The sequence below is a fragment of the Semicossyphus pulcher genome, unplaced genomic scaffold, assembly GCF_022749685.1.
Source record: "Semicossyphus pulcher isolate SPU_LCO1_2020_fin unplaced genomic scaffold, fSemPul1.0.p SCAF_17, whole genome shotgun sequence".
Taxonomy (NCBI): Eukaryota; Metazoa; Chordata; class Actinopteri; order Labriformes; family Labridae; genus Semicossyphus; species Semicossyphus pulcher.
The window spans coordinates 26,999,663-27,116,287 of record NW_027211681.1 but is presented as its reverse complement, the minus strand read 5'-3'; the positions used below and the strand labels follow the sequence as shown (position 1 = coordinate 27,116,287).

The following is a 116,625-nucleotide window of genomic DNA, read 5'->3' as shown; positions in this document are numbered from 1 at the left end:
AAAGGGGATGTAAAGGCTGTATGGCTAACAATGACCACACGGGGGCACACTTTCATCCCAAACAATTCAGTTTAAACGCAACAAGAACAAGTGTTTCCTGTTCAGTAGTCCTAATTTGTGGTTACATTTTAAAAGACACTTGACCTCTGAGCCGTTTCTTTCACAAGAAGATTATTTGCTTATTTAAACGTATAGTTTTCAACTTTGAGACTCATTTTAAAAGCACATCTCGAATCGAACACCTCACAGGGTGATGGGAGGATTATTTCACTGATTGACACAAAACACAAAGAAAGCAGATATAAGAGATTAAAGTAACAGGAAACCTATTTTATTAATCTCACGTTTTATTAACTAAATATCAGAATATTTTATCTGATATACATTTAATAAAATGCATTCTGAAAACATAATGAAAGGTTAATTATCGTTAAAGAATCAACGAAGAAACCCACAAAGCTTTAATTTCTGCTTCCTGTGGACGAATGTCATAGGACTGTATTTAGACAAGAAGGATGCCGTCCAGGACAAAAAGTCTCTACGTTGACCTTAAAACTTTGTTTCCCTTCCGGAAAACTTGACATGTATTTTTGAAAGTGCATTTTCTCTCTACAATCTCAATAACAACAATAAGCATTGCAAATAACCACTCGTTCACTCTTTTCTTTGTTGTTTTTCAGTGTATCATTTAATGTACTCTCACAAGTTGGTGAACAGGTACAACTTTGTCGCTCACGGTACTAAATCACACATCCATTGATAGTATAAATAGCCAACCTAATAATAATAGTACACATTTTCAAATACATAAAATCATCAAGTATCCAAGTCTTAAGTTACGGACATCAAATAAAAAGGCATACAAAATATCGCAGACGTTGGAAGTCCAGTTTGAAGCAAAAAATAATGAAAATTAAAAAACGGAAAAAACAAAATAATCACATTTTGGACATGGCAGTTAATTAGTAAACAGAAGGTCTGATAGAGAAAAGAAACAAGTTCCTAGACTTTCAATTGACAAATAAATATTGCAACAGTTAAGCGTTTTATATTAAAAAATAGTTACTGAAAGGGCATAAGTGAGTGTAAGACTTCCTGCACAAGACAAAGGCAACGATTTGTTTGTTTTTTTTGTTCCGAGTAGAAAAATGAAACCTTTCCCAAATGCCAGCGGGAGGAGACTCCCGCCTCGATTGCCTTTGTTCCACTTCGATTGTAAGGCATTTATGGATGAACCGTCTGATCTGAAGGAAGGCATACCTCTTTCTAGTCAGTCTGGAAACGGAACCCTAAGATTGAACGGGGTACTTAATAATTTCTAACATGAAAGTAAAGTCTGTTATTTCCGGTTTTAGCACATTCTCAGGCGATGTAAACTGGCCAATCATAATCTTTGGGATGCAGAAAACAACTAATCCAACATCTTACGACGATACACGACTCAGCGCTGCCCTTCCTATGTCTTTTTTTTTCCGGGCACATGACGAGAAAACACGGCGACTCCGATTCACACAACTCATTTCTTTTCTTTTTGACACTTGATTTTGAACCGGGAGCAGGAAAGGGGACAATTTACCGAGCATGGTTTTTCAAAATAAAATACTTCAACACAATGACTAAGAAAACAAGCCTGCCAGGTTATAAGCTAGCGAGGTTGAATTGGGGGGGTTGGCGTGGCTCAGGGTTTGGCTCTACTGGATGCAGCAGTTATTGCGATGGCCGTTGGAATCTTTGAAGCGCAGGCGCATCTTTGGACGATATTTCTCCAGGTAGAACAGCTGCTTGCTGTTGAACGCTCCTCGACGCTTCCTGGAGGAAACAACGGGACATGAATTCAGATCAGTTCAACAGATGTGAAGCTTGATGTATTCTTTAGACTAAGAACAGGTTCATTTAATATCCACGCACCCCTTATATCTTACAACACATACTGACAATGTTACATGAGGAGCAAAAAGTGAAGCTTTCCACCGTATAAGTCATTTTCTACATCATGAAAACAGGTGGTGATATGAAGATTAAAGGTGAGACAACATTCATCTTCCTTCCATCAGAGGTATATGCCAAACCATTTTTTCGACGACTGTAATCATCCACCAAGAAGACGCCGATATTTTCAGTTGAATGTCTGAACTTTTAAGCCATTAGTGTTCAGAGCGATGCAGAAGCACGGCAGGCTGGTAATTCTACTAAACAAGTCTCAAAAGGACCCTTCAGTGTTCATAATTCACAAGCGGTTTTTATTTTTCAGATGATCAATTATTGGGCTGTGACGGGACAGAATTTATCTAACCGCAGTGAAACACTAAGGCTCCCTTGATGTGTGCGGCCAACTGCCAGAGTATGTTTCGTTTATTTAACTACAGCGCGTCCCGCAGACGGTAACACATCATCGACATGAGCTGAGGAAACGTGAGTTTATTATCCACGACTAAGTTTGTCTCCCTAATTGTTTAAGTGAAATCCCTGCAGCGGGCTTGTCTGCGCTGATTAGATGCGCAGAGCGTTGAAACAGCGGTGCTCGGAGTGATTTTTAAAACGACTATGTTGTTCATAATGTTTCGTTCCGTATGGAAAAGATGAGGTGCGTCCCTGGGACGCGTGGAGAGTGCGTTTACGGCGTCCCTTTAGATCTTACTGGTCAGCAGATTAAATGATAGTACACATATTTGCCCCACATGAGGCTGTATATCAAAGTTGGGGCCATGTTGTTCTCACCTAATCACAACATCCAAATTAAATGCTCCAATATTTGCTGTGATCATTTCAAAGCAAACACGTGGGACCTGAAAACATTACAAGCGATGACACATCACACACTTAAAATCACTCACCCCACTCCTCCCACCGAATCACTCTGATCTCACTATCTGATACTTTAGCTATTTACAGCTATGACTCATCCCGCCTGCTTCATGGACCACACAAACATTCAGCTCCTTTGAGAAGATCTCTAATCCAATACAGCGCTGTGGCCCATATTATCAGACAGTTTGGTCTCATAACAGATAAACTGGTGTGTGTGTGTGTGTGTGTGTGTGTGTGTGTGTGTGTGTGTGTGTGTGTGTGTGTAAGGCAGGTGGTAAGTACAAACAACCTGCTGAACATAAATAAGTGTAGGGCCGGTCTTAAATTGTTTTTCCACCGGAGAGGACTGACGGTAATTGTTTGTAAGAGTAATAATGTACAGCTCTGTACGTAAACTGGTGTCAGAAACCAAACGTAAAGGATCTTTGAAAAATGTTTGTGTGTTCATGTAAAAGTATCAAAATAAAAAGGCGCATGTTGACAGTCCAAAGGTAAACGAGCATGCCTTGACAACGATCAAAGAAAGAATATTTGCATATAAACTATCAGTTATGTTAAAGTATTTGTCTTATTTTACAGGCCGCTGAATCAGCTTCTCATTTTTCCGAGCACTGCTGAAAGGTTTTTCTTTGTCATGCGAACTTACTGTCGAATGAACTGGACAGCATCTTCGTATTTCATCCCACATTCGATCAAGGCGAGCGCGACCAGAACAGGAGCTCTGCAGGGGAACAAAAGAAACCAGGCATGTCAGATAAACAGATTTTTGATTCTCATTTAACCTGCGACAGAATTTTCATCATTCCTTAGATCAGGCCTTAAAGTGAAGAGATATTCAGTAAAGCATCCGCTGAGACCCAAATGGACTCAGAGTTCTTTTATAAGAGGTCCAATTATTCAAAGTGTTTTTTGTCAGGTTCAGAAACACCTTTTCCCTGGAGACACAATTTGAGATCCAAAACTTAACTCTGCGTGTGAAACAGAAGTTAACAGGGAATTCCTTTAGTTTGAAATGGACTGATAGGTACAAAAAGTTTTCCAATTGTTCCAGCAGCTGGTTTCATCTTGCAGCTGCAAAACAGGCTCTAATGGCTGTAAAGTAATCCCTCATTGCAATGCACCTGAGGAAAGTGCGTCCACTAAGTGTGCTTGTTTTTGCACCGACGGGCTCAGACTGTTATTCTGAGTGTCTGACAACATCACAGAAAGGATCACCAGAGACACGAGCTGTGTCCCAATCCACGGGCTCGAGCTTCCAAGGAGGCGGTGCACAGAGGATGCTCCATTCACAGCCTGCGTGGACGTTAAAGCCGAACTGAAATGAGACGGTCTGGTCTACACTTGCGTCACCAAACGCTGCTCCTGTCGCCTAGCAACAGGTAACCAGCGGGCTTACTAGCTAGCATAAGTAATGTCGTGTAGGTTAACCTATATTATTTTAAAGATAATTTTGTTTTCTTAAATATGTGTAACACTCGCGATTCGATTGAGTTGCAACCAAAAACTTGTACATTTTAAAGTGTATTCCTCGGCCGTTTAAAAGTCTGCCATTTCTTTTGAATTGGCGCGCAATGCATCTCGGGATACGGTGGGCCGCGAAGGATGCACCCAATGGATCCTTCGCGGCCCAGGGAATGGAGGACGCATTTGTCGGCCGCATCTGAAGGAGCCTTTGAATTGGGACAGGCTTCGACGCGCTTCTGTGACGCAATCGGCCTTCAAATACGGCCCACGAAGGCTGCAGCCGCTGGACTGGGACACAGCTGTAGACCCAATGTTGAAGAGTAAGAAGCCTTTTTTTAACCGTACAGTAAGTGTTGCTCTCCCACCAGACTCCACTGACTAAAATTGTAATTAAACATGAACGTAGGAGTTGCTGGTGTACCGCTGCCTCAATGGGGACATGATTTAAAAACACTGCAATAACCCTTTAACATGTAACAGGCCAACAGTAAATGAAGAGCTCAGAGAGTGGACGTTCTGAATCAGGATCAGTTTTAAGCACACAAGCTGAAAACAGAACCAGTTTGACATGTTGTCAAAACAGAGCAAACACACGAGTGAGTGAATTTATGAGTCATGTTCAGCAACATGAGAGAAGATCCACGTGAGTGCAGCCTCTCGTTTTCTCCACAACAGATGGAACACCGTCAAGTTTGACAATCCATCAATACCAACGAATTATTGAATTTTCACATTTTACGTATAAATATTAAAATAAGACTTTGTTGAGATTTGCATAAAAGTAACAGCTTCTAATTTCTGCTGTAAGAGATATTTTTTATACTTTTCACATCACAGGACGTTTCTGGTGCTGCAGCAGGTTTTTGCATTTATAGATTATTATTTAGTTGACTTAAAACACAAAATAGTAACATTCACTTCACAATAGTACAAAAACAAAGACTCGTTCTCCCACTGGGGAATCCAGAATCAGACATTTTTGATTGATAAACTTAAATAATTGATTAAAATGGCTGTTTCAGCTCGATCTATGTTCAGCATCAGAGACTGTACGAACAGGAGGAAGTGTCACAGTTCCATTTGCCAAATCCCAATCCAGCAGCGCTCACGTGTAAAATATGATCCTGTGTGATAAGAACATAAGACTTTAATCCTCCTCCCACAGCGAGCGCTCACCTCCCCAGCCCTGCCACACAGTGGACAGCGATGCAGCAGCCGGGCTCCTCCCTGAACTTCAGCTTCAGCAGGTTCAGCCAATCGTCCACGATCTGGTTGGAGGGAGGAGCTCCATCGTCAAACGGCCAATCCTGGACGAGAAGAAGGGAGGAAAGAGGGAAATGATGTCATCTGCCCGGTTTCTCGGAAATCAAAACAAAAGGAGTGTGAGGGCTGAAGCCAGCTGCAGGGGAACACAAATGTTGTTGTAGGGGGAGGCACGGCGGGAGGTGTTTTCTGTTTCATTATTATAGGAGGTTAACGGGTGCTTCACCCACTTATATAATGAATATAAGATATAATGAAAAAACGTTGATTCTTGTGTCATTAAATTAATCTTTAATCTGCCGTCTGACAGTTTCATTAACTGATTAATGGCGATGGAACGCAACCGAAATGTGTCTGACAACTGTTTTAATACTCGTCATTAAAATTGTTTACAAAGCAAAAATCAATAATAATTTGGTGGTTTTAGTTTCTCAGGTTTGAGAGGAAGCTGCTTTTCTCTGTTGTATATCTTTGTCAATCAAAATGTTTTGGTTGTGAAATGTTCAAGATACCAGAAGGTAATAATCATAATAATAATAATCAGAAATAATCATGACCTAGTTATTGCAGCCCTAAATGTAACTACAATCCAACAGAGGAAGATTTAATAAAGATTCAAAAAGCACTGATCATCTTTTTTTGGTTAAACAGGAAATTTAAATCCACCGTTTTCATTTAGTTTGAATATTAACAGAGTCCTCCTTCGGCTGCTCGTTGTCTTTATAAGCAATGTTTTTAGCTTAGCACGTCTGTTCGGGATGCGCGATGTTATCGGCACGTTATCGGAAAGTGACATATCGGCATCGGCAGATACGACATTTTTCTGCCGATATAACAAAGCTTTAAATCTGCCTAACAGGTTACAGATTCCCTAAAAAAGCTTGACGTAAAGCTACGACATTAACTCTGCTCGAGTGTGTGCACGCATTGCCTGCACGCCTCTTCCGTCACGCGTGTAGAAGGGTGCAAGACGTCTGCGGTGTGGCAGTTTTTCAAAGTTTCTGAAACGGACAGCGAGGTTGTGCTCAGTCGTGAGGAGGAGCCAAATCTCATTCATTCAACACCACAGATTTAATCACGCATCTCAAGAATCTGCCAGCGGGCCACTACAATAAGAGTAGGCATGATATCAGTTCCACTACAGGGGAGACTTGATGTTCTCTGCAACTAGGTGGAATAAAATTGCCAATTGTCAAATGTGCCATTGCAACAGAGGAAGGGGAAAACAGAGCACAGTCTTCTGATTCAAAGCACAGACCTGGTGCTTTTGGTAAAGTCCGAGCCCAAGGGGTAAAAAACGACAAAAACTACATTGAGTTTGGTTTGATGCATCCGGCTTCAACTCACCAGAACTTGGATTCCCTCTTTCACCACCAGGGTAGCATCATAGGTGGCCTCGCAAACTCTCACAACGGTGGTGACGCCATACTTCTTCAGCTCCTGGAAAAACACGTCACAAGATTTATAAGAGAAAATCAAGAAGACAGGAACTAAAGAACAAACACATCTTTAAGCACATCTTTGTCCCAAAGTAATATACAGATGTAAGAGTTAATAAGTAACTTGTAAATCTTCGTCATCAGTCTGAACAAATATTTACTTTGGAGACATGACACTTGGGCTCACCTCGATGAACTTGTTCAGGGTGGCGTTGGTGGGATTGTGGGTAATGAGGAACCTCATGTTCTTGTAGGTGATCTCCACAGGGGCGGGTCTGTTCATACGAGCCATTTTGACAACGTAAAAAGTAACAAAAGTCTTCCACAGAGTAAAAACACTAATGTAAACACGTAGTTAAAACTCGGAGGGAATGTCAAACAAAAACGTGCTTCTAGAAACCCAGAAACAGAAAGCCTCCGCTCTTTCTTCCTTCCTACGAGGTTGGCAAGGCTAAACAAAAATACGAAGGCTGCGACGGGCAAAGATGGGGAAATCTGGGGAGTTGGCGGCCGATAAAAAGGGCGGACAATCAGAGAAACAACTCAAAACCCTCTCCTTTGGAATAAAACAAAAGAAAAGGAAGGAAAAAAAAAACAAGGCTGGTTCCACCTTGATTCTGGCCAGGCGGAAGCCGACGAGGGCAGTGTGCAGCGGGTGAAGTTACCCCATCCAGGCCGAGTTGTCGCTGGTTCTGGGAGGCGTCCCGGTCCTGCCAACTTTCCGGGGTCCCTCCTGTGGCTCAAGTGCGTCGGATCGATGGCGAGTTTGGCTGTTCACTCGTCTGCATAGGCAGCGTGCTGAGCCTGGCAGTAGTCCCCACTGCCCTTCAGAAACTCCATAAATGTGTGACCCAGAACACCACAGAACTGCTGCAGGACACACAGGGGGACAAGGAGGAGGAGACGCGTTTAAAATGAGACAGCACAGAGGGACGCTGCTGAGTTCTGGTCATGTTATTTATCTTTGTGAGTCCATTTTGTGTTTTAGTCTAGAGTGTTTCTCTTGTTCCTGTGGATAACAGGAACTGTAGAACCATTTCTTGGTTTATATTTGTCAGCAAATTGTGGAAAATGCCTTCCAAAGCCCATGAAGTGACCCCCTTTTTTAATTGATTAAAACATGTGTAAATGCTCATCACAATATCCCAGAGGGACGTCTGTGAAGTGCTTCTTTTATCCAACAAACAAAGAAACTCTTCATTTACTGAGAAGAGCAGCAAATCATCACTCTGACGAGGCATGAAACAGCAAATGTTTGACATTTTGTGTTTGTGTTCCCGTTTCACATTTACATCACATTCTCAGGTTACGCTTTAAAAATAAAACATACTTAAATGGTAAACTGATGCAGCTTTATAATCGTTAGGATGAGCAGTCTCTTCTTAATTAGTATCATAATAAACTTGTGACTTGATCTTTATATTTTGCAGAACAAAGATTAACTGAAAAACAACACATTAAGCAACAACGTTTACTTGCAGCCCTACTTACGATACACATTTGTTGACATGTCTGTATTGTCACACCGTTGCATCATACACATGAGTAACATCAGTGTAACCCAACAGTAGCCCTGACACCCAAACTGTGTCTTCAGTCATGAGATTAAAAAACAACCGTTTCCTTCCAGACAACTGTCTTTACATCAGTGTTAACATCTCATCAGAAAGGCAGAAGTTAATGTTCTCCTTATATGGAGTTTCCTGCTTTCATGCACAGCCACAACACCTGGCCAGTACGTTTGAAGTATTAGGGATGGTCTTTACATTATTTAGTTTTACTTATACCTGGTGCTAATACTTAAAATTCAAGTTGTTGTTTTTTTATTAATTACATGTTGACCTAATAACCAACATTAAGACACAATTCTCATGAATAAAAATGTTATTTGTGGTGCTAATAACTAAAACTCAACTTTATTCTTAACATTTTAACTCCATTTACTAAAAAACACGTGTAATAAAAATCTTCCTCCACTCGTTCTTCCCCCTTATGTCTGGCCCTCATACTATTCTGCATTCCAGAGATAAAATATCAGGAATGAAATATTAACAAATGCTCTTTTTTTAAACACTATCTATTTAGAGGAACTTTTTTAACAACTAATGATGTGAAATTATATAAAAAGAAAGGCACTATCCCACCCCAGGGTTTAGGGGTTTGATTCCCATCCTGAGCAGGTGGGAGCCTCCGGTGTACAATGTGACTTATAATGCTCCACAGAAATAAAGGGCAAAAATTAACATGTAACTGTCGGTGTGTTATATAAATCCACACTGCAGCACCGGGTAACATCCTACCTAATGGCCGCTGGTGTACAATAGGAGGGATGTGTCATTTCTGACATCTAGGTCATATCTGCGAGAGCTGAGCTCACCATGAGGCCTTCAGCAGGGGCTTTAAACACACACTCTGTGATTATCAGCCCCATAAATCTGACTCACAAATGCTTTCACTCACATTTAGCTCCTAATGTTTTTGCCCTTTAAACCCTGAAGAAGAAGACGATGGGTGTTAATACCTGAAGGCCTCATTTACTGGCAATGTTTCCCTCCAGCTTCTGATCAGAAGCTGCTCAGGCATGTTTTGTTAATCCGGTGTTCTCCTGAATGCAAAGCAGCATTTTGGTCGAAAATGTTTCATAAGGAGCAAAAGTGAGTGATTAAATGGTTAAAAGGGAGGTGGTGGAAGCCTTTTACTGCTCAGTGACGAAATCTTCTATTAAATTTCACACAAAAACATTTTTTGAAGGCGTGTAAGTAAGCAAATCTTTATAATCCTGGGCTGTATTTTGTGTGTCACATAACGGTGTCTTCTTGTCTTGTAATCCAGTGAAAATAATGATAACCTAAGTAGTTATAACAGCAATAAGCCCGGATTAAAGAAATACGGAGGTCAAATGCGGCAACGCGAGATCCTCTAATGAACCCTTTACCCCCTCACAAAAACCACAACCACGGCTCCAATGTCTTTACAGTATATGCAATTTCAGACCATATTTTCACCTTTATTCTTGACATATCCCACTTTTTAATCCACAATATGTTCAGATATTTTAAAGTATTAAAGATGATTTTGTTTCCTGCATCACAGCAGCTCCGCTTGCAACATAAATTTAAAGAAAGGATATAAAGATACATTCATTTGACATAACATCACAATCACATAACAGTATTTAAGGCCCTTCGTCCTACTTTGATCTGAGATTAAGCTCAACATTTGATTTTAGGATTGACTGCTGTTGTAATAATTCATATTTACTGACAAGAAAATAATGGGAGTAAGAAATAGTGTTGTTTTCCAGCCTTTTGTGTCCTTATTGACTGATTAGTAGAGTTTATCAAGCGGTTAGTAAGAACAAAGGACATGTTTTATATTTAGGTGTAGGTCAGGCTGTTAAAGCAGAGGGAATTTAGGAGAGACATAATTTAAAAAAAGACGTTAAAGACAAAACTCAGTTTATTTAAAACAGCAACCTACTAATATTTTAGGATTAAAAGGGTGAATCGTTAACACATATTAGATATGACATCGTTAATGTCGGGCTCCATAAAACTTTATTTTTTTAAATCTGGCCCTTCTTTTAAAGTAATTGAACAGGCCTGCTGTAAAGTGTCCTTTGTGTGAGGATAGACTGGGCGCCATCATCTAACGTTAGAGGCCCTGTCAAGAGCTGGGAGGTGGACAAATACACGTTGCTATAAGGTGACAAATACGACGCCTCGTTAAAGCAGCAGGAAGGCAGTCTGTGTCGGAAATACCAAAGAAAATGCAATGTACATTTATGACTTATTTCACACTAAAATACGTCGATTTTAACCGACAAAAACTTCGAGTGACTAGCAGGAGCTGCGCATCCAACAGCCGTTTCCTTCCCATGACGAACATCACACAGACCGTTAGTTAACCTTGAATAACCGGTAGAAACACAGGTTAAGTCTATATTTATGAACGTTAAAGAAGAGATTTAACGTAAACGTCAGAGTCACGGAGACATTATGCCAGGTTTGTGTCGAGGAGGCCTTGATTTCACCGAAGAAACGTGAAGGCCAGCTGTTTAACGATAACGTACAGATTTAACACAACAGAAGAAACAAGAATAAAAAACAGAAAACAAAATGGCAGCCACAGAAAACATGTTACTTACTGGGATATGCTTACTCATTGAAGATTGTAGCTTAATCATACAGCCGGTCCCCAGAAAAAGGTAAAAAGGTAAAACGGTTCACCACCATACAGTCCGGTGCTGTTTCTCCGAACGGAGCCGAAGTCTCCTGAGTTGCTGAGACGACGCAGCGAAAGAAAGACGAAGCCACTTCCTGTTTGGACTTTCAAAATAAAACGGATATAGCGCTCTGCCGCCCCAATTCCAGGCCTGGAATTGTTTAACATCTACAACTCTTTGATGTATGCTTTATATAGATATTTTATGTTGTTTACACGGTAATGGGATTTTTGAGACTAATATCAATTTTAAAGAGTGAAAAAAATCAAATTATTACCTATATGTCAGTTGATATAGCGAATCTTTGATCGGTAATGAAAATAGACACAGATAATATGTACTCAGAATGTTTCCTAGGATATAATGTGATGCTCTACTACATGTGCTGCAAACAGTACTGAGAGGATTGTAAACTATGGAGTCAGAGCGCCCTCTGCTGGACACACAACGTGATAATACCACTAATAAATCACCTCAAGCATTGTTTTCTGCACCAATGCCGATATCTTTGATCATTTCAAATCAGGCCAACATTGGCCAATGATAATAAACAACTGATATATCGTTCTACAACTCATATATTTACACCAATTTTACACCTTTGTTTGTTCAGATTTGTTTGTTGCTCTAAACTTTGTGTCTATTTCCATCGTCCTGTGAACTGTTGAACTGTGCGTTACACTTTGGAGACCTTAAAACTGGAGTAAGATTACTTTTGCATGTGTACACACACTTGGTAAATACAGCTGATTCTGACTCAAAACTTATTGGCTTGTTCAGTATTCTTGGCTCGGGTAAGTTGACATAAATACCTAAATAATATTAAACAAATAAGTTATAACAGCCATTAGCCAGGTTTCTAGGAATACTGAGGTCAAATGCAACTCCAGGCTGCACAAATGCTCCCTTTACCCCCTCAGAGAACACAGACCAAAGCATAGCTTGAATTTCACACAATCATGTCTAACGAGTTTCTTCTGCCTGCAGGTGAATTCTCTGAACCCACAGTGGTGCATGTGATCCTTCGAGCAAAGTTCAAACACATGAATTCTTGAAACCTCCCCAGCATGTGCAAAAACTTGAGTCACAGGGTTTTCTCATAAAAAAACAAGTCGAGTGTTAAGTATTTTAGTCTTGACTCGTGCTTCCAAGCAATAAAATGTATCATCTTATACAGGGTTAAAGTTGTCTGATATTACTGCTAAAAAACTGCACTATGATATAAAATATGATGTACTTTAAAATAAAGTTTTGTCTCAATTAAAGTGTATCTTTTATTCTTTCAAAGTAGTTTGGCTTGGCTTTACTTTGAAGAAAACCCCAGGAAACTTCCGGTTCTGTCTATGTTGAACTGTCTCGAGCTCGACGCAGTTCTTTAAAACCCCACCCTGAAAAATGTGAGGTGTTCTGCCCAGACATCTCTCCCTCCATGCTGCACAGGTCAGGTGGTGTCGGCCTGCACAGGCCGGACTGCCCCTTCACCTCCTGGGAGCACGTGTGGGCAGAGAACACCGGAAGTCATCCAGAATCACAAACAAATACCTGGAAAAACACGCATAAATAGTTTTATTGTTGAAACTAAAGAGGGATTTTCCACGATTGACAGAATTTCCCGGGAAAATTTACAGTTTAAAGGGTGAGTTCACGCAAACATGCAAAATGTAATGAAATAAAAACTCCCGCGTTGGTATCTGGTCCCGCGTGCATCCTGAGCAACAAAGACATTGCTGATAAGTTTTTAAAAATGCATGATCACTGCTTTAAGCATAAACTTTTTGAGATGATTGATAAAATTATTGAATATTTAATATTTGTTTTACATTTTTTTCATTTGTTAAATCTGATTCTGAAAAAAACTAATTTAATTTTCAGCTGTATTTGTACATAGCCTTGTCTTGACTACTGTAGTAATTAATTACAATAAACCATCATATTTTCTAAAATGTAAAAATCATATCCAGTTAATCTGAAGCAGAGTACAAATTAAATACTTCCTCCACCACAGACGGTGCGTCTCAGGTCTTCATCATCGACCTGCACACTGGAGTTGATGCTGAGAAGATGTGAAGCTTATTTCTGAGGTGATTCAGTCCTGATTAACTTCACCTTATCAGGTCATTTGATGTTTTAATTCCCGAGTCATCAGTTCTTTGATTCTGAGTGATTCGTGTTAAAGTCAGAGTCGAGTCATGACTGAAGTTCCAGTTTAGTGAGTGGCAGATTCGGGCCTGCAGCTGTGAGACTCTAAACATCCACCTTTCTGTGTGCAAGTGATACGTAAGTCAAAGAAATAATTGAAAACAGAGCAATGAAAATGTAGTTATAGCAAAATGGGAGGTTTGTCAGTATTAGAAGCAAATAGCAGCATTTGTCTACATCAAATAAATCTTTTTAATGGCGCACATATGATTCATATTGGCTTCATGAATCTTTTGTTCATAGATCAGCAACAAACCATGAATAAAGACGAGCATGGGATGTGAAGAGTCCTTTGTTAACACGCTTTCACTCTGTTTCAAAGATGGTTCCTGGAAAAAATAATATAATTTGGTACCAAGTTTAGGGAAAATAAAGACAGTGATCCATTTGTCGACCTTAAATAGATCAATTCCATAAACATGTAGAAAGACCTGAAGAATCACAGCGCAGCAGTTTGCTCAGGTATTATAATATTTAAGGTTTTAAAGTTACAACTTCTTGTCCACGTCGGCTTCAAGCTTGAGATGGAAAACCTGCTGAAATACATCAAATGATGATAATGATAGAAAGCTCCAGAGCACAAACGTAATGGACCTTTTATTACTAATAATTCAATTTAAAAAAAGTGGAACGCTTAGTTTGAGCTGGATTTCATCCTCTCCCTTATCGGTTGAATCATTGATTGTAGTGATTTGACTCAGACAGCAGCTCTTTACTGCACAGACCATCACTAACCGCACACAGCCATTGTCTGCTGCTCACAGTTGTGTGTTTTTCATCTCTCTGGAATAAATACTTTTGCTCCACATCTCTTTCTGGAAGCTCAAACAGCTGCTGAGCTCGGCACTTTCACTCTGCAACCGCACAAAAGCGGCTCTGATTGTCCTCGTCGGGCAGCCAATGAGCTCGCGGCAGCAGCAGCCGCTCAGGGTCTAGCAGCTCCTGGTCGCTGCCAGTTTCCAACCGGACTCCCTCTGCAGTTGAAGAATTTTCTAATCCGTCACCATTGTATCAATTGTCTATAAAAATTAATGAGCGAGGGAAACTCTGCCTTCACATGAGGGCTATCAAACTCCAAATCAAAGTTAATGAAAGAGTGCAAAGAAAGACATGAATGACTCTGAAGATCTCAAGGTAACAACTCCACATTTTGTTCAGCTTTGGCTTCAAATTCATCCTTTTATTTTAATTTATTTGACATGTTTCCATCTTGATTTCTTGCACTCTTTTCATATAAACTTGACCATCTCTTACCATACCTGTGATAGACCCGTTGTGTGTTTTCCAGGAGGGGGGTCTGAGCAGAAGCAAAGACCAAATCGATGGCACCCGGATGAGCCTGAGCAACAAGAAGGGAGTGAGGGTGTCTGGGAAATATGTGCCCCCGGTGGACTGGGGCAGCAGAGCAGGAGGTCCGTGCATCATCCACTCCCCAACTAGCACCCCTTTACCTCCAGAAGCCCCCACTGTGATCTCCATCGGCCCCCTGCCTCACAGGCCTCCAGAGCGAGTTGATGATCTCAGGATGGATGAACCAGCCGGCGGGGAGGATTGGAGCACGGAGACGTCTTCTAAAAGAAGGGTGTCTTATGGGGAGACGGGCCGAGTCCCCCGGCAGACCATGGAGGAGCTGAAGACCATCCTGAGGGAGAGTCCTCTGCTCACCATCCGCGGAAGAGACGACGGGAAGCCTGGAAGTCCGTACACGTACCTCCACGGAAGCAGCAGCAGTGGAGGTGGAAGGCCAGACGGACGTCAGGATGACGGAAACCCCAACAGGGGATTCAGCACCTTCAAACCCCACTCTGACGCTTCCAGAAAGGGGGGGCCCAGGTCCAGTGATAGCACATCTATTCAGCAGCCTTCCAACATGGATGCATCCAGCTCATTCAGGTCTGAGGCCAACACAAATAGGCAGCCTGGAGTTAGAGGGCACACATACTCACTCAGCGGCTCCTGGGGAGAGACTGGAGCTTCTCATACAGGTGAGTGAAGCTTTGGTTTGAAGACACATTTGTCCCTGATATAAAGATATAAGTCACACTGAGCACATTGATATGCTGGGTTACAGAGCTCCAATACTGTGGTCTACAATTAGATTTAAAAATCCTGTTTTTTGGACTTAATTTGGACTCAATGATCGATGGATGTTGGCTTCTTTAATCTGAAAATGAGCCGTTTTTGTGGCCTCTTCTGATTGGATTTGTTTGTAGGTCGGATTAACGTGGTATTGATCTCTAGCAGAAGGATCTAGATCCATTGTGGGCCATTAGTTTCATGTTCAGAACAATAGTTTGAACCTATTCTGAGGTTGTTTTTCAATCAGCATTGTTCCCTGACTGAAACTGAATATTTGTGGCAGATATATTGTTACTTGGGAGTTTAAACAAATACTAGGTTATGTGGCCTGATCGTAAGTTTACAACAATATTCAGATGTGTATCTTGTGATCAGGATTCATCTTGAGTGAAACATTGGTCTCGTCAGTGCTCTCTGGTGGGTAAAGGAAGTACTGTTAGGTCTGTCTCTAAATGACCTCACACCTATCCCAATATCAGTTGAGTTGATTTATTGGCATAGCCCTTCTCAGTATTGCTGGGTTTGTGATTTGACTTTGACTGGACTGAAATGGTCATGGCGTCACTTGTGAGTTCTAGAAATAATCATGGATTTCTTTTTCCATCCATCCGTTATCTATACCGCTTATCCTGTTCAGGGTCGCGGGGGGGCCGGAGCCGATCCCAGCTGTCAATCAGCGAGGGCGGGGTTACACCTGGACTCATCGCCAGTCAATCACAAGGATGATACATAGAGACACACAACCTTTCACGCGCACACCTATAGGCAATTTAGAGTCACCAATGATCCTAACGAGCATGTCTTTGGACTGTGGGAGGAAGCCGGAGTACCCGGAGGGAACCCACGCATGCACAGGGAGAACAAACTCCACACAGAAAGGCCCACTACGTCTGAACCAGGAACCAGGATCCCATTTCCCCCAGTCCTCCATGTAGAGCATTCTTTAGAGCGTTTTGCAAACAGAGGCCGTGTGACATGGAACATGTGGGGGAAGAAGTCCATATCTTGCCAGGTGATAAGGCAAAACATTTCAAATTTGTTGGAATATTCTGGCTCGATGTGGATGCAGAACAATATGTAGAAAACATTTAAGAAAATAGCTGTTTAGGACATAAAAACGTTATTTTTTACAATCTGGATTGATAGAACAATTTTTCAACCCCTCCCCCGTTTGTGTTCTGTTCTGAAGGGCCACTACTTAGTCAAAGGCGTTCCAAAACTAGTGGTCGGATCAAGGGTGTGGAATTGGGTTTGGGCCTTTATGTTTGAAATCAAAGCCTCCAATGGTTTCTCAGTGTTTTTGCATTCATTTCACACTCTCTTCCACAGACAACGAAAACGAGACGACCGAGACCTTTGGAAATCAGAGGTTCATTTCAGCCATGGAGCAGATCAAGCAGCAGATCGCAAGAGAAAACATCAACTTCGTCCGGTTCGAGGCCACCGACCTCCACGGGGTGTCCAGGTCCAAGACTGTGCCTGTCCGCTTCTTTCATGTAATAACCTCATCCATCCATCCATCTAGACAAGTGCAGCTGAACTTGAGCTAAATGCTAACCTCAGCCTTTTTAGTTAAGCATGCTAACATTTGCTAATTAGCACGAAACACAATGCACAGCTCAAGCTGGTGAGAATGTTATTAGCTTAGCAGATTTCAAAATTTGACAAATACTTTCCAAAATATTGGACCTATTAAAATTCTGATCAGATGGTGAAAACCACAAATATGAACCTGACACACTTTAATGTAAACATTGCATCCACAGGAGAAAGCAGTTTATGGGATACCAATGCCAAGAAGCTACCTGGAGCTGACCCTAAGCCCCAAGAGCAACGAAGTGGACAACGCCAACACCGCCAACTTCAGCAGTGATGTCCTTCTGATCCCTGACCTGTCAACCTTCAGGGTCTTACCCTGGGCTGACCAGACAGCGCGGGTCATCTGCGACCCCTGCACGGTGACAGGAAGTCCCCTTCGCACTTCACCTCGACTCATCGCCAAGCAACTCCTCGGCCAGCTCCAAAGCCTGGGATTCTCCCTGCACTCGTCCTTTACCTATGAATGCTGCGTCCTCGGGGCGCCGGACCGGATCGGACCAAAGACACTCCTGTTCCCAGCCACCACCCTGCTCAGCAACCATGACCTGCCCTTCTTTCAGCAGCTGGTGGACAGCATGTATTGCATGGGCGCAGATATAGACAGTATCGCCTCTGCTAGTGGTCCAGGTCAGATGGAGATCATCCTAAGGCCAGAGTTTGGGATCGCGGCAGCAGATAGCGCCTTCACCTTCCGCACCGGCATCAAAGAAATGGCTCGTAAACACAGCTACATTGCTAGCTTCTTCACCGACGATGGCCTGTACAATGCTGGCGTGCTCTCTCACAGCTTGTGGGATGCTAACGGTCGACGTAGCCTCTTCCACAGCGGTGAGAAGGCGGGCGAGCTGTCTGAGATTGGCAGGAAATGGCTTGCCGGGTTGCTCACCCACTCTGCTGCCCTGAGCTGCCTGATGTCGCCCGGCCTGGGTTGTCGGAGCCACATTGCAAAGACAATGAAAGACCCCAAACGAGTGCTATGCGCCACCTGCGGCTGCAATGACAACAGCAGCTCCTTCAACATCAAGTTTCACGGAGGGAGGGAGACTCATATCGACAACAAGCTCGGCTCAGCCATGGCCAACCCTTACATTGTGCTGGCTGCCACTGTAGCCGCTGGACTGGACGGCATCAGACGAAACCTGAACGTCGACAGCAGTCTGAACAAAGCCCCGAGTCAGCAGAAGGAGTTCGCCATTCCTGTGAAGCTCGACGACGCTCTGGAGGCTCTGGGGGACAATCACGTTATCCGCAGCGCCCTTGGAGAGCCGTTTGTTCAGTATTTCATCGCCATGAAAAAGTTTGAGATTGAGACCCAAGAACTGGACGATGAGAGGAACAAGTGCCTGGAGTATTTCATTTAGAAACCTTCCTCCTTTTGTACTGTGAGAAAAACACAAACAAATACATGAAAAGCAGCTTGAATAACAAAAATCTTTCTATTTTTTAAATTACGTTTATACCTTATTATTATCCAGAGATTGTAGATACTTTCAGAGTCTTTTCAAAATAAAGGTTTAAGAACCCCCTCAATTTGCAAAGCAATGTTGTGCAATGTTGTTGTTGAGTGTGTGCAATTCTTTATTTACTTCCAAGAACAAACAATTTCACAGTTTGAACATAGACATTTATTAGAACTACATTAACAAGTATAATGAAAAGGAAGTAAACCTTAAAATAAAGCCACCATTAGGAGGACTTAAAGTCAGCACCAAGCATGGTTGCTGACTTTAAGTCCTGCTGAAGAGAGATGTTTAAATATAATCTCCTAAAGCCGGAGAATCAAAGAGTTTTTCTTTTTATTAACCTTCCGTTTCTATACACAAAAATAGAGGTGTGATTTAAAAGCATGAGTGCTTTTGGGAAACAAGCTTGTTATCGACATTGTATGCTTATACAGTGTACTGTATACATCAAGTGGAAAAACCCATAGGTTTTTTGGCGTACATCCAAAGCCTACTCAGATGTGATTGGTCGGGCGCAGGTTTAGCTCAGTGGTTAAATCAGCAACATATACAGAGGCTACAGCGCTTGATGCAGCGGCCTGGGGTTCAACTCCCGCCCTTGGCCCTTTGCCGTGTGTCATCCCCACTCTCTCTTCCCTCATTTCCTCGACCATCTACTGTCCTCTCTCTGAAAAAAAAAATATATTGGTCTACTGAAACCAGAACACTTCCAAAACCAAAGATTTGTCTCCACCTACAGATTTTGCATTCATATGCAGATGCCTTGTTCTAGTCTTGAGGTGTGATTGCTTTCAAAACTGTTGGTTTTATGGACAACAAAAGACTGACTTCAAAAAAAGTATAGATTTTTTTTCATTTATTCTCGGTGGATAATTTTAGTTTTATGTGCCCAGATTTTGAGGCATCTGTCCCTGAATGTTTGTTGCCACACAAATCCAATGGAAGCAAAATAAATTTTACTAGCAGAAGAATTACCTGCATCCTCAGCATCTCTTTAGTAACTCTGGATAATATACAAACAACATTTTGATTAGTTTTGCAAGGAACATCCGTTATCTATATCGCTTATTCCAGCTGTGATTGGGCGAGAGGCAGGGTACACCCTGGACAGGTCACCAATCAATCACAGGCTGACACACGTGCTGTGTTCTAAATGCCGTACTATACTAGCAGTGCGTACTGATGTGGCCTAAATGTAGTATGTAGTATGCAAACAAAAGCGAAATGTGCAGTATGCCAAAAATACCCAAATGTCGCACTGATTTTGAGAAAATCTCCAGTACGCATCGGACCAGTCTACCTCGCCTACTGTATCCCACAATGCAAAGCACTGGAACATCACTGCGGCAGGTAAAAGGACAGCAGCATTCCAGCAGAAGGGGGCGCTATAGCTAAAGAAGCGGCAGTTATTGTTTACTTCCACCTGGCGTAGCATACTGCAAAATTAATTTAATAAGCTCCTCCATACTACAGACTACCGCCGAACGCCGAACGCAGTATGCAGTATATAGCATGTAGTACGGCATTTCGAACACAGCCATAGAGACACATAACCATTCACACCAACAGGCAATGTTAGAGTCACCAATGAGCATGTCTTTGGACTGTGGGAGGAAGCTGGAGTACCTGGAGAATACCCACGCATGCACGGGGAGAACATGCAGACTCCACACAAAAAGACTGTGACACTGCTATCCACCCGACGCTGTGCCATCCAGGAACCATTTCCTCATTAGAAAGTAAAGGACAAAATACAGTACGACGTCATTATTTGAACTGTATGTTTGTTTTCATAAACATCTTGATTTCTCCGTATTACAGCCATACACACCAGAAAACAAAACAAGACAATATGACCATCAAGCCATTTATTATTTTATTACAAAAAATGTATTAACAAATTAGACAAAGCATGAGTACATTAAAGGATAAGGCTGGCAGATTTATTTGTTGTCATCAAATTCCATGAAACACTAAACCGGTGATGTGTGCTTGTCCCTGAGTACTTTCTGACATCCTGGCCTGATTTGATGCTCTAACCTATAATCCCATTGGTTCGTAGTGAAGATAGAAAATGTTAAAAAGATGCTTAAAATGTACAATTTCCTTTTTAAAAAAGGCTAGGAAGGGAGTGCATTAGTCGGGGACTTTTTTAATGGACAGAGTGCTGCAGTGAGTATTTGGGGTAGCGGGGTAACTTTAATAGTTGGTTTGGTCTTTTCATTGGAATCGGTTTGAGTAGACAAAAAGTCTCCAGACGTATCCTTCAGCTAACTCAATCAATAACATTCATTATAGACACAGGTGTATTTTTACAACCTTCTGCACAATTCAACATACTTGGTAATATATTTTTTACATTGTTACATTGACCCTGATCACTTCATACGTAAACAACAAGGCCTAACGATATTTTTACATCAACCCTACTCCCCTGTGACTTCCAGTTCAAGTAATTGATACACACTTAGTAGATACCTGATACATGACATTTGTGAAATATCTTCCCTGAAAAGATACTAGCTGTGTTATATACACACTTACTTTGCCTTCATTCTTGTTCTCTACTTGTTCTTGTTTATTAGATTTCCTACCCGCTGCATGAATCGTCCCAGTTTGTTCTCTGTGCCACCTTGTGTCTGGTACCCTGGGTAGCCTGAGTCATGCCTGTTCAGGGAAGAGCCTCTGTCTTTCTCCGAAGGATGCATGCTCACTCCCCTCAGTGATTTATCCCGAGGAATACTTTCAGTGCTCAGCAAATATTCGAATCGACTGTAGACTTTCTCTCGCTGATAGACAGTCGCTCCCTCCTTGTCCGGAGTGCTCCTCGAGCCTGCGTCCTGCTCTGCTGCAGGGGTCGTCTTCTTTTTGCTTGAACGCTGAGGAGATAATCTCGGGAATGGAGATTTATGCTTCTCTGTCTCTGATGGACCACTGAGAGAGCTCGGCGACCTGGAGGTGCTCGGAGAATGGCCCTTCTTTGACGATTTCTCTGATGCACATGCCCGTGAATGTTCTGCTTTGACTGGTTGGTTGGACCCTGAAGAATTCTGAGATCTCATTGAGCCCTTTCTTTGGAGGGACTTCTCCTCTTTTTTAGAGGCTTTCTTTTCGTCTGATGTAAGCAGCGATTGTACTTTCATTCTCATGGAATTCTTCCTCTGAAGGGTTGGTTCCTCATGATGGGTTTGCCCTTTTTCCGACGCACTACTCTTACTGTCTACTGTAAGCTGAGATCCTGAAGAAGTGCTCGAGTTCTTTCGGACAGTTTGTACCTCATTGGAGAGTGATTTCTTCTTTTCTTTAGGAGTGACCGAGCCTGAGCTTTTTGACACCTTGCTTATAGAACTATGGCTGCCTTTGGCTGGATCCTGATGCTGCGATACTGAAGGTAAGCTCGCCTTCACAGAGTTCTCTTTTGGAACAGCTTTCTCCTCTTTGCGGTCCTCCTCATTTGCTTCTTTGAATGCAGAGTCTGAACTGTTGACACGTGAATTTGAACCCTCTTTCTCTTCAGGGATCTGAGTCAAAGACTCCAAAGCTCTCGGGTGCTGGAGACCACTGGGCTGCAAATGAGAGAGCTTGAGTGATGGATCATTTAGCTTCATGTCTATATCAGCAGCAGAGGTTGTCCTGGAAAGAGGCTCATGCCAATCATATGCCTGCATTGTCCTTCGATCTGGAACCATTTTGACATCATTGTGAGAGGCAGAGCGGTGGCCATCATTGAGAATTTGCTCTCTTTTGTCGCCTTCATTCATCGGCTCACTGGCTTTGTGGTTGGTCGGTTCAAGGCTCCAACCGTTTTGTGTGTTTGGCTCTAACTCTGCCATACTCTGCCTCATGTCCAGACCTCTTAATGAAGTCATCAGTTTAGGTCTGTCCAGAGTCGGATACATGGACCTCAAGGACTCCTGGCTCTGCCTGAAATTGCTGAATTCCTGCAAGCTGAGCCTCTTTTGCCTCATTTCTTCCATTCTAGACTTAATGTCCCTCGACCTGCTATGAATCTGCTGTGACTGACACTCGTTCAAGCCTGTGTGACTACTATATGGAGATGTCATTGGGGATATTGCATCACATGATGCATCGAAAGGCATATCGTTGTTAAGGTATGTGTCCATCTTCCACCTGTGAAGGGATGTTTCAGAGTTGAACGGTATCAGATTCTGGTCTGCTCCATAGCGAGTCCGGTGCTTAAGGTGCTGCTGAGACAACCTGTTTGATAGCAGCAAGTCACCGCCCATCCTCATATTAGATCCGGCCCTCTCTGGACCTAGAGGGGCTCCAAAATCTTTCATCCCCATTCTCAGCCGAGTCATGGAGTGTAACCTCTGGAGTTCTTCGCCATAACTATGTCCTCGTACTAGATTCCCCATGTCAGAACAGTGAGACTGATGCAGTCTTTCCTGCATGCTCAGGCCCCGGGTCAACATGGCAGGATTGTTAAACCTGTCATCCTGAGGACCTCTCATACCGTGCATTGCTCTGGATCTCATGTTGATCTGGTTGAGGGAAAGCTGACTGGAGTTTGGGCTCCTCAGGGCTACAATGTCTCTCAGGTACTGGATCGGTAACTTGGTCCTTGACTGAACTGCAGGAACTGTGGAACGAGCGTAGAGTCTTCGAAACTCCTCGTCATAAGAGCAAACCAGCTGACCCGTGATCACCATGACCATGCTGAGGTTGATCTTCTCATACGTCCATGTGTAGCTGAAAAGACAAAGATGATACAGTCATCAAAATGCAATGTGATGATGAATACAATTTACATGTTACAGTTAATAAACTGAAATAAATCTTTATTGTCTACATTTTTTGGATACATTATCTGGATTAGGAGATCTGATTATAACCCTTAATCTTTTTAAAGCTTTAAGGCCATCCCAACCTGTCCACGGATGCCCTCTGACTTTCCCCACCAATCCTCCTCACCTGTGTCTTGTTCCCTAATCACAACCTACTCATATACCTCCCCCTTTGCACCACTTAGTCGCCAGATTTCCAGCCACCAGAACCTCAACCGGAATCCATAATTACCTGCTTACCTACACCTTTTTCTGGCCTCATTTCTGTTCACCTGATTCTTGACTACTTCGTTTTGGATTTTCTACCCTTGCCCTCACTTATTGCGCACAATTTCCCCAAAAGCACTCCTGTGTGCCTGGTTGTCTGCATTTTGGTCCTTTTGCTTGCTGCCTTGATCACCGGCTTGGTATGTCCAAATTGTGGTCACATCTTAATAAGCTAATTTTTGGTGGACAAGCACAGCATTGTCATGAATGGGTGTAACTCCTTTTTGTATCACTTTTTACAAGGTAGGACCAAGAGCTACTATTACAACCATCCTTTTGTTATCTATACCACTTATCCTCCTTTTCAGGGTCACGGGTCATTGGGAGACAGACGGGGTACACCCTGAACTAGTTGCCAGTCAATCACAGACAACCTTTCATGATCACATTTTAACAGGCAATTAAGTCATCAGTGGACCTAACGAGCATGTCTTTGGACTGTGGGAGGAAGCCGGAGTACCTGGAGGGAACCCATGCATGCACTGAGAGATAATGCAGACTCCTCACAGTAAGGCCCCCTATGTCCGAACCAGGATTCGAACATTAAACCTTCTAGCTGCGAGGCAACGGCTCTAACCACTGCACAACTGTGCAGCCTCTACTACAACCAATTGTAGCTTTTTTTTGCCAGAATAGCTAGCTAGCAGGAAGACGCAGAGTAAGCTGACCTATCAACCTACCAAGCAGATTTCTTTTCTTAAGAATGTCTCCCAGGTTGTCTGTATTTGGGTTGTTTTCCTTGCTAGCTCGATCACCCACTTGAGATGCAAACATTAGGTGCTTTTCGACCAAAAGTTCCGGGAACTAAATAGTTCCTGTGGCCCATTGTTGTCTGCATTTCCACAGCGGCCTAAAGTCCCGGGAAGATCTTGCAAATCAGGCCAATGACATATGAAGATACAGTAAAAATAACTGCACTACACCGTCAGTCCAGTAGGTGGCGGTAATGTACCTTTAAGCTGGTTTGCCAACCGCCATTAAATCTCAAAGAGGAAGAATTTATCATCATTTGTGTGACACTACAGTTAGCCTGTTAGCATGGACGAGATTCAACTTGTGCAGTGTTTGATCGTGCTTTATTGCATTGAAAATGGATTGAGCATGAAAGCTTGCATCTCCTACTTCCTGTCGGCACACAACCTAATGCCGTGCGTGTGATGCGAACGTAACTGTAAACACTCCGCAGCACGTCAGCTCCGTGAACTACATAAACGGTTCACGGAGCGGACGTGCCGGGGAGTGTTTACGTCCACAGCACACGCACGGCGTGAGGTTGTGTGCCGACAGGAATCAGGAGACGTGAGTTTTCTTTTCATAAAGTTACTGTCCTGGTGCAGATCCCACTGATTGAACCTAGATTTCAACACCATTAGAAACGGTTGATGACATACCGTATAAATAATACAACAGCAGCCCACAGGTCTATTTGTATTTATTTTATAAAGAAACATGTCGCTCCAACTGAACTATCCTACTTTTTCATAAGGGTGTCTTAAGTAAAGGGAGGTTTTATTTTTTTATATTAAAGAAAAATAGACTTAAAAGTCCCAAATAATAAGATATATGATTATTGATTGTTTATATGGACATGAAAACACTGCATTAATCTGGTATAATTTCCTGTATTTTTTAATATCGCAATAAATATCGCAAAACAAACAAAAAGATATTGTTACTATGTATGTTTTTTTGAATGATCAGCACTGCAGGCCCTGCCCTGAAAGTTCCTGGATCTTTGGAAAGTCCTACCCCCTGAGCAGAGACTTTTCAGGGGCTAAGTCAACTACCCTGGAACTAAATTTAGACCCTGGTTCCTGCTGTCGAAAGTTCCTGAAAAGGTTCCTAGTTCCTGGGGAAAGTTCCTGCTGTCGAAAAGCACCTATTGTGGTCAATTCTCAAAAAGCAGTTAGTAGTTCCGATCACAATGCATTCTGCGTGCAAGCATTTTTCCTTAACCAAATAGGACATCAAGAATACACATTACTTGTTGATGCTAGGCGTAGGATCAAATGACAGTGTGCTTGATTTCTGGTTCATACCAGTTTACTCATTTTCATTTGAAACATTCCAGAACAAGACATAGGAGGCACCTGCTGAATTAAAGACTTTAACACAATTCACAGCCATTGTTTTGCTTTAACTGTTGGAGTACACAGGTGAGTGAGGTAGAGCTGACTCACCTGAATGTTCCATACATCACTGTTCTGCAGTCCACCAGCATAAATTTTTGCTCCAAGCCTCCACGGAACTTCACCCCAGACTGACACTGATACTGCTGCCCCTGAACCGTCCGGACACGGATGTTCTGATGGAGACACGAACAGGAAGAGTCACAAAGTTAGAGCTACTGCAGCCGGGGAAGGAGAACAAATATTCAAGTGTTTATGTACCTTTTCAAAACAGTACCTTAACCTGCAATAACTCATTTTGGCCACTTGGGGGCAGCGGGAAAAAGTTGTGAACAGCACATTGGCCTTTCAAGGAAATATAGTGAATGTGTTCAGAAGCACTTGCCTATTTATACATGAAGCAGAAACTGAGCAGCATAATGATTCATTTGGTGTTTCTGGCCACCAGTGGAATATATGTGTGGAACATATCTGGCTCTTAAAGGGGGAGTATTTGCATATTTTGGGTTCATATTTTTCCCTCTGTGATACCTGTGGAGAAGCTTAACATAATTTACAGTTAAACACCCTGGTGCTCTGTGCAGGCCCTCATACAGCCTCTGCCTGAAACGTCTCAGTCTGCTCTGTCCCTTTAAGAAACCCTGCCCCTGCAAGTCCACTTTCTTCTGATTGGTCAGCTCTTGGAAGCATGTGACGTCACAAAGTGCAGCGTGTAGAAAAAAACTGTATGAAACCTGGCGTTCACAGCAGCCTGCAGAAACCTGGGGATTACTCCAACATACTTTTACAGATCTTAAACTTCACCCACGTTTAGTCTGGACATCCAACATTGTAACATCATATATATATCATAAAATGTGACACAGCACCATCTAGTCTCTTACTCTCAGACAGCTGTTTAATACTTGGAGGGCAGCACATATTCAATGTAGCTGTAATTAACACTTTGAAAATGGTACAGGAAATTGATGCTGATGCAATTCTTCAATCAATCTGCACAAAGAAACTTCTTAACATGCAATAATGATGCGACTGTATGCAGTTGAATGGTCTCTGTGATCACTGCAAAACGTTTAAAAAGTCTGCTTATTGATTTTCATACATTCAGAGATGACACAATACAACAATTGTCTGGAGGTAGATTACACTGTTGTTCAATCCTCAGGTAAACGCTGCTGCCTCCTTTGGTACATTTACAATCACGTCATCAGCTTTTCCAAACAATTAAACAATACAAAGTTTTATATCGCACATACTGTAGCGCATAGGTCATGCCTCCAGTATTTAGAGTCTTTTTTCAGCAGTATATTCATTAGTTGTGGAGAGCATTAAGGCACTAAATTGTATGTAGAAATCATTCTATAGCTGGTTGTTGTTCCATCATTTCGTCTTTTGATCCCAAACTTTAGCCTGCAATAAAATACTCATGGATTGATTTCCTTAAAACTTGGTGCAGGTTAACGGTACCCAGACGATGAAACCCACTGACTTAAGGGGAAACCCTAAAACTTAAAACCAAATTTGAAGTACAACTTCAAGTCCAAGGATCTAAGCACAGCGAACGTCTCTCCCCATTTTTCATTTGAAAATTTAATTGTAGGAACATTTCAGTCCCACAGGGCTGCGAGTGTGTAGACCATCTCTCTTTTAACGCCGCCTGAGAGCGTCTCATATGTAATGGATCTGCTTGATTCAGTTACTCGTTAAAGCTTTATGAATGCGCCTGCATATTCCTAATTGTGTATTCATCTTTTATACATAAATAGCACAAAAATTTACCTCAAATCATCTGGAATAAAAACTGTATATAACACGTGATTGTAGCCACTGTGACGTCACCCTTTGCTTTGTGGACAACTGTCGCCGTCTTGGTCATCAGGGGCCAGTAGTGCATTCATGACAACATAAAACACAGACTATTTTTACAAGTAACATTTTAAATCATGCACTTAGGAGTTGATCCATTAGAAAAGGGAATTTAAGCTTTATCCACTTCCATCATTGGTAGCTTTAACCACACAAATGCACACACCAAAGCACACGAACCCTTTGTGATACTCAACATGATGAAACCTGCACGTCGTCTGGGGCTGTGTTTTTCATGTGGCTACTGGCTAAGCAATTTGCACAGACATCACACAGCCGTCTTTGTGTTTGCTCTGCCGCTGACGACTTGTTGTTTGAACTGTCGAAACGTCGTCCGATGCAGTTCAACAGGAAAATCCAGACACGCCAACAGCTCTGTCCTACGGCTGCAGCAGTGGCCTTGTATCACCACAGTGACAGGTAGGAACCCAGCAGGGGAATGCAGGTAAATGACAGCGAGTTCACGAGGGTGTGGAGCAAATGTCAGACTTAATCCACTAAATGCTTCTGCCAATAGAAGAAAGGTCATGCCACAGGCGAAGCTTCCTCTGGCAGAATACAAATCTACAAACATACGACTGTAGGAGGAAAGATTTGGGTTTCCACCCCCATAAAAGTCAGCAAACATCCACATCAGGTCGTATTAAACAAGCCTTTTCCCCGAGCCACAATTTATACGTCTTAAAATCCTCTTTCACTTGTCTTTCTGAGCACAAGATGAAATATGCAGGAGGAACTTTAATCCGAGTACACAAGAGGAAAGGCTGCTTTTATTTCCCAGCATGTTCTCACCTTGGTGAGTAATTTGATGAATGGGGTGTGTATTTAGGTTACATTGTGTTTAATACCTGAAATAGCACTGAGGCATTAAAGGTGCGCAGCAGAGTTTCTGTGTACATTCTGTGTTTCTCACAGAAACACGTCCTGTGCATCCTTCTTAAATAAATCATGCATTGTTTACACTCTTTCTTCTGAGGGTAACAGTCTACTTATTCTAACTGTCTTTGTTGGTGCGTTGCTGCATTTGTTGTGGTAATCACCTGAGGATTACCCACACACTGCATTGATCCAAGTGCCCTTAAAACAGACAAAACTTCACAGGTACATTTAAAAGAGAGGATTTGTTTATATGAGGGATTGTGGGCGACACTTACAGGAGACTGAAGCGCTTTACATTTGTGTATTTGTGTATTCTGCGGTGATACTAAGCTTGTTTTTGTTTTGTTGCTTTAGTGACGTAAGATTGTGGCTTTTCTTGCTTTTCAGGCTTATTCACAAAAACCAATTAGCGTGGAATCTTTCAGCTAATTGTCGATATTCTCAACGGGCGTTTTCAACCAGCGCAGAGCAATGACTGTGTAGAAAGATGGGCGATGCACCTCCACCTCCGCTCCGCCAAAATAACCCCAACGGGCGCTGCCATCTTGCTCATCTGTGTCCAGAGTGTGTGCAGTAGAGATCGGCTGGTGGAGCCGCAGTATTGACGTCCCGCCCCTTCCTCTACCCGACACACACCTTTACCTTGTGTCCTTGGCGTGTTGGAGCCCTCAGGTGTCCTTGGCGTGTTGGAGCCCTCAGGTGGGCTCAGTCTGCAGCAGAACAGCTTCTTGTGTCGGTCTGAAGCAGATATTCACGCTGATGGAAAGTTCAATGACTGTAGTGTTAGTGTTAGTTACGTCTCCTCTCGCCGTTCCTCCTCTACTCTGCTACTCTGGAACAGAACGCTGCAGGAGCCCCATTTGTCAACAGAGCTGTCAATCATGAGGCCACACCCCCTTTTTTTGCATTAAATAACTAATTAAAAATAAACTTGTCAGAAAAATGAGCACTTGAGGATTCAGAATGTTCAGCTGCAGTGGCAGCCATCTTTGTTGTTTACAAAAAGACCTCAAACCTGCCCCATATTAGATAAATGGTTGTGATTGGCCTGACCTGAATCAGGTCAGATGGAAATCTGTCTGAATGGGAGGAGGACAAGACACATCTGGCAGAGGACATAAACCAAGAGTTTGTCTTATTGTGGTTACAATCACAATGTTACAAATTAATTGAGCCCTGTTGTTGTGGTTCCGGCCTACTTACACTTCTTGGACCAAATACCTCCAATCAATAGAGTTTCAAGATGGTTCCAACATAAACAAGTTAAGTGCAATTTTGTTTGGCCTACCAACATTTTGCAAGGTAAAAATTGTCTTGAAATATATTTAGTAAAATAGTAAATGTAACTGAAGTAAGTAAACATTTACAGCTTGTGTTTAAGATCCAAACTGATGACAAGAACTGAAAAGTGCATTATATTCCATTAACATGAGTTTCACACACAAATAGGTTTGTTGTGAATCTGTCACATATAGAATGTGAAGAAGAAAGCCGGCATGTAGGGGGCGGGGTTTCTTAAAGGGACAGAGCTGTCGTTTCAGGCAGAAGCAGTGGCCTGCACAGAGCACCAGTGTGAGAATTATGAGGAGTTTTTAAATTATGCTAAGCTAATCCACAGGTATCACAGAGTGAAATATGACGCTTGATATTAGCATAATCCACCCTCTTTAATATAGACTAGGGCTTGAAGGGAGGTGTACGGGAGCTTCATGTCCCACATACAGATTTAATTTTGACAAGCTTTTCATAATTAAAGCTTTAAACCCTCTGCTTTATCCTTGTTTGTCATCAGACTCAAAGCACTCTCATCACGGTCTCAAAAACAGAAAGCATTCTTCCAGCGTTGTGTTCGTCTCACCTTGAAGTCTTGTATGTTGACGCCCACCCTGTGCGACATGGTGAGGAAGCTGTTGAAGTGAGATTCGTCCAGCAGGATGTAGACCGCCACTCCTCTCAGCGTGGCCGTGATGATCTCTTTGAAAATGTCCACGTCAGTGAAGACGTCCATGGCTATGGCTATAACCTGCAGACATGTGAGACATTTGGAACATTTGAGTCTTAGAAGGTAAAGTCTTTAAAAGCTGTTCTTCCTGGAGCAGGTTTACCATGGGAGTTTGAGTAAATGAATGGTTTCAGTGGTGGAAGTATTCAGACACTTAACTTAAAGTGGAAGTCAGGTATTTTAAATCATTTTAACATATTTTAGGGTCTGAATAGTGCAGAAAGTATTGGAATTGTTCCAGTAGTTCTCTTCAGCCGGCAGCCGCAAAATCAGACTGTTTTGGCTGCAACGTAATCCTTAAACACCCGATTAAAGTTCTTGTTTTTGTCACTGACAGGCTCAGATTGTTGGCTCAGAAGTGTCTGACAACATCACAGAAATGATCCCTACAGAGATTTACGTTTTTGTTACAGAGGAAAGTGATTTTAAAGGAGCTAAAAACAGCCGTTGTATCGCTCTCTTCAAAGCTACCAAACTCCATTGAAAAAAACACTAGTTTTACCTCACAGATGATGGAAGTTGCTGCTCTACCTCTGCCTTGATTGATTAGTCTGTTTGTGTTGTTGTGGGACTTTGTGTTTAAGATGGTTAGTTCAGATCCCACACTAACACTTAACAACAAATAGCAGTGGTAGACAAGCAACAGCCGTGTTCTGCAAGGTAAAATTACTGTTTTTGTGAATGGAGTCTGGTGACTTTGAGACAGCAACGTACAGGCTGATACTGGTTTCAAAATGAAGTTATCTGACCTGTTAAGTTGTCAGATGCAATCCGAGCCTGTCAGTGGAAAAACTTTAGGGGACGTGCTTCGATCTGATCGCAGTGATTACAGCTTGTTTCATGGCTGAAAGCTGAAGCAACATTACAGAAAGGATCCCTGCAGAGAGAGACCTTCTTGTTAAAAAGTAACTGCACACTTAAACATGTTTTCTGAGCTGTAATCTAAATTATGTTGCTGTGCTGTGATGAAACACATCAGTGCTGGAGTTAATATTGACAATTCTTAACAAATGTATAAAAATCGGTATTTCATGGGTTGGAAATGGCTCAAACACACCATTTTCTGATTTAAATCAGCCCTGGACCTTGCCAGCCGATGGTGACGTAGAGACGAAAGGAACGTTAACGCACGTCAACGCATGCGCGTTTCCTCGGCTACGAAAGCTGCGGCTTCAGGCATTAGCCGGGGCTGGAGCCAACGGCTCGAACTGATAGGGGTCGGGACCACCGCGGTCCTCCGCCACATTAAAGTGCTCTTTAGGGGGCTCTGGAGGGGAGAAGTCATCACTAAGAATGAATGAAGGAAATAAACTGGATTCATGCGGTTCTCTGCATGCACAAAACTTACCTAATCATATGTTTGAAGTTGAATCCTCAGCGGACATGTTAAGACTTATTATTCTAACTTTCCTGGCGTATAAATCTAAGAGTAAATTACAAATAGGACACACCAGATAAACGCTCTGTGAATTTAAAGGGGAGTGGCTCTCTGAGGCAACAAGAAAATAGGACTCTAATCATGTCTGAAGTGTTCAAGATTTATAGCTATTGTTATGATAGTGATCAGAGTGAGTTTTATGTTTCAGTTACAGCTATACATCTATTTACAGCACATGCGCACACTGAGGAGTGTGTATGCTGAATGAAAGTCCAGACAAACACACACACCCTGCTGTACTTATTAATTATTACTCTCTGAAGACGGAGAGTCGAGGAGCTGAACATGAAGAACATTCAGGCTGAGACACGTTGGCTGTGTAATGTGTGAGAGTGACACACGGCCGTCAGTCTCACCTTTTCCATCACGAACACATTTCAAAGTTAATCTTTGTTGCTGTGAGGCCGAGGGGAGTGTGTGTACAGAGAAACATGTTGTATACAGGTAACTGTCTGTGTACCTCATGCTGTTACAAGATCTTTCACCACCTACTCTAGAAGAAGGAGTAATGAGTAATCGTTTGCCTCAGGTGCTCAGTTTTCCCCCTTCAAGTTGCTCGTGTAAGTTCAGAAGCTGCTGGAGACACTGCTGCTTATTCTGCACAGATTTACTGTTGCAACATTTTAGATATCTGTTTTTTATTTGCCCTCCATCCTGCTTCCCTACCGCAGCGGCTGCGCAACAGTTTTCCAGTCTTATCTTAAAACATTGTTGATGATTAACAGATTGTTATTATATATTCTTTCTAAAACCTGCTGAAGCTTCATTAAAACGATTGGGTTGTTTGTTTGCAGTAATGTACAAGGACTCCTGTAAGCACGTAAACAGGAAGGCTAGCTCGCACTAAAGATGTTTAAAATCTGAACACGTGTTGAAAACGAGAGAGAGCCCACACATGACGACAGATAATGATGGAGAGCAACGATACGACCCAAACAGCACACCACACACTAACACAGTCATCCACCAACAACCAGAGTCCGACTCTCACAGCTGGAAATCTCACTAAATCTCTCGCAGTCGAACGAGACTTCAGAGTAAACAAACATGGCCGACGACGGGCAGGAAGAATTGGCAATGTACGTGTTACTTTATGCTTCACGTTTGCTTTTGTCGCCATGGCTGCGGTTGTTGTGCTTCCTTCTTCAGTCAGCTCGCTTCCTGCTTGGCTACCGTTTGATTCCACGTGACGAGTGCGTGCTCGGCTGTCCTCGGGGGTTCCCCCCACACAACCGGATATCAGATCGTAAATACTGCAAATAAAATACGTTCTTCCGAGCAGATCGGGGGAAGTAAAATCACTCTAACATCCCTCACACCACGGGCACATCTGGAGAGATCATCTTTAGAGCCATCAAACAATCGGGACTTTGCGTGGGATTGTCTGAAGGGGGGAATCGGGCCCAAAATCGGCCTGATTATCTTGTAGTGTGGACCCCGCTGAAGACAACATTCAAAGAAATGAGTTAGCATGCTATACGGCTAACGTTGTAGCTTCACTCCTGTCATGCTTTTTACATTGATTTATTTGTGTAGCTACGTATGTGAACCATGTCAGCTTTCTCAGTCCACCTTACTTTATGGTAGTCTAATCATGGTAATCATAAATATATCCGACATTTATCCGACACAGTTTCACGACAGCTTCCAGTAAAATCTTCAGAGGCCGACTCCTGTCTTTAACTTTTACAGGAAGTGTGTTTGACTCGCTGCACCGCTCTGCACAGACGCGCAGACAGCAAGCAGCAGACATGTACCCGTTAGAAGTGAATCACAACAAGCTGTTTTTAAATCTGCTCTCTGGTTTGTTTTTACAGGTCTGAAACAGAATCATCTCATTTAGTGAAGGATGATCATCGTATCCCGATGAGCGAGTGAACTCACGTGTCCGACAGGCTCCTACATGAGGTCTGAGTCAGATGAAATGTACCCGTCCAGATTATGTGGTTTGTCTCTGCATGTTTTATTTGAATGGATCAGCTTCAATTGTCACATCATGTAGTTCTTTTCCAAACTGTGAAATATGTGGAAAATACACTTTAAATAAAATGTGGACAGATTTACCTCCGAGCGCAGGCTGCTAAAGGCCCGAATATCCAGAAGGAACTACAGAGGAGACCAAATCTTTGTGTCCTTGGTGAGGCGTGGACGTGCATATCATTGTGAGGATTAAAAAGTGAGTCTTGTTTTGTGCGGGGAAATAAAAAACTGCTAACTATATGTAGTGGTATACAACAAATGCAACAAGTGCAGGGAGTCACTGGACGTCCTGTTGCTCCTGTCTGTGTGGAAACACCTGATAGTGAACCTTTAACCGAGCAGACAGTGAAGCCACGGCACATAAAAAATAAAATAAGGTGGATAACTCTGCATGCAACGACCTACACGAGGAAAGTGTTCCAAAATATTTTGGTGCTTTAAAATATTCAACTGGAAATCAACACGTCCCTCCTGTACAGAGGCGACAGTCTGACGCACTGATCGCAGGTTCGACTCCCGGGCTGCTGATCATTTTAAGCACGTCTCCCCCCCCTCCTCTCTACTCCACACATTTCCTGTCTCTCTTCAGCTGTCCTAAATAAAGGCACAAAGCCAAAAGAAAACCTGTTTAAATCACAGATATATGCGTTCAATAATCGTTTAAACTGTGGACCGTTGTGGTTAGGAGTTGTGCTCAAACATTTGCAGTAACCAGGATGAACAGCCCTTTTTACACTGCCAGGTCAAGGCGGGATTATTACGCCTCTGTTTCTGTGTTGCGTGTTCTGTGTAAAACACACAGAGGTGGAACGGCGGGGCGAAGTCGTTCTGCCTCTGAGCCCGCATCACAGGTAGTCAGTGGCGAGCTGGTAGAGCTCAACAGCGCCTCGTGTGTGTACGTGAAGCATGCGCTGTTTGATTACAACTCGTTTTGCATCAGCAACACTAGAACACTGTGTAAAAACAGTTAAAGCTACTGTGATGAGCTTTTGGTTTGTGTTGGATCTGGCGCCCCCTGTAGCCAAAGCGGTACGTATCACTCACTGTGAGTCTCGGCTGGGGAAAATGTAAACAAAGGCTGTTTGTGCAGCGTGCTGGTCATCTCCTCGTCACCAACACGGTGGCAGCGGCAACATGCGATAAAAACCTTTAGATAAAGTCGGTCTTCTACTTCCTGTTTGTTTCATAACCAGATAAAAACTCATCACGGGAGCTTTAACGTTAAATTAACTTTAAGATAAAAGGTGGTAAAGTTTGATTCTCCTCTCACAGACTTCTAGTTCCTCCTTCTTATTAATCCAGCATTAGTGACATAATGTAGGGAGAGTGCACGATCAGCAGCCGAGGGATCAACACCTTAAAGAATGAAAGAGTAAACTCCCATCATTACTGACGACATGAAACAGTATGTGCCGTGTATGCTGACAAATATGTGCAGTGGTGTGTGTTTACCAACGCCTCTCATTGTGTTCGAGCTGTTGTTGTCCTGCCGTGTTGAACATGTGCAAAGATCAATCTCTGCACAGTCATACACCTTCAGGGATGTTTCATTCATATGTGTCTGCTCCTCACCTGCCTCGCCTCCTGGATCTGTTTGCGCACCACCTCTTTGATGCTCGGCGTGCTTTCTCGGGGCGGGTGGAACAGCAGGCTGATGCTGGTGTCCGCGCCTTCCAGCGACACCTCCGGCCAGCCCAGCTCCAGGTCGGGCACCTCGTCGTCCGACTCAGTTGGGAAGTATGTGGAAGTTCTGGCCTCGCTCTCGCCTGCGATCCTCCTCTCCTCTGTGTCCTCCTCCTCGTCCACATCAGGAAGCTCTCCATTCTCCAGAATAAACAGGATCTCCTCGTCCGACAGGAAGTGGCTGATCTGCTCGGCCCTGAGGAACTCCTCGTAGGCCTCCTTGCCCCCGCAGAGCAGCGCGTAAATGGCCAGCCGGTACGACTCCTTGTAGTGAGGCTGCACGTAAACCAGACTGTCCTCCTCTTTAAGGGAAGACAGGCAGGACAGATTGGACTCCATGGATGTCAGATCTCTGCTTCACCTTCAGAGGGAACAGTTTCAGACTGTTAACTTAAATAAACACACTGCAAAGAGGCGCCTGCTTACATATGTTAAGTGACTAAAACCTGTCCATCAGGTGTGATCCAGCAGGAGCGAGCTACAGTTGGAAGCAGCCTGTTGGTTGTTACACTTTATAATCATTTAATTTCTAGTTATTAAGCTCCAAATCTGAACAAAAGTTGTCTCAGGAAACTTTCAAAATATAAAAAGAGCTTCATTACATTATTTAGAGAGGCCGAACATTAATCTACGGAAGCCCTAAGCGGACATGCATCTATACATTTTATTTACTTTTCCTGTGAGTGTTTTCTCGACATCTCGAGCTATTTATCTTGAGATAACCGTGTTGGTTTTCTCGTGATAACGGGATAATCTTCAGAGCAGGACACGCCATGCTGCCATCGCCCACACTGCTGAGGTCAGTTCAGCCTGTTTCTGACATCACGTCGGTGCAGCTTTGTCGTCTCCAGATAATGAGATAAATAAGTCGAGATCTCGAGGAAACAATCACAGGAAAACTGAGTAAATTAAATGTATGGATGCATGTCCGCTTCGGGCTTCCGTAGTAATCCACAATGAGCAAGAAAAACTTCCTTTACGCGGCAGAAACCTCGAGGACAACCTCACTCATGGTGAACACTTTTTGACATGTGATTAAAGGAGTTAAAAGACGTTAATTACTGAAACTACAACTTCAGCCATAAAAGACAAAGAATACAGCGTTTTAACCGGATAATAAATAAAAAAATCAAATCCAGATTAGTTTACAACTAATTTAAAATGTTTCCTGCAGTGTTGGATTGTTTAGTTCTGGTTTAAGTCTCAGGTATTTTTCCAGGAAGCTGGACTGTCAGCTCACCTGGTGGTATTTTTTAATGATCTGAACTTGTTAAACATAAGATGCAATTTAGTCACATTAATTTACACTTTTTAATAACAGATGTTTAGAGAGGTTGTTGCATGTTTTTATAAGAAGTTCTTACTCGGTGCAGCACCTCCACATGGTTTCTGCATGTCGGTGACATTTTGTGCACGTTTAAATGAACAGACGTGTTTTATCTGTCATGTATGATTTTATGTGTTTGTGTGTGCAGAATGTTTTACAACTCATGCACGCTTTATGTGTTTTTCTCTTTGTTAAAGAGCACATTAAGTTTACTTCTCTATGAAATGAAGGATAATTCTTTATCATCACAACTTTCGACTTAATTACACTGTTTTTTATAACTTTATATCTATAACTAAAATCTGTATAGACAGTGGCATCTCCAAGATGAGGACAGAATCACGATCAGGTTGGTAAACAAACCCGCTCGACCTCTTTATGTGGAGGTAAAATATGATGGTTACAGCCCTGCAGAAGTGGATTCTTCTGGTAATTAGTAATACGATATGTGGCAATTATTTAGGAAAACAGCTGAGATGCATAAAAATGTGAGTAAAACTTTGTTTATGCCATCAGAACAGAGCGATCTGAACAAAGTGAGCACTCCTGAAACTTTGCCTCCTTCCAAACAACCTGGACGTTTGTTTTCGCCTGCTCTTGTTCCTCTTCAGAGTATTGCCCCTGAAACTCAACGGGGATCCTCCTCTAACATCCAGAAATGTAAAGTTGAATTGAACGAGGGGACAGTTTATGCAACTGACCAGCATTTTCACATGTGCATTATTGATTTAAACTTTATGTACAGAGAGTCTGAGTAACTCTTTCCTCCTCTTGTTGCTGCTGGTCAAATGTTTAGTCTTTGGTGGTTCTACCAGCTGTGCCTTTAAACTACCTCCCCAACACCTCTGATCCTCCATCAAAAAAAAACTGTTGGATTCTTGAACCGATGTGTGAAAGCGATCTCAAACAGACTCACCTCATGACGCGTTTTCCTCTGCAGAAACCTGAAACACTCCAAAACAACACAGCAGTCAGCCTGTGATCCAGCTGCACTAAGGTGTGGGTTTGAACTGCCTGAGCAAACGAAAATCCTGCTGTACCTGCCCTGTTGGCGCCTCTTACTGCAGAAGGCCCCGCCCACCTCGGCTCACCTGGGTTGCAGGCGCAGGAGCAGGTTTGTTCACCTGGATACAGAAACTAGAGGAGGCGAATGTGCAGGCATTCTTTACTCGAGCAGAAGTACAAATACTAAAACAAAGACACAAGTTCATTTCGATTCTTCACTGAGGTCAAAGTCAAACAGACGCAGAACTTACAGCAGGACTTAAAGCATTCTGACGCTTCAACGCTCATTTATGTATGGTTATAAATCTTTATGCCACTTTAAAAAAAAAAAAAAAGATTTCGAGAAAAATAAAAAAAAATAATTAAGATTTCTATAATAATAATTAAAAAAATTAAGATTTCTATAATAATAATAATAAAAAAAAAAAAAAAGATTTCGAGAATAATAAAAAAAAAAAGTAAGTTTTCGAGAATAATAATACATTTTTTTTTAGGATTTTTAGGATTTCGAGAATAATAATAAAAAAAAAAATTCGATTTTTTATTTTTATTCTCGTCTAAATTTTTTTTTATTCTCGTCTAAAACACAGACTCTCCTGCTCGCCTCTCTGATGCCCCGGTCCGGCCTCACCCCTCATTGCTATATAACATTTTTATTAATTATCATAATACACAATACTATACTGTACATTATATCATATTATATTAAATCGTATATTATTATATATATATATTATATTGTTATATTACATGATTTGGTTGTTGCTTATGTTATTAGGTTAAACTATGTCATTATACTATATATAATGTTTATGATAATTATTAGACTACTCTATTAATACAATAACATTACACCTAGTTGTTCATTTTTTGTATTTTGTTTACTTTACATTCATCATCTGATGCAACAGAAGTTGTTTATTTCTCCTTGTTTCCTTTGCAAATATGACATTTTCACTCAGCTTAACTCTTTGTTCATTATGTTGTTGTATCTTTATTCTATTAGTCTCTTTGCATTTAACCCATAAATACTTTATATCTCACTTATATTTTGAGTTGGTTGCTCTGTTTTTTGTATTTTTTGGGGGAAATCATTTTACCTTCTATTAAATAAAAAAAACACATAAACTTTGTTACTATTAGGAGCGTCTCGCTGCTCTGACAGCGTCCGCCATGTTGTCTGCATCGCTTTCATTCACGTTTTCGTCGCTTGTTCAATTTGTTTACGTCTTTCACACTGATGTGCACGAAAAGAAACCGGCTCTGACGTTGTCCAACCCATGCAGGCTGAACTCTGTTTTGATATCGTGACGGCAGTGCACACAGAAAAATTAATCGATAAAAGAAGTTATTAAAATGTAGAAAGATATTCGTCTAATGACTTAGGGGAGGAAAGTAAAGTTGTGTAGATATATAAAGATACCTAAAGACTCGACAGCATCTCTGCAACCAACAGCACCTTTTATACGTCCATCTGGAGTCATGTGACCTCCAGGAGGGAGGCGTTTGGGGCAGATATCACTCACAAAGACAACAGTAAGAGGTTGATAAAGTTTATTGCCATCACAAAGCATTGGGGGACAGAGACAGACAGACACTTTGTGGCGTACAGATCAGGGCAGGAAGTGAATATTTTGATCTCCACATGATGAGCGCTTCCTGACACTAAAGGAGCCGCTCGTTGAAGGAGGAATCGTAACCACCCCGGAGCAAACACGAGCAAACAATCTGGTATCTGGTTGGTTTCTCACGCAGGTACTGACGAGTTAACCCCAGCTCTGTGCCGGATAACTCACAGGTCATCTGGCTCTGAGGATCATTCTCTATTATCCCAACTTTGGACTTCCTTCCACAGCTCTGGTTGTCGATTTTACTGTTTTTTTTAACTTGTTTACTGCTCTTGTTTCTCTTTAGAGTATTTCTCCTGATGCAACTGAAACTGCGTTAATTCCACCCAAGTTGTTCTAAGCAGGAATCATCCTCTAACATCCATACAGGCGTTCCACAGTAAAGTGGAAGGTGCAGCTTTAAAACACTGAACATAAACATCTAACCTGGTCTTTTACGCTTCTTTGTGTTTGCTTTTTTCCCCACAGAGACCAGCTGAATGATCGAACTGCAGAGGACATCTACTGCGTGTTAGCAGCCGCTGTAAGAGTCCCTCTAGTGAAGGTAACGTGGGACTTCTAACAGCGACTACATCTACATAAACTTTCACACTCATGCTAGAAATCAGCGATGCTAACAGCAAACCCCCTCAGACGTCACCGCCCTGTTTACTTCCTGGGCGGGGTCGGAGACTTCATGAATCTGGGCGGGGTGGGCGACTTCGCGCCGCGGGACGGAGTAGGAGACTTGGGGGTCGGGGTTGGAGATTTGGGGATGGGGGTGGAAGCAGGGGTGGAGGCTGGAGTCGGGCTCTTCATGGACATCGGGGTCTGGGACTTGGAGGGGGTGGGGGTCGGGGTCTTGGAGGAGGGAGCTGGGGACTTTGGCGGCACAGGCGTGGCTGAGGGCGTAGCAGCGGGCGTGGCGCCGGGCATTTTGGCGTGTCCCAGTTTGGCCTCTGGGATCTGCTCGCCGTGCCGGTACACGCTGACGGTGATCTCCACGAACTCTCCGCCGTACTTGTTCCGCACGTTGATGCTGTACTTGCCGGAGTCGTCGGGGGTGACTTTGTTGATGACAATGCTGGCGAACTTGCCGCCGTCGAACGTGACCTTGGTGTGCTCGGTCGAGGCGACTTCCTGCTCATTCTTGAACCAGGTGACCTCGGGTGTCGGCTCGCCCCACACGGTGCAGGTCAGGCTCAGGGACTGCAGAGGGTCACAGTCAGGTCAACATTTACTCAGAGAGCACTTTAGAGCTGTTCATAAAACCAGCACAGGGCAAGCTTGTACACTGTATAGATATAAAAGCTCTGATCACTACAGTGTGATCGGGTCCCTATTGAGGGGTTGTAATATAAATCTGACAGATAGCATGATGGGTTAACGGATAAGAAAGCTGTTTCTTGTCAATTCCTGGATAATTTGACATCTTTGAAAAGTATACAAGTAAAATAACTTCCTCCTCAATAACCTCTAATGATTTTGTTGCTTATTCTACACACAGTCCTCCTTATTGGTTCATGGTTTCCTCGTTTCCTTCGCATGTTTCATTACTTTAATGGCTGTGAGGTGTTTCTGCAAACAGTCCCTGCTATGCAGTCCTCTACAGAAACAATCTCTCCTCCGTGTTTGGGAGTGCAAAAGTTTTTCTTTTTCACAGGACATGTTCACTGAGAAGCTGGAGGCTGAAAACTCTGCCGCCCTTTAATGTCTCATAAACGTGACAGCAGGTGACGGCTCGTACATCTTATTCTTACATTTTCTTCCAGCGCTCTCTTCGCTGGAATGCTGCCAGGGCTGCACAGCTCCTTTAACCTGCTAACTTACGCTGCTTACGCTATAATGGCTGTTAAATATAATCTTGTACAACATTAATATAGTGTTGTTTTATATCTCTTCAGTTAATGTGAGACCTCCTCACCTTCTGCTCCATAATAGTGACCACGTCAGGCAGGCCACCGACCACTCTGCCGCGATCTGAGGACAGAAAACAGGATTCATGTTACTTCTTCAGTGAGGAGTATCAGCGTGTTCACACTGTGAAGTTATGTAAGACTCCTCCTGTCGCAATGTTAACAAGGTGGAGACGTGCAGAGGGAGACAGAGGAGGAATGTGGAGCTCTGAATCTTTGAACTCTCAGACTCTGACATGCATTTATATTTCGCCTTGAGAGCAAATAACTGAAGAGGGAGGTCGTACATGTGCAGAATGTGAACAACAATAACACAGCATTTTTAAACATTATACACAGGTAATAATGAAAAGCTCTCGCAGCTGATACTCAGGTAATCCTTCGCTAACTGTGCTGCTATCATAGATAATTAAATACTCACTTTTCTCAGCAAACGCAGCTGCCCTAAAAGATGACAAAGCATTGGTTGTGATTAATATAGTTTCAAAACAATGTAAAGATTCATGATCACAAGCTATCATCGTGTCAGATAACTTACTTAAGTCTCAGGTACTCTTCATAGGCATCGGTGTAAGCTGCAAGGAGACAAATAATCTGACTTTACGGGTCAAAGTCGCCAAAGTTCAAGATCATAAAAAAACACAAATACTTCCAGAAAACATCAAAACAAATCCAGAAAGAATCATTTTGTGGCTACAGATGGAGAAAGATATGATTAATTAAGCAAAGACCTTGTCCGGAGAGGTCAAAGGTCCTGGTGTGGCTCTTCACGCCGTCTGAGATCTCAATGGAGTAGTGGCCCTTCTCCTTGTCGGACGGATCACAGATCTGCATCCAGGCCATCTCCGCTGTGCCGCCGATCCTCATCTTCTCGGAGGAGGCGATCTTACTCTCCCTGCAGGTTTTACAGCACACGACACGGGAGTCAGATCACAATGAGGGCAAAGGTCAAAGGCCGGAGCTTCTGCAGAGCGAAGGCTGCACAAGGAGAGTGAAGGATGGCCCGCTGACAGAGTGTGAACTGTTAGTGTTTCACAAGGCTGAGGGGACTGTGTCTGGGCTCAGTTGCTTACTGTAACATCTGAATCTACGAGTATAAACCTCCTCCTAAAACTAAAGAAAAGGCTGCTCAGGGGAGAAGTTTTCTCAGCTAATAGACAAGGTGAGACCTAGACCTTCTTTAACCTAGGTGGGGCCCACAAAAGTCAGCAGAGTGGGAGAGATGAGCGTGTTCTCAAAGAGTTACGGTACATTACTAACATGTGCAATGACGAGGGATTAAGGGGAAGTTAAGTGACTGAATAAACACTACATATAAGACTGCACAATTAATGAAATATTATTGCAGATCATCATTTTGTCAGCATGATGAGTGTGTGAAGGCCAAGAGGGAGAACGAGCTGCTCCCCGTCCTCCAGCGTCAAGTCAGACGTCCAGAACAGAGACGCTGCACAGAGACACCCGATCCACCCAGCTCCCACAGAGGAGTGCAGCCCTACTAAACATCCTTTGTACTCAGTGAAAGGTTTACAGAGGACGTATTTATTTCACAGTAAGATGTTTTTACTGCAGCCTAATGAGGAGGCGTCACATGTCCTCAATCAAACTATTAAAGCATAAATCAGCTGAGGTTCTTGTGTTTGGCAGCTGACAGAACATCAGCTGACATCTGCTCTGATGTGACAGATGGGCGAGAGGCCAGACCGAGGACGCACATTTACATTGTTTGTTTTATGAAGCTCTGCGTTCATTAGCTGTTTGACAAACTGCAACTCTGTACCAAGAGTGAATAAGTTTCCAGATGTCTCTACTTCACATGAGTATTTATTTACTCTGCACTGAGAGGCATTACTGGCGATGCCCGTGATACACATCAGTGTGTCCTGTATGCTAAGGTGGGATGGTCTTCTCTCCAGGAGAGACGTGACTTTCATTTCCACCTTTTTGTTAATAAAGCTCTGACTGGATACTTACATCTTACCTCACAGAACTTCATTTATCGGCTGTTTCAGACACGCTCTTCAAACCGGTTATCGCTCCATGTTCCTGGAGTTGGCTCAGAGCTCGGAAAGACTGCTTTAAATGTAGCGCGCCTGATTCCTGGAACAACTCCTTCAAGTTAACGCACTTTTACCTTTTGGACATTTTAGAAATCAAATTTTACACTTCCAACTTCTATTTTCAACCGTTTTACATTAGTGTATTTTATCCCAACTCTTCCCAGGCCATGAAGGATCCATCGGATGCATCCTTCACGGCCCAACATATCCCGATGTTCATTGCGCGCCAATTCAAACGAGACGGCGGCCGAGGAATACACTTTAAAACGTAAAAGTTTCAACTCAATCGAATAGCTGCGATACAAACGTCAAAGTCACACGACGTAAGTGATGTCAGCTAGTTAGCCGGCTAGCTACCTGTTGCTAGGCGACAGGAGCGGCGCTTTGTGACGCAAGGTTAAGGGTGGGAACAGGAAATCCTCCGTAGAGCAGACCGTCTCGTTTCAGTTCGGCCTCAGCGTCTGCGCAGGCTGTGAACGACTCATCCTTAGTGGACCGCTTGTTGTCTTTAGTGCAGAAGCTGCAGGTTTTTCAGACACGACTGTACATGTTATTCCTGGTTTGTGACCTCAAAACTTCCTGAGCAGTAATATAATAATCTGAATATCTGAGAATAAGTTGTATTTAAAGGGATGTTCTGTGTTTCTGAAAACTAATTACGTACAAATCTCTGGCTGCAGATTACCCCGTACCCTTGGGCATGTTCAAACACTAACACTGCCAGGTGTGACAGGTGTAAAAGTCAATATTTGAGCACACATTTGTACTCTTGTTTTGTAGTAGATGGAGTAAAAACATGCACTGAAACCGTACTTGTGTTTCCAGACGGTCTTCATCTCCTCTGTGTAGTAGTTCATGTAGCACTGCAGCCTGATGCCCTCTGGAGTACACTGCAGCACCAGGTCGGAGGCAGACGCACCTGAAGGCAGCAAACACACATGAACACAGTCAGAGGAGATATGTTTTCACCTGTTCGTGTGGAGCTTTAGGGAGCTGCTGTCTCTCTCTTGCCACTACTTTTTGCCCGGTATCTCAACCCTGGAACAAGCTTCTGTACCTCGTCACACACTTGAGCTTTGACCTTTCACATATTATTCATCCGCACGGCGCCCGCGGCTGCGTTTTCCCCCCGTTCAGCTTTTCTTTAAAGGTTAAAGCACTTTTTTTTTTCCTGCACATTTTTCAGGAGACAGTCACAGCTTCAGGCTAAAACAAGTTACAACTGCATGTTGCAAAGAGTTGGTACAGGATTGAGAGCACATCCTGGGGACATTACTTAAAGGAAATGCTGTCAGGAACCACGCGTGCACGGTTTCCAGCAGTGAGCCATAAAAAAAGCTGGTTCAACACATTCATTACATCCAGTGAACGACACCGGGTTTATTAATCAGCTGATCAAACTCACCAGCGATCTGGGCGAGGGCGTTGATGATGTCGTCAAACACTGCAAACAAAAGAAAGAAAGAAATCACATTATAGTTTGTTTAAAAGAAGCAAACGCTGAATTAAAGAGAGAGAATTAAAATCACCTTGGCCTGAAATGTCGAACGCAGATGTGTCCTTTCCTCGGTCGTCGCTCAGCGTGGCCTTGAAAACGCCCTGATCTTTCCTGGAGAACTGGAAGAACAAACGTTATCGCGTCAACGAGCGGCTGCGACAAGGACGTTTCAGCACGTTTTCAGACACATGCAGGATAAATATAAAACATTAACTACATAAAGAACATGTTTCATCCGTGGACCCTATTTGAGTTACCAGAGGGATAGGGAGAGCGGCGGCTCCGGACATGACGTTAGGAGGAGTTTCTGGAACGATCTCATCATCCTCTTTGTACCAATGGAAAACAGTCTCCTTCTTCACATTCGCCACCTAAAACACAAACACAGAACTCACACGATCAGCTTCACTGAAGGATAAAGAAAGCAAAGTGATGAGACCAGAGAAAGAGGGAGCTGAACGTCACCTTGCAGGCGAGCATGACAGTGCAGTCCTCGGTGACGGTGAAATACAGATACTCAGAGAAATGTGGACCTGAAACCACAAAGAGGAATCACCCGTCAGAGAGAAGAATTAAAACAGATGTGTTTACTCATTTCTGATATACATGTTGGTCTCTGTCAGGATAAACACAAACTACAGGAGCAGCTTTGTCTTCATTTGACGGACACTCGAGTAGAAAATAGAGAAAATGTTCCTTAAAGAATCCTTCATCTGAACCAAAAATAAACGTCTTTTTGCTTGTTTGAATATCAGCCCAGATTAAACTAATTTTATGATCAGTGTTTTGAGACATCCTGCAAACAACAAACACAAACATGAGAATAAAAAGTCTTTAAACTCTTAAAGGAAATGACTCTTAACAAAAAGTAACAGCCGAGCCTTGGTTAGAAGTTTCCCTCATAGGGGGGAATTCACTAAGAATGGATTGCGGCCGCTGATTTCCCATGTGGACATTCTGACCAATCAGAGAGCATCTAAGCTTTTGGTCCGCTGGTAAAAGCTGCCGTGTGAACAGAAACCGAACACGAGGCAAAAAGCAACTTTGTAACAATCTGGTTTTTGATTCGGACCAAACAAACAGACTTCAGGTGTGAATGCGCCCTAAAGTCTGCATCTGGAAGAGGGGAGCCTAACGAGTTTCCTTAAGGCGGATTACCTCACCCTGGGTAGAAAAAAAGATTTACAAATCCGGATAAGAATGAACCTTTTGAACAACCGGGCCCTGATTATAATCATAACTACAACATGTTATTAACAGACTGTATTTATGGACAATCACAACTTTTGGTCACACTTTTGGTCGTGATCAGTGTAAACTCAGCACAGGTGTAGCGGGCGCAAAAGCTGCACAATCCTTTGGTGAGTGTTTACGGGTTGTAATATGTTGTGGTACCTTGCTTCCTGATGTGCTCTTTCCTCTGAAACTCGGCCTCCTTCAGAGCCACTTTGAACACTGCAACAGAGAAACAACAGATCAATGAATGAGGGGAATGATCAGAATGTTGTTTTATTCATAAATACACGCGAAAAAGTCGGACAACTCAACGTATTTTGCTGATGCAGCTACGAGTCGGTATTGAGTATCTTTCAGTTTTTTAGTATTTCTTCTGTTTCTGTCTTTTCCTTTCTCACACTGTAACACACCATCACGTTTATCTTGTCTAAAACTTGTTTAAAACTTGTTTAAAATGATCAATCAGTCAATCGTCAGCCTCACCGTCTCCCACCAGCACCAGGGAGCTCTGGGTCTTGGCCTTCCCGTCGGTGATCTGGACGGTGTAGGTGCCCTCGTTGGCTCTGGTGAAATGATCCACCGTCATCTGGATGACTCCAGTGGCCACGTCGTGACTGATCTTGGTTCCCTGTGAAGAATGTAAGCAGGAAATTTAGATTTACCAAGTAACCTCGGTCAAACACTGATGATCTGCATATTTGCACATGGCAGGAAGCGTTACCTCTCCACTCTTGACCTCCTTGTCGTTCACGATAAACCTGTAGGACACAGACGGGGACAGTTTGACGGCCTGCAGCCAGAAGCGCACGTGACCCTTCTCCAAGATCTCGTAGTTCAGGCCGTGTTTCAGAGGAACAACTGCACGGAAACAAAACACGCACACAGATTAGAGAAGCAGTCGTGAAGCAGCAGCTGATAGAAGAGAAGTGCTGTTCCTTTAACTCACTTGGATGTCTGATGGCGTAGCTGAGCTCCAGCATGGTGTTCAGGGCTGCAGACAGGATGGAAAATAAACAATGTCAGACTCAAACACACCAGAACAACTAAACTCAGACTGATAAAAACAGATAGAAGTTTTCACTGAGTTTGTAGATTGAATGACCTACCGTCCTCGGTCAGAGTGTGGCTGGCAGAGACTCCTTCTGTGTCGGTGACGACCACAGAGTATTTACCCAAATCGTCTTTATCAGGGCTGGTGAAAGTCAGTCTGGAGCTGAGAGACAAACAGCAGCAACAGAATATTAAATACATATATTGGTGGAGATTAAACTGTAACTTGTTTTCTCTGTCTTGTTGAGGAGTCTGCATGTTCTCCCCGTGCATGCGTGGGTCCCATAGGTGTTGGTGTGAGTGCGAAAGGTTGTCTGTCTCTACGTGTCAGCCAGGGTGTACCCCCGCCTTTCGCCCAATGACAGCTGGGATAGGCTCCAGCGGCCCTGAACAGGATAAGCGGTATAGATAACGGACGGATGGAAGTTTGCTGAAATAACAACATCATGAAGCTTTGTCAGGTCGGTCCTCAAGAGGAGAAGAAGACTCATGAGCAGCCTGGTGAACGGAGGGCGGAGCCATCTTTTCTGATGCATTCGAGGAAGTCGGGAAATCTAATCGCTGAACGGCTTTCGTGACACAGCGTCAACGAGCGTCAGCGTCAAGGGAATTTATCTGAAGATGAATTTCAGATCTAGAACAGGTAGCTGTTCGCATGCACCTGATTGGTCAATACTACTCGGACTACAAGCGTCGCAGGAAACCAGAACACTTGCCTTCCCTAAAATCCACGTCACTGCCTACAGATTCTACATTTCAATGTAGGATCTCTGAATAGAGATTATATACAAATGAATAATATTTTAAAATTAAGTATTAAATGAAGACTTTTTACTGTTGCTAATTCAGTTTTGTCCCACTTTCAGGTGCTTTAGTTTCGTTGTTTTCTTCTTTTATTGTCTGTTAATTTCTTTAGAATTTTCCTGAAAAGGGTAAATTGTTGAGACGGAGTTTAAGTGTTTAGTTAGTACGCTTCTAGTCAGTTAAAGTTAATTAAATGCTCTGAAATAACCTCAGATCTTTGAGTAAGTTTTTATATGCTCAGCAGGTCATCTGAACAATGGTTAGATTAAATGTACAGGCAAGCAACATATTGAGAAGATGCTGACAGAGAGCATATCAGACAGAGCCTCTGTGCCTCTGTGCAGTCAATTAATTTACTCTGTAAAGATAATCAAAGAAGCCGAATGAACGTCGAGCTCTGGACGACGACTACGACTACTTACGTTCTGCCCTTCGCTGAAGCGGCGACCCTGGGGCAGTCGCCGATGGGTTTGTAGTTCTTGGACCAGACGAACTTGGACGTGTCGCAGATCTCACAGGCCTCCAGAGACAGGAAGACGTCTCCGGTCTCCTCGTCCACGCCAGCAACGATCTCCTGCGTGCCTTTGAGCGGAGTGGATAACATGTAAACAACAGCATTGTGTTGTGTTATATGAGCGGGAATAAAAACCATGCTTGTATTAAAGGTGTGGCACAGGAGTAATATAAAGCGTGGAGTTACCTGGCAGAGCTTTGGCACAGACCGGCTCGGACACCTGGGAAGCTTTACCGACACCCGCTGAATTGACGGCACGAACCCTGAACACGTAGCTCTCACCTTCTGTCAGACCTGACACCTGCAGGAAACCAGGGAAACATCTTCACGTGTAAAGAGTGACACGACGATTACAGATAAAAAGCTTATGTTTCTAATTAAGTCGGTGTCCTACCTTCAGGTAACGGTGGCTCACAGCTTCCTGAGTCAGAGTGGCAAACTCTGAGGAGCCCTTCTTGGCCATGTCCACCAAATATCCAGTGACTGCACCCGCTCCGGTGTAGATGGGAGCCTTCCACAGGAGGACCAGGGATGAGCTTCTCACCTCACTGAAGCTCAGGTCGTAGGCGGGGCCTGGAGGTGAGATCAAATATAAACCATGAGCAGGACCAGAACAAGAACAAGCCTTGGGTTTGATTGAATCACTCTCTCTGTCCATCATTCGTCTCTTTCCTGTCTGTCTGTCAGCGTCACATAAAACGCTGCGGGATTAGACGAGCAGGTCAAGCTAATTAAACAACAGGCGACAATATACATCAAAACATACATCAACAATCATTGAGAAGGTAATAAAAAGGCCAACTTCTTACTCTACCCTGTAATAAAATGTCGAGTTGTAACTTGTGTCGTGAAGCGTGCAGCAAGTGTGTGCTCGGGTAGGTAAGAGAGACTGCAGAAAGACGGTGAATGTGAGCGGAGCAGAAAGAAAGGTTGGGAATGAAGGTGTCAATCAGGCAGTGGGTTTGTATTTAACATCGTCCCCGGGGCTTCACTCAGAACGTTTGAGGCTCAACAGAACGTGGCGACCGCCTATGTCGCCTTTGCCTTTAGTCAGCCCTGACCTCGTTTAAAGTAAAGCAGCAGATGTGACATAGACTTTACATCCTGTGAAAACCAACAATGTTCAGGGTGCCTGAAGGCTCAGCTTCGATTTACCACCCTCACCTGTGGTCATGAGCTTTGGGTAGTGACTGAGATACAAGCAGCTGAAAAGAGTTTCCTCTGCAGGGTGTCTGAGCTCAGCTTTAGAGAGAGGAGCTAAGACATCCGGAGGGAGCTCGGAGGAGAGCCGCGACTCCTTCACATCGAAAGCAGCCAGTTGAGGTGGCTCGGGCATCTGGTTAGGATGCCTCCTGGGCGCCTCCCTGTGGAGGTGTTTCGGGCACGTCCAACTAAGAGGAGACCCCGGGGCAGACCCAGAGCTTGTTGGAGGGATTATATATCCCGTCTGGGCTGGGGACGCCTCGGGATCCCCCAGGAGGAGCTGGAAACGTTGCTGGGCAGAGGGACTAACTTGCTTAGATGCTGCCACTGTGACCAGGCCCCGGATAAGTGGAAGATAATGGATGTTAACTCAACCTACTGCAAAGTGTTAGACCTTATCAGCAGCTGGGACACTGGATTGACTCGAGGACTAAAAATAGAAGTAAAATTCTTCGTCACACATCTTATCTGGCTTCCTGTTTGATGACATCTGCGCTCTAATTCACTCATTTAAAGAGTACAGAAGGACAGAGAGCTGATGGTTCTCTTACCGGGCTCCTCCATGGTCCAAGCTTCACATTTCATCGCGGCGCTGGGAGCTGAGGGCACGCCGACACCGGCCATGTTACCGGCCTGCACCTTGAACTCGTAGAAGGTTCCGTCTGTCAGATTGTCGACCTGAAGAGACACAGTGAAGGTTATTAGAGTCAGCGAATAAATCATGAGATCCTGAATCTAAAGGTCTGTGAAGAAAAGGTCTCACGGTGCAGATCCTCTCTGTGACGGCCGACTGGTTGACCTCCTTCCACACCAAGGTGTCGGCGTTCCTCTTGTCCACGTAGTAGGAGTTGACCTTGGAGCCGCCGCAGTGTTTGGGACTCTTCCAGGCGATGGTCATGGAGGAGCCGTCGCTGCTCAGCAGGGTGATGCCGTAGGGAGCGCTGGGAGTCGCTGAATCACATTTAATGTTTAATCTTTAATATGCATTTAAAGAATATTTTGCATGGTTGTTTTTTTGAATAAGAAAATATCTGTGTGTTTTATTATTTCAGGATACTGTGAGCTATTCATGCATCTTATCAGGAATGTTTTAGCACCTGTGAAGAACGACTGTACTGCAGTTTATATGGTGAAATAAGTGTTTCCAACAACAACACTTTGTGATCTCTGGCACCAAGCAGTGCACTTTAATACTGCTGTGTGAGGTGATGCTGACAAACACATAATGCAAAGTGGAAGTGGACGGGTCGGGAGCAGTGGGTGAGTCCGGTGGTAGAGAATGAACACACCTTTTCATACATACCGTACTCCACCCCTTTCCCTGGATAGATTAATACACCGTTAATGATGTTCAACACTGTCACCTTGTGTTTTCAGCCACATATGTGGCCAAGCTTTTCACTAACAGAACCCTTATTTAGCTCGAGGGATACGTAAACAGTAGCATGTAATAAAGGTGCTGTTGCTCTTACCGAGGGCCGGCTCCACAGCGATGGGAGACGACTCCTGAGACTCGTCACTGAGGCCGAAGACGTTGACGGCTTGGACGCGGAAAACGTAACTCTCTCCGGGGATCAGACCGTGGACCACAAACCTGACACACAAACATGTTTAACCTTTTTATTCTTGATGCATTTAAAAATAGTTTTTTTCAGACGACCTAAAAGAGTTTGGAATTATTTTCATCCACAATCACTTTGATCTTGGGTGCATGAAAATCCAGACAAAAGGCTCTTTGATACATTTTTTTGGCCTTTTGTGTCTTTACTCAGAGAAACAGGACAGTGGAAAGTGTCTGAAAGGGGAGGAGAGAGTCTGTCGAGCCTGTCGTCTCTGCTTATAGGACGCACGATTTACCTGCTGAGCTAAACCGGCGCCATAAAGGTGACAATTTGCTCCGCCTATCGTCCTCACGCATCTTTAGCTCTCACCTGGTGTGTTTGAAGGGCTTGTGGTTGCAGGGGAACCACTCCTTGGATCCGACGACGCGGCCGTCGATGTAATAACCCATCAGGTTTTTCAGAGCTTTGGGAGCTTCCCACTGAACAAACACGGACGACTTGGTGTTTCTGGTGGCAACAATCTGACCGGGGGCAGAGGGGACGCCTGTGCAGGGGAAAGATGTTATCATCAAACACTATAGTGATATTATATCTGCTAAAATTAACAGTTTAATTTAGGATCACCTTCAGTTCATGTGCTCAAAGAAAAACGTTTTATTTATCTTTATGTAGAAGAAACAAACAAATTCAGCACATTAGGATTCAGACAACCTCACATCAGCTGTCACTCACAGGAGTTAATTACCTGACCTTCTGTACCTGTAAACGTTACTCTCTGTAGGTCTGCTGCACATTTTTTACTGGCTTACACACTGACTGCTACTCATAACACATGCTTTACTTTGAGGTGTGTGCACGTGGTGTTTCCCATGAAACATGTGGGGTTAGTTTTTAACATGAAACGATGAAACAACAGCGTGAAGTTAGAGGGCGTTGGATTTGATTTGTTTGTCTTGGCTTACACACAGAATCTGAGCACATTTAGCTGCTGATGGAGCTGAAGTTGCTGCAGGGAAATATCTTGTGGCTTTAATGGCAAAATTTTGATATAATTAACTGCATTTGACATATAATAAATGAAAGATCTTTGACCTAAGGATACAGGTTGACAAAAAAGAAGAGTCGGACATATCAGGTCAGAATTTAAAGGTACAGCATCTTCCTCTGGATAAAGTCTTTCCCTCTGGTTCTACACTTACACAATGCAACAAGAACTGTTTACAAATATCAGGTATTTTTCTTCTTGCTCAGCCATTCACTCATGGTTAGGAAAAACACACACACAGTGGAAGAGTGAACAAAGTTGTGCCTTTAAAAACTGTACATACCAACCGGCAGCTCTGCACCTGCAACATACAGTGATTCACTTTGAACAAAAAGGTCTGTTTCAGCATATGTTTGTTTGGGGAAACATTTGTGTGTAAAAACTCTTTTGTTTTATACAAACATATAAATGTTGTTTTAGAGGCCGCTCTGATTTAAGAAAGTGATTCAGTTTTTGCATCGTTTAACCTTTATTGTTTTCTTTCTACTGTTTTGTCTCTTTTCTTTTTCCCCTCTGTAAACAGATCGACGCCAGATTTACCGGACTTCTGTCGGCGGATTGATATGACTACAGTTAGTCCTGTTGCGATTAGAGCTGCATCCCTAGCAACGGTCTGTTCTTCATAGCAACGGTCTGCTATCGAGAAATAACAGACCTCGGAATGCAGTAATGAATCAGAATCAAGTATTTAACACAGAAGTGAAATCTGTGTAAGAGCACATACTCTCTATGGGTAAGACTATGAAAATATACAAGTTAAGGACAAAGATATTGATAAATGTAAAAATATAGAATAGATAAAGTTAGCCAAAAGTTCAGCATGTTATCCTAGCTTAAGCTCACGTAAAATGTTCTTTTGTTTCAAACTGTTTCAGAATTTTTTTTAGCACAGAAACGATCCCGCAGTCCTCCTCTGCGGCGTCTCTCTGCCTGTAAGTGTGGTTTTTGTTTATTTTTAGACTTTTTGGTGTGAGTGAGGAACGCTTGGTGTGTTCCCTGCTGGATCGTTGTGCCTCAGGTCCAGCTCTAGTTTAGCCTTTCTGCCTGCCTGCCACCTTCTCCTTGTCTCCATTTTGCCCGCCTGCCCAGCCACTCCATCAGGTCGCTCCATCACTCCCCAGCCCAGGACCCCCACCAGCTACCCCTTCATGATCCCCTGCCAGCTTTACTTAATCAAACACCTTTTTGACACCTTACCTGTTGTCAGTCTGCATCTGGGTTCAGCCTTTACTGGTGACACACACAATATTTTAAATACATAAAAAGTTGTTTTTTTTGCATTAAACTGACAAAAAAAAAATCAAAAAGTTGCAAATTAAAGATATTTTTTTAATTTCCTATAAACTTGTCTTAATTTTTTTATTGTTTTTCTTACAAACGCACCAAAATGTTTAAAATCTCATCGTCAAATGAAGAAATGCTCTTTGGACATCTTTTGTCCATTTTGTATTCGGAGACTAAAAAGAACATGAAAAGCTTTCACTCAGACCCTTTAAGGTCTTCATGGTGTTTTTGACCCTCCAGAATATTGAAGTTAGATATAAAATATTTGGCACTATGTTTGCACTAACATTAGAACAAAATAAAGGATAATATAATGTGTGGATTGCATTGCATGTCTGTGCACTAATTGGAGCCCTTACCGTCCTGATCGACCTTTTGGACGGGCTCGGAGGGCTCGGAGGCCTCGCTGGAGCCGTACATGTTGACCGAATACACTCGGAACTGGTACATTTGCCCGTCTTGCAAATCAAATACCGGGTAACGGGGGGAGGAAAGTGTGACTGCTGTGTTGATCCGCTGCCATGCTCCAGTGCCTGCTAAGCACTGTGGGAGAGTCGGGGAGAGTCGGGAGGGGAGGGGGGAGGCATGAGAAGGTACAGCCACCTGAGATCACCTCATCAGTGTAGCACAAACACGAAGGGGAGCTTTCAGGGTACAGATGAGGTGTTGTTGCATTGCTGGGGCTCATTTTGATTTTAGTTTGGTCAGGCAAAAGTAGATCATGGATGTGAAAGTCTCAAACATCCAGAGGAGGAAAAGAAATGTCTCCGACTCGCTGCCTTTGATGCATGCTTTCATTTATTTACTTGTTTATCTTTGATTCTTCTGACTGGTCCAAACATTTGATCTGTTTTATTTCCTCTGATGTGACGTCGTCTTCTAATCATCTTTTATTCTTTTGTATTACTTTATTGCTTTAAGTGCCTTTCCTATGTTTACCTGTCTTATCGCTTTTATTGTTTTTATTCATGTTTATTCTTGTTGACCTTTTGCGTTGGCATGCGTCTAGACTACTCTCTGTTTGGCCTGATTAGTGACTCTGTCTGTTGTAAACATCTGTAATTAAAGGTGCTTTATAAACAAAGGTGTTATTGTGTCTAACCTCACTCTCTCCTCCACTCACTTCCTGTCACCTTCACTGTCCTGAGAAAGGCAAAAGGCCAAACATGAATATAAATAAAAACAAAAGCATGAAATGCCCTTTTACTGCTTTTCTCTTACATTGCTTCTCTTGCTTTTATTGTTTTATAGCCCTTACTGGTTTTTATTTATTTATTTGTTTTGTTGCTTTTACAGATTTATTTCTCTTTTTGCTTCATTTCCTCTCTTTTATCTTGTTATTGTTTTTGTTATTTTATTTTAATTTATTGTTTCTGCTTCTTCCTGTTTGTCCCCTCGGTCTCGTGCCTGGCCATGCTGTGTGGGTTCTCCTGTTGTTGGGTTCTGTGCTTTGTTCTTGTGATCTGCTGGTTTCCTGCTTTGCTTCGTTGTCAAAGCACTTTGTAAACTCTTGTTTTTAAAGGTGCTATATAAATAAAGTTATTATTATTAAATGTGAAGGCATAAAAAAAAGGATAAAACTAGACACTAAATAAAGAATGTGCACATTTATCTGCATGCATGCAGTTACCAAAATATCTATACCAATACCAGTTGTGGCACTTCCAAACTTATTATCTATGATGTACGACATGGATCAGTGCTCAATGAATTATGGGAAATTTTTCTTTCTTTTTTTTGCCATATTTGGATTTTTCAATAAAAAGTGGAGCCCCAACAATGCAAGTAACTATTATTATATGAATGAAAAACACATGTAACCTCTTAAACTCTGATGGACTGAGGAGTAAAGAGCTTTACTCACAAAGGTTTCAAAATACTGTTTCAGGATGAATTCAAGGGAAAATGATGCTTAAGAAATCTGTAATATTTACTTTTTATTTAAAGTAATTTAGGGGTTTAAAGTATCACTGAAAATTATACACCTGAATACCCAAAAGTAGGGGGTCATCAAAAGTAATAATCCAGCGTTTAAGAGGTTAATGTCTTCATCCCTTTGCTACAGCACAGAGCTAAAGAGGGCTACATTGATGGAAATGGAAGGTGAAGCCACACACACCTTCTCGATGACGTACCACAGCGGAGCTCGTCCGCGAGGGCTGGGAGGCTTCCAGCTCAGCACGACGTACGATCTGAAAATCTCGGACGCGTGCACGTCGGTGGGCTCCCCCGGGATAGTAACGTAGCCTAGATTGGGAGTGAACGGTGAGGAGGCCTGAAGTACAGCAGCAGCTCCTGTTGCAGGAGTCCCACGTTCTGTATCTTATCTGCAATATCTCTCATCTAAACTTTGAATAGAGCTGAAGTCTGCTGCACCAGCTGTACGTAAGATCGGTCTGAAGTTATGACAGATAGTCCACACTAAGTCAATTAATAACGCCACCATCTTACAGGATCTGACGTAGAATTAAATATTTCTTCAACAAAGGCTTTTAAAACTCCAAAGACTTAAATAAAACTGCAGTAATCATGTGGGACTTCTACAACAGGTCATGTGTAAAATAATGAAGGCGTTGGCATCATAATTTAGTGTGTAAATCAGGGTTTGTGTTAAAGGTTTGCTCAGGAGTAGGGAGGGAGATACTCAACACACTTTTAAGAAGGAGGGAAACTATTTGAGTGGTTAAACTGAAAAGAAAAAAGGAACATTTAAGTTGATTTAGCACGAAAGGAGGAAGTGGAGTTAGGTCAAAGATAGCACGGCAACTTTTAGGAGGGGAGGAGAGGGGAAAGGTTTGTTTTGGGTGAGAAAAGAAAGGTTAGGATTGATAAGACAGTACACATTTTTATCTACCAATGTAACGGATAAAAAATGACTTTACCCCAAGTACCATATTGGTCCAAATATTCGGGGTTGAGACTTTTAAGAGCCGATATGCGTTCACAACAGCAGACGACGCCACTTGTCCGTAAAGAGAGTGTACCCCTCATGACTGAGGCCAGCCGTCACTCACAGCTACAGAGCCAGGGGGATGAAAGACACACGGTGATCGTCCGGCTCAAAAGTCGCCCAAGTTAACTGACAACTGAGGCGAGTTATGATGCTGATTTTAAGACGATGGTTATCAATGCAGCAGAGTTATTAAACAACTGTCAAGCAGCCAAGAAACGTGTGTCACAGAGGGTAACGTCCGAAGACGGAGATCATCTGAAAGATGCTAAAAGTCTTAGCGAACAGATGCTAACAGAGAAAATCGTACCGTGGTCCTCAAAGCGGCCGCTTCCAACAGGCTGACGGGAGAGTGTGTGAGTGTTACTGAATACTGTAACTAAATGGAATAATGCTAAACACACGTTTATGAGATAGATGGCCTAATGACTAATAGACTACAGGTTATTTTAACATTTATGGTTTTACATTTACTTGAACTTAAATGTGACAATTCAATCTTAAAGATATTGAAAAAAAGGTAAAATAAAAATGTTCTTAATAAAAACAAAGTTGGTCCTCAAAAATAATTTTTCCAAAGATTCGTCTTAAAAAGGGGCTCGTCTTATAACCAGGGTTGTCTTATTTTTGGACCAATACAGTTTATGAGTGGGCTTCCTTTGTTCATAATAATATCTTAGTTATAGTTTTATGTTGTAAGTATTTTCTTCACACACTCACTCTCCTTTTCTCCATGTTTTTTAAACTAACAGCGTTTTTTGTGCTGGTAGGCTCACAACCTCAATTTCAGAGAGCTTCTCACCGACGCTTACTGTTGCTAGGTTACACAAGTTGTCTGGCGGCACTTCTACTTCCTTTGAGTCTGTTTTAAATCACTTTGTATGCTTAATATTTGCTTTTATTAACAGTAAAAAAACATAAAAAAAGAGTGTAAATGAATCGTGTCCTAAAAATAAATGAGAGGATTAGCTTCTCCTCCGCCATTGTTGTTGACAAAGTTGATATCTGAAGTCCTGCCCCTTCTTGATTTTGATTGGTCGGTGAGGGAGAAGTGACATTGATGAGCTCGGCGATGTTGAACTATTTTCAACTTGAAGGGCAGCGACAAAAAACAGCAGACCGAGCAGCAGAGCGTTCTTGCGTTGAGGACGCTGAACTGCTTTGGTTTAGTAAAGAAAAAAGGCTCTAAAAAGTTTCAACTGAAATTGTTTCACCCTGAGACCAAATAAGGACAATGTCTGAACTTTGATCTCATAATTCTGAGAAGAGGTTTTAGACACAAGTTTGTAAGAAAAAGTCAAATTATTTTTTCTCACAATTTTGACTTTATCCTCAAGATGTTTTTCTGAAATAAGACGAGGTCAAAACCTAGAATGTGGCTGACCGCATCAGGTCAGTGTGCGCTTTTGTGGGCAACACTGGAAGCGCGGCGTGTTCATTTTCATTTTAAATGCATGAAAACAGACGAGAGTCTTGACCCTGCTGAAGGAGGCTAGCCTATTTTTACCACGAGCGGTTCTCGGCCAAAACACACGGTCAAAACTCGTTCTTGGCTAGTGTAGTCCGCGGTACCGTGCTCTGCAGATACGTCTCCTGCTGCACGCGTGCCTCTAAGTGTAGTTGCGTAACAGCGCCACAAGGGGGCACTTTGCCCTCAGTCAACCGTCACTCACTCACTCAGTCACTCAGTCAGTCACATACAGACCCATGTGTAGGGCCTCTGTAGTTTGTAATAAGGATACTGATATGAATGTGAATGAGGATAACTTTTATATTTTCATTTTCTAAGAATTAACCGCCCTTCTTGTTACAGTACGACTTCCCTTTTCAGATGTTGAATGTAGTTCTGTTAGAAGGTGCTGAAGAGGTTTTGAAAGAGGGTCAGGTGTTAGTATTTGGACTTTGGGAAGTTACGAAGTGTTTAAAAGATTAAAGGAGAATCACTGAACCCAGATGAGTCTTGGAGAACTACCCTACCTTCCAGGTCATCGTCCTTGATCACTATGTCGTATCTTCCTTCTATTTTAATCACTGTTGCAGGAAACGACAACAACACACCTGTTAGGAATCAGTCGCATCCTGTCGGCGTGTATGTTGGATTTACCTTCCTCGGTACCTTTCAGCCTCTCGCTCTCGGCAGCGTCGAGGGCGGTCACTTTGTCGGACTTGCGGGACGGCCTGCTGATGCCGGCGCTGTTCACGGCTCTGACCCGGAAGTGGTAGGAGTGGCCCACGCTCAGGCCGTGGACCGGGTATTTACAAACCTTCACGGGGGCATCGTTGCACTGGACCCAGGTGTCTTTGCCAGATTCACACCTGCACGTGAGTAAAATGAAAACATCAGCTGGATAAGGTAAAAAAAATATGATGAAAAAGTTTGTTTGTAGAAACTTAAAAGACATTTTGATGCCACGAAGGCAAAAAATGAACCAAGTGGTGACTATTTTCTTCTTGACTTGAGGCGCATTTACCCCAAATATCAGCATGTAGCCAGCTGTAAGTATCTAAAAATATGCCCCTGTGCGGTGTAATTTGACTGTTAGCATGTCAGTGTGCTAGCGCTGTGCTATAAAAAGAAAGACTGAAGAGTTTTGCGGGTGCAGACTGACCGATCCACAAAGTATCCGGTGATGGCCGCCTCATTGACGGTGTTCGGGGGTTTCCAGGCGACCAAGACATAGTCCGAGTTGATGTCATACGCCTTCACGCTCATTGGTGCACCAGGGGCCCCGGCCGCGGAGGGAGCGGCATCTAAGGAGCGAGGAGACAAGGACGTAAGGCACAGAGGAAAGAAGGATGAATAATAGAAGACCCTAACTCCTCATCCTCTGTTCATACCCCTAAGTGTTCATGACATGATATTTGTACTTTGTGCAGCTTTCTGCAGAAGGTAACAGAGGTTACAAGAGAAGGAGATATAAAATAAGAAGGGAATTAAATCTTCTATTTGATGCTTTATGTGCTGTTTTCTTACAGGACATAGATGCTTAATCTCTCTTTCTAACTGATTGATGTCTATGTATTCACACATAAGCTTGCTGAATATAAACACAATTAAACACCAATCCGTTAATATTAAAACACCTGAACCATTTATCTTACCGTGGGAACTGAAATTACCCTGACATAATGTAAGCTCTTGCCAATTAATGGTTGACAGATTAGATATAAAGAAAGTCATTCATGTTCAGACACGTCGCCAGATCAGGTTGCGCGGGACTCCAGCAACGTTAGGCTGAGTTTATGAGCCTGTTACGTGACGTGACATTTGTTATAGGTTGAGGTTTGGCTTCAGTCCTAAATCGTTGAAACCTAGAAAGTGGAATTTGGCATGGTCTGTCTGTCACACACCTTGGTAACGTCTCGCCTGGCAGGAAGAGGAGCCACTTTTTGTTTAAAAGTTAAAACCTGCCGTAAAACTCTGTGAATAAGACACACTTTTAATACATTTTTTGTCATCTCAAAAGTGTGCAGCGTCCTATAAACCGGTGCGACCAATATACCAGTATAAAATGCAGAGAGGTACTTGTGTTACAGTATTTTCCCCAGAAGATGGCGCTATAATCTATCTAAAGCGTCGTCACGGACATGCGCAGTCAAACTCCGGGAAAACTCCCGGAGTTTTACAAAACATCTGTTTTTTTAACCTAAAACGGCGTTTGTGTGGACGAAAGGACGAAACGCAGAGAAAAAGCTACGTTTTTAAAAATACCCAACTATGTGTCGACACGGCCTGAATTATATTTTGTTTTATTGTTTCTTTAAAATAGACAACACACAATTAATTTGTTTAAACTGATACACCTTAAAGATTACTTTCACCTTTCTTTATCCATATTTTGTTTGTTTGTTTTTTTAGCACACATTTGTTCATAAATCGATGAACTCTTTCTGGGTTTTAGTTGAGAAAATGTTTCCTTTAGTTGGTTTACACTATTCTTGATCAAAGGCATTTGCACAGAATATGTAAGGCTTTAGTTATTTAATGTTGGGATAGGACCAGATAAGCATCTGCTTCATCCGATTCCTCTTTGAACAGAAATTTAGATAATTTATGTTTATTTATTATTATATTTTCTAAACTGAACTTTTTTTGTTTTAAATTGTTTTAATTTTATTTCTTAAATAGTTCGAAATAAAGAGAAAAATAATATTCCCTCAGCCGTGGTTCACTTCATCGTTGCTCACTTTAAAGTTCTCACTCTTATTCCAGACAAACGTTGGTTCTTATTTGGTATTTTAAAGTAAAGATGTTGAAATTTAAACTTCTACGCTGGCAGATTATTTAAATCCTAAAACCTTTGCAAACCAAAAGAAAAAGAAACAACCTGCTGTCAGTCGAAAAAAAACATCAGCAGGTATAACCACAGTTACCTGCAGTTACAGCTTAAAGCAACAGGTGACGCCAAAGATTTTGTTTTTAATTTAATTTGCAAACCTCTATAAAAAGTGAGACATTTCTTTTATGTTAAACTCCAGTTTGATGAAGAGAAGAGCGTACCTGAAACAAACAGGTAGGCGCTGTGCTCAGCGGTGCCGTCCTTTGTAAAGATGCGGAGGGTGTAGAGGCCTTCATCGTCCTTGGCCAGGTGAGGCAGAGTCAGACGGGCGGCGCCTCCGCCCACCGACATCTCCACCAGTTTACTGGGTTTCAGCAGTTTATCTGTTAGAATACAGCGAGGAGGGACCGAATGACACGGTGTGAGAATAAACTGTTTGATTCTGAACAAAGACATACATGCAAATTAAATAATAATGACTGAATGAAAGTCTTACCGTCTCTGTACCACTGGGCGAGGGGGGGCACGTTGGGGAGGTCAGGGACCACCACCATACCGCACCCCAGACTGATGGAGCCACCCTCCACCCCAAAGGACACCCTGAAGCAATCGAGCAGGGAGACCTCCAGCTTACTGGCGTGGATCTCAGTCAGATGGGGCACTGGAACAGAGGTAAACACGGTCAATTACTTGGATGCACTTTATCGATCATTGGTGATGGTCTGATTGGAGCATAGATTGTATAAAAAGACGGCCGACATGGCAGCTCCCTGAAACTGAAGCCAAACCCTCTCTATCGCCCCCTGCTGACTGGCTGCAATATAGGTCATAAGCCCCGCCTCCTCCATGTTAACAAATGGGACATGAGTCAAACTATAAAATCAAAATACACGTCAAACATGGCTTCTGTCATTATAGTTAGTTCTTATCGTGTTGATTTATGTCCAAGTGTTCATTTTTCTAACAAGTTTACTTTTAATTAGTTATTTGATGCTATAAAAAGGGGGTGTGGCCTCATGATTGACAGCTCTGCTGACAAATGGGGCTCCTGCAGCGTTCTGTTCCCGAGTAGCAGAGTAGAGGAGGAACGGTGAGAGGAGACGTAACTAACACTAACACTACAGTCAGTGAACTTTCCATCAGCGTGAATATCTGCTTCAGACCGACACAATAAGCTGTTCTGCTGCAGACTGAGCCCACCTGAGGGCTCCAACACGCCAAGGACACCTGAGGGCTCCAACACGCCAAGGACACCTGAGGGCTCCAACACGCCAAGGACACCTGAGGGATCTAACACGGCCAGGACAACTGAGGGCTCCAACACTCCAAGGACACAAGGTAAAGGTGTGTGTCGGGTAGAGGAAGGGGCGGGGCGGCGATACTGCGGCTCCACCAGACACACTGGATACAAACGAGCAAAATGGCAGCGCCCGCTCCGGGGGGATTTTGGCTTCTTTTTCGTACGAGGTTTTAACTGTGTCATGGTTTATTAATGAAATAAAATCATGTTGCTGAATTTTAACGTGATGTTGTTTTGTTTTTCGACTCTGTCGGGGGGCAAACGAGGACAACAGCTCCTTACAATAGTTTCCACGTCTTATCAGCCTCTCACATGTGCTGCTATTTGTAGCTAACTGATCACATGTGGAAGAACTCGTCTCTGGGCCTGAATCCAGCCAAAAGTTAACACGTCTAAATCCTCGGCTACTGCTCCCTCTCTCTCCTCACCTAGTCCAAGATGGCAGGACTCCCCGGCTCCCGCTGGTCCTGTGAAGAAAAGAAACTCAGGATTACAGAGAGAAGTGGGACGCGTGAATAGTTGCTGAATAGGATAATGACTTACTCTTCACGGCAACCATAGCCTTGCTGGTAGCTGTGCCATGAGGGTTGGTGGCCACAGCGCTGTACTCAGCCGTATCACTCACAACACACCTGTAAGACCACACAGCAGGGAACAGGTCATAATGCAATCTAATAAAAACAATAACTATATGTTTATAGTAAAATATATAAAGAGCTACTAAAGAGAAATGGATCGAGCCAGCACAGAATATAAATTGTATAAGTGAACATGTTAAAGAGTATTTTAAAAGAATAAATGAGGCATTCAGGCACGTCTCAGGTTTTTGTTTTAATTGATGTGTTGTTGACTTTCCAGGAGGGAATGCTATACATTGCAGTGTGGTATAAAGGGATTTAAAGGGGTATCATGCTAATTTCAAGCTTCATATTTCACTCTGTGATACCTGAGGAGTAGCTTAGCATAATTTACGGTTAAGAAAACTCCTAATTGTTCTCACACTGGTGCTCTGTGCAGGCGCTCACACAGCCTCTGCCTGAAACCACTCAGTCAGCTCTGTCCCTTTAAGAAGCCCACTTTCTTCTGATTGGCCGGCTCTCCAAAACCAGCTGAGGCTGCACTTTGTGACATCACAAAGTGCAGCGTGTAGAAACACCAGTGTGAAAGCTGGCATTCACAGCAGCCTGCAGACGGAGCTGAGAGGTCTGGGGATAACTCCGACATACTTTGACCTTCAGATCTGAAACTCAACGTTTAGTCTGATCATCAAACATTTTCACTTTATATGTCTTAAAATGTGAAACAGCTTAATACCCCCCTTTTTAAATAAAATTCTACTCCCGTCTATTCTGTTCACACTGACTCAAATCTTTTTGTTTATTATCAGAAGTGTTAAAACATTTTTTTGGGTTATTTTTGCCCTTATTCGATCGGACAGCTGAAGAGAGACAGGACGTATTAGGAAAGAGTGGGGGAGGACATGCAGCAAAGGGCCGGGGACAGGCGTCGAACCTGCAGCCGCTGCGTCGAGGACTGTAGCCTCTGTACGTGGGGCCTCTGCTCTACCCACTGAGCTAAACCAGCGGACTCAATTTAATACTGATGCTTGTATATGTTCCGCAAAGCAAAAACAGACCATCAGCGAGAAGACTGACTATTTCTATAAGGTTAATTTTAACGCCGGTAATCGCTGCCACTGGGACGGATTCTGCTGCTGCAAGAACCTTTGTTTACATTTTTTCCGGTGAGCAGCAGATCAGCGGTTTTAACAGCACAGACTTGAAGAGGATTTGAACAGTAGGAGGAGAGGAACACGCCTCTTGACCCCTCATGGACATCTTGCCGTTTAAACAGGTGTCACAGCGTAATTTGGCAGACTAAGAGAAGGAACACCACGCTGGAAATGTAGCTCATCTTAAAGTCTTGGCGTCGTTACGCAGAATCCATCACGGTACAATGTTTGACATCCTGTTCTGCCTGTTTTGATAAAACGATCTCACGTGTATGAGGGGCATGGAAAGAAGTTGTGCGCAGGCAGTGGCGCCCTTGTGACAGCGAGCGAAGAGGAGTCTGAGGATGAGAATAGAAGGAAGAAATGTGACCTTCGCCCTGGACGGGACTATTTTAAAAGACCTCAGACGTTTTCCAGCTGCAGGGAGTGACTGAAACTGAATCTGTGTTTGTTTTCTAACAAAGCTTTTTAACATGGACTTTACATTTTTAAAATTAACATAGAGAAACGAAAGTCTCCTGATCCTGAATTGCGATGACGTAGAGCCGGAGATATTCAACGCCACAGAGAAGAAGAGAGGGGGAGAGAGAGAGAGCAGGGGGAGGAATTCATGGATCGAATGACGCAAAGGTCAGCACTTTGACACCAACAGCTGAGGAGACTTGAAGATGACGAATCAGCCAGCCGGCAAGACCTAACCCTCAATCTGACAGGCTTCCCTTTCCCTCCTGTGCATCTGATTCTCAGTGTTTGAAACGTAAAGGGATTATTACCTCCCCCAAGCATGTAAAGTTTTCATTGCTACCAAATCATAAATTTGTTATCAAAACAACAAAACTGAATTTGTTTGAAAGACTAATAAATAACTTGTTTTGTTTAGTCGAAGTTAATGTTGTTCTAAACACTATTTACAGCAATAATCTCAAAGATTTTCATTAAATAAATGTATGTTAAGATTCTATCTATCACCTAATGAGGTAACACATGGTGACTGAGCCGATGGCCCGCTGATGAAAGCCTTTGCATTTGCAGTATATAGTATTATTATGGGCTGGGTGTCTGTGGCAGCGCCCAGTTAGTGACGTGTTTCCCATCAGCCAGCAGTGGTTGGTCTGCCAGAGAGGGTAGGCGGAGCTAAGCGGCTGCTTCTCCGCTCTCTGCAAGTGTTGCGAGTAAACAGTAATCTACTATGGCTGAACAAACAAAGAAAAGATGGATGACTACAGATACAACTTCAACAAGAAGTGAAAATCCAAAGAAGAAGAAACAAACTCGACGCTCAGATGAAGCAAACAGTCTGAAAAGGAAAGCGACCGTCAGCCAGGAAAATCAAGAGTTACAACCGGAGCCAACCGTGGACGTCACACATGCAGCACTGTCTGGATATCTGGGAAGTGTGCTCCCGCAATTACAGGTTATCGCCATAGGTGTCGCCAACGAGAACAAAAGTGAGATCTTTGACTTTAAGGCTTGGAAACTCTTCAAATCAAACAACCTTTATGTGTAATATTTATATGAAGCAGTGTTAGTGTCTTACCTGCTAATGATCAGACTGTGGACTCCATACATGTTGTCAATCTTGTACTTCCCTGGGGCGTTCAGGGGGTCGACTGGCACGCCTCCTTTATACCTGCAGACAGTCTGCAGTCAGTGACCTGCTCACACCTACATGCCCTCACTCCAACCTTGTAATTTCAAAATTATATTTCTATCTATTTCATCATCATCAACTATCAAGAAACACATTATTATCTCGCTCAGTTTAACAGCTTTTTAACCATAGTTTTCTCTACTTGAAACACTCTGAAACATGGAGCGAAAACAATGTTAACTCCAAAACAGATATGTAACAGGTGTTGGTAACAAATCTGGAGACACAAGAATGAGAAAGTGGTCTGAGAAAGCAACTGTTGATCTGTCTTTGATGTGTAAAAGCTGTACGGATTGAACAAGTTAGCTTAATTAAAAGAGAATGATTAAAGTAAGAAAACTGTGAGGTGTGAATATTCTGACCATTTGACAATGGGCCTCGGGTTTCCCTGCACAGTGCAGAACAGTTTGACGGGGGTCTTCTCCCAAACGGTGTGGGGCCGCAGGGCAACCAGGAAGTCCGGCATCTTGGGGATATCATCCAAATAATCTGGCCTCTTGGCCATCATGTCCTTAACCTAAAGGAAGCGAACCATGTGAGCTGAATGTCCTGAAACGTCCATATTCTACAGCACAAGACAAACATCCACTGGATGCTGCCATAAAGCCACAGTATCCAGGTATCTGTTTCTATTCTGTGACACATCGAGAGTCGGTGCAATGAGATGCAATTCTCGCAGCAACATTTTAAACAAACTGCAATTTTAACATGTTTTGGTCTGCATTAGCCAGAACCGTTATCTACATTTTGTGCTGGTATAATTCATCCCGTCAGTGCATTGATGAAGTGTATAAAAAGACAGGTGGTGTGTAAAACAAATATATACAGTAGAGTGTCATCAGCATATGTGAGATATTAAATGCAACAAGGTCAACCTGCAACATTGGCAAAACATCTATCAGCCAGTTCTGCAGCATAAAAACATTTTTAATTTAGTTTTACTTATGACGTGTAACACTATCATCACTAAATACAACAGCGTTCATGTGATTGGCTCCTTACCTCTCTCTGGATAGCCAGACTATCCACTCGGGCCTTGGTGGCCACCCTCATCCTGCTGAGCTCCTCCTGAATCACAGTCAGTCCTCTGCCTACATTCGTGCTCACTCGCTGGTACTCCTCGGTTCCCTCAGAACTCCTACCGACACACAAACTTTAAACTGATGCACTACTAAAATACGCATCACAAGACAAGTGTTACAATTTCATATATTGTGATACAGTAAGCCAGGTGATATATTGTAATTTTAAACTCTGTTTTCTGCTAAACTGTCAAAGTTTTAACTGAGTTAGAAAGTTTTTTTTATGCAATCAGTCTGACATGCAACATCTGACATCATGGCTCTACTTCCTGTGCAATCTGAACAGTTAGAATTAGTATTTTCCTACAGCACTGAATAAAGAAAATCTCAATCGAGTAACACAACGTATAAATTCACAACCCTCAAGTGTATAAATATTTTCTTAAACCCCAACCAGGACCTAGATTTTGAGTTTGTCTCATGCACACTCAGAGTGAATAAGGGCCTGTGTCCACTAACAGCATTTTAAAGCGACAGCTGTTTTTTTATCGCTGCGCTCTCAGTTGAAAATAGTTCAACTTTTGGAGCAGTGCCGCGCTTGTCAATGTCACTTCTCCCTCACCGGCTAATCTAAATCAAGAAGCGGTGAGACTTCAGATATCAACTTTGTCAACAACGATGGCGGAGGCCAACGGCACGAATCCTATTGGGGGGGTTTTGGGGCACAATTTCCAGGTGTAGAGCTGCTGCTAACGCCAGGAAGCGATTCATTTACATGGTTTTTATGTTTTCATGTAAAATGTCCTTACATACATACAAAGCAACAGACTTAACTGCCACTACTAAGGGAAAGGGGAGTGTTGTCAGTCAACCTTCGTAACCTAGCAACAGTAAGCGTTGGTGAGAAGTGCTCTGAAATTGAGGTCGTAGATGCTGCCAGCGTTAAAAAAATGCTGCAAGTGGACACAGGCCACAAGTGTCACAGTGTTTGAACAATTTTGTGGTAAATTTAAATTTGAAACTTCTTAAATAAATTGTCTTATTGCCACTATGAACACTTAATTAATTAATTAGGACCCTTTGACCTTAAGGAGCCTAAATATGGAGTCATTATTGGAGAAATACAGCATACGCGCTGATTCAATCCAATTCTTGAGGATTTATAATCATTTCCAACTGGTATTATTTTTATCAAGCCTCAATAATTAATTTCTTATTATTGATAAAGTGTTTCCGTCAGCACAACAAAGCTTATTTAAAATATATCTATAAGACAAACCGACTCTCTGATATGAACTCTACAACTTTTAATCAACACTTGACAAACTACTAATCAATGAGAAATTAGCAGCTTGTGACACTGAAGACATACTGTCTTGACCTGGGTCAGCTTGTGGGGACTGTAGTTCAGTATTACCTTACACCTAAAATAGCCTGACATATCACAGCAGCCAATGGGAACTCACCTCTGCCGGAACGCCGGTATGGTATACGCTGGTTCCGCCATAGCCTCTGTGGCCTGGGCCTGCACCTGGCTCACCGATTTAGAGCTTGATTTCCTGTTGGGAGGAGGTCCTTCGTTATGTAACAGGCACTGAAGGGAAAGTCAACCATGATGGACTCTCTAGGTTTAGTTTGCAGAAGCAGTCGCTTGTTAAATCTCCCAAGATCCACCTGAAGTTAGAACTTAGAACTCCTGCTAATGAAAGGGCTTTAATTTTCAATATAAAGGGATACAATATGTTCTAGACTTTACTTGCAGATCCTCCTTTTTTTGGTTGACCATCTGTCCTTTAGACGGTCAATTTACTGCCATCTTATTCCAACGATAGCGTCTCCTTCAAATTTAAACTTATTACATTAACATGGAGCAAATGCTTCAATAAATCTTCGCTTTTCCAGAATAACAACCTCAAAGGAACGTTTTCAAGATCTCCCCTTTATGAGAACAATTTGACAGACTTGTGCCGCCTCCTGATTGACGTTAAATTGAATTCCACTGGAGCCAAATCTTCCTGAAAAGCTGACAGCAATGGGACATTAACTTCTGTATAAAAAGCAACCATGTATGTTTTTCTGTTCCAGTCACTATGATGGAAAACTTGATGAGAGTCCTGGTCAGGTCTGATATCTTCAGCTCTGAGCCCTGGCCTCAGATGTGGGTCAGGTTCAAAGCAGTGGCATGCGGCCTCTGACATAAGACAGGGGCTTCATGACAGCGTGGCAGCTCTCTACAGGATGATCCGGTGATCACACCTTGGCTTGCAGACGCTCAGATCTGGGACTTCAGGCAGCTTTGAGGACGTTTTATGTTCTCTCATCATCACAAGTGACGACAAATCTAGCAAAGCTTTCAACGTCCGTATCAAGTTCAGCATTACTACATTGCATAGCAGAGCTGGACTAAGAGCCAGGTCAGGTGTAATGCTTTTAAAAAGCATGCTACGGCAATCCATCATAATTACAGCGTGTCCCTAATGACCTGAGCAACAAAGCCAGCCAAAAAAATGCAGAAGCTGCAGAGCATCAGCAGCACGAGATTATCGGTATCCCTGAGCTGGATGGTAGCCCCGGAGCTCCTGGACCTCTGCAGGGGAAATGGGCTGAAGACAGAAGTGACCACACTGTCTCTGAACCCATCAGCCATCGTCTGATGATGATATAGACTCTGGGAGTGACAGACAACTTTCGGGGCTTCCGGTGTAGCCGGCAGTTTGCACTTAGGAACTTTCAACCAAGACTTCCTTTCCCGTGCGCTGCATTGTTTACAGTCCAACTAGAAACTTGAGAAGCAAGAATGGAGCTGTCGTTCAGATACGACAGCCAGGAACGGATTATTAGCAGCAGTTTCCTGCAGATGTCTGTTTATAGAGGTTAATAAGAAGCTCAATCGTCCTCAGATGACTCCACACGGACTGTTTTTCCTGCATTCAATCAAAGTCTGCTGGTACCTGTTTGGTCAGTACTTCTCGATAGGGCTGTCACTTTTCCCAAAAATCAAGTTCAAACAAATTCTATTGGGTACGTAGTGGCACATACAGTGCTTCTAAGGCGCTCTGCAGAAGAGCAGAGAAAAGAGGGATCGGTAGCTGTATAAACAACAGAGCTAATGTACATGCTACAGCTTCGGCCCTGGAGCAGAACAACAGTGAGTCCCCCCTGTGCTTTCTGACTACAGTCGGGGCGTAAGCAGGAGAGGTTCACAACGCCTTGGCTCGTTTGTTTCCGCCATTGGTTTGTAGCATGCATCGCATCATCGCCATCTGTTGGAAAACAACGCACACTGCTTTAGACGTGATCGCACTCTGGGACTCTGGAAAGCAGATTACTCACTCAGGCGTTTTCTGCTGTGCTTGATCACATCATTACAGTACAAACTATTAATATTTCACCAGGTTTGAACCACAGACTGTATAAAAAGATGGCCGACACAACAGCTCCCTAAAAGTGAAGCCAAACCCTCTCTGTCGCCCCCTGCTGACTGGCTGCAGTATAGGTCATAAAGCCCGCCTCCTCCATGTTAACAGATGGGACATGAGTCAAACTATAAAATCAAAATACACGTCAAATACATTTTTCTCAAACATGGTTTCTGTCATTATAGTTAGTTCTTATCATGCTGATTTATGTCCAAGTGTTCATTTTCTGACATGTTTACTTTTAATTAGTTATTTGATGCTATAAAAAGGGGGCGTGGGCTCATGATTGACAGCTCTGTTGACCAATCCGGCTCCTGCAGCCGATCAGTTCCGGATTAGCAGAGTGGAGGACGAAAGTCCAGAGGAAACGTAACTAAAACAATCACTACAGTCATTGAAGTTTCCATTCCTGTGAACGTTAACCTCAGACCAACACAGAGAAGCTGTTCTGCCGTTAAAGACGCCGGCGAGCAGGATCCTTGCTGTTTTTTCGGTAAGTTAAGTGTGTGTTTGGGTTAGCGGAAGTGGCTACGGCGGCGCCACCCGCCGATCTCTACTGCTCAGTCTCTGGCTCCAAATGACGTCAACATCTCAAAATGGCAGCGCCTATCACAGGGCTGTTTTGGCATCACTTTCGTACAATGGGAGCAGATGGAGTCATCCATCTTAATATACAGTCATTGCTTCGAATCATATATTGAATTTCGATTGGTCAGTGACAGCCCTACTACTCCGATTACAAACGGAAGTTTTTAAACGCTGCTAAACATTTTCACTCGTCTGGTTCTGGACGGTTTCCTCCTCTCAAAGCTTTGCATGTTCTACATTAAACATGGGATATTTCCAGGTACCTTTCCAGGTGCTTTAGATGGTGTCATCTTTCATCTCAACTAAATAATGGTTTGGACAAACGAACAATTAGCATCACACACAGGGACAAATTTGTAAATAAATAATATAATATAAAAACACAAATATGCCACGGTCTCAAATACAGCTCTGATGTATCAGACTTAATGCACCTACAGAGGTAGTGAACACCACGCAATGTTCACTACGTCCGATACAAAACACTGAATATAACCACTTACACCAAAGAGATCTCGATGTGGATGCTTGAAGTTTGGACCAAGAATGTTCACACAGTTTTGTCATCACCAGCTTGTAACCAGCTGATTCCTACATCAAAGCTGGAAGCAGACGCATGAGCAGCAGGAACTTAAAGATCGGCCCCCCAGCAGCCGCTCCACACTCTATCTGCGGCTCCACCCGGCAAAGCAGGTGCTGTGCCTCTGAAAGCAGCAGGTGAACTCCCCCTTCATACCTTACTGTCTGCTGCTTGTGAACACTTTGTGTGTGACAGCAAGCGTAATCAGTTTTCACGTGGCTCGCATGCTTCTTCTTATACCAAGGTATGACTTTGGAAGCCATGACTGGAACGCTTCAAGGAGACCTGGCTGAGAGCACCAGGAGGGGGAGGGGAGACCAAACATGTGTTAGCCATGACAACAATCTCAAGTCTGTGCTGAGTCCTCGTACACGTGCTGTCACCTGTTAGAGGTAAGAGGTACTGAAAGCATCATTGCAAGAGGTGGGAAGTACTTAGTTACTGTACTTAAGCAGAATTTCTTGGATATTGTCCTTCACTTGAGTATTAACTTTTTACTCCGAAGCTTTTCACACAAACATCTTTAAATTCTTCTAAGCAGGCTCGTTACGTTAGCTTCAAAGCTTTTGAGGGGATTGATTTTATTTTGCATGCCACCTTCCAAACCCAAAGACCGATCACAACTTAAGCGGCTCTGGAAATAATGAAGAGACCGCTCCAAATGCTCCTTAAATCAGCATCTCTCTCTACACGTCATGGCCGGCCCAGTGCAGATCTGAACCCCGCTGAAACCTCCTGAGTGTGATCAAGAGGAAGACGGATGTTAACAAAGCCGAGCTGCTCGTAGAGCGGCCTAACGTCCCCCAACATCAAACGTCTTCTTTGCATCTTTTTGTTTCTTAACCAGTCGTTATTTTCTGCTAATAAAAGTCCTCAATGAGAATATTTGATTTGGAAGTAGCAGAAACTAAAGTAACTTTCACGCAAACACAAACCTGTAAATAGAATAACCAGAGACAAACTTTTTTTTGCAGTGGTCTCGTATGTTTTTTCCGGAGCTGTAGAAAAGCCAATTCATTGGCGTGTTCGGCACGACAAATGTAACAAAGACAACAGCTGTGGAAATAATGTATGAAGATGGAACAGGCCAGAGGGATCTCAGCTGTGGAGAACATCTTCTTGTAACCGACAGGGGGAACCCAAAATGGCCAAAGACGACGTCCAAGCAGTTTCAGATCACCAAGACACTCCACTGCCAACTTTTTTGGATGGATTTTGGAGCAAAGTTTATGTTCAATATTTCCTTTTTTTATTCACTCGCAGCTGAAATTATTTAAGACTTATAGTCTCCCAAACGTGATGTGAAGTTCAGTTCGCTTTGCACACAAACAGGCGAGAGAAATGTGCTTCAGAGGGACGCTTTGAACTTTTAACTCACGAGTTGAATCAGTATGTTTCGTATCTGCACTTCCACTTGAGTAAAGAGGGAGTGTACTTCGCCACCTCTGCATTGCAATCACATTTCAGTAGCTTTTTCTTTTCATACACATAAAAAACTACAAAGGTTACAACTCAGAATACACACTTAAATCATTACACTACTTAATCATAAATAGGAGTTTATCTCAGACATGTTAAAGTCCAACGTTTCGGAGGCTTCAGGGCAGCTCCAACATACACCAGAGCTCAGCACTTCACATGTTTCACCTTACAACCTCACACAGCTCAGCTATGAATAGCTTTCAGGCGGCCTATTCCATGATCGGAGAAATGAAGGAAAAAAGAGGCCGTGAAGAGCCCTCACTTAATTTAATTAAAACCATCATGCAGGAAGTGAGACTGGAAACGCTCTAACAGATTAAAACAAGAAAACTTGAAGGAACAAACGCGTCGCTGTGGTTTAAGTTTCTGTTCTGTATCATCAATATTTCAACACTTAAACGTTCTACCTTCGTTTTCCAGCTGGCACAGACGATTAAAACGAGGGTCAGCAGCCTCTTAATGCCCTGGCATGTAAAGATGAACCGCTCAGGGAGATTACAACACAGGAGGCAGATTATCTCCGGCCGTTCATTACACCAACACATTTCACTTATCACACCTCCTCCTGCCGCCCTGAACCTCCTTTAATAACCGTTATTTATCTGATAAAAGTAGCGAGGAAATAAGAGGAAAAGTGACTTACCCAAAGAGATTAAAACAGCGCAAAGCGGTGGCAGACCAGCCTGATGCCGCTTGGGAAGCACTTGCTGATGGTAACAAAAATATTACCCTGTCACCGGAGGTATGCTGTTCCCCTTCCACCCCATGTATGGACGCACTTAAGACTATATATAGCTTTTACCCCCAAATTTTGCTCTCATTCTGCACTTTGGAGATGAAGGGTGTGCATCTGTACTGTGCTTTTTTATTGAGTTAAATAGAGGTTTGTTTTTTTCACTGCATTAAGTACATTTAAGGATATTTCTGCAGCTTCAGGTGGAAGGTTAAAGGCTTCTGGAGGCTGGATTTCTAAAGTGAAATACGACAGTGACTCATGTTAGAAGTCTTTAAATCAATCCTAAAATGGCCAGCCTTCCTATGATTGACAGGAGGAGCTTTTCCAACGAGGTTAATCTCACCTTTAGATTTCACAAATGCTCATTCAGCCAACAACCACAAAGACAATTCAAGATCATGTACAGGCAAATCCAACGCTGAAGCCTTGTGAGACCTTTTTAGGTTTCTGGAGACAGCCTGTCCTCCTTGGCTCGACACTTGTGGGCAGCAGTCAGTCTATTTATATCAGCCAGTCCTCAGATACGGCGATACCCACCATTCTTACTGTACAGCTATTTTTACTCGCACAAGTCGATTCAAACATCAGACTGAAGCTACAAAGAGAAAAACCCCGGAGTGAGAGAAACTCTGATGTGATTGAAAACATCAAAGTGAACTCAGAAGAGGAAGCAGGCCTCCAGTTTATTGCCCTGCAGTTGTTCCCATGCGGTGAAAATGTCACCTCCCCATCTCTGCTCTGAAAACTCTGACCTGCAGCTTTTCTCACATTTACAGGATGTTCTTAAGAAAAGACAAAACTCTTTAAAGCCTCAACATGTGTCTCACATGTTCCCAGAAACAGCCCCAAAGTTTTAAAGGGACTCAAAAACATTCTGGCGCCTCCCAGTGGAAGTTACCAGAAAGACATTGGAGCACACAAATGCACCTACAACTAGAGGTCTTCACGGGTCCACCGGAACACGAGGACCCTGTTCAGGTCCACGTTTTATGAGAGCAACCGTCTCCGGGTCAGGACTCCTTCTATAATGCCAGGTTCTGGGTCTGTTCAACATTAGGTGTAATACCCAAGTGGATCTGACCGTGATTACAAAGCGCAGCTCATGATGAAAGAGAAAGTGCAAGCAAAGTGCAGCTTTGGCCACAAGGTGGCACTAATGAGCTGGCAGAGCGAGTGCTCCTGCTGGAGGTGAAGGGTCAGATCACAGGTCAGACACGGACAACACGGATGACAGCGAACAAGAAATGCTAACACTAGCAGCAGCGGCAAAAAGTAATTGTTATCATCGTTCAAAAGGACAAATAGTCAAAGTTATCTTTATTATGCTACATGCAACAGAACGGCAGTGCTGCGTCTAAGTGAGTCGCACATTTGTCATACGTCTGCGTGACTTGACTCGGGACTTGACTTGTCTTAACTAAGGACTCAACTCGACTTGCCCAAGAAAAATGACTCGAGACTTGCTTGAGACTTGAGTAAAGATGACTTCCCTTGATGAAGAGAATTAGTGGGAGAGCTTTAAGGATGATAGGGTCGCCACAGAGTCTTTAGTGGATCTGAAAAGGCCACCCTCAAAGCAAACAAGGCAACCGTAGACAGTACTGTTCTACATTCACTGTGATGTTATTCTCTGTTAAATGCTGCCCCCTGGTGACTATTTACTTGAAGTTTTTGTGGATATATCAACCAGGCCTTGGCCCTCATGGTTTTTAAGATAATAATATTAAACAACATTTTAACTGTTCCTCACAAAAAGGTTTGCACGGTGCTTTGGAGCAGCAGACAAGGATTAAATCAAATCTAAGACTAGAAAGTAAAACTGTAAATTATCTGTAATGCATTGAGGTAAAACTAAAGTTAAATTATTTATTTGATTCATTAGTTTATTTTTTCAGGGACGATGCAAAAGACATCGTGGCAGGTTACAGAAACACGAGACAGGTTTCCAGCCAAGGCTAATTTAACTCCTGTCCCTGGTTCGGTCAGAACAAGTCATCTTTGGATAGAGAACACAATGAAGCTGCATTCATGATTACAAATGACAAAAATACACATCAAACATTTTAAAAGTGACAGATACAGAATGTGTGCATGTGCAAAGTGTCGGTTTGATTTTTCAGCCATTAGGATGAAATACAAACTCTTCAGGGATTTTAGCTTTACCTAATTGTTGGAGATGTTAACATTTGTATATTTTTATGATTTTACATTTATTTCTTGTTATTTCATTTAGGAAGTTATAAGAAGCTTGAGACTATTTGTTTTATTGATATATGAGTATTTATTTAGGCACCGGGTGACGTGTACATACATGGGCAGGTAGGATAGGATGGGCGGGCACCGGGAAGGTTTGTTTTACCGGGACACGCCAGGAAAACACCAGATTGTTTGATTGTGAGTAAAGTTGTTAAAAATAAAGAAAACTTTGAAATGTGTTTGATCCTGCGTACGATCCACTCCCCCCCGCGCCACAGCGGCTGGTTTGATTCTGAGTTTTGTTTTTTGTTTATTGACACGAACAAATCGCCAACGCACTCGTATTCTAATGAGGAGGAGAAAAACATTCCAACAAGTTAAAGTGACATTTTTTTCCACTTTACATTCTGATGAGCTAAAATTAAACTTCATACAGACACTTTAAAGGAAATGTTCTTTGTGTATAATGTATAATTTCAAAGGTTTGAGAACTACAAACTTAACCCCATGTGCACTGGGAGGAAGACGACACGTGGTCAGTCATTGTTGCCTTACCCTTTGATCCATGCAGGGATTTCTAACACATAAACTCTCTCAGGTTTGTTCACCACAGCAGAACGTTCTCACCTAGAAGCTCACAAATCATAACGACTAACAACGTGTAACAGAAGGGAATGGGATGTTTTATTATCATCATGAATAAAGCTACCAAAACATAAAGTTGCAGCATCACCTCTGTAATCTAAAAACCAAACATTAGGAGCGTTTACTCATGATGCTTTACTTTATCCTTCTCTCTCCACTTCGTCCTGTGTGTGTGAGAGAGAGGGCAGGTCTGCTGCAGGACTCCAGCCCCCGTCCTCTCCCTGGCCCCTGCACACAGCATGTTTGGAGTGGGAATAAAAGAGATTATTGGAGCATGATAATATGAGGAGCAGCAAGTTGCACAAGTTTGAGGGGCCTCGTCGCTGCAGAGGAACACTCACTTCTTCAGCGTGATTCTCTCTCTCTCAGACCGTCTGAGGGCAAGCAGCTGCTTCATTCTAACATTTATGATACATACTTTTGCTTTAATATCGGTGACCCCTTGACCTTTTCTTTCACACTGTCATGCCAAAACATCTCTAACAACACTTTGGCTGTGAAAAAACATCAGGAGAAACTATTGGCCTGATTCCCGCAGAATGTGTTTAACTCTCTCTCTGACCTCTCTCTCTAGATTACACACCGATCAGCCAAAACATTATGACCACCTGCCTAATGTTGTGTTGGTCCCCTTTTACCGCCAATCAGCCCTGACCCGTCGAGGCATGGACTCCACTCGACCTCTGAAGGTGTGCTCAGGTATCCGGCCCCTAGACGTTAGCAGCAGATCCTTTAACTCCTGTAAGTTGCGAGGTGGGGCCTCCATGGATCAGATTGTTTGTCCAGCACATCCCACAGACGCTCCACTGGATCGAGATCTGGGGAATCTGGAGGCAGAGTCAACACCTTGAACTCGTTGTGTTCCTCAAACCATTCCTGAATGTTAGCAGTGTGTCAGGGCGCATTATCCTGCTGCCATTAGGGAATACTGTTTCCATGAAGGGGTGTACTTGGTCTGCAACAATGTTCAGGTAGGTGGTACGTATCAAAGTAACATCCACATGAATCAGGACCCGAGGTTTTCCAGCAGAACATCGCCCAAAGCATCACACTGCCTCCGCCGGCTCGCCTTCTTCCCATAGTGCATCCTGGTGCCCTGTCTTCCCCAGGTAAAAGACGCTCACGCACCCGGCCATCCACATGATGTAAAAGAAAAACGTGATTCATCAGACCAGGCCGCCGTCTTCCATCGCTCCACGGTCCAGTTCCTTTGTAGGTGCTTTCGGTGGTGGACAAGGGTCAGCATGGACCGCTCTGCGGCTACGCAGCTCCATACGCAACAAACTGTGATGCTCTGTGTTCTGAACATTGACTGTATAAAAAGATGGACATGACAGCTCCCTCAAAGTGAAGCCAAACCCTCTCTGTCGCCCCCTGCTGACTGGCTGCAGTATAGCTCATAAAGCCCGCCTCCTCCATGTTAACAGATGGGACATGAGTCAAACTATAAAATCTAAATACACGTCAAACATGGTTTCTGTCATTATAGTTAGTTCTTATCATGCTGATTTATGACCAAGTGTTCATTTTTCCTGACAAGTTTACTTTTAATTATTTATTTGATGCTGTAAAAAATGATGATTGACAGCTCTGTTGACCAATACGGCTCCTGCAGCCAGTCTGTTCCAGATTAGTGGAGCAGGGGAGGATTGGGGAGAGGAGATGTAACTAACAGTAACCATATCTCTGAAGATCTGGAGACGCGTCGTCCATCTTTATACACAGTCGTTGGTTCTGACACCTTTCTATCAGAACCAGCATTAACTTCTTCAGCACTTCTGTCGGATCGGACCACACAGGCCAGCCTTCACTCCCAACGTGCATCAATGACTTCTCCGCTTTTCCTTCCTTGGACCACTTGTGGCAGGCACTGACCTCTGCAGAGCGGGGGCACCCCACAGGGTGCAGGTTTGGAGATGCCCTGACACAGTCGTCTTGCCATCACAAGTTGGCCCTTGTCGAAGTCGCTCACATCCTTACGCTCGCCCATTTTTCCTGCTTAATCAGCTTCGAGGACAAAATGTTCCCTTGTTGCCTAACATGTCCCACCCACCGACAGGTGTCATAGTAACCAGATGAGCAATGTTACTCACTCGACCTGTCTGTGGTCATAATGTTATCAATGTGTATGATCAGTTATTGCACAAAAAGCCTATTGAGTCGATTGCTAAGAAATGTACGGAGCACATTCAGCCTGAGCATGATTCAATCTATTTAGTACCAACTTTGCAGAGACGAGGGTTCATTAGGTCTGTGTGTCAGCAGTCTAAGTCAGTAGGGACACTGAGTCAACTGCTTATGTGAAGGTCGCTGCAGAAGGTCACCCTGAAGCAGCCATGACACCAGGCAGGACATTCTGCCTGAGAGGGGAGTGAGTGAATGCGCAGCCCTCCCTCCTCTCTGCCTCCCTTTGGAGCAGCTCTATCGGGGCTCAGAGAGGGGAAAGACACTTTTCATTCACTAACTGGCCGGCAGAAGATGGGACAGAGGAGGAGAAGGAGGAGGGGGAACGTGGGCAGGATGAAGGGGAATAAAGGGGGGAAGTCCTAAATCAGAGCTGTTCATGAGGGGGGGAAGAGGCACGTCAGAGTCTTTGCACGTCATTGAGTCAGCAGACACGGCTCTCTTTACGCAGAGCGTGGTGACGTGACCGAGCTGCAGGGGGGGAGAGAGGAGGGGTCGTCTCTGACTGTGTAAAGCAATGCTGAGATTTGTTGCATCAGGCTCCATCAGCAATTCAGTGACGCGATTCAGTGCACGTGCTGCTCCTAATAAAGAAGACATTTTCCATAGTGCATTGAATCAAAATAACAGCTTAACTGAGAGGCTGGAGGCTTGTTGCTCACTGACCTCTGGCTGTTTTCTTATCGTTCTTACAGGATCAAACAGCACAACAGCTTTACAGTCAACATCGCCTAAACCACCACAAATAAAAGGGTTTGTTAGCTGCTTCATAAGAAATAATAGTCCTGCAGTTATTCGGTTTTGTTATCTGGTGTACAAAAGGTAAAAAAGCTCTGCACAAAGACTCACCTTTACAAAACAGGGACTGCTGATTTTATTGATCACCTTTTAAACGTCACAAAAGAGGCCACTGATCTAAGTTTCAGTCTCGGGGCACAGAGCTCTACCTGCTGTCTAATCGGTCACTCATTTACACCTGGAGTTTACACAGAGTGAATGCTACCTGCAGAACAGAAAGTCACCTGCACATAGGGCTCAGAAGGCGAGCACTTACTAGAACTATGGAGGTACAAAAGTTCTGTTGAATCAGCGCTTTGTCTGTTTGTATAAACAAATAAAATGCATGTGTAAATACTTCGTGGTGATGTTCACTTTTAGGCATATATTTTAAATATCTGCACTGCAGCTCTCGCTCCTTTTCTTACGTCTACTTTTAGCATATCTCTTGTTTTCCATCCATCCATCATCTTTACCACTCAACCCTTTCAGTGTCGCAAGGGGCTGGGGTGACGGACTGACACATAGAGACAGACAACCTTTCACGCTCACGCTCACACCTACGGGAAATTTTAGAGTCACCAGTGAACCTTTGGACTGTGGGAGGAAGCCGGAGCACCCGGAGGGAACCCACGCATGCACGGGGAGAACATGCAGACTCCACACAGAAAGGTCCACTACGTCTGAACCGGGAACCTTCTAGCTGTGAGGCGACAGCGCTAACCACCGTGCAGCCCCGTCTTTTGTTGTTTATTGGTGTTTTTAATTTGTTTTATAGTAGTAGTTGTTAAAGATCATTGTTTTTAAAGGTCATTCTAATGTGTTTCTGTATGTAGAGCCCTTTGCACTGACTCTGTGTACAGGGCCATATTTCTGTCATGTGCACCTAAAGGATCTTTTAACACTGCACATATTTTAGCAGCTTTCTTGAGCTCGACGGCAGATTTTAGTTTCTTTCTTTTAAAATGTTTTTGTCCTGAACACAATGAAAACAATGCCAGCGTTAGTATTAAGAATGCAACAGGAAAAGGAGACTGAGAATTCCTTTTTGCTTGAGCAAATTTTGTGCTGATTGGATTTTGGTTTAAGAGCTTAATGATTAAGTTTCTTTCATTTTTAGTTTGAGTAGAGAAGAAGGGTATATTTGTTTTTTGTCTGAGCATCGCTCACTCAGATTTTTAATGCTCTTAATGACACGTGAAGCTGTAACTCAAACCTTTGCTGGTCATCCAAGCCAGAGAAGTCTCCACACTAAAGTTGTGTGTGGATTCTCCTTGGCCACAGCTACAGCGTGATTTAGGGGCTTGTCTGGGATTTGAACTCTTTTATTGAATTGTTCAAAACATCCAGGTATACAAACTACAAAGTCTAATAAAGAAAATATGAAACCTTTCCCTTTCCCGACCCTCTCTCATTTTCATCCTCCCAATCCGTCCCACCCCGGCAGGCTGCAACTGTCAACAAGCCACTAAAGTCATGACACTGATGAAGGAAGAGACACAAAGGTTCATTACAAGAAAGAAACAAATAAATACATAAAACAGGAAAGCATCATACGCACAGCTAAACATATTAATCCACACAGTGTTGCATTCCTGCATAAAGGGAGCCCTCATTTAATAAGATATAAAGGCAGTCCACGTTTTACTAAACTCAGCCTTTTTAAAAGGGAACATGTAAGCTATTCTAGTTTCACATGGAACATGACATCTCTCAGCCACCTGGCACGGGAAGGGGGTTTATGATCTTTCCAGCTGAGCGGGATAAGACGGCGAGCTAGCAAATGCAACAACATTAGAACATTTTTCTTGACCAGTTAGCATTCCCTTGATCGAGGAACTCTTACGTGACAGCAGTTTGTAAAGGTAAGAAGACCGAGTGTGATCTCTTTCTTTTGTTGTGTTTTTCTTTTTCATATTTAGTGTAAACACAGAAAACCAACCGAGAATCTCCTGATAACAAGGACAAAAACAGCAAAGATTGCTTTCAGACATACTAAAATCTACAGTACATATGAGAAAGGAAAGGCACACGTACATGTGACATATCCACCGTTAGTTTAAAGTCTTTTGTGTGAGTTTACAACATTTTACTTCTTATCAATTTGAACAATGAAGCTCCGTGCTCAATCGTCCACAGCAGGAGGTTTGGATAGTGTGAATATTTGCATTACATGCTGAAACGAAAGTTCATCAGCATATCTGTGGGTAGCGTGCTGTGCTGAATTTGGCACCAGTTGCTGAGGGAGGGGAGATAAGAGACTGTCGGTCACGAGCCTCATGAGTGGAGCTGCTGGGAGATGGTTGGATGCTGCAGCTTGTATCTGATGCCCTTTTCGCCTGTAGCTGATGCTGATTGTGATGCAGCAGGAAGAGGGATGATGACATCACCGTGTGGTTGCCCTGCCCTTCTGCACGTACACTTCTGGGTGCTGTGGCAACGTGCGCGACGTGCCGGCCGGCTGGGGGAAGTCTGTGGCTGTGTGTGCTGCTGGAAGGAGAGCGGCAGGTTATCATGCAGATGCAGCTTCTCCCTCTCTCTCTCTCTCTCTCTCTCTCACACTCCCCTGCTGCTGTAGGAGAAGCCCCCTCCTCCGCTCATCGACCCCTCCCCTTCTTCCTCTCCTTCACGTCCTCAGCCCAGCCAATCAGAGCCCTTAGTGGGGGCAGGGCATAGCAGAAACCACCATTCCAGTGCGGAGCTGCTGCATCTCCCCAGGGCTAACAGGAGGCTAGCAGCTCAGAGGGAGGAGACAAGCTCAGACCCAGCCTCTGTGTGTGTTTGTGTGTTCAAGTGTGTGTGTGTGAGGCTGCGAGTGTGTGCCTGTCGCAGACGAGCAGGCAGGAACACTGCTGCACTCTTGTTTCACCACACTTTTTCCCTTTAACCTTGCCTTGCCACGGCTGCCGAGCTCCAGCTTTGCGTCCTCCTTTACTTCAGGATAAAGAGGGATCAGCGAGGGGGGACAGGAGCGAACACACACACACCGGGCAGCTTTTCCTTTCCTTCCTCTTTTACTCTCTAACCTCCTCGTAGTCGCTGCTGACAGCTCCAGGCGGGCGGACGTGCAGTCAGGATGATAGCGGCTCAGCTTCTGGCCTACTACTTCACTGAGTTGAAGGATGATCAACTCAAGAAGGTGAGTGAAAGCAGCTTTAACCTGCCACAGAGGTCTCTTTGTGTGCGAGTTGTGTAATGTGACAGCAGCCATGGACGCCGGGTAACGGTAGCTGCATGTCAGCGTGAGCCTGAGGGGCGTTTCAGGCTGGGAGAGGAGGATGCAGGGTTTGGGAAGTAGAGGAAGAGGAGGCCATGATGAAATGTAATTTCTGTTTTAGTTTGTTTCGGGGGTTAGGAGTGTTTGACACGGATGTCCTTGAGAGGGGCTGTGGTCATGGTGATGGTGGGGATGGGCTGAACACAGAGAAAGACCCTCATTAGTGAGTGTTTCCGGAGCGTCACAGGTGTCTGTGAGGAGCAGTTGGGAAAAGTCGTGAGCTCTACAATCTCCTCCCTCCCTGGCAGCTTTCCCCGCTCTCTGTCCTTCCTCTCTATCACTCTCTCTGTCTCCTGTTTACTCATTCTCTCATTACTTCCGGCAAAGACAACACAAACTCATTAGCAGAACACATTCGCACCATCAGAGCTGGAATAAAAAGCCTCGGGTCATGCACAGAAACTGACTTTGGGTTGAGTGTAAATCAGCGGCTGGATGGGATGACAGACCGGCGAGATGTTCCCAGAGGAGGGAGCAGAGGGGGAGATGTAGGAAGAGGAGTGGGAGATTCATGATGTCATGCGTGATGTCACGGTGCAGTAGATGCACGTGCCTCTGCTGTAGTAGGTTAGTAGTAGTTACAACCGTCTCTAAGGAGGGAGAAATCTTTGAATGGATGAAAGTTTGATTTGACTACGACACTCCCGACCGGATTTATGAATGTAGTCGTCATAAATTACGTCCTGTTGGTTGTAGAAAAAAGGAAGCAAAAAGCAGAGTCAACTTTTTAAACTCTGGTTGTCCTCTGAAAAAGCTCAGGCAGTGTTCCAACAATTTATGTAAAAGTTTTAAGGAAATTCAGGGTCAATGTAAACGAACGAATATTTTTGATGATATTTGCATGATGTGATGGTGCAGCCATAAATGAGATGGCATCCTGTGTTGTAAAAGTGCACCAGGCATCTTGGGTTGAAATATTCAACCCATGGTGGGAATATTTCGGGGATGAATTCTTGAAAGGTCGGCAGTCACTCGGCCCGTGGGGACTTGGCTGGGAACTGGAGTTTGGCTGGTTCAAATACAGCATGGACCAGTCAGGACAGAGTGTGGACTGGAAGCTGGACGGGTTCCAGTTAACCTCTTAAGTCCGGTAAAGACGGCACACCTAACCGGTCTCCTTTCGCTCTGACATCTCTCCATACATTGATGCATGTTGGTGCGTGTTTGCTTCTCAGAACTGTGTGCAAAACTGAATACGCCTCTAAGCAATTTTATAGCTTCAATTAGATGTTTCAAGAAGCATGTACCGACTTTATGTGATGCATTTTTTATGCATTTAAAGGAACCATGACTCATCAAACCACCTTGACATAAAAGTTGATATCTACAGACGGGAATAGAACGAGGACTAATTTATCTCCTGTGATTTCCTGGAAATCACGCCGCACTGTATGTAACACTCTGCAATGTTACTGTCCTTCACGTTGCTGTACGCTGACTGAGAGGCTAATAATAGTAAAGCCACACAGACAAGCATGATGAGACACAAATGTGAGGAACGTGTTTCATGGCACAGCGGAGGTTTGTGAGCAGTGATTATGTAACAACAACAATGAGAGTCCTGGGTAATTTCCCCTTAAACAACATTCCATTAATTAGCTGCATTAAAGGGCAAGTTGTGTATTTTAAACCTGGGTCCTTATTTAAAACATATTTGGGGTCAAAATGACTTATAGACACGAAAGGTTTAGCTCCAGTAGACTGCTCCAGCAAATCTACTGGCTTCCACCAGACTCCTTTGACAAAAACAGTAATTTTACTTTGCAGAGCGTGGGAGTTACTCGTCTTTCACTGCCTCAATCCATTAATTTGTTTGTCTTACTGAGTGATTTTATCGCTTTAGATGGTTAGTTCGGATCCTGAACAATATTTATGTAACAAACAGAAGACAAAAGAACAAAACCGATCAAGGCAGTGCACACATGTGCTGTGAGGTAAAATTACTGTTTTTGTCAATGGAGTCTGGTGGGTTCGAAGAAAGTGATGAACCAGCTGTTTTTGGATTAAAAAAAAGGATCTTCCTCTGTAACAAAAAGGTCACTAAGGACACTTTGAATAACAATCTGAGCTTTGAACTTTTAGAGGACGAACTTTAATTGCATGTATTTGCACGAAAGGATTTTGTTGCAGCAGGCTGAAGCTGCCTCCTGGAGCAATTTCAAAACATTTTCGTCACTTATACCCCTTGAATATTTTAAAATAGGTCCAAGCTATTTTAAAGAAACTGATTATTGTGTTGCTGTATTGAAATTATCACAATAATTGTGCGACGTTTAGCACGTTTCTGCAGCAGTGTTTTGGTTCAGGGGGTTTACGTGTCCTCGTTCAGGCTCCAGCTCTCTCTATATGTGTCACTTTGAGTTAATGGAATCAATATGTTGACTTTTATCTATTACTTAGCCTCAGCACCCAATCTCACAACAGGCCTCTAATGCAATTAGTTTAATTAGGTCTTACACGAACGGAGGGGTCCTTGCATTGGAAAATAATGAGGGCAAACAGGGTTGGGTCTACTATTTTCATTATCAGTAAATTAACAGTGCAAACAAACCAAAGGAAAAAGATATAGCCAGTATTTAAATGGTCATTTTTTTGAAGTTACGTTAGATTAAAGTTGGTTTAAGACTTAGTTAGGCTCATTTTGTAAGTGCGTTCATGTTTACTTGGACAATCTGTATCTCTCACCTCAGCATCTCCAACTGTCTCATTTTTTCTGCAAATTTGCCGTATGTTGTAAAAACATTTATCATGATTGCATGATGTGAATCCTCCCTGACACCGCCTGTTTCCTGTGCCTGCTTCTTCAGATCGACAAGTACCTGTACTCCATGCGTTTCTCGGACGAGACCCTGAAGGACGTCATGAACCGGTTCCGCAGGGAGATAGAGAACGGGCTGAGCCGGGACACCAACCCCACCGCCACCGTCAAGATGCTGCCCACCTTCGTCAGGTCCATCCCTGACGGATCAGGTACAGAAAACATCGTCAGAGATCATTGTAAGAACTCAACAGCTGTGTCTCAATTCAGAGTCTGCATCCTTCAAAGGAGGCGTCATTCACAGTCTGCGTAGAGGCTGAGGTCGAAGTGAAATGAGACGGTCTGGTCCACGGAGGATTTCCTGTTTGTGTCACCAGCTGTTCCTGCCTTTACCCTTGTGTCACCAAACGCGGCTCCTGTTGCCTAGCAACAGGTAGCTAGTGGGCTAACTAGCTAACATAAAGGAACGTTACTTAACCTTTTTCATTTTAAAGCTAATTTTTTTTTCAAGTCCACTTTTGTTTTCTAAACATTTGTATCGCTAGCTTTTCAATTGAGTAGACATTTAAAGTGTATTTCTCAGCCGCTTGAGGGTCGGCCATCTTGGTTTACTGTAATTGGCGTACAATGAATCTCGGGATACATTGGGCTGTAAAGGATGCACCCGATGGATCCTTCGTGGCCCGGGACGCATTTGTCGGCTGCATCTCAAGGAGCTTTCGAAAAGGGACAGCCTTCGAAAAAAATACGTTCTTCGAAGGATGCAGCCCCTGGATTGGGACACAGCTAATGTGTGTGTTTAAAGATCCAGATCCAGACCTTCTTAAGTGCCAAAGACCCCTCACAGTTTCAAGAACTTCTTCTCGGTTCTTGCTGCCCAAAAGAATCTGTCAAGACCAAAATGTGTATAAGGCCTGCTTTGTTTAGGCTGCACTTACACAATCGCATCACTTACTTGTTCACTTGTGTGGCTGCAACAAGACAAAGCTGCCAGAAGGGCTCAGATATTTGCTGTTGACGGTAACCTCTTGCTATGTCAAACTTGCTATGTTGTAGCTTGTCAAAGTTTGTATTTTATCAGAGAGCATGAAACACATCTGGACTGTATCGACATGTATGAACACGTCACAGCTAAGATCCCACTCAGCCTCTTTTACACATTGTCAGTACAGATAAACTTAAACTATGGACTTTTAATGGGACTAAAATTATTTATCATTATGATGGTAAACAGGAAAACAGGCCAGTTCACTCCTGATCAATTTGGGCCTTTAAAACATGCCAATCGTGAACTTCGGGGGGGTTTTAGGAGATACTTTAAAGCACAAATAAGGGAGAGTAGCTTTAAAAATAACTTGTGTCAACAAACTTGCTCTATTCTACCAGGTATTGATTAGAGGTCATGGAGACCTGTTTGAAATAGTGAGCTGTAAGTTAAATATTAGTTAAATATTGAATTACCATGACATTCCTCAGCTTTAGTTCCTCGTGTCCTTAACTAAACTGTGAAGTGTCCTTTAGCAGAATTAGACCTCTTATTGGGTAAATGATGTTTAGAAATGACAAAAAGAAAATGAAAGTTGAATTTCTTTGTTGTAAATGCTTTAAATTATTTCATTATACATTTGTAGACTTATTTCAGTGTTTACGTTTAAAACATTGAATTGACCTGGTCCTAATGAGATGAAATGAATAATTAGGGCATAAAGAACGGAAAAACAAACTTATAACCACACTGTTTTGAGAAAATGTCAAAGTTTGTAACCTTATTTATTATCTATAAGAGCTCATTTTGCCTTTTAAAATGAATATCGACCTTTTATTGTCAGTTTATATCGCAAAAACTGTTAAATTGTCATTGAGGAAACAACGACAAATAAGAAAGAAGCAACATCATGAGGGTAAAGAATAGAATATAACCCTACAGTAATGGAGCTTATAGAAGACTACCGTCCATCTTCACTGTAAGCGTGTTAAAGCTCCACCTGATGCATCCTGTTTCTATCTGTCTGTAAACAATGTGCTGATGTGGTCAAACCGTCCGGCCTGCTCTGTGACATAAGCCTCTTTGTGTTGTGCTCTGGTTTTGGCCTCACTCCATCACTATTGTTTCAGCTCCGAGGCCAAACAGTCCAACACTCTCTGTGCTCACCTCCTAACCTGCAACCGAGTCTGTCAGAGGAACAACCTCGTGTCGGTTTTAGTGATCTGAATTCAACGAGACAATTTAATGAACTGACTCGCAAAAACACATTAAACATTCATGAGTCTGAGGAGATCTGCTGTTATTGCCAGGCAGTAATAGCACCCTGAATGTGTTATATTAGGACGGTGCCAAGTCTTTCAGCTGAAATTAAGATTGGTAACGTGATAGAAAACATTTTATTCCTGTTGGTGATATTCTGAATAAGCTGCAGGTTATTTAACTCGCCATAAGATAAAGGGTCTGACATTATTTCAGCACCCTCCACTAAAAGCTCTGGTTGAAATAAACATAATATATTTAAAAGATAAATATATATCAAAGTTGGGATGATACATTTCAAAATAAAAGCCATGAAGGCGCTGGTATAAAAAAGTAATGTTAAAAATGACCAGAGATGTGGACTTGGACTCGAGTCGACTCGAGTCACTGTTTTAATGACTTGACTTGAGGCATGATGACTTGGATGACTTGAATGTTTGAATGCTATCAGGTATGTACGCAGCACAAACTGGGAATCATGATTGGACGACTCAAAAAGCTCCCTGTACGTGATTGTCATGATTGGATGGCTGGTTGTCAGTCAAACTCTTCGCTATGGCAACATGCAACATCAAAGCCCCCAAAGAGAAGCCTCATCAGTCGTACTCATTACTCCTCAATACGCTCTCAGAGCAGACCATCATCATGGCTGCGTCTGTGCCAAGATAACACAGATACAATTCACTGTCATACTTTTTGAACAGGTTATATAAACTGGCCAATAATATCATTATTAGACGGGCTGCTAACACCTTGTGTTTTCTCTTTATAAAGACCGGATACTACAGGTAAGAGTGCTGGATCTGGGGTGGAAAAAAAGTGCCTTGACTCGGGACTTGACTTGCCTTAACTAAGGACTCGACTTGACTTGACTTGACTTGACTCGCCCAAGAAAAAATGACTCGAGACTTGCTTGAGACTTGGACCAAATGACTTGAGACTCGGTCACAACACTGAAGATGACCAAAGAAGTATACATTTTAGGTGACTCAAAGACACTTAGTTAAAAAGGTCATGGATGCCAAACACAGTAAAAACATAAAACACAGCAGTGATCATACGTTAAAGCCAGAACTGATAAAGCAGGTTAAATAGGTAATGTAAACATGGTGCAGTTTTAAACATGTTTATAAGAGATATAAAGAGAAAATAAAAGCATATTACAGCCTGGAAATGACCATGTAATGTTTTTAAAGTATGAGTTATGGTAAGAAAAGTCAACAGGGAACAACATGAGCCCTTCTTACATTGTGTTTCCACAACAGCACCTTAACAAAGCTCCGCCCTCACGCTGCCTTTGACATTTTAAAGATGTTCTTTTTTGCCTTTGTTGGATAAGACAGCTGAAGAGAGAGGGGGAAATGTGGGGAGGAGAGAGTGGGCGAATCCAGACTTTTTGGACTGGGGTGGCCCAACTGGGGCACCGACTTATTCTAACAGGAAAAGCATTTATTAACCCTTTCTATCGCCTCTGTTACACTTCTGTTACTACCTGCGATGCTGTCTCAGATGCGGCACGACTTTTACATTAAAGACAACGTGTAATAATCCTGGCTTGAACTGGCAGTGAGAAAAGGAGCTCCGTGCTTTCATTCCATAATGCTTAATGTGGGACAGGAGAAGCTACACGCAGCAACCAAAAAAAGCCTCGTCACCTTTAGACAAAGCAGGAGTATTTTAACGTGCTAAATGTCCTCAGAGAAACCAAACCAATCACACCTAACACAAGCTTTTCTGTTAAGCTCACTGGGCCTGTGTGCAGCTGAGCGCTGCCTGTCCCTGTTAGTAAACAGCGCCTGCACACAGAAATAACATCAAGTGCCTGTCAGACACCCTGCGACCCGAACAAGGCCGGCGGGGAGGGACAGGCCCCGCTGCCCCTCTCCTGCCTCCTCTCACGTTATAAATAGCATCAAGTTGCAACAACTACAGGAGTTCAGCGGGATCAGCAAAGGGCAGAGTTGAAGCCGAGAGCAGAAACCGAATAACACGATGGGATAACTTTCCCTCCACCATATTTCAGTAGTAGTTTATCCCAGTCAGCCCATCAGGGCAGACGTTCTTCGTGTCTCTGTGTGAAAATGAGGAAATGAAATCATATCTAAGCTCTAATTCTGACAGTTCACAGTAACCTTGGCTGCATAACAAGACGAGTTCACCTGACTATCTCTCTTCTGCCTGACAAAACCAGAACTCATTCATCGAGTTCCTTTTTTAATCTAAAATTTCAGTTTGGAAACTCACTCCTGCATGACGTCTTGCATGTGCATGAATAGGAATGTGTGGCTCTTTAATTGGAAGACACCAATGAAAACAACTTTATTAAATAAAGCAGAGAGGCAATTAAAGGTTGCACTTAAATTGCCGGAAAGATGTTACCAAAAAAGGGCGTTAAATTAATAAACCGAGAAAACCATTTGTGTGTTTCAGACGACGGAGTTTGCTCAGTTGTCACCGGCTGATAACTGGCTGGTCAAATGTAAACAGTGACAGATGCTGTTTAAAGCTCATAAAAAAGCCGAATGGACCCGACTTAAGACCTCTTTTTTGTAATAGGTGACATTTTACGGAATCAGAATCAGCCACCTTCCTAATTTGAAAACCTAAATCCAAAACTTCCCCACTTAATGCTTCTTTAATCCATCAAACACAGGAACAATTCATGTCAATATTTCAGCCAAGTAGTCTGGAGTCTGTGATTGCCAACAGGCTGATGCAATCACCTGCAAAAAGATATGTCTATTGAATATATCTCCTGCCCATTCAAAAGCTCAGTCAGACATTTCAGACAACAATAGGCAAGGGGAAATATTTGGCTTGGTTATGCAAGGCCATGAGAAGGTCCTCAACCAAAAAACGCAGAATAGGTCGTCTGTGCAACGGCTTTTTAAGACCGGTATTTTTATTAACTATTTGGTAGCAGCTTCTAGTGGGTGTAGTAATCATGGCAGGAGCAAAGGTGGAAGTAAAAGAGAAAAAATGTCTCTTAGGGATGCTGTTCCACAGCAATGGATAAGTAAAACAAACACAGGTGAGCAACGTTCAAATCCTGTGTGGAACTAAAGTCAGTGTGGACTTCTAATTAGTTACTTGCAGAACGACTTAGGGTGTTTTCACGTTAGGTACGATCACGGTACGATTAGTAATTTCGTTCTGTACCTGAGTACATTTGCAGTAGGACTCCGAGGCAGAAGGTGGCAGTAATGCACCTCAAAAACAAGAAGAAGAAGAAGAAGGAGTATCATGTAACATTCTTTATGTTGTCGTGTAGAAAAGCATGTGAATCGCATGATCCCAAACCCAGACAGTGGAGCCGACCTTCGCTCTATGCCTGCTATTATTCATATTTTGGAGAAAATCTCAAGAGCGACCCGCTCACCTACATTCCTACGGTATCAGCCCTGGCCGTGCAGTTCAGAGGATGAGATCGTCAGCGCTGCGTGCATACGCAGATTTCGAGACATTATAAAAAGCAGTCCACTTCTGTGGTTTGGTACGGTTAGCTTTCACACCTGATGCGTACCGTACCTGAGTACACATGAACCAGACCTTTTCAAGTGGACCCGGGCACAGAACAACGAGCTCCGGGCCCGGGTCCATAATTCGAAAGCCTACTCCGCCACTGTTGTTGACAAAGTTGAGAGTTGTAGTCCCGCCCCTTCTTGATTTTGATTCGTCGGTGAGGGAGAAGTGACATTGACGAGCGTGTTGATGGTCCAAAAGTTGAACTATTTTCAACACACCGAGGGCATTTTTGCGCAGAGGACGCTGAGCTGCATTGGCTTTGTATAGAAAATAGTATCGTTAGTGGTCACAGGCTCTTAAGTTGAATATTTAAATAATTCAAAAATACGAAAGTTTACTAAATGAACCAGGGTGTGTAATTGGATCAGAACCAGAAACTTTGTTCTTAGTCTAAAAAGGTACTGTTGGTGCCTAAACCTAAACAAAATGCAACCATTTCACAACGTCAACCACATGTCATCAAGCGTGTAACCTGACTCAAGTCTTTCATTTAAAGTAACTCGTGTACTTAAAGCCAAAAAGTAATCTTGTTTTCTAGAATTATCCGAGTACGTTTGGTAGATAAACCAAAGAGCAACACTTTCACAACATTAACCAACTGCTCTGCGCGTTTCTCCGGTATGAACGAGAAGGCTTGAGGACGTGTTGCCATCTAATTTAGGAAACGCTCCTGTGTGTCGTATAAAAGGGTAGGGTGTTAATAAATGACCTTTGTGGTCGTATAGGTTGGAGGACATGTTGAAGACTTCATTCAGTGGTTCAGTCTAACTTTAACATTGCAACCAAATTCAGGCTGTTCCCCACAAGGAACTTAGGCTTTAGCAGCCAGTGAAGTTCCACTACAGATGTGAGGGTTCTGACAAGTTTAACATAAAGACAGTTAAGACAGTTTGGAACAGCAAATGTTTTAACCCAAAGGACAAGTTTACCTTTGGAAGAGCAAGTAGACACTTTATGGGATCTTTATGCACAAATGAATCAGAAAATACAACATGCATATAAATCAAGATGTAGCACGACGGCTAACACGTACTGGCACTGAGGTTGTAGCGGGACAGGGACGATAAAATGGACACATGCTCTGCAGCAAATCAGCAACACGTCTATATGTCAGGCCGGCCACTTCTCATTCCAGGCAGGTCAAAGGGATTAACAACGCAAAGCAGCAAACACTGCAGTCAGGGTGGCACTAAATGAAGAACATTGTTTTGTCGGGACGCTGGATGTTCTTTTCTTGTAACTGAAAGGTCACAGGTCCGACCCGTGCAGCAGTACATGCACATGCACAAACTATCATGTGTTGCAGTGCAGTGTCCTTTCGCAGGAAACTTAATCCTTCTCCATTCTTTCATTGTAACTCACTGAGATCAGGGTCAGATAAAACACCTTGAAGCTACATTCATCTACTGAACTTAAAAGTGACAGCTCTTCTTACATTCACTTACAAATTATTAGCATTTGTAGCACCAGGTAAACCCCGTAGTTTCAAAATAACGGTAAAAACATTCAACATCTAAGTTTGTTTTTGGAATAAACTGAACCAACTGTGAGGATACATTTACGCTTTGGCTTCTTGCCTGGATTGAAACTCTATCTCTGCACCTGCCTGCTGGCTCGGTGCACATAATAGGTAGTAGCTGAAGTGCATCTTGAAATAAGGTCATCTTGTTTGTTTGAGTGTATTCTTTGTCTTCACAAGCACTTCCCTTTCCAGGCTTTTATTGTCTGCTTCAGGTTGTAGTCGTTTCTACCAACCTTACTCATAAGTTTGTTCTATTAAACAAGTATCGGAGAACTTGATTGAACACACTGCCATGATATGCATCCAAATAAATGCATGTTAAGAGTAAGCAAATAGAACTTGTCGAAGTATTAAGTTAGATGCAATGCTGATGCAGTAAAAATAAGATATCATTGATCATAAACTTGTGCTGGGAGTGCAGAAAAAAGTGTAAATATTAGTGGTTTACTTTCCTGCAAATGATATCACACTGTATGCAGTGAACGCCCAATTAACTGGATTAAAATGGCAATGAAGTATCTAACATTGTTCTTGCAGCCAACCACAGTAAGTGCTCCGTGGTGCAAAGCTTGTTTTCCTTTTTAACTCAAGGATGACGAGCAATGTCTCCACTGAGCTTTAACAGAGAATCAAGGATTAATAAAATCTTCAGATTAGTTTTTGGCTCCTAAAGAGACGTCCCACTTAATCCAAAACATAAAACTTCACTTTTCATTTTTATCGCGGGTCGCGGTGGCAGCAGGCAAAGCAAGTTAGCCCTGACATCCCTCTCCCTAGCAACATTTTCCAGCTCCTCCTGGGGGATCCCGAGGCGTTTCCAGGCCAGGTGGGATATATAATCCCTCCAGTGAGCTCTGGGTCTGCCCCAGGGCCTCCTTCCAGTTGGACGTGCTCGGAAAACCTCGAAAGGGAGGCGCCCAGGAGGCATCCTAACCAGATGCACAAACTACCTCAACTGGCTCCTTTCGATGCGAAGGAGTAGCCGGATGTCTGAGCTCCTTACCCTCTCTCTAAGACCCTGCGGAGGACACTCATTTTAGCCGCTTGTATCCACAATCTCATTCTTTCCGTCACTACCCAAAGCTCACGAGCACAGGTGGGGGTTGGAACGTAGATCGCCTGGTAAACTGAAAGCTTTGCCGTACAGGTCAGCTCCTTGTTCACCACGACGGTCGGGTACAACGTCCTGCTGATGCTGCATTGATCCGTCTGTCGTCTCATGACCCATTTTACCCTCACTCATGAAATTTGATCACAAAACTCTGTTTAAACGCTTTAGGTAATAATTCCAAAAATAAAATGTCATGCTTGTTAAATGTGGATGTTTTCTAAATTCCTTTAACAAAGCTAATGCTAATCTGACGGTCACTAGAGGCCAGTTTGTTAGCTTAAACGTTGGCGCCATCTGGGTGAGGGTGAGGGTAAGTTTGTAGAATCAATTAGTTCTCCGTTTGCTTCTTAATATGCAAATATAATCGCTCCACCAACAGAAACTCAAACTGCATCAACAGAAAGCCTAAAAGAAGGAGACCGTTTACATTTTGGACTTTCAATCATTCATAAAGTCTAAAAGGGGCTTTTATAAAAAAGATCCTTTTAGAGATTTGTGAGAAGTAGCAGCATTAAGCTCCAAATCTTGATCAGGATACTGGAGGCAACATACCAGCGTGTCGCTGATGACGTCTTATAGCTGAAACTCATTTGTTCTTTTTGTTTACAATAAATAAGAGCTTCTTTATCAACCCTTTTAAAACCTGTAACCATTCTCTGTACTCTTATTCTGACAGAAAAGGGGGACTTCATCGCTCTGGACCTCGGGGGTTCGAACTTTCGGATCCTGCGAGTCAAAGTGACACAAGACAAGAAGCAGCCGGTTCAGATGGAGAGCCAGGTCTATGAGACCCCTGATGACATCATCAACGGCAGCGGCTCACGGGTGAACACAAATATACATACTGACTGTATTTGAATTTGTACATGTTGTGTTAATCTTTCCTAAAGTCGTCTTGTTATTTTCCGAACAAACTTTGGAACTGCATACCTTAAAAATGCTTAGGCCAATACTTAGCTTAGCATATAGCGCTAACAAATGCACTGCAGGTCCTGCATCTGACACTCAGTTGTTTCCATGCAAAACATCCACTGTTTGTGTTTGCCCTCCACACAGAGCACAGTAAAGGTCGTCTCCAGGGTCAAGAGAGTGTAAAACGACCTCCTCAATAACCCTGAGAATAATGAGGGTGAAGTCAGAAGCCCGGCTGACCTTCGCTGAACTTGTAGAGAACAGCTGGCAGTCGTATCGTAACACGATCACCAAAACATGAGCGACCGTCTGAGGCCGTGTGATTGGTTCAGAGCGCGACTTGCTCAGACTGAGCAAAGACAGATGCTGTTTAATGACATGCTGACGGGACAGCTGGCCAGAAATGTAACGTGCTGTAAGAACAAGTTTGTTAACGAGGAGCTTTGTTTTAAAGGAGGGTGATTTGGTCCAATACAAACATCATAAATAAATCAATCATTGAAACTTAATGAACTTTAGTGTGTTAAAGGAGAAATAAAGCCATATGTTAACCTTTATGGCCAAAGCATTATGTATCTAGTTCATAGACATAAGTCCAGTAGCTATGATACTATGAAAGCAGGGGTTCCCAACCTTTCTGACTACACGGACCAGACAGTAGCAACAACATTTTTGACGGACTTGGGGGAGTTTCGACACGCATGCGCATAAATCACACGCACGGAAATACAGACAGATCGTATCTGTATTTATTCAGTGAGGAGACTTACTGCGGGACAAGCCGACGAGAGTGACGGCGTGATCCATATGAGCCATACTATGATCCTAGCAGTTTATCTGAATTTATAATGTGATCCAGCAGAAGATCCAGTTTTGCTGCTCATACCTGAATCAATAACGTCGCGATCCGTCCGTATTTCTGCTCACAGTTAAAGTATAAACTTCGTCTCCACAGGCTGTCATATGCCCGTATGCTGTGTAGTTCATATATTTCACTGATAAACACAGAGCTTCAGAGGAGCATCAGGCTTCATGATCAAAGTTTCATGGGATGCGAAGCCAGGGTTGCCAGGTCTGCGGTTTTTCCAGTTGAATTGGGCAACTTTTGAAGTGTCTTTAGAGGCGCGAGGCCCTGTGCGGCTGCACACTTCACACAGCCAATTCGACGGTTCTGACTCCGCGAATGTTTGGAATGTCACAGACACCTATTGGGTTTCGCAGCCCAGTGCTGAACAACTTACGGCCCGGTACCGGTCCGCGGAATGGGGGTTGGGAACCCCTGTACTAAAGAATATCCTGCTCATGGTCCGGACCGCTTAAAGAGAGCTTGTTAAATCTGCCTTTTCCTTTTACGCTTGGAGTGACCACATTAAACCCCGGGCCGGATTCACGAAGCATTCTTAGGAAAAAAAATCTTCTTTTGCAATTTTCTTCCAAACTTTAGTATTAAGAAAAAAGTTAAGAAAAATTGATATTCCTGAATAAAGTTATGTTTTTTTCCTAACTTTCATCTTATGTTTCTTCATAAGAAAAAAACTTTGAAATTTAAGAACTTTGCTTTCAAGTTTCTTCACAACTTTAAGATGACTCTACATGTGTCTTAAAATTGTGACAGAGAAAAGGTCAGCCTCTACATTCATTCATTTAAACATATTTTAGACGATCAATTCACTGAATTTCAGTTTTACTCGTTTCACTGACAATAGTTAGCATTTAGTTACATTTATGTAGAATGTTAGCATGTCACTGTTTTTGGTGTACATCTCATATCTACTAAAGCTAAGCTAGCAAATGAGACATTTAAAGAGCCTTTAAGTTTAGCCAATGACTGTCTGAATATTTACCTGTACTTGAAGTTACCTATTTATCATTTTCTTCTATAATGAATCAACGGATGGATAGAATATTAAGTAACACTTTTTAAGACTATTTATTTAGTTTGTACTGCACATATATCTGAACTGAAGAAGCCTTTCAGATGAGAGGTGAAACATATTCAAAAACTTGTCCAGTTGCCTTTTGGATTGAGCTTCGAATTACACAATATATAATATAATAATATCAAACTTTAACACCTTATCAGGACTAGTAACATTCTAATGAAGATATCTGAGAAAGGAAAAGAGAAGAGTAACTCAAACTTTAAAAATGATTTGTTGTTCTAAAACATAAAATGCTCTTCTTTCCGCCTGCAGCTCTTCGACCACGTTGCAGATTGCCTGGGCGACTTCATGGAGAAGCAAAAAATCAAGGATAAAAAGCTCCCTGTCGGATTTACGTTCTCCTTCCCCTGTGCCCAGACCAAACTCGACGAGGTAGACACCTTCACAAATGTGCTGTACGGCTGGAAGATAAAGGGATTACTGTTTCACAATCAACTTATCTGTTATTCTGCCGGTTCATTCTTTTATTTGTTAAGTTTTAAAGCTCTACGTTCTCTGATCTAATCTTGGACGGAGGATGTTTTCAGGTTATAATTTTATATAAAAACTAAACGAGAAAAGATATTTTAGAAATGTGTTGTTGGGAACTGATGCCGTGGTTGGAATAGCAATGAACGGACAGTTTGGATTTGCCAAGCCTGTCTAACTGTAACTTTGTTTGGCCTCATAAAACGTCTTGTTTTACAGGCGGTGTTAGTGACCTGGACAAAGAAGTTTAAAGCCAGCGGTGTAGAAGGCATGGACGTCGTGAAGCTTCTGAACAAGGCCATCAAGAAACGAGGGGTGAGTTAGTGTTTCACACGACACGAACGTTTACTAATCAAAAGGCACATTATAAAGACAAAATTATGTTCCATCAGTGATTGTATACTTTTCAAAATGGCTAAAATTTCCAGTCTGAAAATGTTGATTTAGTTTTAAACATCATGTTGTCTTTCAGGATTACGAGGCAGACATCATGGCGGTGGTGAATGACACAGTCGGCACCATGATGACCTGCGGATTTGATGATCAGCGCTGTGAAGTGGGAATCATTATCGGTAACTACAGAAGAAATAACTTGCGTATTAAATTGGAGGACCGTCTGCTTGTATAATTGATCAGAGCAAAAGACACACTAAGTCTACACATAACCATTAACACAGTTCTACATGTGGGGGCGCCAAAGCTAAACCAACCCCAACCCTGGCTTCATGAGGACGATGCACTCTGTACAGAGAGTCATGCATCCCTGCTTCCTTTCAGGCACAGGAACGAATGCATGCTACATGGAGGAGCTGCGCCACATCGACCTGGTGGAAGGAGACGAGGGTCGGATGTGCATCAACACCGAATGGGGGGCCTTCGGGGACAACGGGTCCCTGGAGGACATCCGCACAGAGTTTGACCGTGAGATCGACAGAGGCTCTATCAACCCAGGAAAGCAGCTGTAAGATATCTTACTTTACATCTTCATCATCTTTCTGATACATTTCCTGCTTAGTTTATAGATCTTTATCTATGGAGAGCAGACTTTAAAAACCCCATTAGGTTCAGGGATTCTCTCTTTAACTCTAGAATATCCACAACTAACAGTTACTGTTCAAAACACTTGAAATGCTGTCAATTTTTATGAAAAACAGACACCGTTTGGTGTCTTGGACGCATTTCTGCAGAAAAACAGGGCACTTTTTGTTCAGAATGATTTGTAGCTGTGCCAGTAAACATGTTTCATCTTGTGAAATGAAGCCTTTATTTCTCTTTGTGGGGGGAAAGAATTACCTGCTTTAGGAGCATGCTGTTTTCACGGTCATTGTTTACACAGTATTCTATGAAAGCTCCGTTCTTCTTCCTAAAGTGCAACTATAACATTCATCCTAGAAAGAAGGTTACAAGCCTTCAAAAGCAGCATCCTGCTAAGCAACAGCAGCATCGATTGTACTTCGTCCAAAAGAAGGCAAACGTAAAACATGATGTATATAAATAGGCTGCTGTGTTCCTTCTCCGCAGGTTTGAAAAGATGGCCAGCGGGATGTACATGGGAGAGCTGGTGCGACTCATCCTGGTGAAGATGGCTAAAGAGGGGCTGCTGTTTGAGGGACGGATAACCCCCGAGCTCCTGACGAAAGGAAAGATCGAGACGAAACATGTTTCTGCCATCGAAAAGTGAGAATGCAAATAAGAAAAATAGGATCTTGTTGTTCTTTTAGGAAAGTGTGTTAGCAGAAAGAATAAAAATAATGCTTTGTGACAGACTTCTAAAGTAATAAGTGGCTTTAAAATCGGCCTTTAAATCATGATCATATGAAAAACCACCTCTTCTTCAGCAGCAGGGATGAGATCCTTAACAACAACAAATATCTGTTGTTTCAGGACTAAAGAAGGTCTGAAGAAATGTATGGAAATCCTGACGAGGCTCGGGGTGGAGCCTTCAGATGAGGACTGCCTGGCCGTGCAGCACGTGTGCACCATCGTATCCTTCCGCTCAGCAAATCTAATCGCTGCAACGCTGGGAGGGATCCTCTCGCGCCTAAAGGAAAACAAGGGAGTCGCACGCCTTCGCACCACTGTGGGCATCGATGGGTCTCTGTACAAGATGCACCCTCAGTGAGTTCTCTTTAAGGAAGCGATGGAGACAAAAGTACAGTGATGCTGCAAACGCCCCTCCATGTTTATTCATATGAAATACAGTTGAAAGACAAGTCACGCCTGTATTAATGGTGTGATAATGATTTCAACTATTAAACTTTGTCCGATTTACTCAGTGCAAGTGTTTACAATTAATTAAAGTTTATAATCAAAGTAAAGCAGCAGAACAATATTTGGAAGCAGTTTCAATTCAATTTATATACTGTACTCCCTTTCTGTATCACAAGAGGATATATTGTGGAATGATCTGTCTCATTAGTAAATCTTCTTCTCTCAGATATTCCCGCCGTCTGCACAAGACCGTGCGCCGCTTGGTCCCCGACTCAGACGTCCGCTTCCTGCTGTCAGAGAGTGGGAGTGCGAAAGGAGCAGCCATGGTGACAGCAGTGGCGTACCGTTTGACGGAGCAGGCGCGCCAGATCCAGCAGACGATGGCGGAGTTCCGGCTGAGCAAAGCGCAGCTGCTGGAGGTGAAGAAACGCATGAGGGTGGAGATCGAGAAGGGCCTCAAGAAGGACAGCCACAAGGAGGCGACTGTCAAAATGCTGCCCACCTTTGTGAGGAGTACACCTGATGGAACAGGTGACTAAAGGGAGCCAGCAATGGAGTTTATGCTATATGATCAAAACCACAATTTGAGGATATGTGCTATCAATATGCTCGTTGTGCTTTCTGGGTTATCTCAGCAAACTGGCGTATCTATTAATAATTACAATTTATGTGTTCATGCAAAAGGCTGAAGTTGACGCTGAATCGAACATGTTTTAATACATTTCATCTGTTAGTGTGTTTACAGTAACATACTTGAGCAGGGGGGTTATACTAGTTCAACACTCCCAGGCTTTCTTTAATAGGCTGGCTCGACAAAGCCTGAAGCACCAGATGACAGAAAGGTGGTTATACGTCACGGAAAAAGGGGCGCATCATTTGACGCACATGAAGGAGCGATCCTCTTCTGCTTCTGCCAGACTGTTTAAATGAGAAGCGATGATTAATATACAACAGTTAGCTCCGACAAAGTCATCTGATTGGATAAGAGGCATTCCATGAGTGCTGATATAGAGAACACCACTGGGACTTTTCACTCTGTGTATCAATCCGCCTCAGTCACATGTTCTGAATACTGTTAACATCACAGCAGACAAGCTGGTACCTCTGGATCACACCGCAGACTCTTATTCCACTGGTTTATGGCACATTAAAACAGATAAATGTACATGATAAAAAACAGCTGTTGGTCACCTGTGGACACAAGCTGTGTCCCAGTCCACGGGCTGTGTGAAACTTTACCATTACATTTCAGGAGCAACAGCACCTGCATCACACACTAACAGCGCCGTCCCGTCCTGCTGGCTCTGGCAATAACACAGACATCAATTTGGCTCTGTTAGTACTTCAGCTAACAGCACCCCCCCTCCTCCTTCTGTCCCCATACCGTTTATACTAAACTGTGAAGTGAAACAGTCCAACGCTCCTTTTTAGAAATGTTTGTTAGGTTTCACTAATCCTCGTCAACACCTCTCATGTGAACCAATGTTGAAGCATCATTTTCCAGGTCAGGTTCAAAACATGACATAAACAAAGGGGTTAGACGACTCTTACTAAATGTTCTTAGTCGTCCTCGCATGGTTCATGGCAGGGTGCACATTGCTTAGTGACAGACTTAAAGGTTCAGTTGAGGCTCCAAAGTTTGCACTTCAATTTGCAGCAGAGTTTGGCAGCTTTCCAAAACCATAGCCGCAGACGTACCAGACGCGGTGAATCAGGTTCTTTCACATTATTTTACAAAGATCCACAGGCATATCATGAAAGTATTCAACCGTCGTCTTTAATCTGCAACATCACAGGCTCCAGCCAGTTTAAACAAGACACAACATAAGGACCTGAAAGCTGAGAGGAAAAGCCCACAACTTCCAAAAATCAAGTTAAAGTAGACTTTTATGCTTTTTTATGTACTATTGAAGCACCAGGAAGCATTATCTCTTCTAAAATAAAACCAAAACAATGGAGGAAAGCGTCATTAGGATGCGACAGATTCAAGTTATAATCGAAGATCTCATTTGCGTTCTCGTTGGCTGCACATGTGGCGATAAACTGTAATTGCAGGAGCACACTTCCCAGATATCCACACAGTGCTGCATGTGTGACGTCCACGGTTGGCTCCGGTTGTAACTCTTGATTTTCCTGGCTGACGGTCGCTTTCCTTTTCAGACTGTTTGCTTCATCTGAGCGTCGAGTTTGTTTCTTCTTCTTTGGATTTTCACTTCTTGTTGAAGTTGTATCTGTAGTCATCCATCTTTTCTTTGTTTGTTCAGCCATAGTAGATTACTGTTTACTCGCAAGACTTGCAGAGAGCGGAAAAGCAGCCGCTTAGCTCCGCCTACCCTCTCTGGCAGACCAACCACTGCTGGCTGATGGAAAACGCGTCACTAACTGGGCGACACAGACACCATAATAATGGGCTTTCATCAGCAGGCCATCAGCTCAATTACCATTGTGTTACCTCGTCAGCCATAGATAGAGACTTATCAGACATTTATTTACATGAAGATCGGAGATTATCACTTTAACTTTGTTGTTTCTCGTTCCTACAGAGAACGGAGATTTCCTCGCTCTGGACCTCGGAGGGACAAACTTCCGTGTGCTTCTGGTAAAGATCCGCAGCGGGAAGAGGCGGACGGTGGAGATGCATAACAAGATCTACGCCATTCCCATAGAAGTCATGCAGGGCACAGGAGAGGAGGTGAGGATAGTCAGTTTTGTTGCCAGTAAATAATTATGTAAAGATGTAGATTTACCCACGCTTGGAGGATGCATCCTAATGTTTTTGTCTATACATAACATATGCATCCTCCAGTGTACAATCCACTAAGAGCACGTCTCTCTGCAGCTCTTTGACCACATAGTGTACTGCATCTCCGACTTCCTGGACTACATGGGAATGAAAAGCGCTCGACTGCCGCTGGGTTTCACCTTCTCCTTCCCCTGCCATCAGACCAGCTTGGACGCAGTATGTGTGATACCAATTATCTCAAAAATATCAGACATTTTATGTAAATAAAGTAGCTACAACAATCCAACTTGGGTTCAGACTTTCCAGTAAGCGTCATGTGCTCTGCAGGGTATCCTCGTAACCTGGACCAAAGGCTTCAAGGCCACGGACTGTGAGGGTGAGGATGTAGTCGAGCTTCTCCGGGAAGCGATCAAGAGGAAAGAGGTAACCGCATACAGGAAGTACATCTGATCCTTATTAGATATCATGTTACTACTGCAGAAGTGTAGCAACACAGACACCAACACAAACACCAACACAGACACCACAGTTTCCATCGTGACATATGAGACGGGTTTTTTTCCCTTGACATACATCTGAAAAAGTGGGATCGTCTTATATTCGGGGTTTAAACTTTTAAAGGACAATATACGCTCACAGCAGCAGGCGGAGCCACTTATCAGTAAAGAGAGTGAACCCCTCATGACTGAGGCCAGCCGTCACTCACAGAGCTACGGAGCCGGGGGGATGAAAGACGGAGAGACATGGTGACCGTCTGGAACACATGCCTCAAAAGTCGGCCGAGTTAACCAACAACTGAGGCTGGTTTTTAGATGATGGTTATCGATGCAGCAGAGTCATTAAACAACTGTCAAGCAGTCCTATAATCAGGGTCGTCTTATATTTGGACCAATACGGTATTTGACTTTATTCAAATCCAACATTATCAGACTGTTATGTGTACAGGTAATAGTATTACTATCATTTACTTCCTGCCTGTTAAATGTATTTGCTGCTTTGCTGATGCACTGATGCAGTTTTTGTTGGGATGTGAACTGTAAAGACTGCATTGTATTTTTAGAGCACCTTTTTAGTGCACCTTGTAAAGTTTGGGTGCAGCTTCTCCTCTGTGTAGATTTTAGTTTCATGTTGCTTTAAAAGCCGACATCAAACAGATCTCTGCAGCAATGTCTTAGATATAAAAGTCTTTTGGCATGATGTGTTTTTTGTCTCTCTGCTATATGTTCCTCCTCTACAGAACTACTTCCTTGTTTTGATCGATTATACATATAAATACGACGGTGTATCGGCGCCATTGCTAAAAAGAAAAGCAGCCGGAGGAGAAGAGAAATAAGTCGAGAAAAAATTCTGAGATTAAAGTCGTAAATTTGCATTTCTATTTGCGATGGTGTGTAGGGGCCATTGTAGGAAAAAAACAACAACAACAAAAGTGGGTGGAGACGAGTAATGATTAAAGAGACTAAAATGGCAAATTTGGGAGAACATAAACAAATTTATGAGATTATAAAGTCATAAATTCAAATCGTGTTTATAGGAACCTTTTTGAGCCGAGAAGTTGTGGTTCACGGCCCCCTCCCTCTGATTCACCTGTGTCTCCTCTCTGCGCTGTTGGCTCTGCTGCTCACACAGGCGTGCATGGCACGGAGCTCGGAGCAGAATCAGCCTCTCTGCACACAAGAAGCAGACTTTATAGCAGAGAAAGACTGAGCGACCCTCTGCTGCACAAACACACGTTTCTATGCTCCCCGTTTGCCCCAGGGGTTACCATCGCACATGACAGTTACCCAACGACCTCATGACGGATACTGAAAGGAAACACACCTGCATTACAGACAAAGACTATACAGAAGTACTCTAAATCAGTGGTTTCAGTCGTTTTGTTGTGTGGACGGAGGCTACAACAAACAACGCCCTGAGGTTGTGGCTGACTGCTTTATTAAGTGTGTTGCGCGCTTGGGCGGGTGTCCAGAGAGGATTCGAGCGCAAGTTTATGACTTACAATCTCATAAACTTGTCACTTTTTTCCTGGGAAATTTACCACTTTCATCTCTTTAATCATTACTCTTCTCCTCTGACTCCTCTGCTTTTTTTTTTACAATGGCCCCTATACACCGTCGGAAATACAAATGTTTCGTGCAGGATGACAAGAAGAATATAGAGATGCAACAGAAACCATCTTATGGACAAACACCCGTCAAAAAAAGATAATTCAACCTTTTTGTACTAGTTGACGTAGCTACATGCTAATCCTGCGATTTTGCAGTTTCAGCATAAAGATGATTAACTGTGTAAACCCGCAGCTTAACACCACCTACTGTATTATAGCCTAAACATGACAGCCAGCCATCACTCATTACAAATTAACACATTTGGGTTCTGATTATTGTGTCGTCAGGAAGTTTTGATCATCATATGTCATCACGTTTGAGTTTCTCACAGTGATTTCACCCTTTTAGATGGAGAACGCAGTAAGTATAAAGCGACTGTAAATCTTTAACTGGCAGGTAAAGCAGTGCAGGACTGCAGGTGTGTGATTATCGTTGTAATAGCATGTCATAACACCTGGAAAACTACTCTCGGATAATGCGGAGGAGTGTTTGTCTGTGTCTGCAGTGTGGGATCCATCTTAAGCCCAGAATTAGCGCGGTGATGACAAGGATGATACCCTGTATTTTGTGTTTGGCAGAGCTCCTGAATTTCACAGCTCTCTGAAACAGCTTGTGGATTTTATTGTGCGGCCTGTTTAAGTATGTGAGTGAACTGCATTGTGCTCCGTGTGGCGTTTGAAAAGTTGCCAGGCCTGATATTAATCCTGCCGTCAATAAACCCATTCAGCAACAAACGCAGGACGTACATTGTGTAGTTAACGGGTAAATCTGGGCACTATTTTAATACATTTATGCATAAATGACTTGGATTTGCTGTAATAGATTTAAGATTATCAATGGAGGCAAAAGTGCTGGATAAAAATGTGTCCAAAAATAGACATTTGTGTTAATGTAAGATCCTTTTTTAAAACCAGAAACGGACGTTTGATCCCTCCCTTTAAAGCCACCAGACTCCATTGAAAAAAACAGCTATTTTACCCTGCAGAAAACAGAGGGTTCTCGTCTTTTGCTACCTTTATCAGTTAGTTTGTTTGTGTCATTGTTTGTCTTTGATGTTTAAATGCTTAGTTCAGATCCAACACCATATTTGCACATACAATAACAACATACAATGACGCAAACAAATATCAACTGATTAAGCCAGTGGTGCCCAGCAACCCCTGTGTCCTCAAAATTAAAATTGCTGTTTTTGTCAATGAGGTTTGGTGGCCTTGAAGAGAGCAATGGAACAGCTGTTTCTGGTTGCATTAAAGCACATTTCTCTCTAACACAAAGGTCCATCTCTGTAGAGATCCTTTCTGTAATGTTGTCAGACACTTAGAATACAAAACTAAGCCTGCAAGCTCTTTCAGTAAACGTACTTTGATTGAGCACATTTGCCTCCAAGGAAGCTGTACAGCCTGTTTTGTGTCTGCCAACAGAAGTAATGTAATGTAGGAATTTGAAAAGTATTTGTTGCAGATCCAAAATATGTAAGAATAAGGTCATGGTTAAAAAAAAAAAACGTGCTAGTGTTTAACTTTGGTCTTATGGTAAGTGGAAACCTGGAAACATAACTGATATTATGTATTAACAACATCTTTTAGTTTGTTTTGCTCAAAGTTTTCGATATCAATGACATTTTTCTTTAAAGACAGAGAAAAAATCATTAAAAATAAAGCTATTTAAGCTCTACTCTGTGCATTGACCTATTGATTTATAACACAAAGCATGAATCTTGAATTGTTCTTCTTCCTGTGATTAATATTCTTGTTGCTTGTTTCCGCAGGAGTTTGAGCTGGATGTTGTTGCGATAGTGAATGACACGGTGGGGACGATGATGACCTGTGCGTATGAGGAGCCCACCTGTGAGGTGGGGCTGATTGCAGGTGAGTCGTCACTTTATAAAGGGAAATGTAGTGTTTTTTTAATATTTATAATACTATAGCTGTGTCTCAGTTTGGGGGCTGCATCCTTCAAATGACGTGGTCTGCGGAGGATGAGGCGTTCGTAGCCTGTGTAGACGCTGAGGCCGAACTGAAATGAGACTGTCTGGTCTGCAGAGGATTTCCTGTTTGAGTCACCAGCTGTTCCCGCCCTTGCGTGACCAAGCACGGCTCCTGTCGCCTAGCAACAGGTAGCTAGCCAGCTAACTAGCCACGTAACTTAACCGTCGTTAAATTTTGTCTCAAGGCCCCTTTCATTATTTTTTGTATATTTCTATCCAAGCTATTCGATTGAGTTGCAAGCAAAAACTTTTACATTTAAAAGTGAATTCTCATTTAAATTGGCGCGCAATGAATCTCTGGATACGTTAAGACATGAAGGATGCTCCCGATGGATCCTTCATGGACGGGGAAAGGAGGACGCATTTGTCGGCCGCATCTGAAGGAAGGAGGAATTCGGAATGAGACAGTCTTCGACGCACTGCTGTTGTGCCTTCGAATACGTCCTTTGAAGGGTGCAGCCCCTGAATCGGGACGCAGCTTATATCATACTTTCTGTAGGTTCAGAGCTAATCTACAGTGCACACTAATCTACATGTACGAATGTTTTGGATTTGAGGGTTTAAAAACAGAAAGCCTTACAGAATGAGGTGTTACGCAGGGTTTTTTTTAAGACTGAAAGGCTGTTGCTGTGTGTCTTTTTAGGGACAGGCAGTAACGCCTGTTACATGGAGGAGGCGAAGAACATCGAGATAGTGGAGGGAACCGAGGGCCGCATGTGTGTCAATATGGAGTGGGGTGCATTTGGAGACAATGGCTGCCTGGACGACATCAGGACGAAGTACGACCAGGCGGTGGATGAGAACTCGCTCAACGAAGGCAAACAAAGGTTAAGACACCTCTAGTATCAAACTATATCTTGGCATCACAGATCAAACAGACCCAGGAAGAGAAGGGTTGCATGCTAACTGTTTTTATCTCCTTCCGCTACATGTCAGATATGAGAAGATGTGCAGCGGTATGTACCTCGGAGAGATCGTCAGGCAGATTTTGATTGATCTAACCAAGCGTGGCTTCCTCTTCCGGGGACAAATCTCGGAGACGCTGAAGACCAGAGGCATCTTCGAGACAAAGTTCCTGTCACAGATAGAGAGGTGAGTCAATCATTTAAAAACTCTTAAAGCGATGATTCATTGAAGCTTCTGAATAAAACTGTTTGTGCAAAGGCAGAAAAAGCACCACTGAATCTGTTAAAAGCTGTTCTCATATCAGAAGGTAACTTTAGGGATGCACTGATGGAGAAAATCAGGGCTGATGCCGAAGTTGTTGTAATAAGTTATTCAGGCCTTCATCACACTCTTTGAGAAAGCATGAATTCAGTCTTTCAAATTCCCCAAAAATCTTTTTATTTAAACTTCTTTCACATAAAAATAATCTTTTTTAAAAGAATAACTGCCTGAAATCCTCTTCAGCCTGTTTTAAGGCCAGTTCAGATCAACGATTCGCAACCAGTCTGGATGCAGCTGCCAAAAAAAATCTCCTGACATCTGATTGTAAACGTTCTACAACTGGGCCGTTCACATCAAAGCAACGGAACGCAACGCACACAGCGGACCGTCTCCATAGCAACGACACACTGACATACCCCACTACTTCTGCGTTAATACTATGTAATGTTAGATTTAGGCCCAGGTTACATTAATTATCGAGCTGGATTTCTGTTATCGTTTTAAAAAGAAGTGGATGATAGTGACAGTGACATGCTCGCAACGTTAGCTGTAACACTGATTAATAAACGTTGAAGACAGAGAGTTTGGAGAGAGAGGATCTGGAGCCGTCTTTGGCTCCTGCAGCGCCAGAGACAGGGTGCCTATGCCAACTTATGCTGTTTCCTGATTGGCTGAAGTGAAATAGCGACATCATTCAGTTCTAAAACTGCATTTGGACATTTGACAAATCAAATCTTCTGCAATGGCTTCAGACGCTCTGCAGCTAAGCAGCTCACACCGCTGCAATTTTCTCTGCAACATTCTTTGTTGCGTTGCTAATCGTTGATCTGAACTGGGCTTTAGAATCACCTGGTCACAGTGCAAACATTTTTCAGTGCTTACATAGCCTAACAAAAATCTTTCTGAAAACATAAAAACTTTTGCGTTACAATTAAATTTACTGCACAATTAAAGCAGTTGAATAATAAAAACATCGGCGCGTGCCACCTCCGTGCATCCCTAGGTAAAATCCACCTAAAGCACATTTTTAGAGCCAGTTACTGGTAAATATTCCTAATCCAGCTGTTAAATAAATGATTAAAACAGAAACTTTTATCACATTAAATGCATCTTGATTATAGTGTGGGGTGAAATCATTGGTAAACAGATCCTCTGAATGTAGCAGGGATGGATATTGTGGGGAGTAATCTGGAGTAAGCACTGCAGTAGAGACAGGAGATGGGATTAACCGACGCATCGTTTCTCTGTACACATCAAATATCACAAATCGATAAAAGTGAACTGAGGGTGGATTTTTCCTTAAAGGTCCAGAGGATGTGCACATTTAGCCCAAACAAGTATACTGTTTTTATTTTACATTATCCAAAACCTTCAGTGTTTCTCCTACAACCCAGACAGGCCTTATTCCCATACAGTATGAAAATTAAGTTGTAGATAGACAAGCTAAAGAAGGTAGTAAATGACACATTGCTTTTATGTTTGGTACATTATTCTCGTTTAAAGGCAATCTGCACTGAAGATTGTGTAACCACAGAATTAATTACTGCCTGGATGTAGGAATAAATAAATTAAAAACACCAGAAATAGTTCGTTAAAATATCAGTTACACTTGTTTATGTGCAATCTGTGGCTGAGAAAGTGTTATAAATGAGAGGATATGTGCATAAAACACAGGATTAAGCTGCACTGTTCTCAGAAAAGTAGCATCTAGGGGGATAAAACACCTATGTATGAGAGGAGGAGGGGGACGCAGTGTGACGACTTGAGTTTATACACTGTTTAAGCCTACCTTAGCCTCTGGGAACAGCTGTGAGGTATCTGGTGACTCTCCTGCTGTTGGCTGACCCTTGACACGCTCTCCCTCCCTCCCTTCTGCCCCTCCTTCTCCACAGCGATCGTCTGGCGCTGCTGCAGGTCAGGGCGATCCTGCAGCAGCTGGGGCTCGACAGCACCTGTGATGACAGTATTATCGTCAAGGAGGTGTGCGGCACGGTGTCCCGCCGCGCGGCTCAGATCTGCGGAGCCGGAATGGCTGCTGTGGTGGACAAGATCCGTGAGAACAGGGGATTAGACCACCTGGATATTACCGTGGGCGTGGACGGCACGCTCTACAAGCTGCACCCACAGTAAGACACAGGATGGGAGCATAATAGGAGGCGTGTTTGGGGAAGAGGGGGTTCGTTCCTTTAATACACAACAGTATATATTACCTTTCAAAAGAGAGCACAGGTTGCATCTATTGTCTTGTGTCAGTCACTTCAGGAGAGTGGAGGCTTTCAGTAGCATATTTAAATCACATTATTTTAACTTATTGTCGCAGTCAGACTAAACAAAGGGGGGCTTAAAATCTCTTAACACTCATAATGAAAGCCCTTCATAAGAGTAACAATCATAAAGACTATTAAAGAGATTAAAAATATAGCTCAATTTATGAGTCTTTTCATCAACATACATTTATCAAACTAATTAACACTGACTCACATTTGAAACAGAGCCTCTGGTTGGTGGAGAGTTAAAGGCACCAGGACGTGGCTAAGTGAACAGCTAACAGTTTTGAACCTGGATAATAAATCAGAAGTAGACATTAGATCTCTTCAGCCAGCAGCCACCAAACAGGCTGTAATGGCTGCACTGTGTTTTGGTGCAAGTGCATCCACTTCAAAGTACTTCAACTAAGAGTGCTCGTTTTTGCCACTGACAGGCTCACAAAGGTGTTCTAAGTGTCTGACAACAAATACAAGAAATAGATGCCTTCTTTGTAACCAGGAACACTTCTACCCCTGTCTTCAGGGATCAGTGATTTAACCTTGCAGAAAACACAAGTTGCTTCTCTACTGCTGCCGCAATCGATTAGTTTCTTTGTGTTTTTATGGGACTTTGGTGTTTTAAACGGTTAGTGCTGATCCTTCTTTCTATTCAATTTATTTTCCGAGTTTTATTTTAAGAGTTCAAAGTTGTCTGAAACGCATGATTAGTTCCACCGTAGGCTAAGTCTGTTAGCTGCAGGACTGCACCGTCTAATATCAAAAGAAGCTCTTTTAACTTCCATCCTGAGTTATCCTGACAACATCATAATCCTTCCTCATGACACAGGCCTACAGCTAATGAGCTCTCCTTCCTCTACCCTGCCGGCCACGGAGCTCGACTGAATGCTTTATTTGTTGCTTTTACTAGAAATCATCTTTCATCCCCTTGAGTTCAAAAGAAAAATGTTTCCTGTGTTTATCTGCCTCCAGCTTCTCTCGGATCTTCCAGCAGACCGTAAAGGAACTCGCCCCGAAATGTGACGTCAACTTCCTGCTCTCCGAGGACGGCAGCGGGAAGGGGGCCGCGCTCATCACCGCCGTGGGCTGCCGTCAGAGGGAGCTGGAGGCGCAGCAGCACTGAGGAGCCCACATCCCATCTGTCCTTGAGAACTACCTGCTGCTCCACCGTGTCCTTCACCCGCCGCACTGCCCGACTCCACCCCCTCACTTGGCAGCCGTGACTCCACCTCTGCCCCACCTGGCCCCCGCCCCCGACACAGCCACGAGAAATGCTGCATGCATAGGGAATTAAATCTAAATATTTATTTATACTGCACCAGAGGGTTTATTATTTCCATGTTTGTACATTTTCCTCAATAGCTTGTCAATAATCTGATAACACTAAACTCCTTAGCTGTGCAATATTTGTGTATTGCTAATTTTATTTTTATATGGAGGCAAATATATAATTGTATTTATATAGCTGAGGCCACTTTGAACCCCAGAGGTCATTAGGATTTTGCACCATAGACACATAACTTAAGATAGGCACTTTTTATATGAGAGTTACAGCTGCAGCATTTTAATGTAACTTCCAAACGAAGGACATTTTACAGACGCAACTGGTTCAGAAAACCAGCTCCAAAAGGGCTGCTGCATAGGGTTGAATGCAAGAGTCACGGCTGTTAATATCACCCTCATTTTATGTGCAACATGCTCACACATTAGCTTGGCTACTAATCCCTTTCGTGTAACTATCCGTGTAACTCACATATTGAAGTATTCCAGCAGCACCATCCCGTTTATTCCTGAAGAGCTGAGAGCGTAGAAAAGGCCCAAGTGGAAGTGTTAGCGTATCCTGTTGCTATTTGTGAACTACTATACTTTTGGTGTTGTGATGAATCCCACTTCTACTCATTGTATGTGCAAAGAATAAATGTTTATTGGGCCCCAAGAAAGGAGTGGATACTACGAGCGCTTTTGTGTGTATTTGTGGCCGAGTGTCAGTGTGTCCTTCTGTAACGACCTGTAGCTTTCAATGTCCAAAGCTCTGTGGAGACTGCATGCCTTACATTAAGACAGAGGAGAGCACTGGATCTTTTGCTTTTTGTTTTCTCTTCCTTTTCTTTTTTACATCATATAGATTTGTGATCGACACAGTGAAAAGTGAATTCATTAAATTATATTTTGTTGTGGAGTAAATTCTGGTGTCTCTTTCTTAAAGTTTCAAGCGGCAGCAGAGGCATGCTGGAACTTGTACGTCTAGACGGGGCAGACACATCGAAATGTGCAGAACTTATCTGATATTAATCTCTATTTACTACGATGGAGTAGGGAGCTTTTTAGTTTTTGCATTTCGAGATTAAAGTTGAAATGTGGAGAATAAAGTCAACTCCTGGACCTGATCAATCAATGTCAGATTATAATAAGAATATAGATGAGTTAAATGAAGCTCCACTTTCTGCTGGTACACTTCAAAGAGTTTCGCCACATTAATGTATCAGGGATGATGATACCATGAAATAATATATAGACATCAGATATCTGATCCACCTGAGGAGTTGACTTTAATCTTGACATTTTGACGTCATATTTTCCCCCCCAACATCTTAGTGTGGCTGGTAATTTACAGATTCTACATAAAAATGTAGACTCTGTAAGCGTGCAAACGGATTTTAGTACGGGACGTGTTCTGGTTTCCGTTTGTAGAATGTTTGTAGTCTGAGTAGTATTGACCAATCACGTATCATCAGGCTTCAGTGTATGTAGGGAGCAAAAGCAAAGACATCCCGCCTCCCATCAGCGTCATCTGACAACATTTAGCTTCTTATTAATCTCCATCAACAGACATCTGCAGCAAGATCAGCTAACAATCTGTTCTAGGTCTAAAATTCAACTTGAGACTAATTCCCTTGACGCTGCATCAAGAAAGCCGTTAAGCATTCAGATTTCCCGATTTCCTCGAACGCATCATAAATGAGGTCTCCGCCCTCCGTCTCATGTTACAGTAGTGTTCTTCTCCTCTTGAGGACAGACCTGACAAAGCTTCATGTTGTTCCTAATCTGCATCATGATGTTGTTCTTTCAGCAAACTGAAGAGCCGTTAATTAAAGTCGATCACAAGAAAATCTGTTTCTGTTTGGGCTTCATCCCGCTGCAGTAAGCCAGAGTGCAGCCTCTGTGTAACTTCCTGTTTACAGTGAGACTGAGACTCAGCACAGACAGATGAACGGGCGCTCCTCCGGGGGATGGGACGAAACAAGAGATGACAGCGTTTATTTAGCAGACACATCTGGAGGGAGAATTTCACTTCACTTTGATCTGAACACACGGTCGCTGCTCGAGCTGCTGACTGGACTGTAAACAATGCAGCGCACGGAGGAGGAAGTCTTGGCTATAAGTCCTTATCGCTAAACGCTGGCTAAACCTGATTGCCTGAAATGTTTGCCGTCACTCCCCGAGGCTATCAGACAGTTTCCGAGATTGATCTCATACAAAATGAAAGAAAGTATCATAAAGCTCAGTTTAGTTGTTCTTGTATGCTGTAGCTTATCAATACAGGTATTAAGGCAGCTGTATAGACTTTCTAAGAAATGTTTTTATCAGATAACCTCAAACTATGACCTTGTGACTGTTGATTTCAATCATGGGCTTCAAAACTAGTCCATGAACTTAATTTGATTTGTTCTAGAAACATACTTAAAGTATCCATGAAATCAAGATAGATTTTTAAGTTGTTTTCATCCGATTAACCTTTAACTGATCATCATCTTTGTGCCACTTTTTGGCCTATTGGAACGATGACAAAAAAGGCTGTTTTGGAGGTACTCCTCATGATACATCTTAGAGTTTATAATTTCCTGGAAAATAATAAAAAGGTTATTACTTATCTTGCACTCACAAGTTACAAATTTTGTGCACAATGAAACTCTTTAATTTCTTAGTCCCACCCTCATGACGCAGAGGAGCTACGAGGCAGTACAGTACAAATCCTCATTGTGTTTGCTTTAATGTTCTCACAGTCTGCACTATTTACTACTTCAAATATTTACTGAAATGTCAATGGTGCAACGAGTCCCTCCCTAACCGCCTGCTATAAAGAAACACATTAATGAGGGGAATCAGATAATACCCTGCTGGTTATATCATGAGGACTTGTTTGTCAAATTTAACCTTGCTTTCAAAGATTGACTAAATGTCTGCTAAAGACATAATTTACAGGCTAAGTTTTGTTGTATTTAATCATTTGCAAATGATGCACTGAGATAAAGAACAAAGTTAGGTTATTGTTTCATTATTACACAGGTGTGTTAAATACTTGGTTCTGATCGGTTATTACGGCATTCTGATGTCTGCTATTTCTCAATAGCAATAAAGGTTAAACTATGCAAAAAACTGTAGACTACAACAGAGAGATTTACATTTACATTTACTGAAGATGGCACATGAAGTAAACATTAAACAGAACACGGTACGGAATACAGCGGTGTTTAAAGACGGTGAATGGAAAAGAAAATATCAACAGACTCTGACAGTGACTCTACCTCCATCAGGTGCTGCGCTGATTCCTGCGGCCCGTTTCAACATGTCTTACTTCACTATCAAAGGAATTTTAATGTGAGTAATAACAGCTAGCTTAGCTCATCTTAATGTGTGTAATAACAGCTAGCTTAGCTCATTTTAATGTGAGTAATAACAGCTAGCTTAGCTCATTTTAATGTGAGTAATAACAGCTAGCTTAGCTCATTTTAATGTGTGTGATAACAGCTAGCTTAGCTCATCTTAATGTGTGTAATAACAGCTAGCTTAGCTCATTTTAATGTGAGTAATAACAGCTAGCTTAGCTCTATTTAATGTGAGTAATAACAGCTAGCTTAGCTCATTTTAATGTGAGTAATAACAGCTAGCTTAGCTCATTTTAATGTGTGTAATAACAGCTAGCTTAGCTCATTTTAATGTGAGTAATAACAACTAGCTTAGCTCATTTTAATGTGAGTAATAACAGCTAGCTTAGCTCATTTTAATGTGAGTAATAACAGCTAGCTTAGCTCATTTTAATGTGAGTAATAACAGCTAGCTTAGCTCATTTTAATGTGTGTAATAACAGCTAGCTTAGCTCATCTTAATGTGTGTAATAACAGCTAGCTTAGCTCATTTTAATGTGAGTAATAACAGCTAGCTTAGCTCTATTTAATGTGAGTAATAACAGCTAGCTTAGCTCATTTTAATGTGAGTAATAACAGCTAGCCTAGCTCATTTTAATGCGAGTAATAACAGCTAGCTTAGCTCATTTTTATGTGAGTAATAACAGCTAGCTTAGCTCATTTTTATGTGAGTAATAACAGCTAGCTTAGCTCATTTTTATGTGAGTAACTCAGTTAGCTCATTCTTAAGGCTACAGTGTACACCGTTGCTATGGAAGCAGAGTAAGTGTAACGCACAATTTTTAAACGTAAAACAGAAAGTTAATCATTTTTAAATAATAAAATAAATAAAATAATTTCAAAATCAATATTTTGAGTCAAATTATTGATTTCGAAAAAGCTGGGCAATAAGTAAGGGATAATGTATAGTGAGCAGGTTGTTATGCCGGAATGCTATGAAGAGCAGACCGTTGCTAGGGATGGGGCTCTAGTCACACAATCCGGAGGATCAACTGTAATCATATCTATCCGCCGAAAGAAGTCCAGTAAATTTGACGTTGTCTGTTTACAGAGGGGAAAAAAAGAGAGGTCATGCTCACCTTGTCGGGGTTCCGCTATAACAACCTGCTCACTATTCATTATCCCTTACTGATGCAATTCACTGGACTTTTTTTATGTAGGGCGACAGGGCTCAACATTAACTTGTTCAAGTCATTGCACGGCTGGCTTTTGGTTGCTGACATCAAAATAGGGTTGTTTTTTTAACTCACTTTTTATTTTGAGTAATTATCATACTGTGCAGCCTAATAATCTGACTTAAATCATATTTTAAGGCTATAAAGTAACTGCCAAAATTCTTTATAGTGTGTGTGTTTAAAAAATCTATATATATTCGGGTGCATGCTTTGTTGACTAATTTAATGTTAAAAATTGGTTGCCAATTTCCTTAAATGGTTATCTTTTATGGTCAGGAAAAAAAATAATGCCCATCTAAATGTTCATATGTCAGTTAAAATTTATAATACACATTCATAATTAATATAACTCACTATTTACATGTGTCTCACCTCAATTCATTACCTAGTAAAGGGCCTTTAATTGACCAATTTTGAATCTCAAACATACCTTGTCTACGCAGTACAACAATATACTCACATCAGGTCTTTGTTCTTCAAAGTACAGGCTGAACCTGGAGTCACACCAAACGTGCTGCCATCCTCACAGACGTTCATTCACCTGGAACAAAGCTGCAGCACGGAGAGATCAGTCACAACTCAAACGATATTTTAGCCCTTAAACACATTTTCATACACCCTGTGTGCATGCTGTGAATCTGAACACATGGCAACCTATAATTCTGTCAACAATGTTTTCATTGTGGTTTAAAATGTTTGTCTATTGCTATGTGCATAGAGTTTTTGTTGCAAGTAGTAGTAGGATCATCTTCTGAGCTTTGAGCATTTTAGATCATTTGGGTCATGTGAACACGCTTTTAAATAATTCAGCCCCCCCTCCATTACATATATTTGTTATAGTTTATAAAATCCACCAGAATATCCTCACTCAAGACATTGTTCTGCACCCTTTCGACGCACTGCCATTGGGGAGTTAAAGTGGAACGCTCTAACAGAGGACAGTAGAGTTGTAGTTCTATCTGCTGATTGCAATCAGGCTTGCTGCATCTTAGCTTTTTTTAAATCCTCCCTATAAACCTCATTTTATAGGACGGCAGTTATCTGCTTTTTTTTATCAGTATTGTTTTTATCTGTGTTCCTCCTTTTAATCTGTGTTGGTTTTTTGGGTGAAGTACTTTGTAACCAGTATTTAGAAAAGTGGTATATAAATGAAACTTACTATTATTATAACTGCTACTCAAAATCTATGAAAAATCTGCTACTCAACACTAACCATTGAGTTTATATTCTTGCTCCTAACTTGACTAACATAGTCATGTTGCTGAAGGTGTGTGTATCTTGTCTTGTGACCTGCTTAAGGACAGCAGATGAAAATTACT

General features: G+C 42.8%; 5 protein-coding genes across 6 annotated transcripts; 2 read left to right on the top strand and 3 right to left on the bottom strand.

Annotated features, from left to right (window-relative positions):
• Positions 1–660: 660 nt before the first annotated feature.
• Positions 661–7,718, bottom strand: ptp4a1 (protein tyrosine phosphatase 4A1). Its single transcript, XM_069665981.1, has 5 exons — positions 7,162–7,718; positions 6,883–6,975; positions 5,449–5,579; positions 3,455–3,529; positions 661–1,809 (listed from the first exon to the last, which is right to left on the bottom strand). Exons 1-5 carry the CDS (start codon positions 7,264–7,266, stop codon positions 1,692–1,694), a joined length of 522 nt encoding a protein of 173 aa, XP_069522082.1. The 5' UTR covers positions 7,267–7,718; the 3' UTR covers positions 661–1,691.
• A 6,790-nt stretch (positions 7,719–14,508) lies between these two features.
• lgsn (lengsin, lens protein with glutamine synthetase domain) lies at positions 14,509–18,437 on the top strand. The gene is made up of 4 exons (XM_069666759.1): positions 14,509–14,532; positions 14,687–15,383; positions 16,807–16,973; positions 17,244–18,437. The coding sequence occupies exons 1-4, from the start codon at positions 14,509–14,511 to the stop codon at positions 18,435–18,437; spliced, it is 2,082 nt and encodes a 693-aa protein (XP_069522860.1).
• Positions 18,438–20,411: 1,974 nt separating this feature from the next.
• On the bottom strand, positions 20,412–37,916 carry LOC138594861 (protein FAM83B-like). The gene is made up of 5 exons (XM_069666124.1): positions 37,835–37,916; positions 35,481–35,952; positions 30,347–30,511; positions 25,795–25,919; positions 20,412–23,252 (listed from the first exon to the last, which is right to left on the bottom strand). Exons 2-5 carry the CDS (start codon positions 35,928–35,930, stop codon positions 21,104–21,106), a joined length of 2,889 nt encoding a protein of 962 aa, XP_069522225.1. The 5' UTR covers positions 35,931–35,952; positions 37,835–37,916; the 3' UTR covers positions 20,412–21,103.
• A 1,555-nt stretch (positions 37,917–39,471) lies between these two features.
• On the bottom strand, positions 39,472–73,364 carry myom2a (myomesin 2a). Of its 2 annotated transcripts, XM_069665513.1 has the most exons (37): positions 73,350–73,364; positions 71,381–71,513; positions 68,104–68,196; positions 66,618–66,753; positions 65,978–66,132; positions 65,502–65,594; positions 62,776–62,864; positions 62,661–62,699; positions 61,429–61,593; positions 61,154–61,315; positions 59,262–59,403; positions 58,769–58,968; positions 58,630–58,683; positions 55,822–55,949; positions 54,062–54,245; positions 51,743–51,917; positions 51,284–51,405; positions 50,575–50,762; positions 50,363–50,489; positions 49,003–49,181; positions 48,795–48,909; positions 48,517–48,676; positions 47,347–47,453; positions 47,187–47,231; positions 46,962–47,098; positions 46,724–46,868; positions 46,400–46,459; positions 45,470–45,537; positions 45,262–45,375; positions 45,036–45,123; positions 44,912–44,950; positions 44,320–44,425; positions 42,178–42,341; positions 41,985–42,021; positions 41,868–41,890; positions 41,455–41,510; positions 39,472–40,739 (listed from the first exon to the last, which is right to left on the bottom strand). In XM_069665513.1, exons 2-37 carry the CDS (start codon positions 71,485–71,487, stop codon positions 40,200–40,202), a joined length of 4,542 nt encoding a protein of 1,513 aa, XP_069521614.1. In that variant the 5' UTR covers positions 71,488–71,513; positions 73,350–73,364; the 3' UTR covers positions 39,472–40,199. The 2 variants fall into 2 exon arrangements, with proteins under 2 accessions (XP_069521614.1, XP_069521615.1); XM_069665514.1 differs by lacking the exons at positions 54,062–54,245; positions 55,822–55,949; positions 58,630–58,683 and having other exon boundaries at positions 58,757–58,968.
• An 8,671-nt stretch (positions 73,365–82,035) lies between these two features.
• On the top strand, positions 82,036–111,669 carry LOC138595241 (hexokinase-1-like). The gene is made up of 18 exons (XM_069666600.1): positions 82,036–82,383; positions 85,329–85,491; positions 94,359–94,507; positions 96,790–96,909; positions 97,225–97,320; positions 97,478–97,577; positions 97,783–97,966; positions 98,527–98,682; positions 98,890–99,123; positions 99,443–99,747; positions 101,760–101,908; positions 102,056–102,175; positions 102,287–102,382; positions 105,836–105,935; positions 106,698–106,881; positions 106,991–107,146; positions 109,114–109,347; positions 110,458–111,669. The coding sequence occupies exons 1-18, from the start codon at positions 82,321–82,323 to the stop codon at positions 110,606–110,608; spliced, it is 2,760 nt and encodes a 919-aa protein (XP_069522701.1). The 5' UTR covers positions 82,036–82,320; the 3' UTR covers positions 110,609–111,669.
• Positions 111,670–116,625: the final 4,956 nt, after the last annotated feature.

Excerpts from the sequence above, each read along its gene's own strand:
- lgsn (XM_069666759.1), top strand. The coding sequence starts at position 14,509 with ATGAATGACTCTGAAGATCTCAAG. Across the intron at positions 14,533-14,686 it reads ATGACTCTGAAGATCTCAAG|GAGGGGGGTCTGAGCAGAAG; the intron begins GTAACAACTCCA and ends TGTGTTTTCCAG. Across the intron at positions 16,974-17,243 it reads TGCCTGTCCGCTTCTTTCAT|GAGAAAGCAGTTTATGGGAT; the intron begins GTAATAACCTCA and ends TTGCATCCACAG.
- myom2a (XM_069665513.1), bottom strand. The coding sequence starts at position 71,487 with ATGGCTTCCAAAGTCATACCTTGGTATAAGAAGAAGCATGCGAGCCAC. Across the intron at positions 46,460-46,723 it reads CCTGGTGCTGGTGGGAGACG|TGTTCAAAGTGGCTCTGAAG; the intron begins GTGAGGCTGACG and ends TCTCTGTTGCAG. Across the intron at positions 42,022-42,177 it reads CTTTGACCTCTCCGGACAAG|CTTACACCGATGCCTATGAA; the intron begins GTCTTTGCTTAA and ends GTCTCCTTGCAG.
- LOC138594861 (XM_069666124.1), bottom strand. The coding sequence starts at position 35,930 with ATGGAGTCCAATCTGTCCTGCCTGTCTTCCCTTAAAGAGGAGGACAGT. Across the intron at positions 30,512-35,480 it reads AGATCCAGGAGGCGAGGCAG|GTTATAGCCATAGCCATGGA; the intron begins GTGAGGAGCAGA and ends ACATGTCTGCAG. Across the intron at positions 25,920-30,346 it reads TCAACATACAAGACTTCAAG|AACATCCGTGTCCGGACGGT; the intron begins GTGAGACGAACA and ends TGTCTCCATCAG.
- ptp4a1 (XM_069665981.1), bottom strand. The coding sequence starts at position 7,266 with ATGGCTCGTATGAACAGACCCGCCCCTGTGGAGATCACCTACAAGAAC. Across the intron at positions 6,976-7,161 it reads CCCTGAACAAGTTCATCGAG|GAGCTGAAGAAGTATGGCGT; the intron begins GTGAGCCCAAGT and ends GTGTTTTTCCAG. Across the intron at positions 1,810-3,454 it reads GCTGTCCAGTTCATTCGACA|GAAGCGTCGAGGAGCGTTCA; the intron begins GTAAGTTCGCAT and ends TGTTTCCTCCAG.
- LOC138595241 (XM_069666600.1), top strand. The coding sequence starts at position 82,321 with ATGATAGCGGCTCAGCTTCTGGCCTACTACTTCACTGAGTTGAAGGAT. Across the intron at positions 96,910-97,224 it reads CCCAGACCAAACTCGACGAG|GCGGTGTTAGTGACCTGGAC; the intron begins GTAGACACCTTC and ends CTTGTTTTACAG. Across the intron at positions 98,683-98,889 it reads CATGTTTCTGCCATCGAAAA|GACTAAAGAAGGTCTGAAGA; the intron begins GTGAGAATGCAA and ends CTGTTGTTTCAG.